The sequence below is a fragment of the Gorilla gorilla genome, chromosome 10 (assembly GCF_029281585.2).
Source record: "Gorilla gorilla gorilla isolate KB3781 chromosome 10, NHGRI_mGorGor1-v2.1_pri, whole genome shotgun sequence".
NCBI classification, from domain to species: domain Eukaryota; kingdom Metazoa; phylum Chordata; class Mammalia; order Primates; family Hominidae; genus Gorilla; species Gorilla gorilla.
The window spans coordinates 55,232,179-55,362,500 of NC_073234.2; the positions used below are offsets into that span (position 1 = coordinate 55,232,179).

Below are 130,322 nucleotides of genomic sequence, written 5' to 3' on the forward strand. Positions count from 1 at the left end.
CAGAATAAGAGTAAATATAAAAGTAAAGAATAGGACTTCATCAGGGTGAAAGTATTGGAGGGTACCTTGCCATTGAAGATGTTCTATCCACTTAATGAGAGACTTAAGGGTGGCGATTTGAGGTAAAACCAGGAGCCACTAAATACCAAGAGCCTGAGAAACTGCTTGGGTGATTTGACTAATAAAGGCCAGCCCGTTATTGGACTGTATAGAGATGGGAAGGCCAAACTGAGGAATTATGTCTGACAGAAGGGAAGAAATGACGGCGGTGGCTTTCTCAGACCCTGTGGGAAAGGCCTCTACCCACCCAGCGAAAGTGTCTACCCAGACCAAGTGGTATTTTAGTTTACTGACTTGAGGCATGTGAGTAAAGTCAATTTGCCAGTCCTGGGCGGGGGCAAATTCCCGAGCTTGATGCATAGGGAAGGGAGGGGGCCTGCAGATGGAACACTGAGAAGTGATTTCCTTGAGGACAGATTTCCACAATGGAAAGGAAATGAGAGGTTCTAAGAGATGGGCTAGCGGCTTGTAGCCTATGTGGAAGAGGTTAGGAAATGATGACAGAATAGAATGGGCGTGTGAGGCTGGAAGGAGATATTTTCCTTGGTCCAAGGACCATTTGCCTCATGTGGGAAGAGAGTGATATGTGGAAACTTCAGTAGGAGAGTAAATAGGAGTGACCAATGAGAAGGAGAAAAACTGGCCATGTGGGACAGAAGTTGGAATGCTAGCTGCTTTTTTTAGCTACCTTATCAGTATAATCATTGCCCTGAGCGATGGGATCTAATGCCCTTTGATGGCCCTTGCAGGGAATGACTCCAGCTTCCTTTGGAAGTAAAATAGCCTTGAGAAGAGTTTTTATTAAAGAGGCATTAATGATGGAAGACCCTTGCACAGTGAGGAAACCTTTCAGCCCATGAAACAGCATGGTGGTGCAGGATATGGGGTCAGTATAAATATTGACTCGTAGTCCCTTTGCAAGAGTGAGAGCCTGAGTTAAGGCAATGAGTTTGGCTTGCTGAGAGGTAGTGGAGGGGGCGGAACAGTGTCCTCAATGATGGATGTGGAAGATACCATAGCATAGCCTGCCTTTGCTGGTGAGTGGCTATTAGGCCTGGTGGAACTGACATCAATAAACCAAGTGTGATCAGGGTGAGGAAAAGGAAAGAAGGAAATATGGGGAAATGGAGTGAATGTCAAGTGTATCAGAGAGATACAGTCATAGGAGTCAAGTGTGGTATCAGGAATAATGTGGGAGGCCGGATTGAAGTCCGGGCCAGGAACAATGGTAACTGTGGGAGACTCAACAAAGAGTGAGTACAGCTGAAGAAGCTGGGGAGCAGAAAGTATATGTGTCAGGGGTGAGGAAGAAAATAGATTTTGGAAGTTATGAGAACTGTAGAAAGAGAGTTCAGCATAGTTTGTGAGTTTGAGGGCCTCTAAAACTTTTAGGGTGGCAGTAGCCACCACACGCAGACATGAGGGCTAGGCTAAAACAGTAAGGTCAAGTTGTTTGGACAGAAAGGCTACAGGGCGCAGTCCTGGGCCATGTGTGAGAATTCCAACTGCAGAGCCCTGTACTTCAGCTGTGTGTAATGAAAAGGGTTGGGCTGAGTCAGGGAGAGCTAGTGTGGGGGCGGTCTCTAAAGCTGTCTTCAAGGAATGGAAAGAGGAGTGGGGAAAGGATTTAGGATCTGTGGGGTCAGCTAGGTTTGCTTTTGTGAGTTTACATAATGGTTTAGTCAGGATGGTAAAGCTAGGTATCCAAAGGTGGAAGTACCTAACCATGCCTAGGAAGGAAAGGAGTTGTTGTTTTGTAGAAGGGATTGCGGTTTGGGAGATTAGCTGGACATGATCAGCAGGGAGAGCATGTGCATTTTCATGAGAACTATGCCAAGATAGGTAGCAGATGAGGAAGAAATTTGGGCTTGACTGAAGTAATGGGGGCTGTCTGTAAAGCCTTGTGGCAGTACACCCCAGGTAATTTGCTGAGCCTGATGGGTGTCAGGGTCTGTCCAAGTGAAAGCAAAGAGAGGCTGGGATGAAGGGTGCAAGGAATAGTGAAGAAAGCATGTTTGAGATCCAGAACAGAATAATGGGCTATGGAGGGGGTGTGGAGGGAGATATTGAGGACAGGAGACTATATGGCTTTGGCACCACAGGGTGGATAGGCAAGACAATTTGGTTGATAAAGTGCAGATCCTCAACTAACCTGTAAGACTTGTCCAGTTTTTTGACAGGTAAAATGGGGGAATTGTAAGGAGAGTCTATAGGCTTTAAAAGGCCAGCTGTAACAGGCGAGTGATAACAGGCTTTAATCCTTTTAAAGCATGCTGCCGGATGGGATATTGGCATTGAGTGGGGTAAGGGTGATTAGGTTTTAATGGGAGGGTAAGGAGTGCATGATTGGTCACCAAGGAGGGAGTAGAGACATCCTATACTTGTGGTTTAAGGTGGGGAGATACAAGGCAAGGATGTGAAGGAGGCTTTGAACTGGGAAAAAAAGGCGGCAATGAAGTGTGGCTGTAGCCCAGGAATAGTCAGGGAAGCAGATAATTTAGTTAAAATGTCTCGGCCTAATAAGCAAACTGGGCAGGTGGGGATAACTAAAAGAGTGCATAAAAGAATGCCCAAGTTGGCACCAGAGTTGGGGAGTTTTAAGAGGTTTAGAAGCCTGGCCGTCAATACTCACAACAGTTACGGAGGCGAGGGAAACAGGCCTTTGAAAAGAAGGTAATGTGGAGTGGGTAGCCTCCATATTAATTAAGAAGGGGACAGACTTACCCTCCACTGTAAGAGTTACCCAAAGCATCTGTGATGGTCCAAAAGGCTTCTGAGGCAATTGGGCAGCGTCAGTCTTCAGCTGCTAAGCTGAGAAAATCTGGGAAGGAGTCAGTCAGAGCCTCGGGCCAGTTGGACCATCCAATTTCCAGTGGGGTCCCACACAGATGGGACACAGCTTAGGAGGAATCCTCGGCTGTGGGCATTCCTTGGCCCACTGGCCAGGCTTTTGGCATTTGAAGCAAGGCCCACGAGGATGTTTTGAAGGAGCCCCTGGGAGCTGTGGCTTGGATGTTCTGAAGTTTTTGTATGCTGGAGATGTGGTTGTGGGCTGTCTTACAGCGGAGGCAAGTAGCTGTAACTCAGAAATGCATTGCTGTCTGGCTACCTCCTCTCTATTATTGTACACCTTGAAGGCGAGGTTGATTAATTCCTGTTGTGGGGTTTAAGGGCAGGAGTGAACGGTTCTCTGTCGCTGGCATTCCAGGTGCCACCGGGTATGAAAAGAAACTCCTGCAGCTAGTTTGGTGTCTGCCCAAACAGCCTCCCAGTTTTATGCTTGAAACCCAGGGCCCTGGTGGCATAGGAACCCGAGAGACTCTCCTGGTCTGAGGGTTGAGAAGACCACGGGAAAAGAGTAATTTCTGGGCGGGAATGCACCATTCCTCACGACACAGTCCCTCATGGCTTCCCTTGGCTAGGGGAAGGAGTTCCCCAACCCCTTATGCTTTCCAGGTGAGGTGACACCCTACCCTGCTTTGGCTTGCTCTATATGGGCTGCACCCACTATCTAACCAGTCTCAATGAGATAAGCCAGGTACCTCAGTTGGAAATGCAGAAATCACCCACCTTCTGCGTTGATCTCACTGGGAGCTGCAGACCAGAGCTGTTCCTATTCAGCCATCTTGCCAGCCCTCTACCAATGAATAAATTTTTAAAGAAAATGTTGCTAATATGGACAAATGCCCTATATTGATTCCTGATGTCTCTGGAAGACGTGAGTAAATCTGAGAAAAAGTCATGAGAGTAGGTTCTTTTAAAGGACTGTAAAAACCCTTTTAGCTTCAGGGACAATTCAAGGCTGCAAACGAATTAATGTTCCTGCCTCTAAATTAGTCAAGGTACTCAGAATGATGGGTTTTTTTAAACAAGCAAGAAATCTCAGGGAAATTCATTTTTATTATAATTTAAAAAGAAACTTAATAATTCTCACTTTTTCCCTTGAGTAATATAAATTTCAAATGTCTTCTCTTTAGTAAAAAATGTTTCAGAATTTTCAGGAAATGTTAAATGTTAGAACTAAAACAATATGATATTAAAATAATCAATGAGGATTCCTCTTGAAATAACTTTATCTCTGCTTAAGGGAAACCATCTATCCAGTATTTTCCTCAGGAGACAATACAGCAGGACAGTATTACATGGTCAATTATCTAACATCTCACTTCCTTGTGCCTCCAGAACACAGGAATTCTTTCTTTGGGGTTCTGTAATGAAGAAACGTTTTCTATTAGATGCTATTAAAGTTTTATTTGTGTGTTTTAATTTGGAAGAAACAGTGTCGAGGTTGGTGGTCTTTAAACTAGATTTGTACTTTATTTTAAAATGTGCTGTGGGTGGGGGAGTGGAAGTTCTTCAATTTCCTTAGAAGAAATTAGGCAGAGTCCTTTCTTCAATATAGATTAATACAAAAAAATCATTTTGAAGAATGAATAATGTGACTTATGGGTAATAAATATTGGCTTGCTCTATCCCCTTTCACACTGTATGTAAGCCAATATGAGTGATACTTCATCCTCTCAGCAGATGAGTAGTTGTGATTTTAGTAGAGGTTCTTTCACCTTATTTGCCTCATTTCCTCAATGATTGCACTTCAGTCTAAGAAAAAAATCTTCTTCTTTCTTATGGTAACAAGAGTGTAGGGAGGGCACAAGTCAAGGTATTACATGGATATTAATATAGCGCAGCCTAAATTTCATTTGGCATCACTAATTATGACACAATGTTATTAAGGCCCACATTTATCTCCTAGTTACTCCCTGATGATGATGCATAGTCTCTGATTTCTCACAAAGTGTCTCTAAGTATTCCTGAAATGTCTCATTTGTCCTAAACTTCTACCATATTTATTCCACTGGACTGCAAAAAAAAAAAATCTCCTGTTGTTCCATCTAGCAAAGTAATTCTCTCCTGATGATTAGTGCTACTCTATCAAGCACTTGTGGAAATTTAACGCCATCCCATACTGTTCCTCTATATTCAATATAATCCCTACTGAGACTTTGCCACGTGCAGCAGTTCTCCAGAGGTACACTTAGACCTCAAGGTGTGCAAACTGCATCGCTGTGCATATCAGGGATTAGCAGACGTTTCCTCAGCATTATAACTCACTCTATGAGTGCAATACTAAGGACATTTGGGAACCCATGGGTTAAAGATTTTAATGAAACAGTTCTTTTGGTTTTTACTTAAATATGTAGCTTTCTCTCCCTGAAACCCAGAAATGTATCCAGAAGGCTGGACTGAAGACAGATTGACCAACAACCATCAGGCTTTATGCAGAATCCTTATTCTCTCAGAAGAAAATATGGCCAAATCTCAAGCTGAGATTTGAGAATCTTCTACGCTCAATTAGAGAGAAACTTCAACAAGTTGTTGTTTGTCTTATTAAATATAGAGTGTTCAAAGGGATAATATCTAACTTTCAACTGTTTTATTTTTGATTTGGCAATTATTTATTATTCCTTCATGTTTTTCTTTTAATCACTGTAAAGCTATCATGAGACTTTTGGTCTCTGCTCTAGCATGTAAAGAGATTGAAAGTCACCATGCCATCCTAATTACAAGTAAAAGCCTGAACAAACTGAAAAATGAACAACTCTTCTTAGATCTGTCAGAGGAGCAAGGTCACAGGGCAAACAATTGTCCTACAAATTGGAGAGACAGAGAATCCCAACTTACAGGAGCTGAAGCTCCCAAGAAAAAAAATCTCCATGAGAACCAATGCCTGGGTAGCAAAATGTGAACGGTAACTGACAAATTGCCAGAGGCTCAGTGTGGAAAAACTCCAGTGCAACCCAGTCCTAGGGCTGAAGCCACAGTTTTGTGAATTTTAAAATCCAGAAGGTTGACCAGGTTTTCACAGTGAATATTGGAGGAAAATTCCTTCATGCTTATGGTGATGAAGGGGGAAAGAAACCTTTTGAAATTTGCCAGAACCTTTTGTTCTTCTTAAGAATGTCTGCTCTCCAGAGAAACCAATTTACCAGAGCCTAAATTATTGGGGTTTTGCTAGAGCTTAACTGACTTGAGGGAAGGAAAATAACCAACTCCAGCCTACTCTAACCATCTTGTCCCCAAATCTAAGAGGTTGGGGAGAGTGTGGGAGACGGAGAAGCACTTGGGAAATTCATAGTCCAGAGACACAGTTTCACTAAAAGACTGAGACCTAATCATAGGACTACAGAACACATCCCCACCCCCACATATTACCACCACATTAGTAAAGTACCGTTTATAGTAATTCTTTAACTGCAATACATCAAAAAAAGATTATAAGGCACGCTAAGAGGCAAAAGACACATTTTGAAGAGAAGAACAAGCATAAGATCCAGACTTCAATATGGCAGGGATATTGAAATTATCAGAAAGGGAATTTAGAACTATGACTAATATGCTTAGTGTGGCTACAATTAACCTGCAGATAATCACCAGAGGTCCTCTCCCTGGCTTAGCACAGAAAGAGTAGGCAATAAACTCTAGCTCACAGCTTCTTCCAGAAGAGCAAAAGAGTTGGACTGCACATCTAATGCCCCAAATTATTTAGGTGCTACCTGAGGAGCTGGCTTCCATCTTCTGTCTTAGAAAGTTGACATGGCCTGGCATACACTGTCTTCTAGGAGTGACAGAGAACAAAGCAGTGGTTTGAACTAGTATCCAGGCAGTCAGCACAACTCCTCTCTATGGCTCAATTCAGAGCAAGTGGATAAGAAAACAAAAACCCCAAAAGCCTCAGCAACCAGCTTAACCCTGGAGAGGGAAAGAGTTAGACCATGCACCTAGACTTCCAACTTCTATAGGAGCTACCTGATGACTTGGCTTCTTTTCCAGCTATCTAAGAGTGTTGACAGAACCTGGCATACTCTAAAGGCCTGGAAGCCACTAAGAACAAAGACAGAAGTTTGAACTAGCATGAAGGTTTGAGAGGCCCACAAAAGTTTGGGCCAGGTTGATTGCTGAAGCTCTTCTCCTGTACAAGACAAATCCAGAAAGACTGGGAGATGGTGAAGTTTTTTCTAATGCATAGATACCAACAGGAAGAATCAAGTAAAATTAAGAAACAAAGAAACATTATCCAAACAAAAGAAAAAGATTAAACTCCAGAAACTGATCCTAATGAAATGGGAATATATAAATTACTTCAGAGAAAAATCAAAATAAGTGTCACAAAAAATACTTCATGAGCTTGGGGGAGCTACGTAAAAACAAAAGGATAATTTCAACTAAGAGAGAAAATTTTAAAAAGGACCAAACAAATCATGGAGCTGAATAATACCAATAGCTGAACTGAAAAAATCAAAAGAGGGGTAAAACGTATGAGTAAAGCAAACAGAAGAAAAAATGAGAGAACTTAGAGAAAGATCACATGGAATTATTCATCAAAGGAGTAAAAAGAAAAACAGCAAAGATAGCTTAAGGGACATACAGCACACCATTAAGAAAGACCAATACAAGCATTATAGAAGTCTCAGAAGAGGAAGAGAGACAGCGAGAGAAAAAATAAGCAGAAAGCTTATTCTAAGAAATAATGGCTGAAAAAGTATCAAATGTGAGAAAGGAAATGGACATTTAGATGCAGGAAACTTATGGAACCCAACTTAAGATGAACCCTAAAAATCCACACTGAGAAATATTATAATTAAATTGTCAAAGACAAAGAAAGATTTTTGAAAAAACACCAAGAGAAAAACAACATGTCACATATGAGGGAATCCTCATGAGACTATCACTGGTTTTTAGCAGAAATCTTGCAGGTCTGAATGGCATGGGATGATATATATTCAAAGTGCTGTGGGAAAAAACAAACAAACAATCAAATAATAATATACATGGCAACACTATCCTTCAAGAATGAAAAAGAGATAAAGACAATCTGAGACAGAAAGGGGCTTCCAGTTCCAAAAGTGGCATACAGTGCTGAGATTATCACCAGCAATATCCCAGAACTCAAAAATGAAGATAAAGCAGTTCCTGGGGTCACAGGGAAGTGAAAAACCTCTGAGTAGATGATAAGAAAATCAGACTTCCATGTCCATAACACCCCTTCCCTCAATTTGCCCCACACCAAACATGCAGAAAATTTCTCCCCAACTCACAATTTTTACACTGGAAAAAGTGAGATCAAGATGAATAATCAGCTTCCCCACTATGTTGAGTTCCATGACAGAAGACATGTCCCTGCCCCAACCCACAGGAAGCATTGTGAATGCCTAATGGGAGAAATAGCCCTGTGGACAGCCAGAGACAAAGGGAGATGGTGGGACTGCCATCCCCTACCCTGGAAACTGCTCTGTAACTCAGCCAAAGACGATACTAAACCAGAGTGAATGTTCAGCAGCACCATGCTGTAGGAAATGTGTTCCATAGGTCTCCTGGACATGAACCCCTAACCAGCCTTCCCATACTGCTGGGATGTACTTTTGGGGCATTCTCCATTTGGGACAGGCAGCACTCTGATCCTTTTCTAGACCTGAAACAAACCTGGGCTTAAAATACTATCTAGTGCTAAATGGACACAGCAATCTAGTGGGAAAAAAAAGAAAGAAATTCAACAGGAAGGCCAGGTGCAGTGGCTCATGCCTGTAATCCCAGCACTTTGGGAGGCCAAGGCGGGCAGATCATGAGGTCAGGAGATCGAGACCATCCTGGCTAACATGGTGAAACCCCATTTCTACTAAAAATACAAAAAAAAATAGCCGGGCGTGGTGGCGGGCACCTGTAGTCCCAGCTACTTGGGAGGCTAAGGCAGGAGAATGGCATCAACCCAGCAGGTGGAGCTTGCAGTGAGCCGAGATCACGCCACTGCACTCCAGCCTGGGTGACAGAGCGAGACTCCATCTTAAAAAAAAAAAAAAAATAGAAATTCAACAGGAAAATTACCAAAAAAAAAAAAAGTCTAAGAAAAATATCCAATTAAAAAAAAAACAAGCTAGTCAAAGAAGACTGGAAAAATAAATAATTAGTGCAAAGACATAGATGCACATCATCAATAAACAACAGCAAACAGGGAATCAAGACCTCCACAAACTAATGAAGCAAGAAACCAGTGACGGACCCTAAAGAGATGGCAATATGTAAGCTCTCTGATCAAGAACTCAAAATAGCAAATTGCTGGGTGTGTTGACTCACACCTGCAATCCTAGCACTTTGGGAGGCCAAAGTAGGAGGGTCAGTTGAGCCCAGGAGTTTAAGACCAGCCTGGGCAACATAGCAAGACCTCATCTCTACAAAAAAAATTTAAAAATTAGCCAGGCATGGCGATACGTGCATGGTGATAGTTGCAGGTACTCAGGATAATGAGGCAGGAGGATCGCTTAAGCCCAGGAGGTCAAGGCTACAGTAGGTCAGGTTCAGGCCACTGCACTCCAGTCTGGGTGACAGAGTGAGACCCTGTCTCCAAACACACACACACACACACACACACACACACCAAGGCACAGTTTTAAGATAATTCAATGACCTCCAAGATAACACAGAAAAGCAATTCAGAATCTTATCAAAAAATCTAACAAAGAGATTGAAATAATGAAATCAAACAGAAATCTTGGAACTGAGAAATACATTGGCTGAACTAAAAAATTCATTAGGGGGTCCTCAATAGCAGAATGGATCATGCAGAGGAAAGAATCAGTGAGCTTCCCCTCTCCCCCGCAAGATGGGGAATTGGAGGCAATGTCAGCATGCCTCTCCACTTGGAAGGACAAAATAGGTGTAGAGATTCACATCGTGAACTTTTTTCCAAGAAGCAATACAGGAACTTAACAGGAAAAGTGAAAGAATCCACAGACTCTTTGAAAGAAGTGGCAGGCTTCAGCCTACACCATGAAACAGGCCAAAAACTAAGTCCCCAGAGTGTTAGAGTGGGAGAGACTGCCTCCAGGATACGTATCCCCATTAAGGAACTTAAAAATCCAGGCCACAGGTGAAGGCCTTAATCCAACACAGAACTGGAACTGATTTAGGGAGCAGTGAAATATAAAAGTAGAAGCAGCAGTGGGAAGTGCCTTGCAGGCATTCCCAATCTCCAGTGCAGACCAAGGGAAGCCATTCCTTATTATATCTCACAGGAACCTCAGCAAAGTCAACCAACCAGCTCAGACAGTAGTCACAACTCCCAACTGAATTTCACAATATAACATCAAGTAGGGACAAATTCTCTTGGTCAGAACCCTGGAGGGGTGGGGTCGGCAAGTGGAAAGTATGCTATATTCGTGAGCACAGGAGCCAGGCACCCATCCTTGCAGGTGGATGGGGAAGGATGTGGCCTGAAAGCTGTGGTTGCTATCCTCATGGGGAAAGTTTATGGCCTGAGGAAGGTTTGAGTTCTGAGTGCAGGCTACCTGAAACATAGCCCAGTGCTACTAGCAGGGCACTGTGGGAGTGAGATCAGCCTGGCCAACTGTGTGGGATCTAAGTGAGGCTTACTGCCACATGTTACTCCCCACCTCTTGTACAAGTTCTTCTGAACAGCAGATGCAGTTACACTCACCTATGGAACATTACCTCAGAGGCTTAAGAACGACCTTCCTACCCCAACAGGGGTCACAGCTTGCCCCACACACAGGGAGTCAGAATGCAGACCCACCTCAGACCCCACCCGGTTATGGCCCTCCACACACCCTGGTAGCTTAACACAAAGGACAGAAATTTTGGGGAACTTTACGTCCTCACCCATCACCTGAGAAACCAAAATACCTCCCCTGGGCAACATAAGGCAAGCTCAAATCCCACAGTTACTACTGAAGCTGCTGCTCTTTTGCAGGCACCACCTGCTGGCTGGAGGGTAACTGACAGTCCATTACAGCATCTGCAGGCACACTAACATAGCACCCAGGAAGAAGAAAACCAGTGTGTGACCTCAGCTATCACCATTGTCAACAAGAGGTCCTGAGTCTGTCCACATGACCAGTTTACTACTATTGTAACCAGCATTTGAGAAAGACAGCATGCTAAGGCTATCTATAACCAAGGAATCTCACAGAGTTTACGTTACTCCCCTGCCACCCTCATCAGAGCTGGTGCTGGTACTCACTGCTAGGAGACTTGAGGACAGGTCACATCACCAGATCACTTGCAGACATTTCCTGGCACCAACCTGGAGTATGGCGGCCTCACGGGTGGCTAGACCCAGAAGAGCAATAGCAATCACTGCAGTCTGGCTCTCAGAAACTCCTACTCCTAGGGGAAGAGGGAGAACACTACATGAAAGGAACACCTCATAGGACAAAAGAATCTGGACAGCAAGCTTTGAGTTCCAGATCTTCACTCTGGTGGGAAGTTTCTTTCTGTAGAGATGCAATTGCAGTGCTGGGCTCAGCAGGGAAAGTCTGCAGTACTATCCCAACAGTCAGGCAGCCTTGGAGCTCATGAAGGGTCTTGGAGAAGGGGTCTTCTTTCTCTCCTTGTCCACCACTACAGACACAGCTGAGGCTTCTCCCATGGTAGCTCAGCATGGGTGCATCTACAGACACCCTTCCTGGAACATTTCAGGGTGACTGCATCTCCACAGGAGGAGCACCTTCCAGGTTCAGGCTTCCATGAGAGGCAGAGTCACAGTTCTTCTCTATGTGGAACATCAACATTCATGCAGAAGAAAAGGGGTGCCTGTGTAATCTGAATAGCTGAAACATTGGGACAGGAGTGAGTCTGGGAGGTGGACAGCTTTCCTGCTGGCCTGGCAGGGGAGCTGGGGTGGCTCCTACCCTTTCCCCTGTTAAGACCTCAGTGCATCTAATTGAGAGCTCCCCCAGCTACCATCATCAAGGCTGGGATCTCTGCCCACCACTGGCTATTGCACTTACCCACTTGCTTTAGCTACAACCAGTTTCTACCTAGGAAAATCTTCCCTACTCACCTGAGACCTGAATCATCAACTCAGTAAATAGAATACTGGGGAATAAATAAATAAATAAATAAATAAGTGCACACCACACGGAAATGGGATAAGCTTCAAAAGACCTCTGTCATTCCAACCCCATAGGAGATAGTGAACTTATCCACACACCAAGTACACAGCTTCTACAACCAGTATCTGAGGAAGCCATCATACAAACACTCTCCATAACCAAAGAACTCATACAGTCATCATCCTAAAAGCACCACCAACCAAATTAGGCTATAATAAACTGCACACATTAAAGTCACATCCTTAAGGGTAGAAAGAAAGAAAGAAAAAAATCTTAAATTCAAGAATATTTAACAGAAATAGTCTACCCAAATGAGAAGGAACCAGAAAAGTTAATTTTGGTGACACACACACAAAAAAAACCAGGGTTCTATAACAGATCACACTAGCTCCCCAGCAATGGATCCAAACCAAGATGAAATCTTTGAAATACCAAATAAAGATTCAGAAGGTTATTAAGCTACTTGAAGAGATACCACAGAAAGGTGAAAACCACCATAAAGAAATTTTAAAAACAATTCAGGATATAGGCCAGGCACAGTGGTTCACACCTGTAATCATAGCACTTTGGGAGGCCAAGGCGGGTGGATTGCTTGAGCTCAGGAGTTCAACACTAGCCTGGACAACATGGTGAAACTCCATCTCCACAAAAAATATAAAAATTAGTTGGGTGTGGTGGCACATGCCTGTAGTCCCAGCTACTCAAGAGGCTGAGAGATTGAAGGATCAATTGAGCCTGGGTAGTCGAGGCTGCAGTGAGCTGTGATCATACCACTGCACTCCAGCCTGAGTGACAGAGTGAGACCGTGTCTCAAAAAAAAAAAAGAGGATATGAATGAAAAGTGTCTTAGAGAGATACATATCATAAAGAAAAAGCAGTCAGAATTTCTGGAAATGAAAGACACACTTAGAGAAATATAAAATGCAGTGGAAAGTTTAAACAATAGATTAGAACAAGTAGAAGAAAGAATTTCAGAGCTCAAAGACAAGGCTTTTGAATTAACTCAGTCAGAAAAAGATAAAGGAAAAAGAATAAAAAGAAATGAACACAGTCTCTAAGAAATACAGGATTATGTAAAATGGCCAAAGCTAAGAATAATTGGTGTTTCTGCAGGAAAAGAGAAGGCTAAAAGTTTGAAAAACTTATTTGAGAAAATAATTGAGAAAAACATCCCTGGCCTTGTTAAAGATTTAAATTTCCAAATACAAGAACCTCAAAAACAAACAAACAAACGAACAACTGAGAAATTCACTGTAAAAAGATTACACCAAGGAACATGACCATCAGGCCACCTAAAGTCAACAAAAAGGAAAGAATGCCAAGAGCTGTGAGACAAAAGCAGCAAGTAACTTTCAAACTAACAGGAGACTTCTTAGCAAAAACCTTACAAACTAGAAGAGATTGGAGTCTTACATTTAGCCTCCTTAAAAAGAATAACTGTCAGCCACAAATTTTGTATCCAGCAAAACTAAATTTCATAAATGAAGAAGAAATGAAATTATTTTCAGACAAGTAAACACTGAGGGAATTTGCCACTACCAAACCAGCACTACAAGAAATGTTAAAAGGAGTTCTAAATCTTGAAACAAAAGCTTAATATGCATCCAAATAGAACCTCTTGAAAGCATAAAACAGGGCCTATAAAACCATAACACAACAAAAAAGTATCTAGGTAATTCTAACATGATGAATGGAACCGTATCTCATATCTCAGTATTAATGTTGAATGTAAGTGGCCTAAGTATTCCGATTAAAAGATACTGGATGATAGAGTAGATAAAAAAAATAAAAAACCAAATATCTGCTGTCTTCAAGAGACTCACCTAACATATAAGGACTCTTACAAACTCAAGGTAAAGGGTTGGAAAAGACATTCCATGCAAATGGAAACAAAAGGCGAGCAGGAGGAGCTATTCTTATATCAGACCAAACAGACTTTAAAGCAACAACAGCAAAAAGAAAAAAGGTCATTATATAACGATTAAAAGACCAATCCAACAAGATTACAATCCTGAATTTATATGCACCTAGCATTGGAGCTTCCAAAATTATAAAACAATTACTACTAGATCTAAAAAATGAGGTAGACAGCAACACAATATTAGTGGGGGACTTAAATACTCCACTGACAGGACTAGAAAGATCACGAGACAGAAAGTAAACACAGAAACAATGGACTGAAACTACATTCTAGAACAAATAGACTTAACAGATATTTACAGAACATTCTACCCAAGAACTGCAGAATACACATTCTTCTCATCAGCACATGGAAAATTTTCCAAGATAGACCATGTAATAGGTCACAAAACAAGTCTCAATAAATGTAAGAAATCAAAATCATCTCAAATATCTTTCAGACCAAAGTATAACAAAACTACAACTCAATGGCAAAAGAATCCTCAACACTATACAAATACATAAAAATTAATTAATCTGGTTCTGAATGATTTTTGGGTTAACAATAAAATCAAGATGTAAATTTTAGAATTATTTGAAATGAATGATGGTAGTGAAACAAGTTATCAAAACCCCTGAGATACAGCAAAAGCAAAAGCAATGCTAAGAAGAAAGTTCATAGCATTAAATACCTACATCAAAAAGCCTGAAAGAGCACAAAGTGACAACCTAAGGTCACATCTCAAAAAACCAAAGAAACAGGAATAAACTAAACCTAAAGCCAGCAGAAGAAAAGAAATAACAAAAATCAGAGAAGAAATAAATGAAATTGAGACCAAAAATACAAAAGATAAATGCAACAAAAAGCTGGTGCTTTGAAAAGATAAAATTGATAGAACTTAGCAAGATTAATCAAGAAAATAGAGAGAAGATCTAAATAAGCTCAATTGGAAATGAAACCAGAGACATTACAACCGATACTACAGAAATACAGAAGATAATTCAAGGCAACTATGAACACGTTTATGTGCACAAGTTAGAAAATCTAGAGGAAATGGATAAACTCCTGAAAACATACAACCCTCGTAGATTAAATCAGAAAGAAATAGAAATCCTAAACAGACAAATAACAAGCAGAAAGATGGAATCAACAATAAAAAAAAAAATTGCCAACAACAACAAAAAAAGCCAAGGACCAGACAGATTCACAGCTGAATTCCACCAGACATTCAAAGAAACAAATGGTACCAATTTTACTTAAACTTAAACTATTCAAAAAGATTGAGAAAAGGGGTAATATCTTGAGACACATGCCAAATAAATAAATAAAAGAGAAAGAGGGAATCCTCCATAAATCATTCTATGAAGTCCATATCACCGATTCCAAAACCAGGAAAGGTATTAAAATAAGAAAACTACAGACCAATATCCCTGATGAACATAGATGGAAAAATCCTCAACAACCTCCAGCTAACCAAATCCAACAGCATATCAAAAAGAAAATTTATCATGATCAAGTGATTTTCATCCCATCGAGGCAGAGATGATTGAATACATGCAAGTCAGTAAATATGATAGATCACATAAACAGAATTAAAAACAAAAAACATATGATCATCTCAATAGATGCAGAAAACACATTTGATAAAATCCAGCATTGCTTATGATTAAAAACTCTCAATAAACTAGGCACAGAAGGGATTTACCTCAAAATAATAAAAGCCGTATATGACAAACCCACAGCCAATATTATACTGAATCAGGAAAAGTGGAAAACATTTCCTCCGAGAACTGGAACAAGACAAGGATGCCCATTTTTACCACTTCTATTCAGCATAGCACGGGAAGCCCTAGCCAGAGCAACCAGGCAAGAGAGAGAAATAAAGTACATCCAAATTGGAAAAGAGGAAATCAAACTAGCATTGTTTGCCGATGATATTGTGTCTGGAATTGGTGGGTTCTTGGTCTCACTGACTTCAAGAATGAAGCCGTGGACCCTCGCGGTGAGTGTCAACAGCTCTTAAGGTGGCGCGTCTGGAGTTTGTTCCTTCTGATGTTCAGATGTGTTCGGAGTTTCTTCCTTTTGGTGGGTTTGTGGTCTCACTGGCTCAGGAGTGAAGCTGCAGACCTTCCTGGTGAGTGTTACAGCTCATAAAAGCAGTGTGGACCCAAAGAGTGAGCAGTAGCAAGATATATTGCAAAGAGTGAGAGAACAAAGCTTCCACAGTGTGGAAGGGGACACGAGCGGGTTGCTGCTGCTGGCTTGCAGCCTGCTTTTATTCTCTTATCTGGCCCCACCCACATCCTGCTGACTGGTAGAGCCAAGTGGTCTGTTTTGACAGGGCGCTGATTGGTGTGTTTACAATCCCTGAGCTGGACACAAAGGTTCTGCAGGTCCCCACCAGATTAGCTAGATACAGAGTGTGGACATAAAGGTTCTCCAAGGCCCCACCAGAGTAGCTAGATACAGAGTGTCAATTGGTGCATTCACAAACCCTGAGCTAGACACAGGGTGCTGATTGGTGTGTTTACAAACCTTGAGCTAGATACAGAGTGCCGATTGGTGTATTTACAATCCCTGAGCTAGACATAAAGGTTCTCCAAGGCCCCACCAGAGTAGCTAGATACAGAGTGCCCACTGGTGCATTCACAAACCCTGAGCTAGACACAGGGTGCTGACTGGTGTGTTTACAAACCTTGAGCTAGATACAAAGTGCCGACTGGTGTATTTACAACCCCTGAGCTAGACATAAAGGTTCTCCACTTCCCCACCAAACTCAGGAGCCCAGCTGGCTTCACCTAGTGGATCCCGCAGGGGGGCTGCAGGTGGAGCTGCCTGCCAGTCCCGCGCTGTGCGCCTGCACTCCTCAGCCCTTGGGTGGTCTATGGGACTGGGCGCCCTGGAGCAGTGGGTGGCGCTCATTGGGGAGGCTCCGGCCGCACAAGAGCCCAGGGAGGGGTGGGAGGCTCAGGCATGGCGGGCTGCAGGTCCCGAGCCCTGCCCCGCAGGAAGGCAGCTAAGGCCCGGTGAGAAATCGAGCGCAGCACCGGTGAGCTGGCACTGCTGGGGGACCCAGTACACCCTCCGCAGCCGCTGGACCGGGTGCTAAGCCTCTCATTGCCCAGGGCGGCAGGGCCAGCTGGCTACTCCGAGTGCGGGCCCGCCAAGCCCACGCCCACCCGGAACTCCAGCTGGCCCACAAGCACCCGCGCAGCCCCGGTTCCCGCTGGCGCCTCTCCCTCCACACATCCCTGCAAGCTGAGGGAGCCGGCTCCCGCCTTGGCCAGCCCAGAAAGGGACTCCCACGGTGCAGCAGTGGGCTGAAGGGCTCCTCAAGTTCCGCCAAAGTGGGAGCCCAGGCAGAGGAGGCGCTGAGAGCGAGCGAAGGCTGTGAGGACTGCCAGCACGCTGTCACCTCTCAATATGATTGTGTACCTAGAAAACCCTAAAGACTCATCCCTCATCCAAAAGATTACTAGGCCTAATAAATAAATTCAGCAAAGTCTAAGGTTATGGAATCAATGTACACAAATCAGTTGTCCTGCTATACACCAACAATGGCCAAGCTGAGAATAAAATCAAGAACTCAATCCCTTTTACAATGGCTGCAAAAATAATAATAAAATTAAAATACCTAGAAATATCCTTAACCAAGGAGTTGAAAGATATCTACAAAGAAAACCACAAAACACTACTGAAAGAAATCATAAATGACACAAATGAATGGAAACACTTCCCATGATGATAAAAGAATCAATAGTATGAAAATAACTATAACTGCCCAAAGTAATCTATAGATTTAATGCAATTTCCATCAAAATACCATCATCATTTTTCACAGAACAATAAAAAGCAATCCAAAACTTCATGTGGAATCAAAAAAGAGCCCAAATAGCCCCAGTAAGCAAGAAGAACAAAGCTGGAGGCATCACATTACTGGACTTCAAATTATACAGAACTAGAATAAACAATTCTAAAATTCATATGGAACTGGAAAAGAGCCCACATAGCCAAAGAAACCATAAGGAAGAAGAACAAATCTGGATTTGTTCATATTACCCAACCTCAAACTATACTAGAAGGCTATAGTTATCAAAACAGCATGGTACTGATATAAAAATAGGCATGTAGACCAATGGAACAGAATAGAGAACCCAGAAATAAAGCCAAATATTTACAACCAAATGATCTTTGACAAAGCATACAAAAGCATAAATTGGGGAAAGGACATCCCATTTAATAAATGGTGCTAGGAAATCTGGCAAGCCACATGTAGAAGAATGAAACTGGATTCCCATCTCTCACCTTATACAAAAATCAACTCAAAACTGATCAAAGACTTAAGTCTTAAACCTGAAACAATAAAAATTCTAAAAGATAATACTGGACAAACACTTCTGGGCATTGGCCTAGGAAAAGAATTCATGACCAAGACCCCAAAAGCAAATACAACAATAACAAAAATAAGTGAATAGGACCTAATTAAATAAAAAAGTTTCTACCCAGCAAAATAGATAGTCATCAGAGTAAACAGACAATCCACAGAAAAGGAGAAAATATTTGTAAACTATACATCTGAGAAAGGGCTAGTATGCAGAATCTATAAGGAACTCAAATGAATTAGAAAAAAAAATCCATCAAAAAGTGGGCAAAAGACACGAATAGACATTTCTCAAAAGAAGATATACAAATAGCCCAAAAATGTATGAAAAAATTATCTACATGAGTAATCATCATGAAAATGCAAATTAAAACCACAATGAGATACCACCTTACTCCTGCAAGAGTGGCCATGATAAAACAGTCAAAAAACAATAGATGTTGGTGTGGATGTGGTGAAAAGGGAACACTTTTACACTGCTGGTAGGAATATAAATTAGTACAACCTCTGTGGGAAACAGCATAGAGATCCCTTGAAGAGCTAAAAGTAGATCTATCATTCTATCTAGCAATCCCACTACTGGGTACCTACCCAAAAGTAAAGAAGATTATATGAAAAAGACACATGCACAAGTATGTTAATAGCAGCACAATTCACAATTGAAAAGATATGGAACCAACCTAAGTGCCCATTGACACCAATGAGTAGACAGAGAGAATGTGGTATATATATATATATACACATACATAACATGGAATACTACTCAGCCATAAAAAAGAATGAAATAAGGCCAGGCACCGTGGCTCATGCCTGTAATCCCAGCACTTTGGGAGGCCGAGGCAGGTGGATCAGGAGGTCAGGAGATAGAGACCATCCTGGCTAACATGGTGAAACCCCGTCTCTACTAAAAATACAAAAAATTAGCCGCACACGCTGGTGGGCGCCTGTAGTCCCAGCTACTCAGGAGGCTGAGGCAGGAGAATGGCATGAACCCAGGAGGCGGAGCTTGCAGTCAGCAGAGATTGTGCCACTGCATTCCAGCCTGGGTGACAAAGCGAAACTCTGTCTTGAAAAAAAAAAAAAGAATGAAATAATGTCTTCTGCAGTAACTTTTGCAGCAAGTGGGATGAAGCTGGAGGCCATTATGCTAAGTGAAGTAATCAGAAATGGAAAACCAAATACCGTATGTTCTCACTTATACATGGGAGCTAAGCTATGAGGACGCAAAGACATAGAAAGTGATATAACGGACTTTGGGGACTCAGTGGGGAGGGGGGAGCGATAAAAGACTACCTATTGGGTACAGCATACACTGCTCAGGTGATGAGTGTACTAAAATCTCAGAAGTCACTACTACAGAATTCATCCATGTAACCAAAAATGACTTGTACCTCAAAAGCTATTGAAATAAAAAATAAACACAATTTTAAAAGAATCAGTGAACTTGAAGACAGGATATTTGAAAATACATAGTCTAAGTAGAAATAATGAAAAAGAATACAAAGGAACAAAGATTGCCTTCAAGATATGGAAAATTATCTCCAAAGACCAAATGTAAGAATCACTGGTGTTCAAGATGGAGTTGAGCAACAGCAGGGTTAGAAAACTTATTGAAAGAGATAATAACAGAAAACTCTCCACACCTTGAGAAAGAGATAAATATCAAGGTACCAGAAGGTCAGAGAACACCAAACAGATTTGAGCCAAATAAGACTACCCCAAGGCATCTAATAATCAAACTCTCAAAGGTCAAGGACAAAGAGAGGAGCCAAAGGTGGCAAAATAAAAGAATCAAATAACATATAAAGGAGCTCCAATTAGTTTGGCAACGGTCTTCTCTATGGAGAACATATAGGCCAGGAGAAAGCAGAATGGTAAGTTGAAAGTGCCAAAATTCTAAAAACTGCTATCAAAGTATACTGTACCCAGAAAAGCTATCCTTCAAATATGAAGGAGGCATAAAGTCCTTCTTACAAAAGGTGAGAAAATTTAACACCACCAGACCCATCTTACAAGAACTATTATAGGGAATTATTCAGTCTGAAAGGAAAAGAAAAACACTAACATGCAAAAAAAAATTATTTGAAGGTATAAAATCCAAGGTAAAAATTAAGCATATAGACAAACCCATAATACTCTAATACTGTAATTGTGTGTGCAATCAATCCACTCACAACTCTAGTACAAAGATACTGAAATGCAAATCTAATTTTTTAAAAAAGGCATAACAACCTGTTAAGAGACAGGTAATATAAAAATATGTACTTGAGGTAAAAATTTGTAAAAATAATGATATATAATATGCATAATGATATATATTATATGTTACATAATATATAATGTAATATAATTATTATATATAAATTATGTAAATTGAGACAACAAAAAGTCAAAATGTGGGATACAAGGAGCTAAAGTGTATTGCTTTCATTTTTTATATTTGATTGTTTCTATTATTGTCTTTTTGATCTAAGATAAGCTGTCTTTTTTAAACAACTTGTTATATCTATAAGATGTTTTTTGTAAGCCTCATGGTAACCACAATACAAAAACCTTTAATAGATTCACTAAAAATTAAAAGCAAAGAGTTAAAACATACTACCAGAGAAAATCACTTACCCACAAAGGAAGGGAGCAAGAAAGGAAGAAGGAAAAAGAGGCGTTACAAAACAATGAGAAAACAAGCAACAAATGGCAATAGTAAGTCCTTACTTATCCATAATAACACAATGTAAAATGGACTTAAATCTCCAATTAAAAGGCATACAGTTGCTGAATGGATGAAGAAACAAGACCCAACTCTATCCCACCTGCAAGAAACCCACTTCACCTATAAGGACACATAAACTGAAGGTGAAAGTATAGAAGAAGACATTCTATGCAACAGGAAACCAAGAAAAAGCAGGAGTAGCTATATTTATGTCAGATAAAATAGACTACACATGAAAGACTGTAAAAAGAGACAAAGAAGATCACTATATAATAATAATGGGGTCAATACAGCAAGAGGAACTAGCAGTTATAAATATGTATGCACCCAGCTGGATGCAGTGGCTCACGGCTGTAATCCTAGCATTCTGGGAGGCCGAGGCAGTAGGATGACCTGAGGTCAGGAGTTTGAGACCAGCTTGACCAACATGGTGAAACCCCATTTCTACTAAAAGTACAAAATTAGCCAGGTGTAGTGGTACATGTCTGTAATCCCAGGTACTTGGGAGGCTGAGGCAGGAGACTTGCTTGAACACAGGAGGCAGAGGTTGCAGTGAGCCAGGAGCGGGCCATTGTACTCCAGCCTGGACAACAAGAGCAAAACTCCATCTCAAAAAATAAATAAATAAATATGTATGCAAACAACAATGGAGCCCCCAAGAGTATAAAGCAAACACTAATAGATATAAAGGGAGAGATAGACTGCAATATTATTGTAGGGGGTTTTAACACCCCATTGTCAGTAATGGTCAAATCATACAAACAGAAAATCAACAAAAAAAAATTGAAATTAAACTGCACATGAGATCAAAGTGCCTAAGTGACATGTACAGAACATTTTACCCAGCTGCTGCAGAATATACATTCTTTTCATCAGTACATGGAACATTCTGCAGAATAGACCATATCTCAAGTCATGAAACAAGTCTACACAATTTGAAAAAAGCAGACATCATATGACAAGTCTTTTCCGTCCACAATGAAATAAAACTAGAAATCAGGCCGGGCACAGTGGCTCACGTCTGTAATCCCAGAACTTTGGGAGGCCGAGGCAGGCAGATCACTTGCAGTCAGGAGTTCGAGACCAGCCTGACCAACATGGTGAAACCCCGTCTGTACTAAAAATACAAAAATTAGTTGGGTGTAATCGTGCATGCCTATAGTCCCAGCTACTTGGGAGGCTAAAGCGGGAGGATCACTTGAACCTGGGAGGTAGAGGTTGCAGTGAGCTGAGATTGCACCATTGCACCCTAGCCTGGGTGAGAAAGTGAGACTCCATCTCAAAACAAAAACAGAAACAAAAAAAAAAGTAAATTAAACTAAAATTTTTTCATTTTTATTTTTTGTGGAGACAGGGTCCCAGTATGTTGCCCAGGATGGTCTTGAACTCCTGGCCTCAAGCAATCCTCCTGCCTAAGCCTCCCAAAGTGCTGGGATTATAGGTGTGAGCCACTGTGCTTGGTCTCCCATATGTTTTAATAAAGAAAATTATGACTCTGAATATTCATTTGTGTAATAAGTCCCAATGTGTCTTTTGAATTATCACTGTTTAAGAGAGTATTTCCTTTTATTTCCTAAAAGAGCTTCCAGAAAATAGCCATAATTTTTAAAGGGTAAAAAACTCACTTAACATTAAAATTTTTAATGAAGAAGTCTACCACTAATTATGCATTACTGCTTTGAGTAGGAGCACCATCTTTTCTGTAGCCTATTTCCTTTAATTAGTTGTAAGACCTTGGGCAAGTCATATTATCAATCTGGACATCAGTTTTCTAATTTTTAATGAATTACAGGTGGAGAAAAAAGACACATAAACAGTTATATGATTTTTGTGCCAAAGGCAGTGGGGGCAGCTTTTCTAAAGATGACATGAAATCTAGATGTCAAAAAGGAAAAGCTTGAAAGCTTTTATTTCTTAGAAACAAAACCAAAAATTCTGTGTTGGTTTTTAGGAAAACAAGCAAAACTTCATCATAAACAATGTCAAATGCCAAATAACAACCTGGAAAACTATTTGCAATATTTATGCTATGTACTAATATTCCCTGTATATGAAGAGCTTAAAAGAATCTACAAAAGAATAAGAAAAAGACTAATATTCCAACATGGAAAAATAGTTAAAATAACAGACAATTCAGAAAAGAAGAAATCTTAGTCTCTAATTTAAAAATATGCAATAGGCTGGGCACAGTGGCACATGCCTGTAATCCCAGCATTTTGGGAGGCTGAGGCGGGCAGATCACCTGAGGTCAGGAGTTTGAAACCAGCCTGGTCAACATGGTGAAACCCCGTCTATACTAAAAATACAAAAAAAATTAGCCAAGCATGGTGGTGGACACCTGTAATCCCAGCTACTCGGGAGGCTGAGGCAGGAGAATTGCTTGAACCCAGAAAGCAGAGGTTGCAGTGAGCTGAGATCAGGCCACTGCACTCCAACTTGGGTGACAGAGTGAGGCTCTGTCCCAAAACAACAACAATAAATGCAACAAATGTGAGTTTGTATAAGTGTGATATCTTTTGTTACCTGTCAGATTGGCAATGACAAAGCAACATGCAATTCTAATGTGGTGGTCTGTTCACACACTGCTATAAAGAAATACCCGAAACTGGGTAAATTATAAAGGAAAGAGGTTTAATTGACTCACAGTTCTGCATGACTGGGGAGGCCTCAGGAAACTTACAATTATGGCAGAAGGGGAAGAGACACATCTTACATAGCAGCAGGTGAGAGAAAGCCAGCAACAGCAGGGAAAACCGCCTTATAAAACCATCAGATTGGCTGGGCGCAGTGGCTCACGCCTGTAATCCCAGCACTTTGGGAGGCCGAGGCAGGAGGATCACGAGGTCAGGAGATTGAGACCATCCTGGCTAACACGGTGAAACCCCGTCTCTACTAAAAATACAAAAAATCAGCCAGTCGTGATGGCAGGCGCCTGTAGTCCCAGCTACTCCGGAGGCTGAGGCAGGAGAATGGTGTGAACCCGGGAAGCGGAGCTTGCAGTGAGCAGAGATCGTGCCACTACACTCCAGCCTGGGCACAGAGCGAGACTCCATCTCAAAAAGAAAAAAAAAAAACCCCATCAGATCTCGTGAGAACTCACTATTACAAGAACAGCATGGGGGAAACTGCCCCATGATCCAATCACCTCCCTCGGTCAACACGTGGAGATTACAATTCCCTCCCTTGACATGTGAGGATTACAATTTGAGATGAGATTTGGGTGGGACCACAGAGCCAAACCATATCAGGTGGAATGAAACAAAAGGGGAACCATTTTGTTTTAGGAAAAGAGGTGCTTTTATTTGTGAAAAGTTCTTTAAAACTTACTTGGGATTGGCAAGAAAAAAGAGTAAGATGAACTCCTCTACTTAAGAAATGATCAAGGATTTAGGGGTGGAGCCGGGAGAAGAAAATGTAAAGAGAATGGAGTAAAGCACCTTGTGGAAGGCTGGGGCCATGTTGGGAGAAATGGACAATGCTATTCTTTTAAAAATGAAAGTCAAATATTTGATATTAAATTATTTTCTGTATGGTTCTTCATTGATGTAATCTCTGACATCATCTCCTGAATTACTAGTATAAGGCAACTAACAACAATGTCATGTGTGAGTGTTTTATCGGACAAGGCTACTAGTTGCTCTTAATAAAAGTGGACCCTGGCTGAATTAAGGGACTTACTAAAAGGAAATTGTTTGCTCATGGTGATCAAAAAGAAAAATAAAAGTAAAAAAAATTGGGCAGTGCCATGAATTACTAAGAGAACTAGAGAACTAGGCTTGAGACTAAATAGCTGAGAAAAACACCCTAAATCATGCCTCAAGCCTGATTCTGCTATTCTAACAGTATCGCTGTAGAAAGAGAGAAAGACCTTACTTTAGGTGTCACTCACTCCCAAATTAAATATTAATTAACGTGTGTCTGAATGATCATATGCCTCTTCCCTAGCACCAAGGAAGATTGCAAAAGTAAATTTTTTTAAATTCTATTTTTTTTTTTTGAGATAGGTTCTTGCTGTGTTGCCCAGGCTGGAGTGCCGTGCAGTGGTGCGATCACAGCTCACTACAAGCTCCAACTCCTGGGCTCAAGTAATCCTCCCTCCTCAGCCTCCTCTGTAGCTGGGACTACAGGCACAAGCCACCACACCTGACTTTTCTTTTTTTTTTTTTTGAGACAGGATTTCACGATGTTACCCAGGCTGGTCTTGAACTCCCAGGAGGGCTCAAGCGATCTGCCCATCTTGGCCTCCCAGTTATAGGCATGAGCCACCATGCCTAGCTTTTAATTCTTATAGTAAGAAATAATATTAAACTCATATAGTAATAAAAATTTGTTTTAATTCTTACAGTAAGAAATGGACTTTGCCCCCTAGCAAGACTCATAAAGAGTTCCATTTCCAGGCACCAGAATGAGTGAAAAATGACCAAAACAGTCTTATCTGGGGAAATATCAGGAAGTGGACATGCCCCCCATTTGGCCTAATATCTGGACATTGACAAAGAATCAATTGCAAAGTACAGAAGAGAACTAGCAAGTGGAATCCAGAAACACATAAAAAGAATTATACACCATGACTAAGTAGGATTTATCCCTAAAATGCAAGCTGGCTAATATTAGAAAATTAATTAATTTAATATACCATATCATTAGGATAAGGAACAAAAATGACATAATTATATCAATACACGCAGAAAGAGCATTTGACAAAATCCCTTCAGGATGAAAACATTCAACAAACTAAGAATACAAAGGAACTTCTTCAACCTGATAAAAGATATGTCTTTCATCAGGCATCTCCCTCCGACTTCTCCCTCCTCAACCACCTAAAGTGTTAAGATTACAGGCGTGGGCATGGTGGCTCACTCCTGTAATCTCCACACTTTAAGAGGCCAAGGTGGGAGGATTGCTTGAGCCCAGGAGTTCAAGACAAGCCTAGGCAACATAGTGAGACCTCTTCTCTATCAAAAAACAAAACAAAACAAAACAAAAAAAACCAGGCATGCTGGCACACACCTGTGGTCCCAGATACTCCAGAGGCTAAAGTAGGAGGATTGCTTGAGCCCAGGAGGTTGAGGCTGCCGTGAGCCAAGATTGGACCACTCACTGCTCTCCGGCCTAAGTGACAGAGTGAGACCCTGTCTCAAAAAAGAAAAAAAAAAAGATATCTACGAAAAGCCACAACTAACATTATAATTAATGATGAAAGACTGAAAGCTTTCCTCCTAAGATCAAGAAATGAAAAGAATGTCTGTTCTCACCACTTTTATTCAACATTGCATTGGAGGTTGTAGAAAGGGCAATTGGGCAAGAAAAAGAAGTAAAAGGCATTCAGATTGGAAAGAAAGAAGTAAAACTATATTTGTAGATGACACAATCTTGTATATAGAAAATCCTAAGGAATCCACTAAAACATCATTACAAACTAATAAATAAGTTCAGCAAGGTTTCAGGCTACAAGATTGATATATGAAAATTAGTTATATTTCTATATGCTGCAATGAACAATCTGAAAATAAAAGTAAGAAAACTGATGCAATAGCATCAAAAAGTATAAAATAGTTGGGAATAAATTAAACCAAAAAACTGTAAAACCTATATCCTAAAAACTATAAAACATTATTAAAATAAATTAAAGAAGAATTAAATAAACGAAAAGGCATTCCATGTGCTGGATTGAAAGACTTAATACTGTTAAAATGGCAATACTTCTTAACTGATCTACAGATTCAACCTATCGTTGTAAAAATCCCAGTTAAATTTTTTACAGAAATTGACAAGCTGACCCTAAAATTTATATGGAAATTCTCTTGAATTTCCTTTAGAATAAGTTTGAATTTGCTTTAGAATAGGAAAAACAACCTTGAAAAAAAAGAGCAAAGTTGAAAGACTCACACTTCCCAATTCCAAAATTTACTACAAAACTACAGTAGCCAAAATGGTAAGGTACTGGCATTAAAGATAGACATATAGATCAATGGAAGAGAATTAAGTGTCTAGAAATAAACTCTCAAATTCATGGTCAATTGGTTTTTGAAAAGGGTGTCATGACAATTCAATGGGGAAAGGATAATCTTTCCAGCAAATGATGCTGGTACAACTGCATATCCAGAAGCAAAATAATAAAATTGCATGTACAGAAAATTTATTCATATACATAGGCAAAAATCAATGGATCAAAGGCCTAACTGTATGAGCTAAAACTGCTAAATTCTTGGAAGAAAACATAGGCATAACTCTTTGTGGCATTAGATGAGACAATAGTTTCTTAGATATGACACCAAAGCACACTCAAGGGAAGAAAAAAAGGATAAATTGGGCATCATGAAAATTAAAAACATTTGTGTTGCAAAGGATACCATCAAGAAAATGAAGACAATCCATAGAATGGGAGAAAATACTTGCAAACACATATCTAATAAGAGACTTGTATCTACAATATGTTAAGAATTATTACAACTCAATAATAAAAAACCAAATAGCTCAATTAAAAGTGGGCAAATGATCTAAGTGACATTCAAAGAAGATACACAAATGACCAACAAGCACATGAAAAGATGTTCAGCATCATTAGCTATCAGGGAAAGGCAAATTAAAACCACAATGAGATACCAATCCACACTCAACAGAATGGCAATAACCAACAACACAGACTATTGCAAGCGATGTTGAGGGCATGAGGAAATTGGAACTCTCATGCACTACTGGCGGGAATGTCAAATGGTGCAGCTGCTTTGGAAAAGCAGTTTGGCAGTTCCTCAAAAGGTTAGACATAGAGTTACCATATGACATTGCACTCCTAGATATATACCCAAGAGAAATGAAAACATATGTCTACACAAAAACTTGTACAAGAATGTTCATAACAGCATTATTCATAATAGCCAAAATGTAGATACAACCCAAATGTTCATTAACTGATGAGTGGATAAATAAAATGTGATATGTATATACAACAGACTATTATTCAACAATAGAAAAGAAGTACTACTACATACTGTAAGATGAATGAATCCTGAAAACATTATGCTAAGTAAAAGAAGCCAGTGGCAAAAGCCCCCATACTTGACTATGCTATTTTTATATAATATCCAGAAAGGGTAAATCCACCCAAAAAGTAGATTAGTGGTTGCCTAGGACTGGGGGGTTATGAGAAAATAGGGAGTGACTGCTGAGGTATATGGGGTTTTAGAGGGTGATGAAAAAAATATTGCGGCAGGGCACAGTGGCCCACGCCTGTAATCCCAACACTTTGGGAGGTTGAGGTCAGTGGTTTGCTTGAGGCCAGGAGTTGGAGACCAACTTGGGCAATATGGTGAAACTTCATCTCTACCAACAACACAAAAATTAGCTGGGCATGGTGGTGTGAACCTGTAGTCCCAGCTACTTGGGCAGTTGAGGTGGGAGGATCACTTGAGCCTGGGAGGTGGAGGTTGCAGTGACCCGAGACTGGCCACTGCACTCCAGCCTGGGCAAATGAGTGAGACCCTGTCTCAAAAAACAAAAAGAAAAGAAAAGAAAAGAAAAACATGTTCTAAAATTGATCATAGTAACACTTGCATGTCTCTGTGCATGTCTCTAAAAACCACTGAAGTGTACACATTAAATATATGAATTGTGTAGTGTATGAAGTATATCCCAGTATAGCTGTTATTTTTAAAAAATGGAAAAGAGAAATCAATTAAAGTCAGAAATTAAACCCAGGAATTACTAGAAATAAAGTAAAATCCTGGAACTTTCAGAATCACTTGAAGGACTCTACCCCAAGACACAGAATAGAAATTTTAAGAAAATCTTAACTAGTTTTTAAGGGAAGAGTGACTGGCATATGCAAGAGGACTACATTTGTCACAGTCCACTTAGTGTTGCTGTAATGGAATACCTGATGCTGGATAATTTATACAGAAAATAGATTTATTTGGTTCATGATCCTGGTGGCTGGAAAGTGCAAGATTGGGCAGCTATATCTAGAGAGGGTCTTGTATTGCTTCCTTACACTCATGGTAGAGAGTGGAAGGTGGGGGAGGTATATGCAAAGAGGCCACATGGTGAGAGAGGAAGCAAGAGAGAAAATCCAAGGAACCCAGGCACTATTTAGCAAGCTGCTGTCTCTGATGTAAAATAATCCATTCCTGAGAAAGGAAGAACTCATTGCAGCTGCAAGGCATTCATGACAGTGGTGTCCCCGTAACCCAAACATCCCCAAGTAGGTCCCACCTCTGAATACTGCTGCCACATTGGGGATCAAATTTCAATATGAGTTTTGGCAAAATAATCACATCCAAACCATGGCAACATTATTGTTGGTGAATATATGAGGAAACTGGCACTCTCATGCCCTGTAGGTATATAGGTGAATTGGTACAATGTGCCAAATTTCTGCACATGTGTACCATTTGGCCTAACAAACCCACTGCAAAACATGAATATACAAAGATGTTCATCAGAATATTTTTAGTATTGAAAATTGAAGATACTCTGTGTCCATCTACAAGCAGTGCTTCTCAATCCCAGCTGACTTCGTGCCCTTTTTATAATAAATACTTTGTAACACTCCCTTACAGTCCTGAAATGAAAGTCATAGGTACATACAACAAAATATACCTAACTGTAATGTGAAAAAAGAAGTAATTTATAACAAAATATGTATTTCATCATGTAAATAGTCGAGACACAAAACATACTCTAGAGGGCAGTACCACTCAATTAAGAATTATCTATAGCAAACTGGTTAATTTATGTTATATAAAAATAGTGTTTAATCAAAAAGCAGCAATTTGGATGGGTTCAGTAGCTCATGCCTATAACCAAAGCACCTTGGGAGGCTGAGGAGGGAGGATTGACACCAGGAGTTTAAGGTCAGCTTGGGAAACACAGCGATACCGTCTCTACAAAAAACAAACAAACAAACAAAAAACAACCAGATGTGGTGGTGTGCCTATAGTCCCAGCTACTGGGGAGGCTGAGGTGGGAGGGTCATTTGATCCCACGAGTTGGAGGCTGCAGTGAGTTTGATTCTGCCATGGCACTCCTGCCTGGGTGACAGAGCAAGACCCTGTCTCTATAAACAGAGTAAATAATAAATAAAAAATAAATTATAGACGTAGTTCTATTTGTATAAATATATAGTAAAAGGTTTAAAATAATGCTCACTAGGATATTGATGAATCAACAAATTGTCTCCAGTTACAGGATTTGGAAAGATTTTTATTTTCTTAAGCATTTCAATGTTTGAATTTCCTTGCCTTTGTAAAAATAAAAAAGTTTACATCAAATCTCATTTGAAGAATCACAACACATATCTCTATGGTTATGAAGCAAGGTCATGCCATCTGCAGTGCAGACTTAAATCCCTTTGGTAAAATAGTTCCTGGCCTTTTCCAAGTGGCTGTTGAAGATGTTGAAGGGGCAGGTTCTGGTGATCAGATGGCCTAGGCCTCTCCTGAGCTGCCTGGTGGTCATAATGGCCAAGCAAGTACTGCTGAGCAGGAAGCTGGAGGTCCTGCACTGCAAGGACATCAGCATTTTTGTCAACTTCTACAGGAACAAGTTTCAGTATCCAACCTTCCACAAGACCAGGAGCACCAACTCTCTCTTTAGACCCTACCACTTCTGGGTCTCTTCTACTTTCGGGCACCTAACTGCATCTTTTGGCTGAACCATGAGTGGTATATTGCCCCATAAAACCAAGTGAGGCCTGGCCACCTGGACCACCTCAAGGTATTTGATGGGATCCACACCCCCTGTGCCCTGCCCTTTGCAAAAGTGGATGGTGATTTCTACTCTACTCAAGGTTGTGCACCTGAAGCCCACACTGAAGTTTGCCTACCTAGGGCACCTGGTTCATAAATTTGCCTGGAAGTACCAACCAGTGACAGCCATTCTGGAGGAGAAGAGGAAGGAGAAGGTCAAGATCCATTAGGAGAAAGAATGAGGAGGGTCAAAGGGAGAAGGAGCAGTTTATGAGGCTGCAGAAACAGGCTGAGAAGAATCTGAAGAAGAATATCGACAAATACACAGAGGTACTCAAGACCCATGGACTCCTAGTCCGAACCCAATAAAGACTGTTTATTCCTCACTCTTGGCCTAGCCTGCCCTTTTTCCATTGCTGCCCTAGTTTTTGGGGGGACCCAAAGGTGACAGTTCTGATGTGCAAGTGCCACAGGCAATCACTTAGGAGTGTCCTGAAAGACAGTAGTGAGGGGAATATCTCTAAGTGGGCAGAGCTTTGGTTTGTGGCTCAAAGTAAACTTATACATTAATTTATGGGCACTAGCAAAAGGCTTACTGTTTGGTCAGGGGCTGGAAAGACAAAGATTGGGGATAAAGAGTTCTGGGAAAGAGGCATGTGGATGACCCTATAAAATGGATATGAAATGTGAAGATCTTTGCTTCATGTGTTAATAGCCAAAAGAGAGAATCCATCACAGAATAAGCACTAGACAACCATAAGGAACAATGTCCTGGCCAGATGACATCAGCCAGTCTCTGCCATTGGCTACAACTAGTATTGGCCCAATAGGCACATGACAAGGGTAGCCACAGGTGCAGAGATGGAGGTTATACATGGGCCTAATAGCATGGTTCCCAATTAACAAGGCTGATCTAGCTACCGCCACTGTCAAATGTCCAATTTGCCAGCAACAGAGGCCAATGCTTGGCCCCCAGTGCAGCACCATTCCTTCAGCAGACTTACCAGCTACTTGGTGGCAAGTTGTCTACACAGGACTCATTCCATCCTGGAAGTAGTATCAATTTATCTTTATTGGAACTTAAACATATTCCAAGTTGGATCTCCTGCCTGAAGGGTCTCAGGTAGTACCACCGAGGGCTTAAATTGTTTGATCCACTGACCTAGGATTTGGTGGAGCAGTGGGCACAGGACCATGGGCTCCACTGGTCCTACTATATACTACACCACCTTGAAACTGTACTGATTGAGCATTGGGATGACCTGTTAAAGGTTCAGCTGTGGTGCTAGCTTGCAAAGGATACCCTGTGAGGAGGCATCATACCCCAGGACTCAGTGTACACTCTAAATAGATATTCTCAAAAGTAAGAATACAAGAATCCAGGAGCTAAACAGTGCAAATAGGAATATCTCCATATATTATGATTCCCAGGGATTTGCTTAGGGAAGTCGTACCTTCTTTCTCCGTAAGTTAGAGATTTTGGCTACGAGAGAGAAAATGTTTCCACTAGCAGACACAGGAAGAGTCCCATTAAACTCTAGCTGCTGCCTGGTCATTTTAGTCTTCTCATTCCAAGAAAAAAGGAAAGGAGTCACCATTTTGACAAGGGTAATTGATTCTGATTTCAGTAGGGCAGCTGTTCCACAAAAGGGATAGGAAATAATATGTTTGATACCCAAGTGACCCATTTGTTTTTCTCTTGGTTTTTGCTTGCCCAATTTACATGGTCCATGGAAAAGTGCAGCAGCTACAACCTGGGAAGAATTTGGTGATGAAGGACTTGGCCCCCTCACTGAAGAGGGTTTGAGTTATTCCACTAGGTAAGCTACTGTCTTAGTGTGTTTGGGCTGGTATAATAAATATCACAAATTACATGACCTATAAGAACAGAATTATTTCTTGTAGTTCTGTAACCTGTAAAATCCAAGATCAAGGTACAAGCAAATTTAGTGTTTAGTGAGGGCCCACTTCCTGGTGCCTTCTTGCTGTGTCTTCACGTGGTGGAAGAGGCAAGGCAGCTGTCTGGGACCTCTTTTATAAAGGCACTAATTCCATTCATGAGGACTCTGTCTTCATGACCTAATCACTTCCAAATCACCCACCTCCTAATACTATCACATTGGTGACTAGTTTCAACATACAAATTCTGGGGATACCCAAACATTCAGTCCATAGCAGCTACCTAGACCAGCAGAGAGTGAGGAGACTCTAGAATAGGTAGTGGAAGAAGGAAATGATCAGCACCAATTATGACCCCAGGAGCAGCTTTCGAGGCTGTAATTAATCACACCAACATTTTTCTAATAAGTTTCTCCAGTTTCTTGGAAGCCCCACAGAATTTTGGAAGAGCTGCTCCTAGATCTTATATTCATAGAGGTAGACAGTAGTGGATATCATGCATGGTGTACTGTAGATTTCCCCCAATCCAGGAATGAGGCAGTCATTCCACCAGATGCTGAAAGTGTTTGAGGCTGACAACTCTCAACTGAATCCTTCACTATCACTTACCCTCTGCTGAAGAGGGCCTCCTCACATTTCTGGGTACAGCCAAAATGATTGGTCAATGAGATGGCATAAAGTCTTCAGAGTTCCCTGTAGCAATGGCTGGGGCCTCTGTTGGACTTCACTGTAGGTCAACTTCTTCCTTTGCCTAAGCCTGCTTTCTTTACTCTCTCTATAGGTGGATTCTAAGAGCACACACCAATGACATTTCTGCACTCTAATCTTTATCTTCAAGTGTTTCCCAGGGAATTTGACCTGTGACAGTTTCCTTTCCCCACATATCCCTTAACTGTGAAGACCCTTAGTATTGTAAATTTTTAAAAAATCAAAATTGCTTAAATAATGAAGGGGACTTATTGGTTTACATAACTAGGCAGGTATCAGGATTTATTTGATCAGTGGCTTACTAATTTCAACAAGAAACTAGTTTTGTTCCACCTCCCTTCTGGACCTTCCACAGAGGCAGCATTATTCCAAAGCTAGACTAGTTTATGATAACAGAGTAGCTACAATAATTCCAGGTTTAAATTCTCACCTCTCATCATCCAAACAGGAAGAGAGCACACTTTTAGTAGCTTTATCTGAAGAACAAGGAAGTCTTTCTCAGTCACCAGCTCTTCAAGTGTTACTGACACAAATTGGCTAAAGGAATGCTTGTGTTTCCTAAACTACCCACTGTAGCAAGAAGTATAGGATTACCTTGAATGATCTAAAATAGTCAGGGCTGATTCCTGGAATTGGTGTTGTGTTTTTTTTTTTTTTAAGTATTTATTGATCATTCTTGGGTGTTTCTCGGAGAGGGGGATGTGGCAGGGTCATAGGATAATAGTGGAGAGAAGGTCAGCAGATAAACACGTGAACAAAGGTCTCTGGTTTTCCTAGGCAGAGGTCCCTGCAGCCTTCCACAGTGTTTGTGTCCCTGGGTACTTGAGATTAGGGAGTGGTAATGACTCTTAACGAGCATGCTGCCTTCAAGCATCTGTTTAACAAAGCACATCTTGCACCGCCCTTAATCCATTTAACCCTGAGTTGACACAGCACATGTTTCAGAGAGCACGGGGTTGGGGGTAAGGTTATAGATTAACAGCATCCCAAGGCAGAAGAATTTTTCTTAGTACAGAACAAAATGGAGTCTCCTATGTCTACTTCTTTCTACACAGACACAGTAACAATCTGATCTCTCTTTCTTTTCCCCACATTTCTCCCTTTTCGACAAAACCACCATCGTCATCATGGCCCATTCTCGATGGTCGCTGTCTCTTTGGAGCTGTTGGGTACACATCCCAGACGGGGCAGCCGGGCAGAGGCACTCCTCACTTCCCAGAGGAGGCAGCTGGGCAGAGGCGCTCCTCACTTCCCAGACGGGGCGTCTGGGCAGAGGCACTCCTCACTTCCTAGACAGGGTGGCGGCCAGGCAGAGGCGATCCTCACATCCCAGATGATGGACGGCTGGGCAGAGGCGCTCCTCACTTCCCAGATGGGGCAGCCAGGCAGAGGTGCTCCTCACTTCCCAGATGGGGCGGCCGGGCAGAGGCGCTCCCCACTTCCCAGACAGGGCGGCCGGGCAGAGGCGCTCCCCACTTCCCAGACGGGGCACCTGGGCAGAGATGCTCACTTCCCAGATGGGGCGGCTCCCAGAGGGGGTGGCGGCTGGGCAGAGGTGCTCCTCACATCCCAGATGGGGCAGCCGGGCAGAGGCACTCCCCACTTCCCAGATGGGGTGGCAGCCAGGCAGAGGCGTTCCTCACATCCCAGACAGGGCAGCCGGGCAGAGGCGCTCCTCACTTCCCAGATGATGGGCGGCCGGGCAAAGGCGCTCCTCACCTCCCAGACGGGGCGGCCGGGCAGAAGCGCTCCTCACCTCCCAGACGGGGCGGCCGGGCAGAGGCGCTCCTCACTTCCCAGATGGGGCGGCCGGGCAGAGGGGCTCCTCACATCCCAGACGATGGACAGCTGGGCAGAGGCACTCCTCACCTCCCAGATGAAGGGCGGCCGGGCAGAGGCACTCCTAACATCCCAGACGATGGATGGCCGGGCAGAGGCACTCCCCATTTCCCAGACGGGGTGGCTGGGCAAAGGCGCTCCTCACTTTCCAGACGGGGCGGCCGGGCAGAGACACTCCTCACTTCCCAGACGGGGTGGCTCCCAGAGGGGGTGGCGGCCAGGCAGAGGCGCTCCCCACTTCCCAGACGGGGTGGCGGCCGGGCAGAGGCGCTCCTCACATCCCAGATGGGGTGGTGGCTGGGCAGAGGCGCTCCTCACATCCCAGACAGGGCAGCCGGGCAGAGGTGCTCCTCACTTCCCAGACGGGGCTGCCAGGCAGAGGCACTCCCCACTTCCCAGACAGGGCAGCCGGGCAGAGACGCTCCTCACTTCCCAGACGGGGCGGCTCCCAGTGGGGGTGCTGGCCAAGCAGAGGTGCTCCTCACATCCCAGACAGGGCGGCCAGGCAGAGGCGCTCCCCACTTCCCAGATGGGGTGGCGTCCGGGCAGAGGTGCTCCTCACATCCCAGACGGGGCAGCGGGCAGAGGCGCTCCTCACTTCCCAGATGGGTAGGCGGGGCATAGGCGCTTCTCACATCCCAGACGGGGAGGCCGGGCAGAGGCACTCCTCACATCCCAGATGATGGGCGGCCAGGCAGAGACGCTCCTCACTTCCTAGACGGAGTGGTGGCTGGGCAGAGGCGCTCCTCACTTCCCAGATGGGGTGGCCAGGCAGAGGGGCTCCTCACATCCCAGACGATGGGTGGCCAGGCAGAGACGCTCCTCACTTCCTAGATGGGGTGGCCAGGCAGAGGGGCTCCTCACATCCCAGACGATGGGTGGCCAGGCAGAGACGCTCCTCACTTCCTAGATGGGGTGGCCGCCGGGCAGAGGCTGTAATCTTAGTACTTTGGGAGGCCAAGGCAGGCGGCTGGGAGGTGGAGGTTGTAGCGACCCGAGATCACGCCACTGCATTCCAGCCTGGGCAACATTGAGCATTGAGTGAGCGAGACTCCGTCTGCAATCCCAGCACCTCGGGAGGCCGAGGCGGGCAGATCACTCAAGGTCAGGAGCTGGAGACCAGCCCGGTCAACACGGCGGAACCCCATCTCCACCAAAAATACAAAAACCAGTCAGGCGGGGTGGCGCGTGCCTGCAATCCCAGGCACTCCACGGGCGGAGGCAGGAGAATCACGGGAGCCCGAGACAGGGAGGTTGCAGCGAGCTGAGATCACGGCAGTACAGTCCAGCCTTGGCAACAGAGGGAGACCGAAGAAAGAAGAGGGAGAGGGACTCGGCAACAGAGGGAGACCCAAGAAAGGGGAGAGGGAGAGGGAGGGGGGAGGTGGAGGGGGAGGGAGAGGGTGTTGTGTTTTATTCTTTGCCCCCCCCACAATCACATGACTACTACACAAGGGGTTAGAATGGAAGGGATGTTGTGGAGGCAAACTCTATTGGTTTGCTAGGGCTGCCATAAAAAAAAATCACAGACTGGGAGGCTTCAACAAACAGAAATTTATTTTCTCACAGTTCTAGAGGCTTGAAGTCCAAGATCAAGGTGTTGGCGGGATTGCTTCTTCAGAGGCCTCTCTACTTAACTTGTAGATGGCTGTCTTGTCTCTGTTTTTATGGTCTTCATTCTGTGTGCACACATGTCTGTGTCTGTATCCCCTCTTCCTATAAGGACATCAGTCATATTGGATTGAGGCCTACCCTAAAGAGCTCATTTTAAAACAGTCACCTCTTTAAAGACCTTATATCCAATATGGTTATGTTCCCATTACTGGGAGTTAGGACTTCAACACATGAATTTCAGGGGACATATTTCAGCCCCTAACACAAACCCAACATCAGCATCAATTACATACTAATTATGTTCATCTGCTTGACTGCTGCACTAAACCGTAATTTCTTTAAGGGCAAGGACAACATGCCTAGTGTAGAGCCCGGTACACAGTAGGTACTCAATATGAGATAATTGCTTGTTGAGGACTATAAAGAGTTCATTGTAGGCCGGGTGTGGTGGCTCACGCCTGTAATTCCAGCACTTTGGGAGGCCAAGGTGGGCAGATCACCTGAGGTCAGGAGTTTGAGACCAGCCTGGCTAACTAATAGTGAAACCCCTTCTCTACTAAATGTACAAAAATTAGCCAGGCATAGTGGTGCATGCCTGTAGTCCTAGCTACTCGGGAGGCTGAGGCAAGGAGAATTGCTTGAACCTGGGAGGCAGAGGAGGTTGCAGTGAGCCAAGATTGTGCCACTGCACTCCAGCCTGGGTGACACAGCGAGACTCCTTTTCAAAAAACAAAAAACAAAACAAAACAAAACAAAAAAAGAGTTCACTGTATTTGGCATGTATGAGGTCACAGTGACTTTTTCCAGGTCAGACTTGACAATATAAAAACTAAAACCTTCTTATGACAAAAGCTACCATGAGCAAAGTCCAAAGATGATTATGAAAAAAAAAATAGTACCTGCACATATGGAATGCCAGGAGTTAAGAGTTGTAATACACAAGGGATCATATAGACAGATCAGAAAAGGATGAAAACTCAATACAAAAATACAACAACTATGAACAGTCCAAAAATATATGAAAAGAAATCAACCACACTAGCAGTCAGCAAAAAGCAAATTGAAACAACAGTGAAATAGCATTTAATGCCTATCAGACTGACAAAAATTTAAGATTCATGCGTTAGTCCTAGCAAGGGTGTGGGAAATGGGTTTCTTCTACATTTAGATTGGAAAATGAACTAAAATAATTCTAGAGGTAGAGGTAATCTGGCAGTGTGTCAGTCATAACAGCATTGGTCACAAGTAACAGCAAACCCAACTCAAAAAAGTTACTTATTAAGTCACATAACTGAAAGTCCAGACACAGCTGTATTTAGGTTACCTAAATGGTATCATTAGAACCTAGTCTCTTTTCATGTCTTACTTTTGTTCTCTGAGGAGAAGTCATTCTCAGTAAGGGTCTCTCTTTGTGAAGGGAGCTTACATATTCACATCGACAAGTCCAGCATAGAACAAAAGTCTTCGATGTAATTCTGCTTGGCTTGAATTGATTCATGTACCTATCCCTGAACTACAGAACATTAAAACTAGTGGGGTACTACATTCTTGTTAGCCAGTCCTGAGTTGAAGTCCAATGTAGAAGCCAACGGAAGACCCAATTCCATTAGTAACCCACAGATTAAGAGAGGAAGAAGACTAATTCATCTGAAAACTGTTACCAAAAAAATCCCAACAAAACAACAAAACATAAAACCCCACAACCCTCTGCAGGCAGTATCTATTAAAATGTATTTTTAAAGGCACGTATCTATGGTTTTGACAATCTCACTTTTAGGATCAATTCTACACAAAAATGCATAATTTAAAAAAGATACACATATAAGGATATTTATTCCAGCATCACTTGTAATGACATAAAATCTGGAGAAATCTGTATTATTTATCAATACAGAAATAGTTTCAAAAATTATGGTACAACAGGCCAAGTGTGGTGGCTCACATCTGTAATCCTAGTGCTTTGGGAAGCTAAGGCAGGAGGATCGCTTGAGGCCAGGAGCTGGACACCAGCCTGGGCAACATAGCAAGACCCTGTTTCTACCAAAAGTTAAAAAAGAAAAATTAGCCAGGCATGGTAGCTCATGCCTGTAGTGCCAACTACTGGCAAAGCTGAGGCAGAAGGATCACTTGAGTCCAGGAATTCAAGGCTGCAGTCAGCTATCATCATTCCTGGGTGATGATAGAGAAAGATCTCAAAAAAAAATTATGGTACATTAATACTACATAATATTATGCAGCTAGTTAAAAGAATGAGCTAAATAAGCTAAATATTTATAATTAACTGTTGAGTTAGAAAATTTGCTGAAAAACATACATAATGTGATTGCTTGTAAAAATAAAAATAAAAACCTCCTATGTGTTTCTAAAACACATTAGAAAAAGCATTGAGAGAAACGTCAATCTTTTAACATTGGTTTTGTCTAGGACTGGGATAGGGAGAAGAAAATGATCTTTTTCTTTATATACTTCTGAATATATTCTATACAGTTCTGTGTTGTTAGAATTGTTAAAATGCATGCTTATTACCTTTTAAAAAGAGTAAATAGAAACTGAAATGAAGAAGTAGTCTTAGAATTTAAACTGTGTTTAAACCTGGAGCAAAGAGACATAAGTTAGTCTTTAGTAAAGGAGACATTAAACCTATCGAAGACCAACTAACTCACGGAGCCACATCCTGAGGGGACAGAAGGGAGCTGTTTCAGAGCAGAGCCCCAATGTACAAGGGCTGTGATGGCTTCACTGTTCCACAGGGAAATGTAAACAAACAGAATAGTATTTCATAAAATTTAGTTTTTTTGGCTTGAAAATGTACTTAATTTGAAATCATGGTGACAAATATGGAAGGACTTTACAAATATATAGTTATTTGTCAAGATTAAAAAGTTACCAGCCCTATATCTGTTTTCAAATTGTTAGAAATGTGAATGGCCTATAAATCAAAGTCTGAAAAAAACAGATGTACAGCACAAGTAGAAAGCTAAGCCATGCCTAGTGTTCCATTATTGGAACGCTAAGCATGTGGGAGTTATTTATATCCTACTGCTCAAGATCATCGCCGAGGTCTGATTGCAAAAATTCAAAAAATTGTGGCCTTGCGCGGTGGCTCACGCCTGTAATCCCAGCACTTTGGGAGGCCGAGGCAGGCAGATCACGAAGTCAGGAGATCGAGACCACCCTGGCCAACACAGTGAAACCGCGTCTCTACTAAAAATACAAAAAATTAGCCGGGCGTGGTGTCGGGCGCCTGTAGTCCTAGCTACTCTGGAGGCTGAGGGAGGAGAATGGCGTGAACCCGGGAGGCGGAGCTTGCAGTGAGCCAAGATCACTCCACTGCACTCCAGCCTGGGCAAGAGCGAGACTCCGTCTCAAAAAATAAAAAAAAATTGCAACCTCAGGCATGAATGGGTTAAACAAGAGACTAGATAGTTCTTCCTCTGTGATAGAGGAAGACAAGTAGTCATGGATGTACACAGTTCTAGATAGACTTTGTCGGTAGAGGGAAAGAAGTTGAGGAGTTTCTCTCTTATAATGACTGTGGTGAGATCCTTTGCTGGGTTCAGGGTTAAGGGGCTCAGCAGCAGTGGCTGCGAGGTTGAGACTTGAGGGGAGTGATAAACATGTAGAAGAGGTGGTGTCGGGGATGGAAGACCAACCTGAGAGTGTACTAGAGTCTTCAAGTTTGGAATAATACCTGTCTGTATTTGGTTTGGGTTACCACTTCTTTAATGAAATTGTCTTTGGTTCCTGTATTAGGGTTCTCCAAAGAGAGTTCTCCCTGTCTCAAAAAAAAAAAAATTATGGTACATTAATTCTACATAATATTATGCAGCTAGTTAAAAGAATGAGCTATTTGTAATTAACTGCTGAGTTAGAAAGAGTTGAAGAAAAATATATATGGCGTGATTATTTGTAAATATACAAATGAAAACTTCCAAGTGTTTTAAAACATTAGAAAAAGTATTGAGAGAAACTTCAATCTTTAACATTCGTTTTGTCTAGGACTGGGATACGGAGAAGAAAACAATCTTTTTCTTTATATACTTCTGAGTATATTTTACATACTTCTGTGTTATTTAAATTGTTAAAATGAATGCTTATTACCTTTAAAAAAAGAGTAAATATAAACTGAAATGAAGTAGTCTTAGAATTTGAACTATTTTTAGATCTGAGGCAAAAAGAACTAATAGGATATATAGACACATGAGGGGGGCTTTATTAGGGGAATTGGCTCATGTGATTATGGAGGCTAACAAGTCCCACAACAGGCTATTTGCAAGCTGGAGATGCTGGTATGCTGGGAGTGTGGCTCAGTCCAAGTCTGAAGACCTGATGGCAGGGGTGCTGGTGTTAAGCACTAGAATCCAAAGGCCAGAGAGCTTGGTATTTTGATGTCCAAGGCCAGGAGAAGAGTGTATCCCAGTTCCAGAAGACAGAGACTGTTTTTGTTCTACCCAGGCTCCCAGCTGATTGGATAGTGCCTGCCCACTTTGAGGGCGGATCCTCCCCTTGTAGTCCACTCAGACTCACATGCCAATCTCCTCTGTAAACACCCTCACTGACATACCCCAAAATAATGCTTTACCAATTCTCTAGGTATTCCTAATCCAGTCAAGTTGACATCTAAAATTAATCATCACAGTTTCCTTTCTATTCTCTCCTTCTTTTATTCCATCTCCCTCCCCAGGCTTTGTTTTTATTATTTTATATTCTTTTTATATTTATATTCTTCCTTTGTTTTTTGTTTTCTATTTTCTTTCAAGGAATGCAACTTTGTCTTTGTACATATTTGAAACCACTATACTGTCTGTGAGACACTGTATTCATTTATATACAAGCTCAAAGCACCTCCCAAATAGATGTCCAATTAATTGTTGCTGAAATAAATTTAATTCCACATGGAAAATAATTGGATAGTATCATCCTGATTAAAATACTTCATAGTTGTGACATGAAATAACTATTCTTATTATTATTATTGGAGACAGGGTCTTACTCTGTTGCCCAGCCTGGAGTGAGGTGGCATGATCATGGTTCAATGCAGCCTCAACCTCCTGGGCTCAAACGATTCTTCCACCTCAGCCTCCCAAGTAGATGGACTACAGGTATGTGCCACCATGCCCAGCCACCACTGGTTTTTAAAAAAATTCCTGCAAACTATTTTTTCCTCACATGGATATTGTATATTTGGTCATGTTTTCCTTACATGAGTTTTAAAATTTACATCACCCCTTTTTGTTGAGACAGGGTCTCACTCTGTCACCCAGTCTGGAGTGCAGTGGCGTGATCACAGCTCACTGCATCCCTGTCCTCCTAGGCTCAAGCAATCCTTCCAGTGCACGCCACCACAGCTGGTCATTTTTTTAATTTTTATTTTTAGTAGAAACTAGGTCTCACTATGTTGCTCAGACAGTATATCCTTTGAATTCACACATTTTTATTGCCATAAAAATGCCAGAGATCATTAAAATAAAAATGTCCTCTCTTATAGAAACTAAAGACCAAAAAGTTAGGTGATTTATTCAAAACTGAAAAGGTGTTAAGTGACAGTATTAGAACCATGTTTTTCTTTTTTTTCTTTTTCTTTTTCTTTTTTTTTTTTGAGATGGAGTCTTACTCTGTCACCCAGGCTGGAATGCAGTAGCGCCATCTCGGCTCACTGCAACCTCTGCCTCCCAGGTTCAAGTGATTGTCCTGCCTCAGCCTCCTGAGTAGCTAGTAGCTGGGATTACAGGCACATGCCACCATGCGGGCTAATTTTTATATTTTCAGTAGAGATGGGGTTTGACCATGTTGGCCAGTCTGGTCTCGAACTCCTGACCTTAAGTGATCCAACCACCTCAGCCTCCCAAAGTGCTGGAATTACAAGCATGAGCCACCATGCCTGGCCAGAACCATGTTTTTCAATCCAGTATATTTACAGCATGATTTCCTCCCTTAATTTGAATTTTATATTGTATTCTATTTATGTTAAATTAAAATAGCAGTTATTTCTGAAAAAGCTCCATCAAAATCAATACGTTGATTACCCATTTTTAAACGTGCCACTGTGGGTTTCTGCTGCTATGTGACAGGACTGATATTTTAAGTGCCTGGTAAAGTGCAACACACCAAGTGGACATTCAGTTTAAGGCTGTTTTATGATGCATATCATTTGTGCTTTTTACGGTTAAAATCAAATCTAAAATGTTGACAACGATGGTTCATATATCAACTTTACTCCTCCATTTTATAGCCCATCTTTTATTGATTTAGAACTCTGTACCTCTTTATTATATTGTAAATTTTAAAAATATGAAAACATCAGAGAGAATAATAAATCTTTATGTCCAAACGTAATAAGGAGGATGCTGCATATACAGAAATACACATGAACTTTTCTCTGGGAAGAATGGCCTATTACAAACCACCACTCTCTTCTATTTGCACATGAAGGTAGAAACCACAGTGGCATTAAGAGCATTTTTCCTTAAGACATGCTCACATGATATCTAGGAGGCCAATAGTAAGAACGTGAAAACTTAATTCTCTGCTAGGAAACAAATACATCAAAAGATTTGGTATTTTTAGTTTTGATGAAACTATACTGTTATTATCAATTTAAAATAGTTTTCTATTTGGCGATTTTATCATTTGGGCTTTAATTAAATTTTGAGAAAAAACACTTTCCTAAAACAAAACTGAGATTTTAAAAAATATATTTAGATTTTAAATATAAATATAAAACATACACAGAAGCATGTTGCACCAGGAGTCCATATCAGGAGTTACACTCTCTAGAGTGAATCCTAGAGATTGTATACATAAAAAAGCTACACCCTTATTCTGTTGGATGGCTCATAAATGTTGATCTGGTTATAGCTTTCCACACTAATTTTCACTATTTCTCTTAACAATCATCCTTTATAATCATTCTTTATATCCAAATAGTATATATCCTTTACTATTTGCTCTGATTTTGACAGGGAAAGGTCCTTCATAAGAATTTTGTTGTTCCATCAGAAGAAAGCATTTTAACGCCTCTAGCTCATTTTCCCCTCAAATATCCCAAATACAGTAAAGCCACCTAAATTCCCAAACCCCATATCAAAAACAGTACACTGAAAAACTCCAAAGACTTTGACAGCGACAAGACCGCCATTCATGTGTTCCTTCAGCAAGTGCCAGACGCTGTTATGAAAGTGATAAGACACTGTCCCAATCCTCACAGTGTGAGACAGTGAGCAGACTCAACAGAATGCATAGGATGAAAGTGCCAGAAAAGCGACGTCCTCAGGGCGGGAGCAGGGGACGCCGCAACGTAGTCTGCGAGAATGCGGGAAGGCGGCAGTGAAGCGGCCGGTCGGCTGGGCCGCGGCAAAGTGGGGAGGAAACTCATCCCGGGCAGGCGTCAGGGTGGCTGGAGAGCGCAGCACGCGCGGACAGAACGGGGGCAGGCGACAGGAAAACGTGTGAGCGCGCGGCTGAAAGCGACTGGGACCCGGGTGTGCCGCGCGCGGGGAGCAGAGCTTAGTCCTGCGGGAGCCGCAAGCAGGACAAGGGCGTGGGTGGGAGGACTGGAAGGTCAGCTGGTAGATGGGGGACACTGAGGGCAGGCAGAGCAACCGGAAGCTTGCTGCAGTCGACGAGAAGAGAAACTAGGAGGTTAAATAATCAGTGACTTTGAAAAAGTCAAAATACCTCCGAGGTAAAACAAAACATTTAACAACCCGCCTGGGGAAAAAGTGGAGGGTGGCACACACGTCACTATCTAACCACAACGCGGAGGCCTTTTAAGTAAATAATGATAAAGTTTTTGTTGTTGTTTGAGACAGGGTCTCGCTCTGTCGCCCAGGCTGGAGTGCAGTGGAATGATCTCGGCTCACTGCAACCTCCGCCTCCCGGGTTCAAGCGATTCTCCCACCTCAGCTTCCCGAGGAGCTGGGACCACAGGTGCGCGCCACCACGGCCGGTTAATTTTATTTTTTGTAGAAACGAGATCTTAATACGTCGCTCAAGCTGGTCTCGAACTGCTGAGCTCAAGCGATCCGCCAGCCTTGGCCTCCCAAAGCGCTGGGATTACCGGCGTGAGCCACAGCGCACCTGGCCCAAATTTAATTTTGTGATGTGGGGTTAAGACATGGGAAAGCCCCTAGGCTCGGGGAGTCAGGCGGGAAAGCTCTCCCCCTGGCATCTAAAAAAATGCCCACCAGAAAGGAGGAAAGGTGGGCTTCCAAATTGCCGACTCTTCACTCCACAGGCTGCATTTCAGGTGGGCAGCGCAGCCAGGTGAACACTCAATCCACCGCAAACATACGGACACTCTTTTCAATATCAGATTACCATAAAGATAGAGGAGCACACCCTGCGCAAAATCCTTCCTGTCCAGTCCCCTTAAAGCCTCTTTCATTGTCCTCCGCGACGCAGCCTGTAAAACTGCCAAAGGAGGGCAGAAGCCAAAGTCCACGCGCTGCGCATGCGCACCATCCGCAGTGTGGGCGAAGGGCGGTGCTGGAAGGACGTTTCCCAGAAGGCCCCTCCAGCGCAGCTGCCCTTCCTCCCGCTCACAGGCCGCGTGACGTGACTCCACCCACCACGCTTCTCGGTCTCAAACAGCAGTTTGCCTGCGCCCCCCTGCGGCCCAACTGGGTACTACGAACATGCACTCAGGGCCAGAGCGAGCGAGTAGGCAGAATGCGGCGAGTCCGGCTGCCGCCGTCGTCACCTTAGCGCGCCGACAGTGAGCGGAGCGAGCGAGGGAAGGGAGGAGGAGGGAGACGCGCAGGGAGGGGAGGGGAGGGAGGAGGCTAGACAAGGCGGGGGAAGGGGGAGTAGCGGTGGCGCAAGCCGCGCGGAGCAGCGCAACCTGGGTCGCTCCCTGCTTCGCCGCCGCCTCCGGACCGAGCCAGCGGAGTCAGTGTCTCAGAGACCCTGTAACACCACAAAGCGGACGAAGGAGTCCATGTTGGGGAACTTCGCAGCGGAGTGACTGGGACCTGGGAACCTGCTGTGGGGCCGCGGCCGGACCGAGCGCCTCGACCTCGGTCTGAGGTAAACACTGGTCGACCCGCGGAGTGGATGGGCTTGGGCAGCTGTCTGGGCGAGACGAGGGTTAGCGGCCGGCGCAGAGCGCTGGAGCGGGCCTAGGGCAACGCGAGGGCTGACAAAGTTTCGGAATGTCGCGCGGCCCGTGCGACGTCGTGCGCTGGGAGGAAAGTTGGAGCTGCCTCTCGAAGTGGGGGAGGCTGCGGCCGGGAGGGCCCCTTTCCCTCTCGCTGCCCCGCGAGGGAGGCTCGGCCTGGCCTTGGGCCGCCGCCGCCTCTCTGTCGCACTCCGTCCCATTTCCTCCTTGTGGCCTACGCGCCTCCCGCCGCCTTAGCTGGCGAAGCCTGTCCCCGTCCGGGTGCAGGGTCCTACGGGGGGGGGGGGGGGGGGGGAAGGGGCTCCACGCCAGAACCGCCACAGACACCCTCCTCCCTGCAGTGGAAACGTGTCCTGCTGAGCTTCCGGGCGCTCCCGACCGCGGTGTCGGCTTTTCTTGGGAGACTTTGGTCGCGAGCGTCCAAGCCCGCTAGTGAAACCAAACTTTACTACGCCGTGACCTCTCGAGTGCGCGAATGGGGAAGAGCCGGCGCTTCTAAGCATCTGCCTTTTTCACTCCTTGATCTGAACTTCAAACTACTCATCCACCCCCAGTGTTTTAAATTCGCTACCTGGGCTGACAACTACGGGGCCGGGAGATATAAATTTAGCCTAATCAGTCGCCCCTTCTCAGACCTAGGAATTTTGAACCATTAAAAAGATTTCCTACAGATGGCTGGCGGTCTTGGCACCAACACGTATTTTGAAGTATTGTTTCAAAAGCAGACGCCTGATTTAGAGTACTTGATTTAGACATTCACGGATTCAAATGTTGAATTTTGAAATACTTCCAATATATTTCCGTATTGTATTACATACAGTGTCTACCAGCTGACTGTTGTTCATTCATTTTGGATTACATTTTGGCTAACATGCTACCACTGACCTAAGATACTTAAGCAAAACTGCTGAAAAATGTTTTTAATGCTTTGTGTAGTAGATGCTGTTGTTAAATTTTTTTCTCCGATTTGGGAATTTTCCCCGAATTTTGGGAAAAGCATATTAATAAATGCATTTTTTTTCGTTTTAAAAGAAAAATTCATTTCTACATATCACTACCTACCTCAGCAGCAGAATATCAGGGCAGTACATTTTAAAATAACGGTTGGTTTTTGTATTTTATTAGTAATTGTATTAAAATTTTGACATGTAATCAAGTCTGTTTCTAAACAATTGCTTTCTCTTTCCTGTTTCTTTGGCAGTTGGCTTGATCATGTCACTATTTTGGTTAAAAGATGCGAGAAAAAGTTTACGGGCCTTTTGTTTTTGTTGTTTTAACTAAGCAAGAGAAATGAAATCTTGAAACTGTCTTTGGATTTCTTTTGTTTTATATTATCCTATCGGATAATCTGAATTTATATTTTTTATGCAATGTGAGTTTTTTAAAAACAGTTCTTAGGGTAGCTGCATTTTAGCTATAATATTTTTTGGTGCTTGCAGATATTTTAACAGTCATTCAGTTTTTCACATTCAGATAGTGAACCTTTTGCCTGAGAGTTTGAGTACATTTTAAGATTTCACTGGGGTAAAATTTGAATGTTTGCTTACTGTAAGTATACTCATGCTTTAAAGACATTCTTCAGTATAAAGGGGAAGAAAACTGTAGAAGAAAATTTAAAGTTTCTAAATATGTTGCCGGAAAATATGTCATGGAGAAAATTTTACGGATAATTTTTTAATTTTTTCTGTTAATACCTTCATGTGGTAATAGGGCTAGTGTGTTAAGATCGAAACTTTTCAGGAGTTACTTAGCTCTCTATGGTCCTTTGGCACCAACTAGAGCTTAGACAGTTTTCTTGAAAACCTGTGCTTTTATTCAGCAGAGATAGGATGAATCAGTGCAGTTACATGATACTGTTGATTCATCATCAGTAACATCTTTTAGTAATCAGAAAATACAGTACTATACTACCCATCAACTTAATACTGAACTTTTAAAGTATATCAGAGATAGTTGTAGCACCTTAATTAAAGAGAGTAGCAGGCATAAAAGTAATAAAAAGAAAGTCAACTGTAGAATAATTTTCATTGTAACTTCCCTTTAGCAAGCCCTGCTATCACCTGCTTTTGTCTTTTAAGATGTAAATTGTACCTTGACTTACCTTGCCCAGTGAAATAAACTTAAAATCCAGATTTTTAATTATAGTCTGTCCCCCAAAATAAGTTAATAACCTTGCACCTTGTCTTGCTTCTGAGCAGTAATAACTGTTAGTAGTGCTGAGTAGAGCCCAGAGTTAAAATATCCAGTATCATTATCTTGCTATTCCCAAAACTCATCTTTGCATTGTATTTTTTTAAGTTGTGTCTATGAACTTAATGTATGAATTCCTAGTACATAGACACATAAAAGTTCAATACATAACATAAAAACACAACCACTATTTTGCTTTCAAAAATATCTTCCTAAAAAGTCACTGTGACCTTTGCTGATCTACAGTCTTTAACACTCCATAGCCAGAGTGATCCTGATAAAATGTCAGGTCATGTAACTTCTTTTCTCAAATGGCTTCCCTTCTCAGTCATAGTAAATTCCATGCTCCTATGGTCTACAAGGCTCTATGATTTAAGTCTCTTCTTCCTCCCTGACTTCATCTCACCCTTTCTCCAATCTCCTTTCCCCTACGCTGTTGTGGTCTTCTCTAATTACTGTGTATAAAACAACAGCCTTCCCCCGATATTTTGTATCTGTTTTTATGCTAGATTTTTCTCCATAGCATTTATCATTTTGCAACATATTGTATAATCTAACTTAGGTTTATTGTTTATTTTCTTCACTCTAATTTATCTTCTGTGAGATCAGCATTTGTCAGTATTTGTCACTGTTTTGTCCCTAAACACCTGAACAATGCCTTCAATGTAAGTTAATGAATTAACCTGCTTTCAGCTGTAAACGTTACAAATAGTGATTGTGGTTTGAAACTTTAGACTAAGCAAGTCTCAGTCTGTGGCATAAACTGCCAAGTTACTTATATCCATGCATGTGGGCCATGTTCATTTCAGGGGTCCTTGGTTTTTGTTGTTGTTTGTTTTGTTTTTGCTTTCAGATAGCATCTCGCTGTCTCCCAGGCTGGAGCGCAGTGGTGTGATCACAGCTCCCACTTTGGTGCCCAGGCTGGTCTCAAATTCCTGGGCTAAGTAATCATCCCGCCTTGGCCTCCCAAAGTGCTGGGATTACAGGAATGAACCACCACACCCAGCCTAAGGGGTCTGTGTTTTTAGAGGAGTATAACAGTATATGACCTTGAAACTATCATTTGTCTTAATATAGAAGGAGCTAAGAATGCCTCAGCTAAGAGTAGAGCAGTGCATTAGCCTGATTTCATGCTGCTGACATACCTGAGACTGGGAAGAAAAAGAGGTTTAATTGGACTTACAGTTCCACGTGGCTAGGGAGGCCTCAGAATCGTGGTGCGAGGAGAAGGGCACTTCTTACATAGTGGTTGGTGGCAAGAGAAAATGAGGAAGATGCAAAAGCGGAAACATCTGTTAAAACCATCAGATCTTGTGAGACTTGTTCACTACCATGAGAACAGTATGGGGGAAACTGCCCCCATGATTCAAATTATCTCCCAACAGGTTGCTCCCACAACACGTGGGAATTATGGGAATACAATTCAAGAGAGATTTCGGTGGGGACACAGCCAAACCATATCAAGCAGTATAACTATCTTATCGTTAAAAATGTTGTCATTTAGAAGCCATATTAATTTCTTATAGTTCCAGAAGGCAAAACTAGGATTGTGGTGATGTGTATTGAAAGGGAGGAGAGAGGCAGCAAGAGATCTGGGAGAATTAGTTAGCAGGCTTTTTTAGTAGTCTGGGAGAGATGAGGATAGCTTGAATTAGGATGATAATTGTGGAGATGGGCTCAGTGGATGGGATTTGAGACCAGCAGGCCTCAGTTAATAGATTGAAAGTGAGGGAGAAAGAAATTTGAAAGACGATTTCTGGATTACATTCCTGGGTTGTGCCAGATAAGGACCAGAGCTCTTTTGGTTTTAACATATCGGGCTTAAAGTACCTTTGGAGCTTTCAGGTAGAAGTTCCTGTAAGCAATTAGATACATGGTTCTAAAATTCAGAGGAAGAGTAAATGGAAAACTGGAATCGCCCATACAGGTAATTGGAACTATAGGTATGGATGAAATTGCCTAGGTGAGGGAATATAACTTGGGGGAAAAAAAGCCTAGGATGGAACCACAATGACCTCTAACATTTAAAAAACTTTGCTGGAAGAATGTGAGCTCCCAGAGAATATCGTGAAGATCAGAGAAGTAGAGGGTGAGTGGGGTGTTACAGAAACCAAAGAAAGAGAATGTTACAAGGAGAGAAGTCAAGAAGAGAGAGTTGGGTCAAGTGTTGATAAGAGCTTAATAAGGTAAGAACTAAAAAAAATTCTGTTGAGTGTAACAATGTGAAGCTCATTGGCGTTTTGAACAAGCAGGACAGTAAGGTTCTTATTTTCAGATTGATGCTTCTCTAATTGCTTAACTAGATCTAAAAGTATTGAGCTCAAAGTTTAAGAAATTATCACCCATATTACAGAAGACAGCTAATGTTTATCAGATATTTACTATGTGTCAGCAACTCTGTTGTAGACATTTTACATACATTTTCATTTGATCTTTTCGGTAGCCTTGCAATGTTGACTGTGTTAGTCCATTTTACAGAAATGAGTCTGGGGCTCTGGAGAAGTTAAATGACTTGTTAAGTGTCAGAGAAGTTGCTAAGTATCTATAGCTGGGTCCATCTGACTTTCGGCCTTCAGTTGTTTCACTGATCTAGAGGAACCTCTAGATCAGATTAAGGTACTAGAGCTCAAACAGAATGGTAAAATCTTCAGTATGCGGTATCTAAGAAGTATGGGATAAGGGGTGCATCCCAGGACAGGATGTCAGAGCCTAAGTAGAGAAAAAAGTTAGAAAAAAGTTATGCAAAGAAGGTAGGGAACAGCAAAGGCAATGGGAAACTGGCCACATGCAGGGGGTTGATCAAATTTAGTAAGTAATGATAATGAGTCAGAGTTCTCCTGGTGAGAAGGGAGTTATAAATTTGGTAACGGAGAAAACAACAAATCTTGCGGACTGAAATTGGAGAAATTGGTACCAATTCATGGTTTTCTACACATAGACATTGAAATAATTAGAGCATCCAAATCTTGTTTTCTAGATACCTTTCTCCACTAAAAGCAACCACTCTTTGGAGGAATGGTTGATTCCAGTGCTGGGGCAGGGAAAGTACAAGGTGAGCTTCATTTTCTTATGTCCAAAAGTAAGGAAGTGGCTGGGTGTGGTGGCTCACACCTGTAATCCCAGCACTTTGGGAGGCCAAGGCAGGTGGATCACTTGAGGTCAGGAGTTCAAGGCCAGCCTGGCCAACGTGGCAAAATCCTGTCTCTACTAAAAATACAAAATTTAGCCAGGTGTAGTGGCCCATGCCTGTAATCCCAGCTACATGGGAGGCTGAGGCACAAGAATCGCTTGAACCTGGGAGGTGGAGTTTGCAGTGGGCCAAGATCACCACACTGCACTCCAGCCTGGGCGACAAAGTGAGACTCCACCTCAAAAAAAAAAAAAAAAAAAGGAAGTGCGAAGAGCAAGTCAAAAGAAAACAGAAACTATCTTGAAAGGCTTTCACTAGCCAAAACTGAGATAATCTCGGAATAAATAAATAGCAAGTTTAATAAGGAATGGGCTATTTTACAGTCTCAAAATACTTTTCCACAAAAATGCATGTTAATTACCAATGGGACAAAAGTAACTTTACAGTGAAGACGCTTGGATGATATTACCTCAATCAAGTTATCAAAGTGCACATCATCAGTAATGAGACAAACAGAAATTGTATGCCATTTGACAGGACACAATGAGAAAAACACATCGTAATTACTGTCAAATAGTGTACAACCTGAATCTAACCATAAGGAAATATCTGGCATCCTACAGAAAGAAAACTACATCTGAAAAAAAATAAAAGGAAGTATCAGGCAAACCCAAATTGGAAGACATTTTGCAACAGAACTAATCTATAAGCTTTAAGGAGTACAAACAAGGTCATGAAAGTCAAGACTGGGGGACTGTTCCAAGTTGAAGGAGTCTAAAAAGAAGTAATCCCTTTTTCTTTTTATTAAGGTAAAAAGAATCTTAATCTGGGTTCCCTCACTATTTGTAACATGGGCATTTTGTTCACTAACTTGGGCTCCAATGCCTCCAGCCAGAATAGCAGCATACAGACGTGTTCTTTTAAAGTTTATACTTATTCCTTTTTGTAAAAGATTATTATACCAACACTTTTAGTGAAAATTAAAAGTGTTCTCAATCTTTAAACCCTCTTGAGTAAATTTAAACCCTCTTAAGACTCTCACATCTCTATTAGGGATAAGACTAAACTTCTTCCTTTTTTATCCTTTCTTTTACCCTAGACTTCTCAGATGTACTTTTAGGGTTGTCTTTTTAATATAATTTTGACAGGTAAAAATTAGTTCAGTCGTGTGTGTGTGTGTGTGTGTGTGTGTGTGTGTGTGTGTGTTTAGGTTTAGGAGTCAGTCAGACCTGGTTTTGAACTCTGGTTGTCCTGGATGACTGATTGTCACCTTTTATAGGTGATCTAATCAGTATCTCAATTTCCTCACCTAATTTTTTAATAACATTTATCTAAGTCCAGTGGTAATAGCAGCTAACTCTGTCTCTGTTCATACTCTTAAGTTAGCTTTGTTTAGTGAGTGATTTTTAAGCCTTTTTAATGCGGTGTTCTGTTGTTCAGTATTGACGGTGTTTTAATTTTTTAAATGTATCGTGTTCTGGTATTTTGAGGATTAAATGTGGAAAGGCATGCCAGAATGTGTAGTTCATTACGTAGTATATTGTAGGCATTCACTCTACCCATAGTTCTGAACTCCAGGTTTGTTGATATCTATGTGTCTATTAGGTCTGTGCCCTAGGGGAGCTTAGTCCTAATCAGGCCTTCTTTATTGATATCTAGTCTTCTTTCCATTTTCTCATAACTAGTTTCTCGTACTTTCCATATTTCCACCACTGCCACCTTTCTGCTACTACATTAAGCTCAAAATCCCCAGTTTAAACATCTTATAAACCATTTTCAAAACAAATAAATGGGAGAGAGGTAGACTTGAAGTCCACCTAAGGAAACACAACGTAAGTCCTAATTGGACTTAAGAACATTAACTTTTTGCACTTTATTATCATTATTTTTCTTTACTTGCCTCAGTCGTTAGTTACTCCCCCACTGGTACATTTTAAAAATGTCTTAGAAACTCTTTGCCTATTTCTCACATTTGGCACTTGGCATATGCTATCTTGTTCATCTTCTGTATCCTATGTCTCCAAGTCTACTCTTTGTACCGGGAAGGGATACAGTATCTTAATCCGTCTTTATATTCCAATACCAGGCTCAGTACCCTGACCACAGTAGTTATTTAGCAGCTTAAAGTAAACCAAAACAGAAGTACAAACATGAAAGACAGCGGCCAAAACAACACTGTTATAAAAATTCTCTGGGATCAATGAAACAGTCTACAAATGATAGGTTTTGTTTGGTTTGTTTTGAGACACAGTCTCATTCTGTTACCCAGGCTGGAGTACAGTGATACAATCTCGGTTCACTGTAACCTTTGCTTCCCAAGTTCAAGCAATTCTCCTGCCTCAGTCTCCTGAGTAGCTAGGATTACAGGCGTGTACCACTACACCTGGCTAATTTTTGTATTTTTAGTAAAAACGGTTTCGCCATGTTGGTCAGGCTGGTCTCGAACTCCTGACCTCAAGTGATCTGCCCGCCTTGGCCTCCTGAATTGCTGGGATTACAGTCATGAGCCACTGTACCCGGCCCCGAGAGGTGATTTTTTAATGTAAATATACGTATAGCACTATTTTGTATGCCTAGATGGCTTGTCAAGAAGAATGATTCTGTAAACTGTTATAATGGGGAATAAATATTAATGACTCAAAAAATTTATAAGCTATCATTCACCTGAAAACTTCATCATAGAAAACCCTTCAGATAGGACAGTTTTAATGTAATAGGTCATATTTCTTTAGAAACTGTTGTGCATGTCCAGTTACTTAAGGCATCAGCTTGAGTAATATGAGGGAGATGCATGAAACGAAATAGCTTCATTGTTTCAAAACTGCCACAGAACTAGATATAATTAAAACTGAATGGAGGGTAAACAAATCCACTTAGACTCTTTAAAAAGGTTTAAAATATAGTTCATATTAATATAGCCATTCCAACCATCGTTTATTATTGTTTGCATTATTTGGCATATCTTGTTCTATACGTTTAACCTATCTTTTATTTTTAAAGGGAGTTTCTTGTAGGCAGGCATATAATTCAGTCTTTCTTTAAAATCCGGTTTGATAATCTCTTTTAATTGGTGTGCACGATTATTTATATTATTTACATTTAATATAATAATGTTTGTTCCTCTATTTTCTTCCTTTTTTGGGAGGTATGGGGAGAGACAAGGTCTCACTCTGTCCCCTGGCTGGAATGCTATGGGATGGCCATAGTTCCCTGCAACCTTAACCTCCTGGGCTCAAGTAATCCTCCTGCCTTAGCCTCCAGAGTACCTAGTACTACAGGCATGCCACCACACTCGGCTAATTTTTTAAATTTTTGTTAGAGATAGGTGTCTCACTCTGTTACCCAGGCTGGTCTTGAACTCAGCCACAAGCAGTCCTCCTGCCTCAGCCTCCCAAAGTGTGTGTCCTTTTTTAGATTATATGAATATATTTTGATATTTTATTTTAAATGTATCCCTTGGTTTTTTAACTTTTATGTCTTTGTATTATTTTTTAGTGATTGCATTAGGGCTTCATGGTCCAGTTGAGTAGCCAGTAACTAAGTATGTGACTCTTGAGCACTTGAAATGTGGTTAATTTGAATTAAGATGTACTATAAGTATAAAATACACACTGGATTTTACAAAAAGAACGTAAAATAGCTCATTAAACAATTATTAAATCGATTACATCTTTAATAATTTTTAAATTTATTACATGTTGAAATGATAATATTTTGGACATATTGGGATCTGCCATTTGATCCAGCAGTCCCACTACTGAGTACCCAAAGGAAAAGAAGTCATTGTATGAAAAAGACACATGCACACACGTTTATAGTAGCACAATTCACAATTGCAAAGATATGGAACCAACCTTAAGTGCCCATCAACCAACAAGTGGATAAAGAGAATGTAGTATATATACACCATGGAATACTACTCAGGCATAATGTCTTTTGCAGCGACTTAGATGGAGCTGGAGGCCATTATTCTAGGTGAAGTATCTCAGGAATGGAAAACCAGATATTGTATGTTCTCACTTATAAGTGAGAGCTAAGCTATGAAGATGCAAAGGCATAAGAATGATATAATGGGCTTTGGGCTGCGTGCTGTGGCTCATGCGTGTAATACCAGCACTTTGGGAGGCCAAGATGGGCAGATCACTTGAGGCCAGGGGTTTGAGACCAGCCTGGCCAACATGGTGAAACCCCGTCTCTACTAAAAATACAAAAATTAGCCAGGTGTGGTGGTGCGCACCTGTAATCCCAGCTACTCCAGAGGCTGAGGCGTGAGAATTGTTTGAGCCTGGGAGGTGGAGGTTGCAGTGAGCCGAGATCGCACCACTGCACTCCAGCCTGGGCGACAGGGCAAAACTGTCTCAAAAATAAATAAGTGGAAAGATACAGTGGACTTTGGGGACTCAGGGTGAAGGTTGGCAGGGAGTGAGGGATAAAAAACTACATACTGGGTACAGTGTAACACTGCTCAGGTGACAACTGCACAAGAATCCTAGAAATCACCACTAAAGAACTCATCCATGTAACCGGGAACCACTTGTACCTCAAAAACTATTGACATAAAAATAAATGTAAAAAAAAGGTTTTTTTCTTCATGTTTGCTTTGTTGCAGTTGATTATGATTGATTGATTGATTGATTGATTGATTTTTGAGACAGAGTTTCGCTCTTTCTGCCCAGGCTGGAGTGCAGTGGCACAATCTCAGCTCACTGCAACCTCTGCCTCCACGGGTTCAAGTGATTCTCCTGCCTCAGCCTCCTGAATAGCTGGGATTATAGGTGCCTGCCAACATGCCCAGATAATTTTTGTATTTTTAGTAGAGACGGGGTTTCACTATGTTGGCCAGGCTGGTCTTGAACTCCTGACCTCAGGCAACCCACCCGCCTCGGCCCCCCAAAGTGCTAGTATTACAGGCTTGAGCCACTGTGCCCCGTCTTTGATTATGATTTATAAGCATGTTTTTCTATTGCCTTTATCTTATTTGGTGTTCTCTGAGCTTGGTGAATTTCTAAATTTGTGCCCTTCTTCAAGTTTGGGAGGCTTATGAACATTATTTCTTCAAGTATTTTTTTCTGTACCAATTTCTTCCTCTTTCTGGTACTCAAGTGACAAAACTTTTGATGTTGTCCACAGGACCCTGAGACTCTTTATTTTTTTCTTCTTTCTTTTATTTCTCTGTTCAGATTAGATCGTTTCTGTTGATTTGGCTTCGTGTTCACTGACTCATTTCCTTTGCATTTCTATTCTGTTATTGTACCCTTTTTTTAGACATATTTCTTACCTCTAAAATTTTAATTTTTTATACTATTTCACTGCTGAGAATTCTGTCTTTTCATTTTTTTGAAAGTGTTAATTTTTTTCTCCATGGAGAATAGTTATAATAGCTAAAGTCCTCAATAATTCCAATATTTGAGTTATGTTGGGGTTGTCTGTTATTGATTTTCTGTTCCCTTGAGAATTGGTCACATTTCCTGGTGCTTTGTATGTCAAGTAAGTTGGAACTGTATCCTGGACAATATTGTGTTATGTAGATTCTAGGTCCTGTAAATAGTCTTCTAGAGATGTTTTGTTTCTGTTTTGTTTTAGCAAACAGCCCCTTAGATTCAGACCGTACATTTTGGTGAGGTTTTTGTTGTTGTTGTTGTTGTTTTGTTGTTTTGTTTTTGAGACAGGGTCTCAGTCTGTTGCGTAGGCTGGAGTGCAGCGGCACGACCATAGCTCAAGCAATCCTACTGCCTCAGCCTCCCGAGTAGCTGGGACTGCCTGTGTGCACTACCACACCTGGCTAATTTTTTTTTTTTTTTTTTTTTTTGGGGGTAGCAATGAGGTCTCACTATGTTGCCCAGGCTGGTCTTGAACTCCTGAGCTCAAACAATCTTGCCACCTTACCTCCCAAAGTGGTAGGATTACAGGCATGGGCCACCATGCCTGGCCTCAGACTACAAACTTTGTCTTACCTTTTGGGGTTGATAGTTCACCTTTAGTTTAGTTTTCAAAGTCTTTGCTGTATTGCCCTGGGTCTGTCCTGTGCTAACTGAATGCTTGCATAGCTCAGCTAGGACTTGTGTAGATTCATGCAGAGAATTAAGGAATCCCCTTGATCAGACTCTCTCCAGGATTTTTTCTCCACCCTGCAGTGTCCCCTTTTCCTGGTTCCTTTGGCTAGAAACGCCCAGAAAAATGGGACTTCTCTCAGACTTTTAGCCACCTGTGCCACTGCCACCATGTAGCCACCCTTAGGACAAAGCTATGAGAGAAAAGATGAAAAATAAAACAGGAAGACTCAATGCAGTTCACTTCTCCAGATTTTTACTCCCCTCCACATTCCACCCGCTTTAATTTACTTTTCAGAGTGTAGTACTCAGATGAATTCCTTTAGTATTCTGCCCAGATTTTTTGAGATAGGCTATAATGGGGCCTGCTTTGTGTTGGCCAAAACCATATTCTAAAATATGTCTGAAAATAAAATTTGAATCAAATATTTCTAAAACTTAAGAAATTTGAAAACCAGTGGACTAGGGAGAATACTCCAGATTTTCAGACTGAATACCCCCATGAACAGCCTAGAGTTAATCTGTAACTAGAATAACTTGGGGAAATGAGATAAAAAACAAAAACGTATTTATTCAAGGATGACGGATTATATTTATTCCTCAGAAAATGGGAGAATGGTGTTTCGGTTTTTGGATCTTTTTGGGAGACAGGAATCTCAGAGCTCTAAGGGGCTATTTGTTTAGAGATTATTTTGATACAACTTTAAGGGACTTGGATTAATATCAGGGTTATTTCTTTGGCATGGATTTGTAAGACTGTTCTCTACATTATCACATCATTTAGAATAGTTTGTTTTAGGGATGAGTTCATTCATCGTTTTTGACTCTTCATCCCTGTTTCCTTTTCTCATTAACATGTCTTACTGATAATACTTTTATGGTGTCGAACAAATCATATCCTGTGTTAGTCATGGTGAACATAGCAGAAGACCGACCAGTTAGAAATTTCATTTGAAAAGGTAGTTGGCAGTTTGTAGCATTTATAATAAAATTACATTTAGGTGATAATCCGAATATCACTCAATCTCTAACAGCATTATTTTGGTCTGAGTTGTCTCTTCCAAAAACCAACTATATATACTCTTTGACAATATTTCTTTATTTTGTTAATTTATAAATCACCTGCCCTGTTTCCCTAAAACAAACTATTCTAAATGATGTGATATATTAGGTTATGTCCTAAGACATTGACAACTAGTATCTTACTAATATCAGTTTAGTTTTTCCTATTAGTGTATTTTGGGAGGAGGAGCACTCCTCCCAAACACAGGTATTTTGGAACCTGGTGGAGCAGGACAGTCTTAATCCAGTTATTCTACTCTCAGGTTCTTTGCACTAAAAGGGCATGAGAGTCACTCACTAAATAGAGCTAATTTAAGAGAATGGAACATAGAGTTAGCTGCTATTTATTACCACTGGACTCAGATAAATTTTACTTAATTAGTTACATAAATACTGTAAGGATATGGTGTTCAGGTGAGTTGTTGGGTAACTTATGACCCTTATAGAGATCTTTTTGTGTATTAGGCCGTTTAGTGTCAATGGTTAAGAGCATAAGGGAGCCTGATTATCTGAATTTCAGTCCCAGCTCCATCACTTGCTAGGTGTTTCCACAATAAAATGGGGGTAATGACAGTATCACTGTAAAATGAAGTTAATCTCTCAAGATCATGGTGGTTTGTTAATATATGTAGAGAGAGGGACTAAGTGTGTTTAGAATCATGCCTGACAAATAACATGTGTTATGGTTGCTAAACATATCCATAAATAATTGGGCATTCCTTTGAAGGCATGCTGTTGGATCCTAGTAATATAGTGATAAAGAAGGCAGGTTAAAAGCTTAACATTTTTGCAGTCATTTGAATCATTAAGAATGTTACCACTTCTTGTTGTTTGAATACTCATAACTTCTGGTGACTTGGATTAATATTTGTGTTATTTGTTGGTAAATTGCTAATGGGTTCCAGTCCTACTACTTAATGCTGGCTTTTCAATCTTGGGCATGTTACTTATTTTCATTGTATGTAAAATTGAGATGCCTCTTTCACCAGGTTCTATAAAAGTTAAATGAGATCATTCGTGACCTGTTAGAAAGTAGTAGCCAAAAATAATATGAAACTCTTACACAAAAATCTAGGTTATGGGCATTTGTAGCATTTGTGATATGATTACATTTAGGAAGGAATCCCAATATCTATTCATGCCTTATGCTAATGTGGCAGAATTTTTTTTTTTAATTTTAAGTTTGCATAGTATGTAATACAATCGGTATCTGGGTTAGAGTTGTATTTCATAGGAGTAGGATTGTGAAATGCTTCTTTAAATTATGTGTAAAATATTCATATGAGGGCACATTGATACATATACATTTATGTAACATAATTGTACTTATCTCTGAGATACCTAGAAGGATGAGTTTGTGTTTAAGAAATTCAGATAATAGGCATAGCTAGAGAAAAGAGTAGATGTCCTGTTTACACTGTGCAAGATAATTGCTTTTTTCTGTCTTGGTTTTATAATAACTACTTGTGCCAATTTGTAAGGGATTAGTATGAAGAAAGTGATCAGTTCTCAAGAAATCAACGAAAGAGTAACTTTCAGCATTTGTGCAAAATAAACTAATTTCTGGAATTGAAACTCTGTAAAGTTTTAAAAATCTTGTTTAAACAGAACGGGGTAGAATTTCAGAAGCAGTGTTTTGAACATCATCCCTTTTTTCCTATTAAATCCATTCTCATTTTTCTGTGACAAGCATTTTTATGTGGTCATTTATTTTCACTAATTCTCCCCCTTTAACTCTTAGGATTTTTCTGTGGCTTCAATGTTTATGCCCTCTCCAAAATTCATGTTGAAACTTAATCCTGAATGCAACAGTATTAAGTGGTGGGGCTTTTAGGAGGTGATTAGGCTGTGAGGGCTCTGCCCTCATGGATGGAATTAGTGCCTTCTATAAGGGCTGGAGAGAACTAACAGGGCCCTTTTATAAGGCACTAATTCCATCCATGAGGGCATAGCCCTCACAGCCTAATCACCTCCTAAAAGCCCCACCACCTAATACTTGAAGATGCAGTAACAGGTGCCATCTTGGAAGCAGGGACTGGATCCTCAGCAGGCACTGAACCTGCTGATGCCTTGATCTTAGACTTCTTAGCCTCCACAACTGTGTGAGAAATTTCTATTTTTTATAAATTACCTGTCTCAAGTGTCTTTTGTTTGTTTTTGTTTGTTGTTTGTTTTTGTACAGCAGCACAAATGAACTAAGAGAGCTTTCTTTATTATTTGCAAGTATTTTCTATGCCCTACACAATTTTCCCATCTCCCTTTTTTGGGAGGTGAGTAGATGGACAGGCATTGTCATTTCTGCTCAGAAGTCTTTCCAGGGTACACCAAGTGTTGAAGTAAAAATATAGTTGACAGTTTTCCTGTTTTTCTTAAAAGGATAAAAATTCACCAGTTCTTCCTCTACTTCCATACTTCCATCCAGGATGCATTTCTTCTCTTTGTTATTCTGCCTCCCAGATGTGAAAATACAGTGCTGTTGATCCAATACAGTGCTGTTGATCCAAGTGCTCCTGTAGTCTTCTTGGGAAGTTTGGTTGTAAAATGAGTCTATAACATCTCACTGCTCTTTTGCTTTTTGTCACTAATAGGCATAAAGTTTAGTTTTCTACATGTAAACTCTACTTTTCCAAATGTATAACTCATCCCTTAAAAGTACCTGTAACAGGCATTCAGAAATTGCCTGGCGGAAATAAATATAAGAGAGCTTTAGGTTTGCCCTTAGCATATAAATTAGTTATGTCATTGTACTTCAGTGAATGGGGATGAGAATCTTGAGGATAAATGAAGATTGTGTAACCAACTCTTTTTGTTCTGTCCTCCATACCTTAAGCAGGGGTGGGGTTATTAGACAACAATTGCATAAATATATTGAAGTTATCAAAGGACATATGCTACTGTTTACAGTTGTTTCTTATTTGGAGAAATAATGGAAGCCTGTCATTTGATGATTTTTCAGACTCTCATGGTAAACTATCCAGGCACATAAAAGGCACTCATTTGTATTTTCTTAAATAAAGTACTGCGTTGTAAATATATTCTTCCCATAGAGTGGATGACTGTCACATAAGAGTCTAACCTAACTGGGAGTCATAATAGATGTCTTCTTTTGGTGATCACCCATGCTATCATTAGGGTTTTGGAACTGATCTGTTTCTGCAACTCTGCCTTAGAATTTAGTGCAGTTGTTAAATTGAGCCTGTTGTTTTTAATCTCTGTATCTCTACAGGTTATAGATACCTGTTGTCTCTCAGACCTGTCAGTGCTGTAGAAATGGAGAAAGCAGAGATAAAACATTCAAACACTCCCTCCCAAGCTCATCTTGTGGCAGTATAATTTGGGTGCCTTCTGTGTTGGCAGTAGTTATAAGAATTGGAACAACTGAAACTATGAAGTTGACAGTGAAAAAGTGCCTTTCCTGAAAATGTTAACAATTTATATTTTAGTTCATAATATTTTCAAAAAATTGCTCTCGTTAGTCTTTTTAAGAAAGTTTAACTTTTATTATATACAGTAAAATTGAGCTTTTTGAGGTGTATAGTTCTGTGAGTTTTAATACATGTATAGATCTGTATTACCACTACAGTCAAGATTTGCAATGGTTCTATCATCCCACCCCCGCCAAAAACTGTGTTGTCATACATTCCCCTAACCCAGGTAACTGCTAACAAGTTCTTCATCACTATAGTTTTGCATGTAAATGCAATTCTAGAATATGTTGCCTTTTGAGACTGGCTTCTTTCACAAAATAGAATGCCTTTAAGATGCATACAATTAGTTGAATGAAATGCTAGTTCATTCCTTTTTATTGCTGAGCAGTATTTCATTATATGATTGAATGTACCATAGTTTTTGTTTTGATGAGGAGCAGAATATAAATTTGTTCTTTTCATGTACTATTTTTTTTTTTGCATGAGGATAATGCTGGATTCATAAAATGATTTGGGAAGTGCTCATCTTCCATTTTCTGGAAGAGATTGTGTTGATTTGGTGTTATTTCTCCTTTAAATATTTCTTAGAATTCACCAGGGAAATTATGTGGGCCTCGAGGTTTCTTTTTTGGAAGGCTTTTAACTACAAATTCAATTTCTTCAAATAGTCCTAAGGCTATTCAGGCTATCTACATCATCAGTCTGGCAAGAGGTTTAAATTTTATTGATCTTTTCAAAGAATGAGCTTTTGGTTTCATTTATTTTTATCTGTTTTTCTGTTTTCAATTTCATTGACTTCTGTTCCTTTATTTTCTTCCTTCTGCCAGTTTTGTATATACTTTGCTCCTTTTTTAGTTTAAGGTGCAAGTTTAAATTACTGATTTGAGACCTTTTCTGATAGAAGAAATTTAATACTATAGTGCTTTTGCTACATCTCACATATTTTAAATATGGATATGTTTGGGTTCAAGTCTATTTTCTGTTTGTTCCCTCTGTTTTTGTTCCTCTGTAACTTCCTTCTTTGGGTTATTTGAACATTTTTTTAGTATTCCATTTTAACTGGCCAACTTGGACTGATTTGAAGGGAACTGGGCATAGTAGTTACCCCTTTTCCATGTGGGATATATTTCAAGTAGATGCCTGAAACTACAGATAGTACCAAACTCTATGTCTATCATGTTTTTTCCTATATGTACATACTTATGATAAAGTTTAACTTATAAATTAGGTGCAGGAAAGATTAACAATAACAAATAATAGAACAATTATAACAATATACTGTAATAAAAGTTACGTGAATGTGGGCTCTCTCAAAATATCTTACTGTACTTTACTCACCCTTCTTGAAATGAAGGTGGAACGACACGAGACGTTGACTAATGTTTTTAGTGGTAGCTTTAAGAATTATACATACTTAAAATTTTAGTCTACTTAGAATTGATATTTTACCACTCGAAGTGAAATAGAGGTCTTACCACCATGTATGTCCCTTTACCTTTCCCCCCTTATGTTGCAGTTATCTTGTGTTAAATGTACACATATAGGCATACCTCTTTTTATTGCAGTTCAGTTTATTGTGTTTTGTAGATACTGCATATTTTACAAATTGAAGATTGTGGCAATTCTGCATCAAGCAGGTTTGCCACCGTTTTTCCAACAACTTGTGTTTACTTCATGTTTCTTTCACATTTTGGTAATTATCACAGTATTTCAAATCTCTTTGTTATTATTATATCTGTTGTGATATGTGATCAGTGATCTTTAGTGTTACTATTGTAATTATTTTGGGGCACCACGAAGAGCTCCCATATAAGACAGGTAACTTATGTTTGCCTGTGTGCTGACTGCTCCACTGACCAGCTGTTCTCTCATCTCTCCCCTTCTCCTTGGACCTCCCTATTTCTCAACAATATTGAAATTAGACCAAACAGCCTTGTCACTGATATGAAGAAAGTTTGCCTGATCTGGGTAGAAGGTCAAACCAGTCGTAACATTCTCTTAACTCAAAGCCTAATCCAGAGCGCAGCTCTAACGCTCTTCAAGCCAATGAAGTCTGAGAGGGATAAGGAAGCTGCAGAAGAAAAGTTTGAAGCTAGCAGAGGTTGGTTCATGAAGTTTAAGGAAAGAAGCCATCTCCATAACATAAAAGTGCAAGGCGAAACAGCAAGTGCTGATGCGGAGGCTGCATCAGGTTATCCAGAAGACCTAGCTAACATCATTGATGAAAGTGGCTATACTAAACAAAAGATTTTTAATGCAGATGAGCCAGCCTTCTGTTGAAAGTAGATGCCATCCAGGACTTTCATAGGTAGAGAGGAGAAGTCAATGCCTGGCTTCAAAGCTTCCAAGGACAGGCTGACTGTCTTGTTAGGGGCTAATGCAGCTGGTGACTATAAATTTATAAACCAGTGCTCATTGACCGTTCTGAAAATTCCAGGACTCTTAAGAATTATACTGAATCTACTCTGTGCTCTATAAATGGAACAACAAAGCTTGGATGACAGCACATCCATTTACAGCATGGTTTACTGAATATTTTGAGCTCACTGTTGAGACCAAATGCTCAGATAAAAAGATTCCTTTCAACATAGTACTTACTTATTGACAGTGCACGTAGCCATCCAAGAACTCTGATGGAAATACACGGAGATAAATGTTGTCATGCCTGCTAACACAACATCCATTTTTGAACTCAGTGATCAAGAAGTAATTTTGACTGTTAAGTCTTATTCTGTTAGAAATACATTTCATAAGGCTACAGCTGCTTCAGACAGTGATTTCTTGGATGGATATGGGCAAAGTAATGGAAAGGATTCACCATTCTAGATGCCATAAAGAACATTCGTAATTCATAGAAGGAGCTCAAAATATGAACAGGATTGTGAAGAAGTTGATTCCAACCCTCATGGATGACTTTTAGGGACTCAGAACTTGTGTGGAGGAAGTAACTATTACAGGTGTGGTATAAACAGCAGGAGAACTAATATAGAATTAGAAGTGGAGCCTGAAGACATGACTGAATTGCTGCAATTTTATGATAAATTTTGAATGAAGAGTTGTTTCTTAGGGATGAACAAAGAATGTAGTTTCTTGAGATGGAATGTGCTCTTGCTGAAGATGTTGTGAGCATTGTTAAAATAGTATATAAACTTAGTTGATAACACAGTGGCAGAGTTTGAGAGGATTAACTCCAATTTTGAAAGACATTCTGCTGTGGATAAAATGCTGTCAAATAGCGTCTTGTACACAGAGAAATTTTTTGTGAAAGGAGTGTCAGTGTGGCATACTTGAATGTTATCTCATTTTAAGGAATTGCCACAGCCAACCCTGCCCTTCAGCAACTACCATCCTGTGATTAGTCAGCAACCATCAACATCAAAGCAAGACCCTCCACCATCAAAAAGATTATGACTTGCTGAAGCCTTGCTGAGATGATTGTTAGCATTTTTAGCAATAAGTTATTTTTAAATCAAGTATGTACAGTTTTTAGACATAATGCTGTTGCACACTTCATGGACTACAGTATAATATAAACATATATACTAGGAAACCAAAAATTTTGTGTGACTTGCTTTATTGCAATATTGTTTTATTACTCCGGTCTGGACCTAGACCCATGATGTCTTTGAGGTATATATGCCTGTATTGGAAATCTTATCAGAAAGTGTTATAAATATTTGCTTTAATGCCAAACGTATTTTAAAGAATTCAAGATGAGAATAGTTAACTATGTTTGCTCAGGCATTTACTGTTGCTGTTGATCTTCCATCATTCCTAACATTGTTTTTCTTCTGACACAACTTCATTTAAGAATTTTTTTAGAGCTGGAAAAGAATTCTCATCATTTTTCTTCCACTTTGAATACCTTTTGTTTCACATTCATTCCTGAAGGATATTTTCACTAGATAGAGGATTTTAGGTTTACAGTTCTTTTCCATTTTAGCATTTGAAGGATGTTGTTCCCCTTTTTTCTGACTTGCATGGTTTCTGATGAGAAATCACCGGTGATTCAAATCATTAAACTCCCTCCCCCTCGTAAGTAATGCATCATTGTTTTTTCTGGGTGCTTTCAAGGTTTTCCTTTGTAACTTTCAGTAGCTTGACTCTGATGTGTGTCCAGGCATGGATTTCACTGGGATTATTCTCTCTGAGGTTTTGAGAACTTCTTAAATTTAGCAGTTTATGCCTTTCACCAAATTTCAGGAAGTTTCCACCCATTATTTCTTCTTCTTCTTTCTTCTTTTTCTTCTTCTTTCTACTTTATTTTTTTCTTCTTTTCTGCAGTGATTTTCCTTTTCTTGCATTCTTGATGTGAATGTTGGGTTTTTGGTACTGCCTCACAGGTCCCTAAGCCTTTAATATTTTTTTTTCAATGTTTTTCTCTTTGTTTTTTAGGTTGGGTAATTTCTAGTGGTTTATCTTCAAGTTTACTGACTCTTTACTCTTTTATTTCCATTCTTCTGTGAGTCTATTCAGTGTATTTTTATTTCCGTTTTCACTTTTTGTTGGTTTCCATTTGGTTGTTCTTTATGTCTTCTATTTGTTTGCTGTGATCTTTTGGCTTTCCATTTGTTTCAAAAGTATTTGCTTATACTTGTTGGGATATATATATATATATATATATACTGGCTTTAAATCTTTGTCTGCTTGTTAGGTAATTCATTTTAGATAATTCACCCAGCTGTGTCATCTTGGTGGTGTTTTCTTTTAATTGTCTTTTCCCATGAGAGTGTTATTTTTCCCAGCTCTCTCTATGCCAAGTAATTTTGGATTGTGTTCTGTACATTTTGAATATTATGTTACAAAACTTTGTCTTTTGTTTAAATGCTATGGAAAATGTTGATGTTTTTGTTTTTGTTTTTTGGATTTTTTTTTTTTTTTTTTAAGAGACAGGGTTTTGCTGTCACATCCAGGCTGAAGTGCATGGCATGATTGTACCTTCCTTCATCCTTCAACTCCTGGGCTCAAGGGATCCTCCTGCCCCAGTCACCTGATTAGCTGGGACTACAGTGACACACCACTATGCTTGGCTACTTTATTTTCTATTTTTTGTAGAGAGAGGATCTCACTTTGTTGCCCAGACTGGTCTCTAACTACTAGCTTTAAGCAGTCCTCCCATCTTGACCTCTTAAAGTGCTGGGATTACATGCTTGAGTCACTGTGCCCAGCCAATATTTTTATTTTTACAGGCAGTTGATCCAGTTGGGTTCAGGTTGGTCACAAGTTCCAATTAGCTTTCTGTAGGTTGTAGTTTTTTAACTTCAGTTCTGTTTTCAAAACTTTACATTACTATTTATACTTTTTCAATATGCGCTACCCAGTAGCCAGTCTGTGACATGTGTGGAGGTTTATCTTGTATTTCAGTTTTCAGAGTCGGTGGTATGCTGCTTGGGTTTAAATCCGCATACGTTCAGCTTTGGTGAGTTAGGAGTTCAAAAACAGCTGTTACTTTCTTGAGTTATTTTCTCTCTGTTATATCCATGGTATTTTCTAGATCCCTGGGACACTCTTTTTTGTCTTTTGGCCAGAAAATTGGTTTTCATTTACTCCATTTCCTGTAACTGTGTCTGGATCCAAGTAACAGGAAGACAGAAGTCAACAAGATTGGCCCAGAGTTTTTTTATTTGGTGAGGATGGTTCATCTCTCTCTTTTCTTAAGAGTTTTAGGTTCCTGCTGCTGCCAGTGTTGCACCCACTACCATCACCAGATCATTTGGGAATTGGGACATGAGGAATGAGGAACAGAGAAAGGGGGAAAACAAAAAAAAAGGAGCAGTTTCCCCCTCTCTTTCTGAACATTAGGAAGGAGACACTCCTTCCCCCCAGCTCCCCTCCCCCTTACCCACCTCACTTTATATTTAGAGGGATTCTCTTAGAGCTTGCTCTCTGTTGTTACCAGTGCCTACTTTCTAGGTTTCAGGCTTCATTAATCCTAGGCCAGGGGATTCTGGATGGAGAAAAGGTGGTAAACTTACTGACAGTTTGATGATGCATCAGATTCTGGTGTCTTCTCTAGTCCATATGCTATTATTTACTCCTGAGTCTTCATATAGCTGCTCCATTCATTCTGTCAGTATTTTGTAGTTTCATTCAGTGAGATTAACAAGGTGGGATGTGTTTATTCCATCTTACCCGGAACTGGAACTCCTTGATCTCACTTTTGATATATTTTAGAATGTAATGCCAACTTTAATCACCTCATATTCATGTTAAATACAGTTTGAGAATTATATTTTATAATTTTTTTCAACATGTATGTGACCTTGCTGCATGCAACAGTACAATTTCTGTTAAGGAGATGATGCTACATTAAATGAAGAAGGAAGCAGGAAAATTAATTCTTTTTTTAGAACACTTGATGAACTTTCTAAATAAATGTATTAGCTTTGAAAAACTTGTCCTATTTTCAATTCAGTCTTCATTGTCTGGCTGACGATTTCTGGCTTGCCTTTCACTTTGAAAATGTTTTATTCTTTATTCATTTTACTCTTTAGAAAATGATTTGTTTCAATAATTAGGTTTTTGATCATTGTAGAGCATAGTGTGAGGTGACATGCATCATTATGGATTATTTTGGCACTCGCTTCCACACTGCACGAGAATTTTAGAGACGTTCTGAAACATATCCTTACTTTCTGGATTGATATAGGAAACTGATTTTATTAAAAGACCTGTAAATGTGGGTGACTTCAGCTTCTTAATTTTCCATTTATCTGGTAAGCACAAGATAATAGGATAATTTGTTCATCAGTGAATGGTGCTTGGTCCTTTTCTTAGTATAGGTCCACAGTGGAGGAAGTGAATATGAAAGATTCCTAGAAATTGCTTTTGTTGATCAACTGCTAACAAGCAATCAGGTCACTGATAGTCTTCTTAGAAACTGAACTAGAAACTAATTCTGGGGACTGGTATGCCCTTGGCATAAGTGTGCCCAACATAGAGACTGCTTCTACTTTCCCTTTTATTCAACTCTGTCTCTCATTTATCATATCAGTGCTCATCCATAGTAGGGTCTGTCATGGCAGGATTGGGCTTGGGAGTAGGGTTGGTAATAGTGTGATATTTCCTCGTGGCCATTTATATCCCTCTTCTTTCTGTGTAACCAGAGAATCTGATTCTACCTTTTTGACAAAATATCACTAGAAGGCTGGGCACAGTGGCACATGCTTGTAATCCCGGCATTTTAGGAGACCAAGGCGGGAAGATTGCTTGAGGTCTGGAATTTGAGACCAGCCTGGGCAACAGAGGGAGACTCCATCTCTACAAATAAAAAAATTAGTTGAGGCCGGGCGCAGTGGCTCATGCCTGTAATCCCAGCACTTTGGGAGGCCAAGGCAGGTGGATCACGAGGTCAGGAGTTCAAGACCAGCCTGGCCAAGATGGTGAAACCCCGTCTCTCCTAAAAATACAAAAATTAGCTGGGCGTGGTGGCGGGCACCTGTAATCCCAGCTACTCAGGAGGCTGAGGCAGAGAATTGCTTGAACTTGGGAAGCGGAGGTTGCGGTGAGCTGAGATGCGCCACTGCACTCCAGCCTGGGCAACAGAGCGAGACTCTGTCTTAAGAAAAAAAAAAATGGTTGAATGTGGTGGTGTGCACCTGCAGTCCTAGCTACTTGAGAGGCTGAGGCAGGAGGATTGCTTGAGCCCAGGAATTCAAGGCTGCAGTGAGCTGTAATTGTGCCACCACGCTCCAGCCTGGACGACAGAACAAGACTGTTTCTCTTAAAACAAACACACACACACACACACACACACTCACACTCTAATAGGAGACTTGATCAATTTAGTTGTTATTTAGTAATGTTGATTTATCTTTTTTCAGTCCTTGCATTTGCTTTAGGGAAAACAAAGAAAGTGGCAAGCAACAGTTTTATTACTATTTCCTATTTCTCTGTTGTTTCTGACAATAAGAATAATAATGATCTTGATAACAGCCATTTATTGAATGATGGTAGAGTTAGGATTTGAATCTAGACCTGTTGGATTCTAAAGTTTGTAGTATTAACCAGGATGTAGATATCTTTAGATACCATGGCTTACTTGAAGAACAGCAAGAGCAAGGAGGGAGAGGGAGTTTTGAAGTGAACTGGAAGGGAAAGGAGCTCTGTTTTGTAACAGCAGAAAGAAACAGACTTTGGAAGAAAAAAAATAGAAGGAAAGAAGGGTAGTAATTTGAAACCAAACCAGACTAGGCTAAAGAATAGTTTACATTATTAGGAACCCTGGCTACTTCTGATTCCCCGAGGCTTGAGGTACCCAGCAACTGTTAAAATGGAATGTACATTCTTAGCATCCCAAATATAACTTGAAACAGGTTTTTAACAGTTGTGCTCTACAGTAGCAGTGCAGCTATTAAATATATTTTTAAATAGCTGTACAGTAGCACATTGGGCTATTTAAATTAACTAAAACTTCACAAAAATTTAAAATTTAGTTTCTCACATGCACTGTCCACACTTGAAGTGCTTGATAGAAGAATTCCCTGTTGGGCAGCACTATTCTAGAGAACTGAAATGCCTTAATACAGACCATTTTTGTTTTTTGCTTTTTTGGGTGTTCTTTAAGATGGAGTCTCGCTCTGTCGCCCAGGCTGGAGTGCAGTGGCGTGATCTCGGCTCTCTGCAACCTCCACCTCCTGGGTTCAAGCAATTCTCCTGCCTCAGCCTGTAGCTGGGATTACACCATGCCCGGCTAATTTTTTGTATTTTTAGTAGAGACGGGGTTTCACCGTGTTGGTCAGGCTAGTCTCAACCTCCTGACTTCAAGTGGTCCGCCTGCCTCAGCCTCCCAAAGTGCTGGGATTACAGGTGTGAGCCACTGTGCCCTGCATCACTACCATTATTTGAATGCAGTGTAGTGGCTGGCCTAGGACACTCATTTCCATGTATTCTATTATGGGAAAATGAGTTTTGAGTTCCTAAAAACTGATTTTTATCAGTGCTTTTTTTTTTTAATTTTAAATTCCAAACTTTAATACCTTCTTATATGATAAATAAAATTTAAAACTTAGACCATTCTTCCCCAATTATTATATGAACATATTTGGAGTATCACTTTCAGTATCTAGCAGAAACAATATGTTATGAAATGGAAAAGAGCAACTGGAAGATAGAAGTATGTTAGATCATTATATTAGGGGTAACAGACTAAAAAGATATTTTAGCTTGGAAAGATAAAGCCTAGGAGGAAACATTAAAGATTGACATTTGTAAATTAAAATAGAAAAGCAGAGTTTACTGAAAATCTAGAATTAACATCCATTTAGTAAATGTAGAACCAATAAAAGAAAATACAATTTGACTAATAGATAATTAACTTACAGAACTTAGTAGAACTAATAAGTAGTATAGGTAGAATATAACTTATGATTATAAAGCCATAAATAGTTAATAACACAAAATTGAGATATATCTAACTTTTCAGGTAACTACAAGGAAGGGTAGTCCTACCTATCCACATCTTACCTCTTAGGGCTATTGACCACAAATTACTGGCTAGGACTATGACTCTGTGTGGTATTACTGTGTTCCTGTCACTGGATATTCAAAGCAAAGCTTTTATTCAGAAATACTTGTGGATCCTTGGATTGAAAACTGGAGTCCAGGCAGATAGAACAGATAAACAGGACAAGTTACAAGTTTATAAGTTGTTGAACTGAGACTTATGACTTTCATCTAGCAAAATGCTAAGTTCCTGTCATTTTAAATGACTAAATTGGTAACATGGCATAATCATTTTCAGGTATAAAAACAGTTAATACGGGACATGTTAAGGAATAAAGCATGCAACTTCTAAAACTTTGGAATGCTTAAACAGTTTTTAAAGCAGATTTCTTTCTTTTTGAGATGGAGCCTCACTCTGTTGCCCAGGCTGGAGTGCACTGGCGCAATCTCGATTCACTGCAACCTCCGCCTCCTGGGTTCAAGCAATTCTCCTGCCTCAGCCTCCCTTGTAGCTGGCATTATAGGTGCCTGCTACCACACCCGGCTAATTTTTGTATTTTTAGTAGAGACAAGGTTTCGCCATGTTGGCCAGGCTGGTCTCGAACTCCTGATCTCAGACGCTCCTCCCGCCTCAGCCTCCCAAAGTGCTGGGATTACATGCATGAGCCACCGGCACCTGGCCATTAAGGCAGATTTCTAACAAAGGCAGTCTGTAACTTGATTGAGGTTTCTTAGTTTCTCATGTATATTTCACTATATGGGTCTTAAAATAGAGAAGACAGTGCTTACTATAAAATATTAATTGTAGGTTTTTTTTTTTTTAACAGGGTCTTGCTGTGTTGCCCAGGCTGGTCTTGAACTTCTTGGGCTCAAGAGATCCTCCCACCTCGGCCTCCTAAGTAGCTAGGATTATAGGCATATACCAATGCACCCCACTTTAAAATATAAATTATAAATTATATATCAGGTTAGTATGCTTAAAGGAGGAAATGTGAAAATAGCATAGGTTAGACTATTAAATAGGACAAATCATTGCGTTACATAAAGGGATAGTATATTACATCTGAACATCTCTTAGGTTTTTAAAATACTGTGGTAACTTTCAAATGACAGTTTATCACATTGAATTAACTCCAACCTTAATATTTTTTTATTCTCAGATATTTAGGATAATGAAGGAGATAGTATGGTATGAATTTCCCCAAATAAAAAATAATAATATACAGCAGTGCAATATAACTCTGTCCTCATCTACTTTTCTTCTTTCACTGTATTCCAGTCATTCATCTCTTTGTTGTTCCTTGAACATACCAGACATGCCTTAGGACTTTCATATTGGCTATTCTCTCTGCCAAGAATGCTCAGCCTGGAAGCACTGGATGATATTCACATAACTGTCTCCCTTGCTGCTTTCTGATTGCCAGTTCAAATTTCCCTTTATCACAGAAGCTTTCCCTGAGTATTCTGTATGAAACAACAGCTTCCTCTTTTTTTATTCCTTAATAACCACACTGTTTTTAATTTTTCTCCATAGCACTTCTCAACGTCTAACATACTAGATATTTTCCTTACTATTTTGTTTATTTTGTCTTCCCCGCTAGAACATAAAGGTAGAGATTTCTGCCTTGTTCAGTACTAAGAGAATTGCCTAGTATACCTATAGTATTCTATAAATCTTGGAGCTAAAAAAAAAAATCCCACAAAAGATCACTGGGCCTTTGCTTGAATACTTTCATTGATAGATTATTCTACCTCCCTTCAGAACAGTTCATTTTATTTGAAGATAATTGCTAATGTTCTTAAGCTTTCTGTTCTTCCAAGCTAAACATTCTTACTAGTTTACCTTTCTGCATATGATAGGGTTTCCAGGGCTGTCACCATTTTAGTCATCTTCCCTGGACATTCATCATTATGTTGTTTGTCCTTAAATACCAGAACTAAAACAAGTTAGTTTGCACCAGAACTAAAACAGATGTTGCACACATAGGCTAAGAGTGGGAAACATTCCTCATCCAACTTTTATTGTCAGATTGATTGGATTAAAAAAAGTTTTTAGATTCTAATGCTGACTCATTTTGAGGTTGTATTTAATCTGCTACAACCTTTAAATCATTCTTACATATGCTACTAAGTTTCTTCTGCTTTTATGGTTTTTGAACTATAAGTCTGGGACTTTGTATTTCTCCTTATTTAACCAAATAGGGAATTTTCCTGGGCAGTTCATACCTTTAATGTAGAAACTACCATGTGTAAATTACTTTAGAAATTAATAGAAAAACCCATTCAGATACATATAGGAGAATCACAACTGATAAAATCAAGGATTTCTTGTGCGTGGATATAAATGCATATTTGGACATTTCATTGCAATTATGTCTTGCATCAGTTCAGGAAGGAATATTAAGAGTTGTTTTAAGGCCAGGTGCAGTGGCTTATGCCTGTAATTCCAGCATTTTGGGAGGTGGAGGCAGGAGGATCGCTTGAGCCCAGGAGTTGGAGACCAGCCTGGGAAACACAGCAAGACCCCATCTCTTAGGAAAAAAAGTTGATTAAAAAAAAATGTTACTGTATGAATTTCTTGCCTTTGCCATATTAACATCCTTTCCCACTTTTCTCATTTTTACCTTTTTATAAGCACCATTTTCCTAGTCTTTTAGGCCAGGATATTGTCTCCTTCCCTGTAGTTGCTCACCAAATCTCAGAATTTCTTCAGCCCTTTAATTCCGTGCTTTTCAAATATACTTCACAGCCAGTTACTTTAGCTATGCAGATATCTCTGCTTATAATCTCTTTCCATTGTAATTCAATCCATACTTGGGTGGCATATCTATCTTTTTTAAAAAAATTCACTTATATCACTTTTATCTTGTCACTCTTCTTCATAGAATTTATAAGATTGAATCTAAGGTTCTCAGTCAATCATTAGCGATCCATCTATAATCTAGCCATACTTGATTTACATTGCTCTGCTTATTTCTTATTACCTCTCACTGTGATTTTTCAGATAAAATTCATGGCTTACATGCCAACCCCCTCCTCAGTAGAGACACACACATATACACACACAACTGTCTCCTTAGTAGACACACACACACACACACACACACACACTTTCACCCACTGTTTTCTCTCACCCGCTCAATTGTGAGATTGGCCTAGCTAAATGTTATTGTATTTCTCCATACTGTGTTGCTCCTTGAATGCCTGAAGTTCCTCAACACATATAACCTATCACATTCTCTGAAAACTCTATTCCAAATTGATCTCTGTTCCTTAAGCTTCAATTGCATTTATGTCTGTGCCATAAAATATATCATTTAGGCTTTGTTGCTTAATAGTTATAAAAGGCTTTTCCTTTCTTTTTTTTTTTTTTGAGACAGAGTCTCACTCTGTCACCCAGGCTGGAGTGCAGTGGCGCGATCTTGGCTCACTGCAAGCTTTGCCTCCCAGGTTCACGCCATTCTCCTGCCTCAACCTCCCGAGCAGCTGGGACTACAGGCACCTGCCACCACGCCCGGCTAATTTTTTGTGTTTTTAGTAGAGACAGGGTTTCACCGTGTTAGCCAGGATGGTCTCGATCTCCTGACCTCGTGATCCGCCCGCCTCGGCCTCCCAAAGTGCTGGGATTACAGGCGTGAGCCACCGTGCACGGCCAAGGCTTTTCCGTTCAATAAGACTGTGCATTTTGATAGCAAGGAGTATAAAAGAGTACTGGATTATCCACAAACTGGCTTGGCTCGTACTGTGTTCTTTTATGTGTAAAATAATTTCTTACAGTTTAGGATTTTTTTTTAATTGATATTATTGGGAGAAGGCAAACATAAAAATTCTCTATTATAATTTATCTTATAGGAAACCCTTTTCCAAAGAGAAATGAAGAAGAAAACTGTATGTACCCTAAATATGGGAGATAAGAAGTATGAAGACATGGAAGGTAACTTTTCATTTTTATAAAGTTTGTTTGTTGAAAGCAAAACAGTTGTTTCCAAACTGTCCACTTGTATACATTTCAGAATACACAGGAGTTTTTTGTTATTGTTGTTCTTAAATTCCAAAATAAGCTGCCTAAGTATACACATTTTTTTCTTCCCATATCTTATTTTCGACTGATCAAGTTTTTTGATTTGTTAAATTGTTTACTTTTCCCTTTTTTCTTAAAGGTTTACTCTCTACTGGTTTAGGAATTACTGTTTCTGTTTTTGTCCCTGTCTTTTTAAAAAAGAAAAAAAGTTAGCGTTGGTACTGTCCTCTGCTTCTAAAGCTAATTTAATCTTCACTACCAACAGAAGAAGAACCCAAGAATGCTTTAACTCTGATCATCCTAATCTCAATGTATAGGTTATAGTTCCATTATTTGAGTTCTTTTATTTCAGACACGACCAGTTAGATGATGTTTTATGCAATGTTTGCTTGAGTTTATTTCCTCTTCATTTATTTTCTTTCTGAAAATAAATCTGAGAAGTTTCTTTAGTGAAGGTCTATTGGTGGTAAACTCTGAATTTTTTTATCTATTTTATCCACTTTAAAACTATTCAAAGATAGTTTTACTGGGTATATAATTCTGAAATGATAGGTTTTTTTTCTCTTAGCACTTTGAAGGTATTAATCATTTTTTTCCCTTGCTGTCTGGAGATTTCTTCCCAGTCTAATTATCATTCTCTTTTGTAGGTGATCTGTCTTTTCCCATTTTCTGCTTTTAAGGTCTTGGTTTCGTCTTTGATATTTTACAGTTTTACTCCATTGTTTCTAGACATGGATTATTTTTATTTCTCTTAACAGTATGCATTGTGTTTACTTTGTTGGTTCATGTGTTTAATCATTTCCCGACCAATTACCTCTTTGTTGCCTTTCCTTTATTCTCTTTTGGATTTCAATTGGTATGTTAGACCATTCTGTAACCTCATTTCTTAACCTCTGTTTCACAGGCTATGTCTTATATTTACTTTTCTGTCTCCTAGAGTCTAGCTGGTTTCCTCAGATTTGTCTTCCAATTCACAAGTATTTTTCTTGGATCTAATCTGCTGATTGTCCATTTTATGTGGTATTTGAAACTTCTGATATTTGAAGTTAGTGGATTTCTAAATGTGTTTCCTGCTGCTTCTCACTCAAGACAGCTTATTTTCTTAGGTTTGGTAATGTTTGATTATGAGCTTACATTTGATAAATTAAATCTATGAGAGCCTAATTTAGGTATTCTTTCCTCCAGAGGATTTGTATTTGTTTCTTCCCAGGCCCATGCTGGGACCTCTTTAGCCCCATTTAAAAGTCTTGGCTTGATACTGGAGTCTATCAGGATTAGTTTTCCTTCCTGAAGCGGTTCTAAGGCTTAGTCTCCAGATCTAAACACTGGTTTGGACAGTTGTGCCCAGGACAGTTCCAACTTTGCTTGATATTACTGTTCACATTTCAGCTGACCAATCCTTTATTTCTGTTTTATTTTTATGTTGAATTTCAGAGTATCTATTATTTTCTTATGAGCCAGCAATGCATACTTTTGTATGAGTTGGTTACACTACTGGTGGGTTTAAAGTAGTACAAATCCTAAGGAGAATAATTTGTTAATACCTATTCATAATACAAATGTATACACACATTACTCTAGCAGTTCCATTTTTAGGAACTTACACTACAGATATGCTTTTAAAAATGCGAAATAACTAAATTTTTATTGCAACATTGTTTGTCATAGCCAAAAGTTGAAAACATGTGAATGTCCATCAATAGATTTGAATAAAGAAAAAAGCAGACTAGTGTGTATAGTATTCTTGCATTTGTGTAAAGAAAGGAATGTGTAAGAGTTTGTATTAGCATTTGTTTTTCTGTACATTAAAAATTCTTAGGAAGAACACAAAAGAAATTTAACAGTTGTTACTTATTGGATTGGTTGGAACTGGATGGGGATAAATTTGAATGAGAAATTTGCTCTTAAATTTTTGATCCGTGTGAATATTACTCACTTTAAATTTAATTAATGAAAAGTTTGTTTCAGTCCCCCGTTAAAAAAATTTAAGAAAGTAAATGTTGGGCATGTTGGGCTCAAGCAGTATGTTTGCTATAATTTATCTAAGATCTATTTGCTTTATAGTAGGAGGGTCCTTTAGAGTATCTAATCTACTATACTCCTAGAAACACAAGATTTTTGGTCTGGAGAACTTGAAAGCACATATGACTGTTTTACTTTAACAGGTGAAGAAAACGGAGATAATACTATTTCCACTGGTCTGTTGTACAGTGAGGCTGACAGATGCCCAATATGTCTTAATTGTCTATTAGAAAAGGAAGTTGGTTTTCCAGAAAGCTGTAATCATGTCTTCTGTATGACTTGTATTCTTAAATGGGCAGAGGTAAGTCTGACACATTAATGTATTTTAATTTCCTAGCATGATTTCATTTCACCTAAAGAGTTGATACTGCCTTTCATAAATTATTTCACAGTAATGTATTTTCTTCCTACTTTGGACAAATTTCCTTGTGTTATTCAAATTCTGTCAGTCATTTTCTTCTAATTTTCTTTTATCAGGTTTTGATTTTGCAAATAATATTTTAAATGCATACTTTTTTAAAAAAAGTTAATAACCTTACAGGAAGAACAGATCAAACATTTTTTTTCTGGTAGAAATGCAGTAATTAATTTTTCAGTGTACTTGACTCTGTGCTTAATAGGATAATATCTGTTTACCACTAATAACACCTTCTGTCTGCTTTTTGTTTTATATTTTTCAGGGACTTTTCACATAGGTTATTTGATTTCTTCTTTATATCAGCCTTGTGGAATAACCAGAGCAGATACGATAGTGTCCTTCCATTTTACAGATGAGGAAACTTGGATTTTATGTTCTATGACTTGGTCAAGATCTCATAGTTTAAGAGGCAGAAGTGAATTTAGAACTGGTTTTCTAATTCCTGTTTTTAATTTAGTGTGGACTAATTTCAGAGTCTGAATTAGAGATATTACCGTCATAGACAGCGAATAAGAAACAAGACATTCGTGACTTTTAATGTATTATGTTGACTCAATTTGGGCCAAATACTTTGAAGTAAATATTAATATAAGCCTTATTGTTATGAAATGTTAAGTAAAAAATTATTGTTCATATTAATCATGCTATATTTTCTAAGTTAATATTTGTCAGTCTGTAAAAATTAGTAAAGAAGATAATATCTTAAAAATATTTTAACATTAGCTGCATTCAAATTGTTAATGTTCTTAAATACATTGGAATTAATTGCATATTACATAATTGGGGTTTTCAAAGCGCTATGTTTTGCTTAAATTTTCATTAATAGTGTGGAAAGGAGAATATAACTGTATAGTGACTCTGGCTGAGTTCTCAAAAGAAGGAAGAGAAGATTTGTTATACAAATTGAATTAATAATAGTATACATATAAACTATTTTAATTTAGTAAAACCTAAACTGGTCTTTAACAGGAAGTGACAGGATAGGTGAAAATGTATTTTGGGGAAAAGTATTTTGAGTTTTGCTGAATTAATATGGTTGGTAAATCTCTCTCTGTGTAGGATCACTGTTTAATGAAATAATGCATATTTTTTTTCTGCCACCCAAATAAAGATTTTTATCTGTGTTGAATTTAGTGCACATGGTTGCTTTGTGGTTAAATTTTTTTAGAGATTTTGCTTTGGGTAAAGAAATAATATTGTTGGATGGGTGGAAGGTTTCAATACAGTGCTTTTTTATAAGATTGTATTTGGTGACCACATAATTGTGAACTTCAACAACTTAATCTGAGTATATGTTTTGCTCTAAGAAAATCATAATGTGTATGTAATAAGTAGATAATGGTTCTCCATCCTTTCTTTCAACTTCAAGTGCATCTTTCACACAACCTTTACCCTGATGTACATGTTCCAGGTTTCTCTAGGGTATGTATCTAGAGGTGGAATTACAGGTTGTAGATGATGCACATACTCAACTCTACTAGATAGTGGCAAACTTGTTTATATTTTTAACTCTCGTTGAATATTTTTAAGTTGAAAATACTGGATAACATACATGGTATGGCAGCCAACACCTTTCCCGCATGTAATATTTTTCAAATTGCTTTTCAAAAGAAAGTACTTATCTTTATGCTGCTATTATAAACTGTGATGCTGGGTAGGCAGGGAGGAGTTGTGATAGTGTTTAAACAAAGGTAATTAACCTTTAAAGGGGAGAATAAACAGAACATTCTGAATTATTTCGTTGTCCCTGATGGGGATAGCAATCATCAGTTAAATAAACCTTTCAGTTGAGCAGTAACAAGAGAGCAATCTATTAATAAATTGCTTATTATAAATTATAAGTGAATGCTGGCTAAAAAAATCACGTAGACTAAGTTTTCAGTTTGAATCTTTTATTGCTGTGATAAAAATAGATATGTTTCGAAGCATGTAAGTGCTTTCACAAATAGAATCAGATTTCAAATTCAGGAGTATGTTTCTTTTTTTCATCATTATAAATTAAGCTCCATCCTCTCGTTTCCCTCAGTCTTCTTCCATCTAAAAGCAAAGTTTACAGTTTACTTCAGATTTCAGGATCAGGAATAAGTGTCTTCAGTCTTCTAACAGGCCATGCCTTATGCCTAGGCTGTCATACACATTCTAACATTTAATTTCATTTAATTCACTATGTTAATATTTATTTGCTATACAAGACAAGGATTCTAAACTTATGATTTTTAAGTACGTCAAGGGATAGCCTGAAATTAAAATCTTTTTAAAAAATTGGTTTGTGGTGTACAATTTTATGCATGTTCACTTCTTTTTTTTTTTTTTTTATTTGAGACAGAGTCTCACTCTGTCACCCAGGCTCGAGTGCCGTGGCACCATCTCGGCTCACTGCAACTTCTGACTCCCAGGCCAAGCGATTCTTGTGCCACAGCTCCTGAGTAGCTGAGATTACAGGCGCGTGCCACCATGTCAGGCGCATTTTTTTGTATTTTCGGTAGACACGGAGTTTTATGTTGGCCAAGCTGGCCTCAAACTCCTGACCTCAAGTGGCCCACTCGCCTCAGCCTCCCAAAGTGCTGGAATGAATGTTCACTTCTAGCAGTAGAGTAGAAATCAAAGTGAGATTTACAGTGGTTGGAAATCTGCATAAGAGAACAGTACAATTTGCAGTTAGGATCATCTTTCTAGATTTCTGTATCTTTCAAAATTTCTGTGCTTTCTGAGATTTGTACCCAAGGTTCACTGAAATATGATTCAGAAGGAATATCAAGCACCAAAAAAGGACTCATTTATTTACTTTCACCTTAATATTTTAGGCATTGAACACATTCTTAAAAACACTGGTCTGTAAGAAACTGGTGTTTTGAAAAATTAAAGTGTGTCGTAGTCTAGTATATTTATTTTGGACACATAGATCAAAGTTAGTTTCAGTCTTTTCAAGCTCTAAAATTTTGGTTCTGTGGTTATTTAAACAAAAGCTATGTAAGGACTTTAAAGTGATTAAGTAAAAAGTCTTTAGGTATGTCAGAATCCTCTTTACTTAGGGCAAAATGTTTCAGGGTGAACCTGTGGTAGCCTTCATGGCCCATAGCCTAATTGCCTGCCCTTAGGGACACTAGAACAAATTGAAATTAATCATGTCCACTATGATTATATTTAGTTTCAAGGAATTCATAGATGGTAAACCTGTTGATTTATAAAATAATAATGATTATATAGAAATAGAATATTGAACAATGACACAATAATTGACATTAAGGAAGGCTGAAATTTTTGTTAATTTAAACCATAACTGTTAGATCTAACAATCTAAAATTAATCAAAGACATTTGAACTGATGAAATGTATATAGAGCCAGTATGCTAAAGCTTATCATCTATTCAGTTAGGAAGTTATTTATTTTACCCATATTGTGGGCAAAAACAATATATACTTATTGATAGCTTTTAATAAATATATCTGAGTTTGCATACTTTAGGAGGGTAAAGGACAGAGAAGTCTTGACACACATTGTAGTAGTGACAATTAATTATGATTTCCTACAGACAAGATAATCTCCAACACATACAAACACACACAGGTTAAGTAAATGGGATTTATTGGCCAGGCATGATGGCTCACGCCTCTAATCCCAGCACTTTGGGAGGCCAAGGAGGGTGAATCACTCGAGCCCAGGAGTTCAAGACCAGCCTGGGCAACATGGTGAGACCTCATCTCTACTGGGAAGAAAAAAAAAAAATTAGCCAGGCATGGTGGAGTATGCCTGTAGTCCCAGCTGCTTGGGAAGCTGAGGGGGGGAGGTTGGAGGATCACTTCAGCCTGGGAGGTCGAGACTACATTTATCTGTGATTATGCCACTGCACTACAGCCTGGGTGACAAAATAAGACCCTATCTCAAAAAAAAAGAGAGAAAGTAGGAATCATTATTTCCCACAGTTGCCGAGAAGTGATTAAAAATTTGGCCCTTAAAATAAGGTCATGGTTTGAAGACACATGTTTAAAGCATTTAAGAGTTCTTAACAATGTTTAATGGAACCTGCAGTATATGTGATGAGGATGTTCTTGATATCTGCTGGCATTCTTTTCCCTTTTACATAATATAAAATATTTCCCTTATCTTTTAAGTATTATTTTTAAAAATGTGATTAGTTTCCCATTATAAGCAGATTATTCTCCCTCCATTTTATACAAAATCACCCATTTTGTATAAAATGCCGACAGCTTCAGTATGAGAGAGTAAAGGTTAATGAAATCAAAATTCGGCAGTTGGCAAAGGCATGGTTTCTCTCATAAACTAGAAATGAAGTGTCTTATTAAGGTGACATGCAGTTCTTGAAGAAGTCAAACAATAGTGTTCAACATAGATGAAGGTTATATTTTTGAATTAATAATAAATACCAAAAAATCAAGATGTGAGTTCTTGACTTATGTCTGGACTGCAAATGTGTTTTATATACAGGTGTTTCTTTATGCAGTAGGTGGAGATTTGTCCATTCTGGTTGTTAGACTACTTTTAAGTAATATTTAATTACTTTTAAGTAATATAATTCAGTAAAGCTTTATCATCTGGAATTTTCAATCAATTTTTCCTCAAATTCTAATTTTAAAAAAATTAACCAGAACTAACCCAGACCCCTCTGTTATGTAGCGCTCTGTGAACAGTAATGTAAATGTACCTGTGTAGTACCACTAACATTAGTCCTTTATAATTTATAAAGTATTGTCAGATACATTTTTTAAATTTATTACGCCTATGCAATAGATGATCAGGGCTCTCTCCATCTTCATCCTTAGTGTGGGTTGGAGTGATTGCTAGCTCCACAAGAACTTTAACTTGTAGCTAATTTTTTCAGATCCACCACTATTTTCACCCTGTGAATTAATCCTTTGGGAAATGTTTTAGTAGAGCAAAGAGGATTTTTGCATTGTGAACACCCATTACCTAAAGCATATATCTAAAAGAATTTAAGTACTCTGTTTACCAGTAAGGTAAATTAACATGCATTTCTTTGTGCCTAGTTTTAAATGTCAGAATGTGTAAAATGATCTATATGGATAGTTTACTGAGTTTCTTGTTTTTACACTAGATAAAGTGTTGCCTATTAATTGTCAGAATAAATTAAGATTACATGTAATTCTCCCCAACTGGTATCTTGGAGAACATGAAAGGATTTTAAGTAGTTTGATGAAATGTGTTCTTACTAGGGGTTAATTTTATCACTGACAGCCATTTGTCCTTTAGGGATACACTCCTGAATGCTGGTATAAAGAACCACAGTTTCACTAATACAGATTGACAAAGACTGTCTTGAAAGAACTGGTTAAATGTGATAGGGAACATGTAGGCTGACTGCAGGTGAACAATTAATTTGGAAGTACAGGTGAGGTGTCTTAGAACCATAAATGAAAAAAGATAGGTCCTGGAAAATAGCTTTAAAATAAGCGTTAGCCACTAATGGTATGCATTTCTCAGTCATCTTTATTTGATTTTGAACTAGAATTTTGTATAACATGCTCTATTTTGTTAGTAGAGAGATAGATGTTCGAGATTCCCACAAACAGGCAAACCTACCTGTAAACATAGGTATTGAGATTTAGTCTTTAAGCACTTGTCTTAACACTTGTTTCTCTCTCTCTAAGAGGAGCTATCTATAAGCAGCGTATGTGATTGAGGATAGAGCAGCAGGAGGAAGCGAGAAATTAGAAATCGAGGATCCTGAATTCCCAAATAAGGAAGGTTTCTTGTTCTTACATTTAAATGTGGGTTTGTCTGAGCCGAGAATTTATAATGCTTCAGAATAGTAGGGTGTGTTTTACTGAAATCATTAGGAAGATTATTTTTTTCTATCAAAATTGCCTTCTTAACTGATACAACCTTAGTACAGAGCATTCACAGTAAAACATATGCTCTGTTTAATACACATTACACTGTAAAGCAGTGGGCAAATTCCATTAATTTTGTAGCTGTATCATAAAGCCAATGATGTTATTAGACTACTTGGTTATGAAACTGAATTAGATACTTTAAAAATTATTGAAAGTAATTCAAACAAGTGAGTCATTGAAGGATATTTTGTTGTATATAAGGAATCAAAATGGTAAATAATTGAAGGATATTTTTATTGTATTTAAGGCAACAAAATTTGAGATAATTTTCTTCAAAATTAAAATAAAAATAGAGTAAGTATTAGTTAAAATTTCTTTACATTAGTTTAAAATGTGAACTTTTAAAACCTCACAACTTGGAAATTTAATTGTAAATTTTACTCTGAAAACTAAAAACATCTTTGAGACCTTTCTGGATGGATATCTGCTGGATATAAGAGTGAGGCATCCTTGGGAGTTCCTTAAAATTAGGCCAGTCTGGGCCAGGTGTGGTGGCTCACGCTTGTAATCCCAACACTTTTGGGAGGCCGAGGTGGGCCAATCGCTTTGAGCTCAGGAGTTGGAGACCAGCCTGGGCAACATGGCAAAACCCGGTCTCTACAGAAAATACAAAAAATTAGCTGGGCATGGTGGTGCGTGCCTGTAGTCCCAACTACTTGGGAAACTGAGGTGAGGCCATCGCTTGAACCTAGGAGGTTGAGGTTGCAGTGAGCCGTGATGCCACTGCACTACACCCTGGGCAAGAGGGTGAGACCCTGTTTAAAAAAAAAATTATGATGGCTGAGTCTGTGTCAAAGAAAATTAACTTATTTTTTGGTGTTAACTAAATTATCCTTAGGAAATTACATTTTATATAGATTGTGATGATATATGGCAGTAGTTTTCCTCTTACTACTACTTTTTTTTCTTGTTTTTCCTTTGTGTTTTTGTAATACCAGTGGAGCCTTTTCTTAAAATGAAACTTTAGGCAAACCTAAGACAATTATGCTTAAGGAAAAAAAGGGAAAATCTTACTCAGAACTGTTTTTTGAAACGGATCAAATGGAATGGCTCAGAGCAGGTGTGATGGCTCCTCCTGTAATCCCAGCACTTTGGGAGGCTGAGGTAGGAGGATCGTTTGAGCACAGGAGTTCGAGATGAGCCTGAGTAACATAGTGAGACCCTGTCTCTATGAAAAAAGTTAAAAAAAAAAAAAAAAAAAGCTAGGCACGGTGATACATGCATGTAGTCCCAGCTACTTGGGAGGGTAAAGTGGAAGAATTGCTTGAGCCCCAGGAGTTCAAGCCTGCAGTAAGCTGTGATCAGGTGACTGCACTCCAGCGTGGGCCACAGAGTGAAACCCTGTGTTAAAAAAAAAAAAAAAGTAACAGCTTAGATTAAAACTGTCATAATTCAAAATTGTAAAGGAAGGCTGGGCACAGCAGCTCACACCATTAACCCCTCCAAGGCAGGTTGATCGCTTAAGCCCAGGAGTCCAAGACCACCCTGGGCAACATGGTAAAACCCCATCTCTATGAAAAATACAAAAATTAGCTAGGTATGGTGGCCTGTACCTGTAGTCCCAGCTACTCAGGAGGCTGGCATGGGAGGATCATCTGATCTCAGTCTGGGAGGCAAAGGCTGCAGTGACCCATGATAGCGCCACTGCACTCCAGCCTGGGGGACAGAGCAAGACCCTGTCTCAAAAAATAAAAAAAATAAAGAAAAAATTGTAAAGGAAAAAATGCAATTTAGCTGATGTCAGTAGAGGAAATTTAATAAAGAAAAAATGAGATTGTATGATTTGAGAGTCTTTGAAAGATTTGATGCATCTGATACAAATTTCTTGAACACGTGACTTTCTTTGGATCTTAGTGTCACAAATCAAAATAGCTAAAATAATGAAGTACTTGGATTTCCATCTACGTCATAAACTTTGCAAATTCCAATAAAAATTGTTAAGAACTCATGTCTCTCACTTGTATATGTATCATACTGTGGTTGTCTTTTGTTAATTAACCAAGTTTTTTTGTTACTAAAACTAGTTGATTACAAGACCTTACATAATATTTAGTATATGCCACACTTTCTTCTAGGAATTATTTATTCCCATAAAAACCTTAGAGGTTAAGTTATTTTTTCTCATTTTCACAAATAAGGTTACTGAGGCACAGAGAGACTGTAACTTGCTCAAGTTTATTAAAAAGATACGAAAGTAGTACAGTAAATTCATGGCCTCTATACATCTTAGTTTTTACAAAAAAAGAACAAATTTTCATTTATTACCGCATAACCTTTTTATTAATGTTTCTCTAAATTTACCTTTAAAATAGGAATAAAAAACATATTTTGAAGCTTTTGTAAAAATAGGAAGCACTAGAAATATTTCACTTTTAATTTTATTTATCTGTGTTTCAGAGATGGGATCTCACTCTGTTGCCTAGGCTGCAGTACGGTGGTGTGATCATGGCTTACTACAGCCTCTAACTCCTAGGCTCAAGGGATTCTCCTGCCTTGGCCTCTCAAGGTGTTGGCATTACAGGCATGCAGCACCATGCTCAGCCAGATTTCAACTTTTAAATATTTTTGAAAACCATAAATGTAGCATTAATATAATCTCTTAAGAAATTTCATACAGGGTATGCCACTGGGGTAAACAGCAATAGTTATGATGTTAAGTTCTTCGAACTAGACAATGCATTGTTAAAAAATATATGAACTTCTTTGTTGCTGAAGCAAAGCTTCTTAAGGTCAAGTTTTCTGTAGGGAAAGTAATAGCCTCCTAAATCCGTAGTACTTAAAAGTAGGCTGAACTGGCTTCTTCCAGTCTGAACCAATTTAATATAGTAAGGTCACATTTCCTAATTCAGATGTAAAGCTTTTTTCCCATTGAAGCTCACTTAAAAGAGAAAGAAAATAGTAACTCAGCCCATATTTTGGCTGCTCCCAAAGTGACTTGTGAGCTTTGTGAAAATGTGTTAAATGATCAAGGACCATACACAATCTGCTCTAGTTTTACTTGTATAAGCATGTCTTGATACAAGGTAAAACCCAGAAAGGCAAAGATCACATTTTTTACATAGGAATAATGTATCTAGTTTCCATTACTATCTTTGCTCTTTGAGACTATTGCTATTAGATTGTTAAAATTCCGTTTTATTTTTGTAACCATGGGTATTAATAATATCACCTTTTGGTACGCTCTTTGCAGAGTTTTCCCTCCTACCCTAATAGAAAATACACTTCATCTTAAATTCTTTAAATAATGTAAACCCATTCTTACACAAATATTTAGTAGTTTTATCAGAGAAACTCTTAGAGTTGATGCACAGGAATTTTAAAAGGACAGGAAATAAAGCAAGATAATAATGTTGACTTATAATCATAGTATCACTTAAGGACCAATTTCCTTAATAAATAAAGAGCACCTATAACTCAATTTGAAAAAGAGTAGCAACTTAGTAAAAACCTAAGCAAAGAACTTGAATAGGCAGCTTAAAGAAAAGGAACTTTGGATAGTCCTTAAAAATAGGAAAATATGCTCAACCTTACTCCTATAAAAGGAAATGTAAACTAAAAAACTCTTATTCATATGCTGTTAAGGATAAGGCAGCTCTGAATTACTAATATGAATCAATCTTAAGTTTATATATTAAAAAGATACACATATATGCATATGCAATGGATATCCACAAAAGGTTGTGTAAGAAACTGCCTCTGGAGTGGCCATCTAGGTGGCTGAGGGGAGGGGTGGAGGAGTACTTCATTTTCTTCATATCTTTCAAATGTTTTTATTGCTGGCACAACTGCCTATTTAATGTAACTAATTTGGGGGAGAATATTAAGTCATAGAATATTAAAATTTGTGAGGGACCTTTCGGAGCCATTTGGAGTGGCCCAAGTTTAGCGTAACAGCCAGCTTTACATCACAGAACTGCTGTCAGCCCAACTCATCTTTCACTATCCTAGTAGTTCTCAACTGGGCAGCATATCTTAATGGGATTTTAATAACAGATTCTGTCTCGTTCATCATTGTATTCCAACTATCTAGCATACAGGAGGTATTCAGTAAATGTTTGAATGAATGAAACAAATTTAAGGTATAAAAATATTTTTTTCTTTCGAAGATAGAGATAAAAATAATTTTAGTATGGAAAATTTATAATTGTATTTATAATTTTGATCTAAAGAAACATTTGTAAAGATATAATTTGTTAATCACTTTTCAGACACTGGCTTCATGTCCTATTGACCGTAAACCTTTTCAGGCAGTGTTTAAATTCAGTGCATTGGAAGGTTATGTTAAGGTAAGTCTTTTTATTCTGCAACATGAATTATGTAAAAATTAATTGAAGCTGTTTGACTTTGATTTCCAGTTTGTGTATATTTGAAAATTGTTCAACTTAAGGTTTAATATGTTATTTTAATCCTCCTTAGCATGATAAATTTATACCTTTCAACTAATATACTTAAATTCTGAACCTTTTATTCATTTGCCCCCTAAAGAGGGCATATCCATAATGATCACCTTGTAATATACCACAAAATGTATTAGATCTCTGATAATCTGAAGGACGTTTCATACTAAGGCTTAATTATAAAATACTTAACATTTTACAATATCTTGAATGCGAGGACTTCTTCCCATATTTCAAACAATTTAATTGGATAGCACTTTGAATACGTGTTTTCCATTGAAAAAATGTTTGAAATGAAGTATTAGATTCAAAGACCAACTCCCACAAAACCTTAAGTCCAAAATAACTGAAAACTGTGTTTTCCTGAAAAACATAATAATTTTGAAATTAGCCAATAAAATTAAATTCTGCTTACCTCATTAATGTTACTTACTGTTGTGAGCCATGATTATGATTTGTATTTATGTTAATTTTTTGCTTACCTGAAAAAACAAAAAAAATGTCTGAGTTGAGTAAGAAGAAAAGAGAAAAGGAGAAGAGTAGTAGTTAAGTATATGAGAAAGATTTCTTGATGTATCACTACCAAGTCATGAATGAAAAATAGCTAAAAATGAGAGTACTCAATATAAACATAAGTGATGCCGTTAATAGGAGAAACAAACCATTTTTAGGTAGCACTGTTAGTCTTTGTCCACTTGGTTACTGTCTATGTAAGTAGAAAAGGGGATGGAAGCAATGTACAACTATTTAATTATTTGTCTTTCTCAGTGTAGGTTTTTATAATTTGTTTTGATATATTTTTACCAGATGAATCTTGATGCAAGGTACAAACAGGACTGCAATTCAAATAAACGGTTTGCTTGTTGTAATTGTATAATTTTGCCATCAATGCAAATTAGTTTATATCTCAGAAAAAAGATAAAACATTATAGAAGTGTAATATAGTAAGTGTGGCTTTTCCTGAAGACATAGTCTCCATTTTTCCAAACGCTGTTTGTATGTATAATTACATTGCAAAAGATTCATTAGTGTAAAGTAGATTCCAAATATATTTTTCTGCGAAATTATGTTTTCTTGCTTAGAATAAAATTTTGTTTATTTGATAGAGTTTGTATTTTACTTAAAAGTTTGGTACAGTGCTAGTTTAATTTTTGTTTAACTTAAAAGGTATTTCTTGGCACATGAGATATCTTCCACATTCTCTTAAGTGCCTTCCCTAGACCTTTACTTCTTTCGAATCTTCACTTCATTATCTTTTTCCCTTTGCAATTGAACTTCTTGAATTCTACAACTACCTCTTCTCAATTCTTACTCACTTTTCAGTTCCCATAGAACATTTACCTCTATTATCTTATTTTACAAACACTACCCTCACCAAGGTCCAGGCTCAGACTTCCACATTCCATGGTTTGTTTTCTGCGTGTAGTGCTGCTGACTACCCTCTACTTCCTTCGGCTTCTAAAACATCCTTCTCTTGTGGGTATGTATGTATGTGTGTATGTATGAATGATTGTTTTACTTCTCTGTCCTTTCACAATCTTCTTTGTCATATCCCTACCCTCCTGTTCCTTTTCTTAATCATTAGGACTCATAGGATCTTCATTTAAATTCTTTCAGTATACTTTTCTTTCTAAGTCTTCTCAGCTATTATACTTCAGTAGCTTTAAGTACTACCTATATTTGGATGCTTCTAAAATTCTGTCACTGTCCTAGACTTCTTTACTGAGAGCCAGACCTGTATTTACAACCACTTGTGCATCTCTATCTGGAATACCAACAAAATCTGACATTAACAAACTCCAAATTAATCATATTCCCTACCCCTTTCCCCAGCCCCAGTTGTTAATGGAATCACAGCCCTAGTCACCAAGATCAGAAATATCTGGGACTTTTCCAGTTTTCTCTCCCTCATCTGTTTTTTTCTGCTCAATGTCTTAAATATGTTTCTTCTGTATCCCTCCATTGTTCCCTCTTTGTAGACCCCTATTCTTTCATCTAACTAGTGCTGTCTGATAGAAGTATACTATAAGCCACTAAATAACTAAAATTTTAGGTAAGCATCCTAAAATAATAAAAAAATGAAATAAATTGAATGATATATTTTATTTTTAATCCAATATATCTAATGTATTAGCTCAACATGTAATATTTTAAAATTATTATTGAGAGATTTTACATTCTTTTAAAAAATTATACTAAGTCTTTGAAATCTTGTGTCTATTTTATACTTGCGGCACATTCCAATTTAGACGAGCCACATTCCAAGCACTGAGTAGCCATATGTGGCTAGTGACTGTTGTCTTGGACAGCATAGATCTAGTCTATCTTAAGAGCTTTCTTTTTGATTTCCTGGTTTTTATAGTCTCTCCTTAACTGGTTGATTCCCCATATCACACCAAAGTTATCTTCCTAAAAACAAATTTGATCATCGCATTCACTTGCTTTAAAAAGTCCACTTACTCTCTGATGCCTGTAGATTTTCTTATTCAAGAACCTTTACAGTCAAGTCCTAACACATTTCACCAATTTCACATCTAGCTACTCTGTTTTTACCTGTCTACATTGGCTTCTCACTGTTCCTTACAACTCTGTTCTTTCCTCCACCTAGAATATTTTTTTCTTAGACCAATTCCTAACTATCCTTTAAGACCAACTCATACATCATCTACTCATTAAAGTCTTCTGTGACATCCTCAGTTAATTTCTGAGTCCTATATGTATATACAAATCTGTGTTCATATCTCTGTTATAAGCACTTAATCTGTTTATGCTTAGCTGTCACTATTTTGTTTCCACAGAGCTAAGCACACTTACTAAGCTTATGGTTTAGCATGCTTGAATGAATAAGCATATGTATTTGGACTACACTTTTTAATTGGACAGTTTTGTTTCTGTAATTTTAATCATTTCAAGGAAGAATTTAAAAAGTTATTTGTAAGGCTGGATTGTTGCTCTAAATTGATTTTGCTTTTCTCATAGGTTCAAGTAAAAAAACAGCTGAGAGAAACAAAAGACAAGAAAAATGAAAACTCATTTGAGAAACAGGTCTCCTGTCATGAAAATTCTAAAAGCTGTATAAGGTTAGTGATTAACTTTAGAAGTGGCATGCAAATGAGTGGAACAGAAGTTAACTAGTACAAAAAAGGTATTAAAAAAATGAAGTGGGGTTTAAATGTATTTAATCACTTATTCACAAGCACACACTTGATAATTTAAGGAGGGACTAGCTGAAATCTGAGAATCTGATTTGAGCTCTACTCTGTTTTTGGTGAAGAATTGGTTCTGGCTGGGCATGGTGGCTCACTCCTATAATCCCAGTGCTTTGGGAGGCTAAGGTGAGAGGATCACATGAGACCAGGAGTTTGGTACCAGCCTGGGGAACATAGTGAGGACCGTCCTCCCCTCCTCTGTCTCTACTAAAAAATAACACAAAATAAAAAGAATTAAAAGAATTCGTTCTTTTCAGTTTTATTTCTGAATCTGTTTTAGACCAAACCTTTTGTAAAATAAAATGTTCAGCAATGTAAAATTTCTGAATGCTGGCCAGGTGTGGTGGCTCACACCTGTAAGGCTAGCACTTTGGGAGACTGAGGTGGGAGGATCACTTGAGCTCAGGAGTTCAAGACCAGCCTAGGCAACATAATGAGACCCTGTCTCTACTAAAAATTTACAGATTAGCCGGGCATGGTGACACATGGCTGCAGTTCCAGCTACTCAGGAAGTTGAGGCAGGGAGATATCTTGAACCCAGGAATCTGAGGCTGCAGTGAGCTATGATCACACCAGTGCATTCCAGCCTGAGCAACAGAGCAAGCCTCTGTCTCAAAAACAAACCAAAATTCTGAATGCTTACCCTCATTTTTGTACTTAATCACATACCAATATTAAACACCTAATAGATAAGCATTGGTGCTCATACCACACTGTGAATAGCACTGATCAAGTTATTTATGGACAAAAAGTACGGAATACCTAATAGTATAGCACAACATTCTTCATCAGTTATAATTTAAGCTGTTTATTAACCTTCACATACTGCTTTCCTGTGTTGCAGCAGGCACTTGCTGTCTACTATAACAAGTGTTTATGTTAAAACATTTTTTTAAATATACAGGTTTCTTTTTTTTAGTTGCTGTTAAAACCATTGCCTATTTTAACATAAATGCCTAGAAATGCGGTGTTTAATACTTGAGTTTAGTAGGTGTTTAACACATTTTTGAGGTAAATTGAATATGAGTAGTACACTGGAAATTAAGTAATGCTTAAATAACTTGTTCTAATACATTTGAAACTTAAGCTCATTTTGATCTGAAATGTATTTAGAGCTGTCCAAGAGTTGAATTTTTAAGTCAATATGTTGTCAGATTCATAATTAAATCTATGATTCATTAGTACTTTTCATCAGAATACTAATTTCTTAAAAGAGTAAGTTTATTTAGTTCCTAAAACAGTTGGCAGTAGTCACTGAGGTTAATTCAACCTATCACTAATTTATAACACTGTAAGCTCCTTAGATGTTAACTTTTGGGTAGTTATGGCATTCTTTAAGAATGTGAAGAATGATTCAGATCCCTTCTGCTAGAAAAATACACGTTTACAGACATAAAACTTTGTATATGATTTCAAGGTATTCATGGAATACCCACTCCAAGAGCCTACCCATGAGCCTCAAAGTTAGTAACTGCATTAGACCAAATTTTATAATTATTTCTGAAAAATACTTATCAGCTTTGGTTCTTGCATTTGTATTTACATAGTAGATAGTAGTACACTTTTCCCAGGCATAGTGAAGAAATAACCTTTTGGTAGAAATACTTTTAATTCTTGATACAACTCATATCACTGGCTGTGACAGTATCATAGATATGCATTTTTTTTTTCTACCTCAAAATAACCCAATTCTCTTGGCTCTTGCCAAGGGTGTAGTGGTCATCACAGAATTACCTATAAGGCTCACAGCTCTTATTTGAGTCTAACATAGCAAAAGTCGTCCCCATATTTAACTGCTTTTTCTGAGATTTGTCATAAGGAAATAACAGCTGCAAAATTAATAATTTGCCTTTGCCCACCAAGGCATAGCTTAACTATTTTTCCCAAGGTGGAAAATCTCTGTCAGCTGTTGGATATTTACATTATACTCTTTTTTGGAGTCTTGGATGTTTTTAGTAGTCCTGTCATTCAGTCTTCTATTTACTGGATACTTGGTCTTCCAACACACAGACAAACTCCATTCAATTTTGCCTCTCCCTTCCAAAGCAATAAAACCCTGGGACCTCTCTGTTTCTGATACTTTTTACCAGTTCCAAAGAAGGCATTGCAGTGGTATTTTGTTTCTTGGTAGTGAACCTCCATTTTAAGTCATTGTAGAGAATGGTAACTGAGTGAGGAGTGAAACTAATCATGCTTTCTTTGCTAGAATTTCCTAATGGTCCTTTTAAAAAAGATAATATCTGCTTACCTCTAGTCTGCATGGCTCAATAGCCAGTTAGTCATGATCAGCCAGTAAGATTGTTGTTTAAAGACTGAGATGAGGCCAGACGTGGTGGCTCATGCCTGTAATCCCAGCACTTTGGGAGGTTGAGGTGGGAGAATCGCTTGAGATCCGGGGTTTGAGACCAGCCTGGGCAACATAGTGAGACCTCGTGTCTAGTAAAAAAAATAATAATAAGAATAAGAATAAAAAATATATTAGCCAGGCATGGTAGCTTACACCTGTAATTCCAGCACTGAGAGAGGCCAAGGCGGGAGGATCACTTGAGCCCAGGAGTTCAAGAGCAGCCTCAGGAGCAAAGGGAAACTCTCTGCAAAAATAGAAAAAATTAACCTGACAAGGTGGTGCATGCCTGTAGTCCCAGCTACTCAGGAGGCTGAGCTGGGAGGATTGCTTCTGCCCAGGAGGTCAAGACTGCAGTGAGCCGTGATTGCACCACACCAGTCCAGCCTGGGTGTCAGCAAAATCCTGTCTCAAAAAAAAAAAAAAAGACTGAGATAATACAACTCAATAGATATTAAAACCTAACTTGACATTCTAATATCTCATAGGAGTCTGTGAGAATATCCTTAAACCATTTACCAGATTTCAGCATAGTTACCAAAATCAGTGCATGATAGATTTCATTTTGATGGAGGAGAATGAAAATAAGTGAGCAAAATGACAGTTTTTTTCTTAATTCTTTCCTGTCTTTATTGATGTTTACAGAAGAAAAGCCATCGTAAGAGAAGATCTATTAAGTGCAAAAGTTTGTGACTTGAAGTGGATACATAGTAAGTTACTTTTTGCTTGTGTATTCTACCTTTTTTGTTGTTGTTTTTTAATTTAATGGTTGTGTCAGAGTTCTCATCAGTAACACTTCAGGCTGGAAAATAGTCCTCAGAACTCTGTACATTGTGTTAAATCCTACATAAATTTTGTTTTCATGGAGCAATTTATACTGTTTTCTGCCCCTTTTTTTCTTCTTGCTTCTCTTAAAAGGGGTGTGTGTGTGCGTGTGTTGGGAGAAAAGAGTGTTTCACAATTTCTTGGTGTTGACCAGCTCATACTGTGGCCTTATTCCACCCATTAGTGAAGTCCTTGGGGGAGATGAGATTTAAATACCTTGTGGGCCAGTTACTGTAAGCAGTAGCAAAGGAAGACTGTGACAGCAAGAAAGTAATTCACAGTTCCTGAAGGAAATTGTAGTTTGGCCTCTAGCCTTACTTCTAATTTGAAACTTTAGAAATAAAGCATCTCTAACATATTTATCTACATGAGCAGTTAAATATTCCTGTCTTCTGTTTTTGTCTGGTACATGATTTTCTAATACACAGGAAGGCTTTGCAGCAGAGCCTGAATAAAAATGACAACATCCATAGTTCTTTGTGACTCCTCCTTGGGGGTTCAGGCTGTTTATTCTGTCCCAAAGAACATCTTACTATGATCTGTTTGTAAGCAAGGAGGTGGGCATTTATTTTCCAGACTAAGTCACAGTGAATTTCCACTTACAGCTAGAACTAGTGAATTAGTGAGCTGTGAAAGAATTAATTTATTGTTTTAAAAAGTGAATAACTTCATTTTTTATGCACCATGAATACCAAGTTGTTGGTTTTTTGTTGGCTTTGTTTTTGATTAGAATTAATATGATCCCTCAGGTTAGATTTACAGATTAACAAATGTTCTGCCTTTGAAATTTTACTATTAAAGTAAAATTGAAGCAAAAGTTGTTTTGATCTCTGGACTTTTGTGGTTAAAAAGGCATTTTTCTTTTGTCAGCTTTAGATATGAAAACAGTCTTTGCTTTTCTATGTCATTGCTGTAGATTAGCATTCTTTTTTAATGAATAGCATTTGCTTGCCAATTCTAAGAACCAATATAAAATTTACTGCTGAGGAAGATTAAATGATGTTACAGATTTTCTCTAGATAATTTGGCCCACTAAATTATGCTAGTCTTAGTTTTAAGACCACTGACAACTGTAATTTTCTTAAAGTGTTTATCTCTTGCCTGGGCTCATTTTTAGAAGGTGAAATACAGGAAAATCTTAAATTCCATATGCTTCAGTATAGTAAAGCTCATTTATAAGCATCTATGATTAATTCTGATTTGAGATTTTGTTTTACTGTTTAGAATGTGGCATATTAGATTGGATAGCTATTTTAAAATTATAATGAGGAAAAAAACAGTTTCTGCCAGAAGGTTAGCATTGTCTAAGGCCTGTAACTCAATGCTGTATCTACTTAAGATGCCTGAAGTCATTTGTTTGGTTTAGGATAGGCAGAAATACTCATTATACTTTGAGTGGGTAATACAAGAGTGCTGATGCTGAGGTAATTATGAGCAAATGTCTTCACTGACCAACCTGGACTGATTTGAAGGGAACTGGGTATGGTAGTTACCCTTGTCCATGGGGGATATGTTCCAAGTAGATGCCTGAAACTACAGATAGTACCAAACTCTGTGTATATTTTGTTTTTTCCTATATGTACATACCCATGATAAAGTTTAATTTATAAATTAGGTGGTGGAAAGATTAACAATAATGAATAATAATATAGAACAATTATAACAATATACTGTAATAAAAGTTAGGTGAGCGTGGGCTCTCTCAAAATTTCTTAGTGTACTTACTCTTCTTACTCTTCTTGTGATGAAGGTAGAGTGACACAAGATTTCATCATGTTATTCAGAATGGTGTACAATTTAAAACTTAAGAATTGTTTGTATCTGGAATTTTCCACTTAATATTTTTGGGCTGCATTTGACCACAGGTAACTGAAACTGCAGAAAGAGACACCATGAATAAGGGGGGACCACTTTACTCATGGATTATCCATTTCGTTATTAATAGTTTTGCTATGATGTTACTTTTTACTAGGGAAATTTGATAAGTCTAACATGGTCAGTTTTTCTTCTTATATTGAAATAGATTATTTATTGGATGAAGCAGCTTATATTTAGATATTACATTTGATGAAAATTATTCAGGTTTAAATTCTAGATTCATACTCAATACGTACTCAGTATTGGATGTTCATACTCGGAGAAGCAAAAGGGAATTGAGATCACTCATACATTCAACAAATACCTAACTATACTGAGCACAGTGACTCTTAGGGGTATAGTAGTGAACAAAAACAACAAAGTGCTTGTCAATGGGATCTTCTCATAGACAAACGCAAATATAAATATATATAAAACAGGTGGTAATAAATGCTTTAAAGAAGAATAAAGCTGGGTAAAAGGTTAAAGGGTGATGACATTGTGGAGATGACAGTTTATTTAAAGTGTTAGGGAAACCCTCTTGAATAAAGATATATTTGAGCAGTGACCTTCAAGAAGTAAGAAGTTAAGCCATGAAGATATCTCAGGGAATCTTGTTTGGGGCAAGGGAACAGCAAGTGTAAAAGCCTGAGACAGGAATATTCTTGGAATGTCTCCAAAGAATAGCAAGGAAGTTAGTGTGGCTAGAATGACTGAATTAGGTAGATGGAGGAGAAAGAGTAAGACATAAGGGGAGATCATTTAGGGCCAATGTGAGCTAGGGAGTGTTTTCAGGAGTAACGTGATCTGGTACATTTTAAAAGGATTACTCTGGCTGTGAAGGGAAGAAAATCACAGACGAATAAGAGTAGAAGTGGAAATTGACTATTTAGGTGGCTTTTTTCTTTTTTGTTCTTTTTATTTTAGGTGACGTTTTTCTAGGCCACAAATTGTAGTGGCTTGGGCCAATGAGATATTAGTGGAGATGATGAGAAGTGGTTCCATTCTGCATGTACCATTGATCCTTGAAAACACAAGAGTTAGGGGTACCCCTGCACAGTCAAAAATCAGTGTATTACTTTTGACTGCCTCAGAACTTGACTACTGATAGCCTGCTGTTGACTGGAAACCTTACAGATAACATAAACAGTTGATAAACACATTTTATATGTTATATGTATTATATACAGTGTTCCTACAATAAAGTAAGCTGGAGAAAGAATGTTATTAAGAAATCATAAGGATGAGAAAATACATTTACTGTTCATTGAGCAGAAGTGGATCATCATAAAGGTCTTTGTCCTTGTTGTCTTCACATTGAGTGGGATAAGGAAGAGAAGGGGTTGGTTTTGCTGTCTTGGATGGCAATGGCAGAAAAGGTGGAAGGGGAGGCAGGAGAGGCAAGCACACTCAGTGTAACTTTTATTGAAAAACATTCATGAATAAGCAGACCCATGGAGTTCAAACACATGTTGTTCAAGGGTCAACTGCATCGTACTTGAAAGATGAAGCTAACAGGATTCATTGATGGATTGGATATAGGCTACAAGAAAGAAGGAAGTCAGGGTTGACTACAAGGTCTTGACCTAAGGAACTGGTAAAATAGGAGTTGCCAGTTACTGAAATGGGGAAGGCTGGTGGGAGAACGTTTGGGAGGGTATAATGAAGAATTCTCTTTTGGAAGTAGAATGGTGGTGGTTTTTGGGAGCGGGGAAAATAGGGAGATGTTTGTCAAGGGATTCAGAGGTTCAGTTATGCAAGATGAATAAATTCTGGATACCTAATGTATAGATGTACAGCAGTGTGGATATAATTAATAATGGTGTATTGTACACTTGAAATTTGCCAAGCCAGTAGATCTTGTGTTCTCACTACAAGAAAAAGGGAGAATGGTAACTGTGAGGTGATGCATATGTTTAGTTTGTGGTGATTATTTTCACAATGTGTACATATATCAGAACATTAAGTAGTATACCTTAAATATATACAATTTTTGTCAATTGTACCTCAATAAAGATGACAGGCAAATTCGTTTTTCGATAAGTAAGGTGTGTACGACCATAGAGATGCTCTGAAGAAATTGTATATTTGCATTTCATGTACAAATAAGATCTACTCATCTTCATGTTATTTTAATGGTGAACAGTTTTTGTTGGTATATGTTTATTTATGCTTGACTCCTCAGTTAAATTGATGGTTTCTTCCAGTTGGCATTTCTTTTCTCACTCTTGAGTTCAGGCAGAATGTTTAAGACTAATGATGATCAGAAATAAGATTGAGGCAACGTGGCGAAACCCACCTCTACAAAAAATACAAAAATTAGCCAAGTGTGGTGATATACACCTGTAGTCCCAGCTACTCGAGAGGCTGAGGTGGGAGGATCACCTGAGCCTGGGGAAGTTGAGGCTGCAGGTGAGTCATGATCATGCCACCGCACTCCAGCGTGGGCGCCAGAGTAAGACCCTTTCTCAAAAGAATAAATAAAAGGAAATAAGACTGAAAAGGAAGATTGCTATGCAAGTAGACACAATTAAAAGTTTTTTTCATTGAGATACAATGCGGTGAAACTGTTTTGGATAAACTAACCTGGTTAAAGTATTCCAAAAGGATGGGAAGCCAAGTAATCTGTTAGAAAGTTTCTAAAGATGTCAAAAGAGGAGGTTAATAAGATAACTCTGTCTTCTGAGATTATGTATTAACATCATTTTGTGAAGTCTTTTTTAAAAGGCTAAATGTCTTGTCCAAGATCACATTGCTAATAATTGGAGCCACCAGAATTTGATCCAGTCTTCTGACTCTATATCCAATGCCACTTTCTACTACAAAATAATACCAAAGCATGATATTGTTAGTGTTACCGACCTTAATTAAGCCTCTCACTTTATGGTTGTCTGCAACCTTTGTAACTGAAATTATTGCCATTCTGATGGATCTTGTTTGGATGTACTTTTGAGCTCAAAAATAATTTTTAATGTAAAATTAGTTCTCTTTCATTTTGATAGCAGAATGTCTGCTCCCCACTTATCAGTTAACTGTGATTTTTTTTTTCCTTCAGGCTAAAGGTCATAAATCATAGCTGTAAGATTAGAACCTTTAAGAGTTTTTGCCTTTAATTTGGACATTTCTTTTGTTTTTAATTTTTCTTTTAATTTTCACTTTCTTATGAGGTTTCTTAGACAGTATTTATTAACAAACTGACTAATTAGAAGACTAAGAGAACCTGTAAGTGTAACTTGGAATTATTGCAAAGTTTAGGGGTAGAAATGAGCCTGTCATGCAACAGAAAAGACAGCTTGTATCCTTAAATGTTGACATTTGATGACTAAGCAAGGAACCAAGAGACAAAGTCACGAAGGTAGAGTTAGTGGGGGATTGTGCAAATTGAATACATCTTTATTTACCCAGTTACACTGAACAGAAACCATGATATAGCCTAAGGATAATTTAAATTTCTTTTTATAAAAGAACTACTTGAGAAACTGTTGTCTGTCTCTTTATCTAGGATTGATTGGTTAGATTTTAGAAGCAACTCTACTTAGCTTAGCTTCTTGTTTTCTTATTTATTTATTTATTTATTTATTTGAGATGGAGTTTCGGTCTTGTTGCCCAGGCTAGAGTGCAATGGCACGATCTCAGCTCACTGCAACCTCCGCCTCCTGGGTTCAAACAATTCTTCTGTCTCAGCCTCCCAGGTAGCTGGGATTACAGGCATGCGCCACCATGCCCAGCTACTTTTGTATTTTTAGTAGAGACGGGGGAATTTCACCATGTTGGTCAGGCTGGTCTCAAACTCCTGACCTCAGATGATCTGCCCGTCTCGGCCTCCCAAAGTGCTGGGATTACAGGCGTGAACCACTGCACCTGGCCAAACTTCTTTAATTTCTTAAAGTTTTGTGAAGCAGGATGGGACTGTTCTTTAAACATAGGTGTGTGACTTTCTGTCTGAAGTCATTTGTTATACAGTAATCAAACTAATGAATAGAGCTTGTGAAGTTGCGAATTCTTATATCTTGATTAGAGATTATTATAGCCTATAAATATAGTATACTATTAGTTAAAACTTCAGCAGGTCTAATAGATGGTTTTACGGGAAGTCAAGCCCCTTGAGTTTTGTACAGTTTTTACCATTAAAACACCTGTGACTTTAGTAAAATTATATAAACTGTCTAGTTTTCTCATATAATGAAGATGATGTTGCCACACTAGAGGTATAGTGAAAGGTTAGACAGCAAACCTATTAGCAAATTTGTTGAGGAAATATCACTTTCTTTCTTCTGTCATACTAGATAACTGAATTATACATTTTTGTTTTTAATCTCCTTTATGTTCACTTTGTTTCTTGGAATGAACATTAATCTTTGGTTTGGGATAGTAGTTTATAATTGATATAGTTTACAGACAGGATCTCCCTTTCAGGCATTTCTTAATGTAGTACTTCTTTAAGTACATACTAGATCCATCTAATTATGTCTTTATTAAACTTCGGAATCAATTAGTCAGACTTTAATTGGATGCCTGCCAAGTACTGGATTCTAAGCTCAGAGCCTTTATTATACTTGTTTGTATCGTACAAAAGGATGTTTTCATGAAACATCCTTTCGGATTAGTGTTTCATGAAACATGTTTAGGGATATGCTGAATTAACATAAATAAAACAAGCTTCTAGTTAAGCATAGCAGATTGAGTACTTGTTTAATGCTGTGATCCCTCTCATCCCAAATCTCTACTAAAATGACAATAAAGGAATGAAAGAAAAGTGTGTTTTTTGTTTGTTTTTTTTTGTTTTTTTTTTGAGATGCAGTCTCGCTCTTGTCACCCAGGCTGGAGTACAGTGACACAATCTCAGCTTACTGCAACCTCCGCCTCCCAGGTTCAAGTGATTCTACTGCCTTAGCCTCCTGAGTAGCTGGGATTACAGGTGCCCGCCATCATGCCCGGCTAATTTTGGTATTTTTAGTAGAGCAGGGTTTCACCATGTTGGCCAGGCTGGTCTCGAACTCCTGACCTCAGGTGGTCCGCCAACCTCGGCCTCCCAGAGTGCTGGGATTACAGTTGTGAGCCACTGTGCCTGGCCGGAAAGAAGAGTTTTAAGCCACAAAGTTTAAGCCACAAAGACAAAGTTGGAGAGAGGGGGACAGCACATAAGTGTCCACAAAATAGAAAGTAAAACAGTATGAGGGGGATGGTAAATTGTCTTAGCAGAAAGCTGATACATAGACATTTCATGGGAAGAATGGAGTTAAGAATCTCAAGACAGTTCACAGACCATCAAACCTTAGCAAGTTGAGTTTGGAGGCCTCCATTATCTGTGAAGGCAGAGATATGGGGTGGTTTTAGAAAACAGAATTGGTTAAAAATTTTTAGATCCTGAAGATTCCTGGCTGTGGGTAGAGGAAGGGGAGTACCCAATGAAAGACTAGAGATTTACTCTCTAAAATGAGTATTTGAACCAGATTTAAACTTTAGCATAAATGGTGGTACAGGAAACAACAGAGAGGGAAATTAAGTCAAATGATGAGGCTTCTAGTCCCCTACCTAAGAGCATTTTTCAAAGCACTGGCAGTCTTGATTATTATAATTTTCCAAAGTAGGAAATAAGGGACATCTTTTGGAAAACTGACTTGCCCAAAAGAAAAGACTTAATGTCATTTGAGAGTCTCCCAATGAAGTAACCAGATGTCTGCTTGATCACCCTACAGTGAAACACATTAGCTGAAAGGCTCTGACCACCCATCTACACCATTTTCAATCAATATTTTAGTGTCCCGCAATCAATCAAGGATCTCCAGATGTTTGAGGGAAATCAACATAATAGAGATCAAAACAAAGACAAAAGCAACCTGATGGGACAGACCCAATGCTGAAAAATAGGGAATAACTTTAAAAAACTTAATATCCTCAAAGCCTGAAAGAAGGGATATTTTATCAATGATACAAGAAAAATAATATTTAAGAAAAAGCTTTTAGAAGTTAAAAATATTACAGCAAAAATACAAAAATTCAACAGGAGTAGAAGATAAGTTCTTAAGTCTCAAAGTAGGACTAAAAGTCAAAGAGATGATAGGATATTCATTTAAGAGATTCAATATCGAATAATAAAATTTCAGGAAGGAAAAATGCAAAAATTTATTTTTAAAAAAGTAATACAAAGGAAATTTTTTCCGTAATAGTAGAGCACAGGTGTCCAGATATGAAGAAATAATATAATACTTAGTAAATGAAAAAAAAATCATACCAAATACTTCATAAAGTTCTAGAAGTCTGAGGATGACAAGAGAGAGAGTAAAAACAGACCACATAGAGGATTGGGGTTACAGAGTCATCAACAATAGTTGGAGTAGTGAAGCAATGCCTTGAAAACTCTAGGGAAAATAATTACTAACCTAGACAATTCTATAACCTATCAAACTATCCATCGTGCACTAACTCAGAATTCCCACCCTTTTCCATTTCTGCTGGAGGATGTATGTGTATACTTCACTAAATGAGATAGTAAATGGAAGAACAATGTGAGATTCAGAAAATGAGTTCCAACTCAGGAAAGGATTAAACAGGACAAAGAGGATTATTGGGATAATGACAAAGGACAATCCCAGAATGACTATTGAACAGCAGCTTTGAGAGTTACCAGTTCATATTGGACCAGGACAAAGAAAGAGTTTTGCCAGGAGAGTGGGGAACAAACTTTATGGATGAGTTGTTGTGTTTGAGTGTATTAAACTCAGATTTATACTTTTGTTGTAGTTAGCTAAATTAATGATGGGTAATAAGGAAGAAAAGGAAAAGAGAAAACAAAGACATTATTAACCCTAGGAAAATACCTGAAGCTGGCTGGGCGTGGTGGCTCATGCCTGTAATCCCAGCACTTTGGGAGGCCGAAGTGGGTGGATCACCTGAGGTCAGGAGTTCAAGACCAGCCTCACCAATATGGTGAAACCCCATCTCTACTAAAAATATCAAAATTAGCCAGGCGTGGTGGTGTGCGCCTGTAGTCCCAGCTGCTCAGGAGGCCGAGACAGGAGAATTGCTTGAACCTGGGAGGCAGAGGTTGCAGTCAGCTGAGATTGTGGCACTGCACTCCAGCCTGGCCAACAAAGCGAGATTCTGTCTCAAAAAAAAAAAACAAAAAAAAACCACACATAGAGTAGTGTAAGGGTGTTATTTAGTAATAAACAAGTAAATGTTAGAAGAAACAGCCAAAGGATTTGATGAGTGCTTTGGGGAAGCAGAAATCAAGAGTGGGTATTTCCATAATTTTTCTTTATAAGTTTGGAAGTACTGTTTGACATCTTAAAGTATGTACATGCATTACTTTGATAAAAATTAAATGAAAAGGCGTATCACTGCCCGCCAAAAACAGACAAGTAGGGTGGATTTGTGAAACGATCTTCAGGAAACCACAATTTAGACAAATTCACCAGTATCAAATACTTTAGAGATTGCCATTGAAGCTGCTCAGTAATTACCTGAGAATTACCCAGAAATATGTGAAACAGCTTTTGAACTGGATTTTCACATGTAGCATTGCTCAGAGAAAACTAACAGTTCTTTCAGTAGAGAGCATTTTATCTAATGATGGCTTTCTGAGATAGGTTTCCAAATGAAAGAATGCTATGTAAACACTACATACTCGTTAAGTGTTGAGTGAATGCAACCTGAAACAAAACAACTCAGCATCCTTAGGGCATAAAAGACACTATGTAGGTATAGCACAGCAATTCTATGTCTAGCTGAAGGAACATGGTTATTTCTAAGAGTGTTATCTGTGTACCTACCACACATTTTTACTTCTTGCCTCTTAAGCCATTTAAAAAAATCAGCGTATCATCTTTTAGATATAGATTTTCAAAGGGGTAAGGCAGTAAGTTCCGGAACTCAGCCTGTTCGCCTTCCACTAACATTGAAATTACATTTGTTACAGTAGTTCTGAGAGGGACTTGTGCAAAACCAAACAGCTGTTGTATAATAACTAAAAAGGAAATTAGTATGCTATTAAGTAGAAAGTAGGCTATTACCAACTGAACTAACAGAAGTAAACCAAAATACATATGATCTTGCAGTGCAGGAAACAAGCCTCCTAGTTAGTGTGATTTATTTTGAACAATGTCAATAGGCCCTTTGTGAGGCAAGCAAGGGGGAAAATTAAAAGGCAGTTATCATATGCACTGTGGACAAGTCATAAGCAATGCAGCCACCAACGTTGTAAAAGAAAGCTGTTTCAGTCAGCACATCTACTTTTCCCTCTTAGTATAAAATTGGAAGGAAAGAACATACCTGAAGTGGGTGCCAGTGGCTAAATGGTAATTTATGGTTAACAAGAGCTGATGGCCCCAGGCCACCTAGTCAGCCCCTACTTGAGATAGCTACCTGTTTTCTAGATGATAGCTGGAAAAGAAATGTTAAGTGTATTATTGATATTAAATAGCTTGACTTCTTGTGTATACCTTTTGTTACAAGATAGTTTAAGTTTGCATAAGGTAGCAGAAAATGTTGATTAGAATTTTAACTCATATGTTGTAAACATAGCAGGTTTGACATACTTCACCCAGTTTCTGTATTGTGGCCTTTTATATTTTACTTGTAGTAGTAGCTTAACAAGGTAAGATGAAATCAGCATTTGGGAAAATTGTGTAAAAAAATTGTGTATTATTTGAAATACAGCTTTTCTACGTATTTCAACCCTTGCCAATGTGCTGGTATCGATGCTGGTTTACAGCCTTTTTAATAAAAATTAATACAAGGTAACCAAGTCCTTTTATGTCTTTGTACAGGAAACTCTTTATACAGTGAAACAGGAGGAAAGAAAAATGCAGCAATAAAGATAAATAAGGTTTGTTGAAACCAAGAAAAATCTTTTTCTTAGATGATAACACTTTAGGGTTATTTAGTCCATAAATAACCAGTGCTTCAGGTGTATCAAAATATTTAAGTATAACTATTATTTACCTGTTATTTATTTGCTGTTTCACTAACTACTTTTTACTTTTCTAGCCTCAGAGATCAAATTGGAGTACAAATCAGTGCTTCAGAAATTTTTTCTCCAATATGTTTTCTTCTGTTAGCCACTCTGGAGAATCTTCCTTTACCTATAGAGCTTATTGGTTAGTATTTTCTACTTTTAATTTATGCTGTTTATACTTGATGTTTAATAATTATTAACTTTTGCTAGAAATTTAAACTCTGGGCCCAATAAAAACTGAAAGGCCCAGCTGGTTGTTCTGCTTTAGTTTTTTTTTTGGTGGGGGAAGGTAAACTAGCTCTAGCAAAGAGAAAACCTGTTAATTTTGGGAGCTTCTCTATTGTGCAATGATTGCCTATGCCAGTGTGCTTTGTTTTCATTAATAAGTTGTTCTATATAAGCTGTTTATATGATAGAGAAGTAGTTTATTTATTAGCTTGTGGGGATATTACCTAAAGAAGAACCCTTTTACAGCTGATCCATTCATCTTTGAATCCTAGTGACTGGCATGTAGATACTAAGTTGATATTTATGGAATTTGAAGATTAAATTGAGGCTTTAAAATCACGTACAGTTAGTTGAGCCAGCAGCACAGAATAAGATTGTGTGATTTAATTTTAGAACTTGGCAAGGTACCAAGAAAAAAATTATGTCTAAGTAGGCTTTTGAAAAGCTGAACTATACCCATTTTTGGTTGCAGTCATCTTACCCTACTTTATTTTCTTATTTTGTCTTAGGCTTAGTTTCAAGTAGGAAACTATTGCACCTAGAATTTCTTCCTTTCAATAATGAGGATATTACTCTGACTTGACTTTATTTAAAAAATTCTGTCACAAGATAGAAATTCAAGGGTTATTTTTAACAATCATATAAATACAACTCTGATTTGCAATATAAAAATTGTACTTATTTTAGGAATGAGTTTATTTTGAAAGTGTTTAAATAGAAAAGAGCTCACATTCTTGTAAGTGTGATTCATAATGCCAGGTACAAAAACGACTGCTATTCTTTGTACGACCTAATTGTTTTTTTGAACCTAAAATTGTGAGATTCTGATGAAGGTCTAAAATTTATCTTTTAGTACAGAATTTATAGAAGCCAGTGAAATCAGTGCATTGATTAGGCAGAAGAGACATGAACTGGAATTGTCATGGTTTCCTGATACATTACCTGGAATTGGAAGGTAAAAATAAAAAACCATTTACTCAGGTGTTTACATGCTAACATGAACAAGATAGCATTAGTACTTAAGTACAAGGGTACCTTATTCAATTGTTATTTTCCTAAGGAAGTTTTGTGCAAATTAAACTTTGGTGTTTCAAATGCCCAATAAAAATTGCTATATAAAGGACCCCTTAGAAAGTAAAGAATCCTTAATTTATCTGTTTAACAAGTATAGCTGTGTATATGCTAGATTTATTTAAAAGGGAGAGAACCTGAATATTAAGATTTATTGTTAGTAATACATCTGTCATCATTCCTTTACTCTTCTCCCGTTCCAGTCTTACCTGCGTGCTGTCAGCTGAATCACGCTTTTACCATATTCCTCTCCTCAAAAATGTTTTTCTAAATAACTATTTGATCAAGTGCCTACTCTACCCTGACACTCATGACTTTCTGTAATCTAGTTTTTTATTTCTTAGTTTATTCCTGAAGCTACTAAGATGGTGCTAGATATATAATATATACTTAAATCAAGCTCCTAAGTAAAGATTAGGGTCGCTGCCTGAGTTTTATATTAATTCCTATAACATATTATGACTTTATTTTATATGTCACTATAATATAGTTCTGTATAGGGCATTCACCCTCTAGGAATGATGGCAGAACATAATAGAAGTCAGATGAAGAAGTCCAGATGTATGTACTATGAAACCCTTCCTTATAGTTACGTATTTGTATACATGTACAAGTTACATTTTTTTTTCCATGCTTCTCCTACTCCAGAATCTCACCTTATACTGAATCAGATAGTCTTTTGTTAGGAGACCTAAATGAATAAGAAAAAGAAAGCCGAGAAGTGGTTTGGGTTTGAATGGAGAAAATTTGAAGGAGGGGGGTCTTAACAGGTCTCTAGGGACACTGAGAACTTTGAAGAGCCATCACCAGGTCGAGGAATTTTAGAATATAACATAGTGGTATAAATCAGTTCCTTGGTTGCCTGGAAAGGAGGGAGAAGGATACAAAGGAGTGTGAGGGCACTTTCTAGGGGGGCAGAAATGTTCTCTTTCTTGATTGGGGTGGTGGTTAACACAGACATATATGTATATATATGCACACACTTTGGTCAAAAGTTAGCAAATGTACGCTTAAAGTCTGTGCATTTTATGTTGAATTACACCTCAAAGTTGATTTTATTTTTTTAGAGTAGTGAAGAACATGATGAAAGCTGGAAAAATTCTTGACAAAATACTACATAAATTATTTCAAAGAGAAACATCTGTGTTAAGTTACTTTCATCTTTTCTTTGCCATGAATTTATCAGAAAAACATACTTTTAAAGGTTTTTTTTCTGAATTTTAGCCAATTGGTAGCTATCTTTAGACAAGGAGTAACCTTGAATTTACATTTTTAGTTATTTGGGCAAAAAACATTTAAGCACTGTATTTTAATATTGCTAACCTGATTTAGAGAATTAATACTTTTAAATTGGTGGTTTAATTTTTTAAACCATTTAAACAAAAATGTCTTTATTATGTTTTCAGAATTGGTTTTATACCCTGGAATGTTGAAACAGAAGTCCTTCCTCTCATTTCTTCTGTGTTGCCAAGAACTATTTTTCCAACAAGTACCATATCTTTCGAACATTTTGGTAAAGTTTGTGAAATCATTTTCTGTTTTAAAAATTATTATTATTAGTTTCTTCCAATTTCATAAAAATGTGTGTTTGATGACTTAGAAAAGCTGTAAAGTAAGGCATAGTAACTTGTAAATACGTCTATAAATATTTGGACAATGACTTAACTTTAGAATTGCTTCAACTAGAGTGTATGTATATATAGATAGATAGATACATAGTCTCTCCATATATCTATATACACACACAATGGAATATTATTCCACCACAAAAAGAAGGAAATCTTGTTTGTGCCAACATGGATGAACCTGGAGGACATTAGGCTAAGTGAATAAGGCAGGCACAGAAAGATAACCACATGATCTCACTTATATGTGGAATCTAAAAAAGTTGATCTCGTAGAACTAGATTGTAGATTAGGGGATGGGGTAGGTGTGGTGGGGTGAAGGTTGTTGGTCAGAGGATACAGTTTCAGCTGGATAGAATAAGTTCTAAAGATCAATTGTGAAACGTGATGACTATAATAATACAGTTGACCCTTGAACAACATAGGTTTTAACTGGGTGGCGACATTATACATGAATTTTAAAAAATAAATATATTGGAAAATGTTTGGAGATTTGCAACACTGAAAAAACAAAAATCGCATAACCTATAAATAGTGGAAAAAATTAAGAAAAAGGTATGTCATTAATGCATAAAATATATGTAGGTACTAGTCTATTTCATCATTTACTACCATAAAATATATACAAATCTATGATAACAAGTTAAAATTTATCAAAACATATACACACTCAAACCACATGGTTCCACCATTTGCAGTCATAAGAAATGTAAACAGCTGTAAAGATACAGTATTAAATCATAGCTGTGTAAAATTAAATGTAGTACATATTTACCAGTGTAACAATTTTTGTGTCCGCCACCTGTTGCTATTCTGGTGTACTCAAGTGTTGTGAATGTCTGGGAGGTTGAGGCTACAATGAGCCGTGATTGTACCACTGCACTCCAGCCTGTGCAACAGAACAACAGCCTGTCTCAAAAAAAAACAAAAACAAAACACAACGCAAAACTTGGTTTAATGTAATCAACTCCATGTGAGCATTTGTCTTTCTAATAGATTGCATATCACAGTAAAAAGTGATCTCTTGCAGTGCATGCGTATTTTTCGTAGTGTTTAGTGCAATACTGTAAACCTTGAGTAACACCTTTGGGACCCACATAAGTGCCATTAGTGATGTAGGAAGTGCTCCCAAGAAGCAAAGTTATTGCTTTATAAGAAGAAGTTTAATTCCTTGATAGGAACAGATTGAGATCTATAGCTGCAGTTGCCTGCCATTTCAGACAGATGATTCATCTTGTAACAAATGATGTAAACTTAGGGTATCAATAAATACAGTACAGCATTATAATGTATTTTCTCTTATGATTTTTGTAATAACCTTTTCTTTAGCTTCTTTTATTGTAAGAATACAGTATGTAACACATAACATAAAAAGTATGTTAATTCACTGTTATCAGTAAGGAGTCTGGTGAATAACAGTTAAGTTTTGGGGAATAAAAACTGTGCCAATTTTTGACTGTGTTGGGGGTTGGTGCTCCTAATCCCTGTGTTGTTAAAGGGTCAACTATATTGTATTTTTGAAAATTGCTAGAGAGTGGACGTAAAGTGTTCTCACTAAACAAATTATAACTATGTGAGGTAGTGCATATATTAAGTAGCTAGATTTGGTCATTCCACAATGTATATGTACTTCAAAACATCATGTTGTACATGGTAAACACAGTTTTATCTGTCAGTTTTAAAAATAAAAAATATTCCAACTAGAAACTCTGTTGTAGTTTTTGAAATTACAACTTGGAGGCTTTGAGGAACTGATTAGAAGTCTCCTTTCTGTTTCAGGCTTTCATATCCAAACCATAGATCTTTAGAAGTAACATCTGTTAATTAATTATTAATAAATAGTTTGAGTCTTTATTAATTCATGGATAACTTGACCATTTTCTCTCTCCTTTTGCTTAGATAATCCCAGATCATGGCCGGGCACAGTAGCTCACGCCTGTATTCCCAGCAGTTTGGGAGGCCGAGGCAGGCAGATCACTTGAACTCAGGAGTTTGAGACCAGCTTGGGCAACATGGCAAAACCCTGTCTCTATTAAAAATACAAAAATTAGCTGGGCATGGTAGTGCATGCCTGTAGTCCCAGCTACCCGGGAGGCTGAGGCGGGAGGATCACTTGAGCCTGGGAGGTTGAGGCTTCTGTGAGTGATGATTGCTCCAGTGATCACGCCATTGCACTCCAGCCTGGGTGACAGAGTGAGACCCTGTCTCCAAAAAAAAAAAAAAAAATTAAGCAAGTAGCAGTTACAAGACCAAAAGTTATTTTCCTTTTTTTCCTCTATAAAATTGCCCACTTGGACCAAATCTAGTTATAGCTTATTTCAGTGTCATTAAGAAAGTTGATGAATACGTCATATTACTCAGATGTTAGTAGCTATGCATTTATTAATAGTTTTATTTATAAGTATTTTGTTTCACTCTGTTGCAGACTATTTTATGCTAAAATTAGGTAAAGCCAAATTACTATTTCTTAAAACATATTTTTTACTTTTTTTTTTTTTTAAAAAAAATATTATTAGGTACTTCTTGCAAGGGATATGCATTAGCACATACTCAAGAAGGGGAAGAAAAGAAGCAAACTTCTGGTACATCAAATACCAGAGGATCAAGACGAAAACCTGCAATGACAACTCCTACAAGGAGGTCTACACGTAACACAAGAGCTGAAACAGCCAGTCAGTCTCAGAGATCCCCAATATCAGACAATTCTGGGTGTGATGCCCCAGGTAACAGTAATCCATCTTTAAGTGTTCCCTCTTCAGCTGAGTCAGAAAAGCAAACAAGACAGGCTCCAAAACGGAAGTCTGTAAGAAGAGGAAGAAAACCACCTTTACTGAAAAAGAAACTTCGGAGCTCTGTAGCTGCCCCTGAAAAATCATCTTCCAATGATTCAGTAGATGAAGAAACAGCAGAATCTGACACATCACCTGTGTTAGAAAAAGAGCACCAACCAGATGTAGACAGTAGTAACATTTGTACTGTGCAGACTCATGTAGAAAACCAGTCTGCTAATTGCTTGAAAAGTTGCAATGAGCAAATAGAAGAAAGTGAGAAGCATACTGCAAATTATGATACAGAGGAAAGAGTAGAATCTTCATCTTCTGAGTCTTGTGCTCAAGATCTTCCTGTGCTAGTTAGTGAGGAAGGGGAAGTTAAAAAACTCGAGAATACAGGTATAGAGGCTAATGTTTTGTGTTTGGAAAGTAAGATTTCTGAAAATATTCTTGAAAAAGGAGGTGATCCACTGGAAAAGCAAGACCAGATATCTGGACTTTCACAATCAGAGGTAAAGACAGATATATGTACAGTTCATCTTCCAAATGATTTTCCTACATGTTTAACATCTGAAAGCAAAGTGTACCAACCTGTATCTTGTCCCCTAAGTGAGTTATCTGAGAATGTAGAGTCAGTGGTTAATGAAGAAAAAATGACAGAGAGTTCCATAGTAGAAATTACTGAACATAAAGATTTTACACTAAAAACAGAGGAGCTTATAGAAAGCCCCAAGTTAGAATCTTCTGAGGGTGAAATTATACAGACAGTGGACAGACAATCTGTTAAGAGCCCAGAGGTTCAATTGCTTGGGCATGTTGAAACTGAAGATGTAGAAATAATTGCAACATGTGATACTTTTGGGAATGAAGATTTCAATAATATTCAAGACTCTGAAAATAACTTACTAAAAAATAATCTTCTGAACACCAAATTGGAAAAATCTTTAGAAGAAAAGAATGAATCGCTGACCGAACATCCTAGATCTACAGAGTTGCCTAAAACACACATTGAACAGATTCAGAAGCATTTTAGTGAGGACAACAATGAAATGATACCTATGGAGTGTGATTCATTTTGCAGTGACCAAAATGAATCTGAAGTTGAACCATCTGTAAATGCTGATCTTAAACAAATGAATGAAAATTCTGTGACACACCGTTCTGAAAATAATATGCCGTCTTCTGATCTTGCAGATGAAAAGGTTGAAACTGTTTCTCAACCATCTGAAAGCCCAAAAGATACCATAGATAAAGCCAAAAAGCCTCGTACTCGAAGATCTAGATTTCATTCTCCATCTACAACTTGGTCGCCCAACAAAGACACTCCACAAGAAAAGAAGCGGCCCCAGTCTCCATCTCCCAGAAGAGAAACTGGGAAAGAAAGCAGGAAGTCTCAATCACCATCTCCTAAGAATGAGTCAGCCAGAGGCCGGAAAAAATCCCGTTCTCAGTCCCCAAAAAAGGATATTGCAAGAGAAAGGAGGCAATCTCAGTCTCGGTCTCCAAAAAGGGATACTACTAGGGAAAGCAGAAGATCTGAATCACTGTCCCCAAGCAGAGAAACTTCGAGAGAGAACAAAAGATCTCAGCCAAGAGTGAAAGATTCTTCCCCAGGAGAAAAATCCAGGTCCCAGAGCAGAGAACGAGAAAGTGATAGAGATGTGCAGAGGAGAGAGAGAGAAAGGAGAACCAGAAAGTGGTCTAGGTCCAGATCTCATTCTAGGTCCCCCTCAAGATGTAGAACAAAAAGTAAGAGTTCATCGTTTGGTAGAATTGACAGAGATAGTTACTTTCCCCGGTGGAAGGGAAGATGGGTAAATGATGGTTGGAGATGTCCACGAGGAAATGATCGGTTCAGAAAGAATGACCCAGAGAAACAGAATGAAAATACAAGAAAAGAAAAAAATGACATCCATCTAGATGCTGATGATCCAAATTCTGCTGACAAACATAGAAATGACTGTCCCAATTGGATAACAGAAAAAATAAACTCTGGGCCTGATCCAAGAACCAGAAATCCAGAAAAGTTGAAAGAGTCTCATTGGGAAGAAAATAGAAATGAAAATTCAGGAAATTCTTGGAATAAAAACTTTGGTTCTGGTTGGGTATCTAACCGTGGTAGAGGCAGAGGCAACCGTGGCAGAGGCACTTACAGAAGTAGTTTTGCCTATAAAGATCAGAATGAAAATCGGTGGCAAAATCGAAAACCCCTCTCAGGGAATTCAAACAGTTCAGGGAGTGAATCTTTCAAGTTTGTGGAACAGCAATCCTATAAGCGAAAAAGTGAACAGGAGTTCTCATTTGATACACCAGCAGATAGATCTGGATGGACATCTGCATCCAGCTGGGCCGTGAGAAAGACTTTGCCAGCAGATGTACAAAACTACTACTCACGACGAGGCAGAAATTCTTCAGGTCCACAGTCTGGATGGATGAAACAAGAGGAGGAAACATCTGGACAGGGTAATGTATTCTTGTTGGTTTATTGATACTGCTTTATTTGAATTATAAATTTAATATGTTATTTGTATGAGTTGAAATGATCCTTATTTGTAGTTTTTATAATAAGCTGAACCTTAGTTTTTTACAAGTCACTTTGCATTATATAAATATATATACACGTATGTTTATCTACATAAGTATATTATTAATGCTACCTCTGCTCCAAACCTTGCCAAAGACTTAAATATTTCAGCATTGTTTGCTACAATAGAAGAGTTTGGGATATTCCTATGCAGGATTTAACCTCTAATTTGTTTATTTCAGATATGTACACTTCTAATTTTTTGATAATTGTTCTCATACAAATAAAATAAGCCATTGTTTTAATAGTAAAGATTTATATTTCCTTGTTTTTTTTCTTGTTAAGAACATTGCAAGAAAAAGGCTGTTGAAGATGTAAAAATTGAATAACCTTATAATTTAGTAGTTAAATTTTATGTGATTTTTTTTTTAACTAGTCAGTTTCTTGAGCTACTGATTGTTGATGTGTGTTTTGCATGAACTTATTCTTAAAAATATTTTCAGGTGAATGTTTGTTTTGTTTTTCGAGATGGAGTTTCTCTGTTGTTGCCCAGGCTGGAGTGCAATGGCATGATCTTTGCTCACTGCAACCTCCACCTCCTGGGTTCAAGCGATTCTCCAGCCTCCCGAATAGCTGGGATTACAGGCGCTCACCACCACGCCTGGCTAATTTTTGTATTTTTTTAGTAGAGACGGGGTTTCACCATGTTGGCCAGGCTGCTCTCGAACACCTGACCTCAGGTCATCTGCCCGCCTTGGCCTCCCATAGTGCTGGGATTACAGGCTTGAGCCACCGTGCCTCGCCAAATGTCTTCTTTCATTAGAAAGTCAGTCCACATTATTTAGAAATGACTGGATTAAATTAAGCAATTGGAGATTGGTATTGGTATACTGAGCCTATTAATTGCTATTTAATTTTACTGTAACCAGTGATTCTTTGTTTCTCTGTCTAAAGAGATTTATAACATGATTTTTTTCACAAGCTTTTTTTCTTTTGATAGATTCTAGCCTAAAAGACCAAACAAACCAGCAAGTTGATGGTTCTCAGCTACCTATAAATATGATGCAACCGCAAATGAATGTAATGCAGCAACAAATGAATGCACAACACCAGCCTATGAATATCTTCCCATATCCAGTGGGTGTTCATGCTCCTTTGATGAACATCCAACGCAATCCATTTAACATTCATCCTCAGCTACCCTTGCATCTCCACACAGGAGTGCCCCTCATGCAGGTAGCCACTCCTACCAGTGTATCTCAGGGACTACCACCACCACCACCCCCTCCCCCACCATCCCAGCAAGTCAACTACATTGCTTCACAACCAGATGGAAAGCAATTGCAGGTATGTTTTTAGCAACTCAAGTTTAATCAATATAGCCATTGTAAACATTTAGCTGTTCATGACAGATGTTAAAAAAAAGGCATCCTGGCATTCAAAAACAATTGTTTATTTGATTTCAGTTATGGTAAACCTTCATAATCCCTCTTTCACTATCCTTCTCAAAACCCCCCAACTCCCAAATTAGAAAATTAATTAAATACTTATTACCAAATCCAAGCTACATATATGCTGTTACTTATATCTGAACAGGATTTTTTTTTTTCATATTAAGTAAACCAAATTATAAGCCAAATTAGAATCGAGTGGTGGGTGCTTTACATTTTTCCCCTGTTTTGCACTGTTTAGGGGGTATATGGGGACGGTGGGAACTAGTGATTAAGTACTGTGATGAAGCTTTTATTGTCTTGTTCAGACAAACACTGGATAAAGGTGTTTATTCATTACCATCTGTGTTTCATTTTCATGAATTTATCATGCTAAAAAGAAAGGAGAAGTGCCTCTGTGAGACATAGAAAATTTGAATAATTTGCAAACAATTTGTTGCTTATAATTTTGTGACTGCCTTTTAAAAATTTTAGAATCCTAGGCCGGGTATGGTGGCTCACGCCTGTTATCCCAGCACCTTGTGAGGCCCAGGTGGGTGAATCACGAGGTCAGGATCAGCCTGGCCAACATGGTGAAACCCTGCCTCTACTAAAAATACAAAAATTAGCCGGGTGTGGTGGCAAGCGCCTGTAATCCCAGCTACTAAGGAGGTTGAGGCAGGAGAATTGCTTGAACCCAGGAAGCGGAGGTTGCAGTGAGCCGAGACTGCACCACTGCACTCCAGCCTGGGTGACAGAGCAAGACTCTGTCTAGAAAAAAAAAAAAAAATACAAAAATTAGCCAGGTGCGGTGATGCATGCCTGTAATCCCAGCCACTCGGAGGCTGAGGCTCAAGAATCACTTGAACCTGGTAGTCGGAGATTGCAGTGAGCCAAGATCGCGCCACTGCACTCCAGCCTGGGAGACAGAGTGAGACTTTGTCTCTAAATAAATAATTAATTAATTAAAATAAAATAAAATAAATAGAATCCTGACAGTAAGATAGAGTTGAAGGAATAGGGAAATTGGATTTTAGTATTTGGGATCTTAATCTTTTTCTCCTGTCAACTTACTGCAAGCCTTTTTTCTCCTGTCAACTTACTACAAGCCATTTGACTTTACTGCCTTATTTTTTCCAGGCTTTAAAGTGAGGGCACTTTAATATTCGTTAATATTCCTAAAGATCCTTGCAGGAAAGATATAATTCTTTAAATGCTATTCTCCTCCTTGTGTTTAGTGTTGCTGTCAAAATGTTACAATACATACATATAATTTAAAAGTCATCTTGACATATCTAAATAAGGCCCCGTTTAAGAATGTTACTCATTTTTCTTTAAAGGGCCTTTTAGATATAATTACCTGAAATACGCATTTTTCTTTAGTACTAAGGTTGGTTTGCTTTGTGTTTTTTAATGTTATTTCTAATGCATCACTAGAAGACTTCTATCGAGTACAAGTAATTCATTAACTGATGATAACTCTTTAAAACAGGGTATTCCTAGTTCTTCTCATGTAAGTAATAACATGAGTACACCAGTTTTGCCTGCTCCGACAGCAGCCCCAGGAAATACGGGAATGGTTCAGGGACCAAGTTCTGGTAATACTTCGTCATCAAGTCACAGCAAAGCCTCTAATGCTGCTGTAAAATTGGCAGAAAGCAAAGTAAGTGTTGCAGTGGAAGCCAGCGCAGATAGCTCGAAGACAGACAAGGCAAGTTCAAGGTTGAGAGCAACCTTCATAATTCTGTATATGATAAAGGAGAAAAAATATCAGCTTTTTATTGTATGAGTGGTGAAGGGAATTTCTTATTGGCCGTCTAAATGCCATTATTATTTGAAGGATTCTCTCTAGATGTGTTGATGTCCAGTAAATTACTGGTAATATTTTATAATTGTTTTTAGAAATGTTTGATATGTTTTAGTAAATAAACTGTTTTGTATTTGTCACGTTAATAGTTGGAGAGTCTCTTATTGTAAATATGAAGTATTTTCAATTTCTTGTTTGGAATTTTGTGAGAGCAGTATGACTGGCAAATAATAAATTATACATTTTCTTCTCATCAGAAATTGCAAATTCAAGAAAAAGCAGCACAAGAGGTAAAATTGGCCATCAAGCCATTTTACCAAAATAAAGATATCACCAAGGAAGAATATAAAGAAATTGTACGGAAAGCAGTAGATAAAGTAAGTTATGGCTTTAGTGGAGTATGTGCACGTTGTTTTGAACCACCTCTGTTTTAATAAATGAATGCTGAAGTTTAATTAAAATAATAAAAGCTAGCTCCTACTAATTCCTGTCTACTTTTTTGCCTTTTGATTAGTTTGTGTGAGATAATGAAACATGAAAATAAGTCTGGTTATCTCTTTGGGGTTGTTTTTCACAAAGCTTTCTATTTTGGCTTTAATCCCTTTAAGCATGAAAAAAGTTTACCCCCCACCCCTTTTTTCTTAGGTTTGTCATAGTAAGAGTGGAGAAGTAAATTCTACTAAAGTGGCAAATCTGGTTAAAGCCTATGTAGACAAATACAAATATTCACGGAAGGGGAGCCAAAAGAAAACTCTGGAAGAACCTGTGTCTACTGAAAAAAACATAGGCTGAAATGGGGAACGCTGTCAAGGACATTATCAGGATATCTGCAAAGTGCAATTTCAACATGTACCATTAACTGAAAATCATACATAACTGTGATTGAAATTTGGTTTTGATAAAATTATTTTTTTAACATAGGATATAATGTTTTGTTCTAAATAAATATAGGTCTGCACTGCAACTTCTGTATCCTTCCTTCCCCTCCACCCTCCCCCACAAAATTCAAGGGAAAGTAAAGGGTTTAAAGGAATGTGCATCTTTACTAGGACTGTGTTATAGTGTGGATACTGGAAAATGTATAGCTTTTTGATTAGGGCAATGGAATGCATAAATTAGAAACTTCTAAGTGCACTGGTTTTCAAAGAGATATATATAATGCATTTATTCTGTCAGGTTAAAATATAAAGTATGATCTTTATGGTTTTTTCCCTCTAATTATAGAAAGTTAAATAATGTATTACCATGAAAAATGTTTCTAATATTAAATAGAACATATCAGTTGCAAAGTTCCTAATGTGTATTTTTAAAGCACATATCTGAATAAATTGCCTAGATAGAAAAAAAATTATCACATGAGTAAAATTTAGTGTTCAAAACATTGAGACACTCTTCACCTATTGTATGACCAAATAAAGGTTATGCTGCTTGTTTTTCTTTTGTGCCTTTGTTTACCCCTAATTGAGATAAGCAGTTTGACTTACTAGATTACAACTTTGGCAGTTCAAAGTCTTTGTTGAAGACTTTGAGGAAAAAGATTTGGAAAAATTGTTGACTTTCGGCCGGGCATGATGGCTCACGCCTGTAATCCCAGCACTTTGGGAGGCCGAGGTGGCGGATCACCTGAGGTCAGGAGTTCGAGACCAGCCTGGCCAACATGGTGAAATCCTGTCTCTACTAAAAATACAAAAATTAATCAGGCGTGGTGGTGGGCGCCTGTAATCCCAGCTATGCGGGAGGCAGAGTCAGGAGAATCAGTTGAACCCGGGAGGCGGGGGTTGCAGTGAGCCGAGACCATGCCATTGCACTCCAGCCTGGGCAACAGGAGCAAATCTCCGTCTCAAAAAAAAAGAAAAAAAAAGTGTTGACTTTGTAGAAATTATGTTCTTTCATAGTATCTTCTTCTACCCGTTGCAGACGATAAATTATTTGTGCCAATTCGAGAATTGCTGTTAGGCTGTTATCCTCCCTTCCTTGGGGCTAAGAATTATAAGACTCATGGCACTGGCGTAAAGTTGTTGTTTATCTAATCACTGATGAAATTATTTTCACACTTGAAAATCCCCAAATGCTTTACAATGAATGAAGTGTTAATTTGGTGACCAGGTGGTAGCCATTAGCCATGTTGCAAAATTCTAGACAGTAAAACCTGTGTTTTAGAAACGGAGGGGAAATTTAAATAATGGAGTCCTGGTTAGCCTTTCAGGGATTAGGGATTTGGGTGTTTTTTTTTTCTCTCTTTTTAATACTAGAATATCTCAGTTTTTATAAAAGGTAAGTTTAAAATGTTTATTGTGCCATTATTTTAACTGGCATCTTGAAAGAACAGTGGGTTTTCTCCATGATAAACTGATTCCAGTAAGAATTTTCAGTACATACCAAGTACCTGGAAAGTTCTTTAGATAAGTTAATAGATCCAAGGAGATACATGCCTCAGTGAGATAAACTGACCTTTTTACTAGCTAAACTATTTAGCCAGAGCAATACTCTGTAGAACTGTGCTTTTCTAAAGTAAAGATTATCTGTTTCTCAATTTTATGTGCATAATACTTTTCCTGGTGCTAGCTTTGATAGGCAAAATATTTTGAAATGTTGGCCCCATAATGATTGTGCTAGTTCATAAGCTTTGTTGTTATGAGTGTAATCATAAAAATATTTCCAAGCAGTTTTTGACCTTTATTCTACATTTCTGGGCATTTGTAATATGGTATTCTACTGGTATATATTTTTAAAGTTTGCGTTTAGATTATGGTAAAGAAATTTCAAGCATATTTCTTCTAATAAAGTATTAAGACAGTGTTTCAGAATATCAAGGCACACCTCCTTAGTTGTTTTAGATTAGAACTCTAGAAACAATTTTGTGAACGTTCAAAGTATTTTGAGTTAAGCCTAAGCTGATTAATCACACAATACGTACTTTTCCTGCATTTTCTTTCAGTGACATTTGAGAATTGGGTGGCATTTTAAAATGTGTTTTATACCATTTAGCTTTTGCAAACAAGTTCTAAAGTTTTGGAGAAAAAGTGATGTCAAGAGTTGAAGTCTCATATATCTTTAGTAGCACTCCCATGAATTATTTCCGTGACAGTAACAAGTGTGTGTTCCATATCTGATTTGGGGCACTGGTTAGACTGCATTAATAGCTACTTGATTAGAATTCAAACTTTTAAAATTTTGAAATGTTTCAGAATGTATTAGAAAATGCATGCTTTATGTTGAAAAAATACATTGCTTTAATATTCCTCATTCTTGAGTTCTTTAAGAAATTTATGTTAATTTTGCATGGGCACAAACTTAATCAGAAACATTTTGTGGAGTTACATTTCCTCTTATTATTTATCAAGGTTCAGTATTGATCTTTGAAACCTTGGTCCCTTTAACTTACTAGTCACATTGACCAATGTTTTATAGAAATGCCTAGAATTTTGAGACTAATAGTAGTTATCCATTAACATTCCAAAAGTTTTGTGCTTTTTAAAATTTGTTTTGGTAATTATCACATTTTTTTCTCTTACCTTCCTTTAAATGGCCACAGTGTGTACTGCTGGAATGTTCCATCCAAAAGATGTAGCTTCAGAAGCACAGTGATTGCCCCAGGGTCCATGAGATATTGTTTGTATTATGAAGTTGGAGTGCTGTCTACTGAAATTATACTCTTAAATAAATATGTATGTAGTGTGTAATATTTTCTAATAAATTCTTTTGATAAACTAATGTCTTTAACATTTTATTATTAAGGTTCCAGGGGAATGGTGACTTTTCAATTATAATCCCTTACAAACGTGTTGAAGTGTTACTTGGATTTGTACCAGTCATTCGCATCATGGTTACGTAATACCCAAGCTCTAAAGCAAGCTTAGAGTTAGCTATAAGCATATATTTTAATGGCATTTTCCCCTGATTACATAATTATTGTAAGAAATTAGAAAAACTTTAGTAAATGTGTAAAAGAAGAGACTGAAAAAGGAGAAAAATCACCTGTAATCCTACCAAAGGTAATAACTAATGCCAAGCAAACTGCACATAATATGTTGTAACCTTTCATTTTCACTTGACGTGCTGAGAATTTTCCATTTTAGTAAAAATTACAGCATGATTTATACTGGCTGTATAGTATTCTTTTTTTTTCTTTTTTTGAGATGGAGTCTCACTCTGTTGCCCAGGCTGGAATGCAGTGGCGCCATCTCAGCTCACTGCACCCTCCACCTTCTGGGTTCAAGCAATTCTCCTGCCTCGGCCTCTTGAGTAGCTGGGATTACAGGCACCTGACACCACGCCTGGCTAATTTTTGTATTTTTAGTAGAGACGGGGTTTCACCATGTTGGTCTCGAATTCCTGACCTCAAGTGATCTGCCTGCCCAGCCTCCCAAAGTGCTTGATTTACAGGTGTGAGCCACCACACCTGGCCCAGTGGCTGTATAGTAGTCTATAACGTGACTGTACCAGTAAAAGAATCCTCCACTGTTGGATATTAAGTTGCCCTTTTTTTTTTTTTGAGACGGAGTCTCGCTCTGTCGCCCAGGCCGGACTGCAGTGGCGCTATATCGGCTCACTGCAAGCTCCACCTCCTGGGTTCACTCCATTCTCCTGCCTTAGCCCCCAAGTAGCTGGGACTACAAGCGCCTGCCACCGCACCCGGCTAATGTTTTGTATTTTTAGTAGAGACGGGGTTTCACCGTGTTAGGATGGTCTCGATCTCCTGAACTCGTGATCCGCCCGCCCCGGCCTCCCAAAGTGCTGGGATTACAGGCATGAGCCAATGTGCCTGGCCTAAGTTGCTTTTATGAATATAAATTAGTAAAATATAAATAAGACGTATAAACAGTCTCCACCAATTTCAGATTTTCTTGGGATAGATTCTAGAATATTTTATCATAAAAAATATTTTAAATGTAATTAAACATACATGATGCATATTTTCTAAAAATTGAATTACATATACTGTGAAACTTCATTTTCTTAAGCTGATTTTTCTATCCAGAGAACCACTACAGAGGTTTGTATATATTTCCAAACTCTTTAATCCATTTACAAAATTTTTTTTAACTTGGCAGCAGGGTGGTTCCCGCCTGTAATCCCAGCACTTTGGGAGGCCAAGCCAGGAGGACTGCTTGAGCTCAGGAGTTGGAAACCAGTCTGGGTAACATAGCAAGACCCCGTCTCTACAAAAAATAAAGAAGTTTGCCAGGTGTGGTGGTGTATACCTGTGGTCTCAAGATACTTGGGAGGCTGAGGTGGGAGAATTGCTTGAGCCCAGGAGGCAGAGGTTGCAGTGAGCCAAAACTGTGCCACTGCACTCCAGCCTGGGTGTTAGAGCAAGATACTGTCTCAACAACAAAATGTTTTGTAAAGTTGCAGGAAAGCAGGTTGCACAGATCATTTTTCCCAGCGTATGAATTATATTTTGTAAATTGTTCTGCATCTCTAGTTCCCTTAATAAATTGAAGATATATTCTAATGTCAGTACATATAAATGTGCCATGTTCTTTATAATGGCTACATCATGTTCCTCTGTTGGTGGCCATTTAAGTTATGTGCAGGTTTTGGCTATTACAACGCTTTAATGAACACCCTTCTTTGTGACTTAATCGCTGAACAATTTTTTTTTTTTTTTGAGACAAGAGTCTCACTTTGTTGCCCAGGCAAGAGTGCAGTGGCACAATCACTGCTCACTGCAGCCTCAACGTCCCAGGCTCAAGCAGTCCTCCCACCTCAGCCTCCTGAGTAGCTGCGACTACAGGTGTGCACCACCACGCCCGACTAATTTTTGTATTTTTCGTAGAGATGGGGTTTTGCTGTGTTGCCCAGGCTGGTCTCAAACTCCTGGATTCAAGCAGTCCACCTGCCTCAGCCTCCCAAAGTCCTGGGATTACAGGCATGAGCCAGTGGCCTGTTCATCGGTCTTATTGAACATTCAGTTGTTCATCAAACAATGCATGCCTACTGTGTATAAGGAATTCTTAGATTCTTCATGTCTTGTCAGGTTTAATCTTACCCCAGTATTCTAAAAGGAATAGTACAGTAAATATTACCATATTAAGCTTTTAGTATGTGCTAGGCATTCTGTCAAACATTTCATATGTATTACCACATTTCATTTATAAAACCAATTCTAGTAATTTGACGAAAAAATTGAGATGCATAAAGGATTAACTGAGTTACCTAGTTGCACAGCTACTTAATGGAGCCAAGATTCACATCAAAGTCCATGCTAGACTTCGGGATGTTACATTGTTGAGTTCACATACATAAACTTAACATTTGTATAGTAACACAGGAATGATAGCTGATAGAAGTGAAAACAGCATGGGGAAAGTGAGAGGAAGGGACATTTATCATGTGTCTATTCAGGTCCACTCATTTTTTACTTTTTTTTTGGAGACAGTCTCACTTTGTTGCCCAGCCTGGAGTGCAGTGGCATGATCTTGGCTCACTGCAGCCTCAACCTCCTGGGCTCAAGTGATCTTTACACCTCAGCCTTCCAAGTAGCTGGGACTACAGGCATAGGCCACTCCGCCCAGCTGATTTTTTTAATTTTGTAGAGACAGGATCTTGCTCTGGTGCCCAGGCTGGTCTCAAACTCCTGAGCTCAAGCAATTGTCCTGCCTTGGCCTCCCAAAGTGCTGGAATTATAGGCATGCGCCATGGTGCCTGGCCTCATTTTTTGACTTTTTAATAGCACTCCCATATTTCCTATTTTGGAGATATTAAACATTTAACCATGAAGCCATCTTTAGTGAATTATTTGCTTTTCTCACCCTGTTTTCATTTTCTCAGTTGCTATCTCCTGTGCATCAATTCCTCCTTTACAATAAACTCCAGCTCCAGTTTCCAGCCATGTTACCTTTGACTTTTTTCAGTAGTTTTAACTCTTAACTTAAATTCTGCGGAAACCAGTTTCATCTCAGAAACTATAGACTAATCATCCAATAGTACAGTTTTGGTCAAATTATTCCACATCATTTCTTCAACAGATAGTGCCAGCCTGTGTGTGTTACACAGTAGAGAAGAGAGAGCAAAACAGTATCATCATGGAGCCATATGCTTGGTGGGGAAAACAGGTACATATATAACTGATGAGGGTGCAAATAGGACAACCAGATGCTCCAAGAATCTGATGGGTTTATAAAATCTAAGATTGGTCAGGGAGGACCCTTGGGGTGGGAAGGGGGTTGACACTTCAGCTAAGAGCCAAACGGTAGCTAGGCAGGGAGAGGATGAGCTGGCAGAGGGGATGGGGCAAGAGTGGGTCTAGCCAGAGATAGCATGGCATCTCTAAACCTGGAATGGCTGGAATGAAGATTGGGAGGAGTTTTTTGGCAGCATATTTTGTAAGGAAAAGCTTTTAAACTGGAGGTGTTTGACATGATCAGATTTGCATTTTGAAATGAGTGCTCAAAATGTTTCAATGGCTCAATACAAGCGGTTAGAACAAGAGAAGTGGGCCGGGCGCGGTGGCTCATGCCTGTAATCCCAGCACTTTGGGAGGCCAAGGCGGGCAGGTCACCTGAGGTCAGGAGTTCCAGATCAGCCTGACCAACATGGATAAATCCCGTTTCTATTAAAAATACAAAATTAGCCGGGCGTAGTGGCGCATGCCTGTAATCCTAGCTACTTGGTAGGCTGAGGCAGGAGAATCACTTGAACCTGGGAGGCAGAGGTTGTGGTGAGCCAAGATAGCGCCATTGCATTCCAGCCTGGGCAACAAGAGCGAAATTCTGTCTCAAAAACAAAAAAACTTAAGAAGTGTTCAAGCAAAAACATTAAACAACAGTGTTTTAAATTTTGTCGAATTGATAATTTACAATTATGGCAAGAGTGCCACGATCAAACACTACTGTGGGCAGGGGGGTGCAAATAGGTACAATTTTTCTGAAAGGCAATTTGAAAATAGGTATAAAGAACCTTAAAGGGATTATATATTCTTTTCATAATATAAACATCCTGGTCCACATATTTCTTTCCAGTATTAGTGGAAAACTGGAGAGGGATGGTTAACATAAACTATGGTTCACTCATATGAAAGTATTTTACAGCTATTTTAAATGTTTCCGGGGGGCGGGAAATGGAAGAATGTACTCCTTTAATACTAAATGGAGAAAAAAAAATAGGACACAAATTATATACCATTATCCTAACTTTCTTTAAAAACTTTAAGGCAAAAAAATACATATTATTAATAGAAGTTGTTTCTGGGTAATAATAGAGGATTTTTTCCCCTGTATGCTTTTGTCTCCCAAATTTCACACAGTTAATAAAAATTGCATGATCAGAAAAACTATCTTCAAAATTGCAGGCCTCACTGCTTGTGGTATGAGGGTGAGAGACGGGGTGAAGGCTTTGCTCTAGGCTGAAGAGCTGAAAGTTTCCCACACCAGAACTGGTCTGAGTTCTCAGATGCTTGAGCATCTGACTGTGATGGGCAAGTGTCTGGTGGCTCCTCACACTCAGCTCCTCAGGGAGGAGCTTACCTTCTCTGGCAACTGATGAGTTCTAGTCTAAGTAGTCAGCACGCACTGGCTTTGTGGGGTGAGAAATGCTTTAGTCATGAAGCAGTGGACTTCCCAAACTATAACTAGCTGAGCATACTGCCCACCAATCCTGTGAGTACCACAGAAGATAATCCATTTCAGGTGATAAGCAGGGGTATCACAGAGGGCCCCAGTATGCTATCTCTGAACCTGAATTGCCTATAAAAAGGGGTGCTGCCTATCTACCTTGCAGGGTTACTGAGGATTGAGATAATAGATGGGAATGTCTTGAAATTTCCTCCACATTTACTTGGGGAAATTCCTGCCTATATAACCAGGACTGTTTTCTCACTGCTTTCATCCCTGTTGGACAGTGATGGAAATGCAACTTAACTTCTCCAGTGGTTTGCAATCCAGCTGCATACTTAGGGTCATATAGAGAGTTTTATAAAAGGCCATGCACAAGCACAGGCCCACCCCAGACCAATTATATCTGTCTCTGGGGATGAGGTATTTTAAAATCTCCCAGGTGGAGTCTAATGTGCAGCCAAGAAGCAAACCATGTAACTTTTTTAGATCCCCTGCAGATCACAGCTGTTTGGTTAGAATAACATAATTAATTAGATTACAACTTGCTCTCTTTTTGAGACAGAGTCTTGCTCTATCACTGAGGCTGGAGTGCAGGGGCATGATCACAGCTCACTGTAGGCTCAACCTCGTGGGTTTAAGTAATCCTCCCACCTCAGCCTCCCAAATAGCTGGAACTACAGGCATGTGCTATCATGCTACTTTTTGTATTTTTGTAGAAATTAGGTTTCACCATGTTGCCCAGGCTGGTCTCAAACTCCTGGGCTCAAGCAATCCACCTGACTCAGCCTCCCAAAATGCTGGGATTGCAGGTGTCAGCCACTATGCCTGGCCAGATCACAGCTTGTTTGAAAACCATTTGGATTCTATCCCTGCTCTCCGAAACATCAACAGCACCTGATAGTTTGTACACACACGTAACTCTTCTTAACATTGTTTTCAAATTCGAATCTACCACATTATCTGGAATTTTGAGCCCACTAAGCACTAGGAAGATGGCAAAACAGCACCTTCAGAGACAAGATGTCAAACATTTCCAGGATGTTCACACAGTAGTTCATGGTGCAATCAACCTCTTGTAGGAACCCAGCTGTTGGTAAAGTTAGGATGAGTATACTTAATTTAACAAGATTTTTATTTACACTCTTGCCTAACGGAGTTATAGCTTCTAAAATTATCATTGTAGTATTGCTTTTTCAAATAATTTCCAGAAATCTTTTTCTTATACACTTTCAAAGCTGATAGCAGGTTCTCCTTACTGCTAGCTAAGTACAGTCAATCTTAATTACCAACAGCAGTGGCTAACACTGAGCACTTATTACTGGCTCTGTGCCAAGACTTTTATTGTATTATCTGCTTCAATTTTCCTAACAACCTTGAAAAGTAGGTTCCATTATTTACTTCATTTTAGAATGGAAAAAATGCTCTCAACCATCTTATAATATTCCTCTCAGCTCATTACATGGTCTGCCCAGCGATATTTCCTTTGTGAAGTATCCAGGTCCTAACACTGACCCTTCCTCCAACCTATCTAGCAGTTTGGGCACTAGAAATAACATCTGTATATTTCTGTTTCCATTATCCTGCTCCAAAGTGTGTGAAGTCCTCATAATCAGTCAAATATTATAAATATAATAAACTAAGTGGTCACCCTATTTAGTCTTTCAGATCATCCTGCTGACTTCTAAATTAATCATCTAATTCAACTAATATTAATTATATACTTGTGATGAGCCACGAAATTCCTGTATGCCATATTGCCAACAAACTTTACAGCAGAACTCCAAACAAAATCTTAATTACAAAGGAATGAGTCTGCTCAGGCTGAAGGTGAGGACTGCACACCTGCTTAGCCAACCTCATGCCTATGGCTCTCAATCTGACTTCCTTTGAGGCACCTCTGGTTAGTCCCATTCACCCTCAGAACCTAATTTGGATTGTATTTGTACTTGCCATTTGCACACTTCCAGACTGCTCTGTGGAATTATCTTACTAGATAATAAGGGAAATTCCGCTCCTAAGTTAATGTCCAACAGAAACACATGCCCCAGTGCATCAAGAGACGAGTAGAATGTTTATAGCATCATATGTAGTTGCCCCAAATTAGAAACAATCTAAATGCCTTCAGTATTGGGAATATTCAGCAATAAAAATAAGGGAACCATTGCTACATCCAACAATATAGGTGAATCTCACAACCAAGCTGAGTGAAAGATAGACACAAAATATAATCCAATACTGTATTTCTGTAATAGTTCAAAAATTGACAAAACTAAATTATAGTGTGTAGAGATCCATACTTACGTAGTAAAAGTAAAAAAACCATAAAGGATAGAAGCAATTGCCTTGAAAATTCAGATAGTGGTTACTGATGGGGGTTTAGGGGGTTTAGGGGCTTTGATTGAGATGGGACATGAGAGGCTTCTTGGGGGACTATCAAGGTCTTTTCTTGGTCTGGGCAACGGCTACATAGGGTTTGCTGTAAAATAATAAGCCAGGCACTGTGAGTCATGCCTGTAATCCCAGCTACTTGGGAGGTTGAGGCAGGAGGATTGCTTCAGGCCAGGAGTTCAAGACCAGCCTGAGCAACATAGCAAGACCCTATCTCTAAAAACATAAAAATAAAGCTCTACTCTACATTTTACTCACTTTGTTATATGTGTTATATTTCATAATTTAAAAGTTTTTAAAGAAAGTACCAAGGGGCTAGCAATTAACCCAAGGCCATTGTTTTAGATTTGATAGTCAAATCTACATTTTTCCCATTCTCTCAATCCAGTCCCAATGGGAAAAAGAAAATCCATGAACTTGAAGGGGGAAAAAAATCTCCATTCAAAGAATAATTTTGCATCACATAAGACATACATCTGTTAGGAACCAGAAATAAGTAAAAAGCAACAAACATTCAAGGGCCTACTCTGCACAAGATTGAAGTTGTGTGTTCATTTCAAATAGTGCTCAGCCAGGCATGGTGGCTCATGCCTGTAAATCCCAGCACTTTGGGATGCCAAGGCAGTAGGATTGCTTGAGCCCAGGAGTTGAGACCAGCCTAGGCAACATAGTGAGGCCTTGTCTCTATAGCCAATCAGTCAATCAAAAACAATGCTTTCTGTATTAGATTGCACCAACTTTCAGGTCCTTTCTTTTTCTAAGTTACTTTAACCATGCCATTTTCTACCTAAAGATGAAAAACAAACTCATTTTCAATGGTTGTACAATTTAGAAAATTGCCTGTCCCAGACAGCTGCCTTGCAAAAGTGATTTCGTTTAAAAGGTCAACCTGAAAGCCAGTCTAGTTTTGTCTTTCACAGTTTAGCTATAAATAGAGCATCACATTTCATAATTCAAATCAATACATCTTCTCAAAAGCAAAGGCTAAACGTTTTCTCCAGTTTAGGGAAGTCATAATGTATAGTCCAGAGATTCCGAAGCCCCTCTCAACCAAATGTGTTGGTTAAACTTACTACATTTGATTTCAAAACTACACTTTGTGGGGCCCTGTTAGTTCTGTTTACTAGGTGGCCAAGACATTTCTATCATCTCACTCTGCTCCTCCCTGATATTGTCGAGTTTCATTTTTGTGCATTTTGTGTGTGGAGAATGTTTATAGCTTTGACCTCTTACTAGTTAACCCCTGCACTTGTCAATCTATAGCCTCCTCTCATCCTCAACAAGACCTCTCCAAACTCAAACTCTCTTACTACCATTAGGTCTGTCCATTTCTATTTTATTATTATTTTGAGACAAGGTCTCACTCTGTTGCCCAGGCTGGAGTGGAGTGGCACAAACACAGTTCACTGTGGCTTCAACCTCCTGGGCTCAAATATCCACATGCTTCAGCCTCTCCAGTAGTTGGAACCACAGGTGTGCACCACCACACCCAGCTAATTTTCTTATTTTTTGTAGAGACAAAGTCTGCACCATGTTAACCAAGTTGGTCTCAAATTCCTGAGCTTGAGCAATCTTCCTGCCTCAGCCTCCCAATGTGCTGGAATTATAGGTGCGAACCACCATGCCTGGCTGAGGTCTGTCAAATTTCTACTAGCCCTTAGAATCTCTCATTAAAAGACATTTTCCCTTCTCAGGGGTCGGGCACGGTGGCTCACACCTCTAATCCCAGCACCTTGGAAGACCGAGGTGGGTGGATTGCTTGAGGTCAGGAGTTCAAGACCAGTATGGGCGACATGGCAAAATCCTATCTCTACAAAAAAATAAATAAATACAAAAATTAGCCAGGCATGGTGGCTCGCACCTGTAATCCCAGCTAACTCAGGAGGCTGAAGTGGGAGGACCGCTTGAGCCTGGGAGGCGGAGGTTGCAGTAAGCCGAGATTACACCACTGCACTCCAGTATGGGTGACAGAGCCAGACCCTGTCTTAAAAATAAAGAAATAAAAGATAAAAAATAATACAAAGTACTTAAAAAAAAAAACATTTTGCCTTCTCCACAAAGCCTTTCCTACTTTCCCTTTCCAACTCAGCATCAAATGAAGCCTGCTACATGATTAAACTCCCCAAACTGTTTATAATTTCCTTATGGCACATGTTTTTATCTTTTATCGTATTGGGTATTATTTGTAAGTTTGGGCTACCTTCAGAGCAGGATGTCTCCACCTGCCAAAGCAGCAGCATAGGTACTCCAACAGTATTGTGCATTGAAGGTGATTTAAAGGTGTACGCTGGGGAAAATCCTATTAACATCATACTATTGTTAAGGAGTGTGACTCTTTCCAAAGGAGTCAGCAGATGGTTGTTTGAACTAGGCACCAGACGGATAGTTGATTAGAAACTGTGGTTTCAACTTACTATAAATATTTGTCTTAGAAATGGCCCTTTGTCAAGGGTATTTCCAGGAAATTTTTCTGGCTGTATAAAGTGGTGCCAAGTTAATGAATGAAATACTTGGGAAATCTGAAGAATTATGGAAAATCTTAAAAAGACAAAATGCAAAGAAAGAAAATACTAGGAACAATGAGGCAAATACAAACGAAAAGATCCACACCAAAATTAGGGGTACATAGTGTTTATACTAGCAGACTCCTGGCCTTGAGTCTGACTCTCTGAGGAAAGAATTCTCCCAATTACTCTTCATAACTAGGCTTCAGAGGAGCTGGATAAATAGTTTAACCACTTACTTGCTGTTAAGAACCTGGTCAAGGTACTTACTCATCTTAACCCTCTTTTCCCCACTTGTGAAATATTAGCTATTACACTGGGCTGTTGTGAAGGCTGAAACAATACATGTAAAATGCTTATTA

At 38.8% G+C, this 130,322-nt stretch overlaps 1 protein-coding gene and 1 long non-coding RNA gene across 8 annotated transcripts; one reads left to right on the forward strand and one right to left on the reverse strand.

The window, feature by feature from the left end:
- Positions 1 to 36,623: 36,623 nt before the first annotated feature.
- On the reverse strand, positions 36,624 to 45,145 carry LOC134756562 (uncharacterized). The gene is made up of 2 exons (XR_010129340.1): positions 45,023 to 45,145; positions 36,624 to 36,805 (listed from the first exon to the last, which is right to left on the reverse strand). It is a non-coding gene; the product is annotated as an uncharacterized lncRNA (long non-coding RNA).
- On the forward strand, positions 42,309 to 120,221 carry SCAF11 (SR-related CTD associated factor 11). Of its 7 annotated transcripts, XM_055357385.2 has the most exons (17): positions 42,309 to 45,730; positions 50,989 to 51,063; positions 51,765 to 51,950; positions 74,978 to 75,059; positions 77,312 to 77,469; positions 87,669 to 87,746; positions 90,837 to 90,937; positions 94,056 to 94,120; positions 104,864 to 104,922; positions 105,084 to 105,193; positions 106,133 to 106,234; positions 107,757 to 107,863; positions 110,492 to 113,209; positions 114,271 to 114,617; positions 116,193 to 116,411; positions 116,765 to 116,884; positions 117,153 to 120,221. In XM_055357385.2, exons 4-17 carry the CDS (start codon positions 74,999 to 75,001, stop codon positions 117,297 to 117,299), a joined length of 4,392 nt encoding a protein of 1,463 aa, XP_055213360.1. In that variant the 5' UTR covers positions 42,309 to 45,730; positions 50,989 to 51,063; positions 51,765 to 51,950; positions 74,978 to 74,998; the 3' UTR covers positions 117,300 to 120,221. The 7 variants fall into 7 exon arrangements, with proteins under 7 accessions (XP_055213360.1, XP_055213359.1, XP_063550115.1 ...); XM_055357384.2 differs by lacking the exon at positions 51,765 to 51,950; XM_063694045.1 differs by lacking the exon at positions 51,765 to 51,950 and having other exon boundaries at positions 116,193 to 116,363.
- Positions 120,222 to 130,322: the final 10,101 nt, after the last annotated feature.

Bases quoted from the DNA above. Each gene is read 5' to 3' on its own strand.
- SCAF11 (XM_055357385.2), top strand. From the start codon at position 74,999: ATGAAGAAGAAAACTGTATGTACCCTAAATATGGGAGATAAGAAGTAT. The intron at 116,412-116,764 runs GCAAGTTCAAGG...TCTTCTCATCAG, and splicing joins ATAGCTCGAAGACAGACAAG to AAATTGCAAATTCAAGAAAA. The intron at 116,885-117,152 runs GTAAGTTATGGC...CTTTTTTCTTAG, and splicing joins TACGGAAAGCAGTAGATAAA to GTTTGTCATAGTAAGAGTGG.